The following is a 121,896-nucleotide window of genomic DNA, read 5'->3' as shown; positions in this document are numbered from 1 at the left end:
ACATCCCTAAAGAAATTGATAGCATCTTTCATTATATTCTGTAGATTCAGAAATGTGACTTTCCCATACAAATTAACTTGTATTATTCCTGCTATTCTCATTTAAAATGTTTCCCTTCCCCTTTTAATTAATAACCTCTTATACTTGTTTTAATCTGTACTGGTTTAACTGGCTATCCTCCCAATCCCATTAATATGTGTTTTCACACCCTTTGCTATTCCCTCTCTGTAATTACCAATTTTAACACCCCCCTCATTAATTACTGCCAATGCGTTGGCTGGTCTCTAAATACATCTCTAATTAACCTGCCTCTCTACGATTAAATGCGTTATTCTTGCGCTGGCAACCCATTACTTATTCAGCCTCAGCCCCTGCTATTGATCAGGGCAGCAATTCCTAGGAATACCTATTGAATTAGTCCTTCATTTCCCATCAGCAATAAGGTACGTATTAACCGCTCCCCTCCTGAGGGGAGAGAGAGAGAGAGAGAGAAAATGAGAGTGCTGCCCCCTCTCGCCTCAGCCTCCCCCTCAGCAAATCAATGGCTCGCCTCACAACGGAAGAGCCCAGCATTTATTCATCGATGAGGCGATCAAGCGGTTAATAAACAACCCCTCGAGCGCCTCCGAACCACCCGCTACCCGCCATAAAAAAACGAGAGGCGGCGCAGCGCTGCCTGTATCAAGCAGTCCTTACGTCAATTAATGATCCCTCACTGCTCCCCCCCTCAGCCCCCGTCCGCCCAAAAGACAAAAAGTCAAATATATATATATACATACACACACATATATATGTATACATACATATATATATATATGAGACACACCGACCCCCAGTTTGCCAGTCAGGAGCTGAAGCCCCTCGAAGAGAGCGCGGCTATTCTCCCTGCCACCGTCGCCTGCCTTCCCGTCCGGGCTCCGGGAGCCGCTTTTTCCCTCCCGTCTCCCGGGCTGCCCGGCTCATAGTTGAGAAGGGGGAGGAGGAGAGGAGGAGGAGGACCAGGACCCATCAGGCCCGGCCCTTCGCCGCGCCTCGTTGCTCTTCGCTTCTCCGCCCTACGCTCCGCCGCTGCTGCTGCTGCTGCCGCCGCCACCGCGGCTGCTGCTTGTTTAGCGGGGGTGGCCTTGGCTATAGCGGGCGGCTTCGTTGTTGTTGTTTTTTGTGCCCACCGCTATCCGTGAGGGAAAGAAAGGCGGACGCACGGCTGGGCTCGCTTGGCGGCAGATAGGAGGCGCGGCGCGGCGGGGCTGTTTTGTTCACCGCCGACGGACCCACCGACCGACTCAACCGCCGCCGTTCAGCGCTCCTGTCAGTCGGTGACGGGCGCGGGTAGGAGGCGGGCTCCTTCTTGCCCTCGTTGGCGGGTATGAGAAGGCCCCGCCGAACCGCAGCAGCACAAACGGCGGTCCTGCAGAGCCTGACGCAGAAGCGGGCCCGGAGCCTCGACTGCTCCTGACAGCTCAGCCCACAGCCGCCGCCGCCGCCGCCTCGCCATGCGTCCCACGCGGTGGTGGTCGGGGCCGGCCCTGGCTTTGGCCTTGGCCGTGGCTCTGGCTGGGATGGGCACCTGGAGCCTGGCCAAAGGTGAGTGCCGAGGAAGAAGGGAAGGGGGTCGTGGTGGTTCGCTTTTTTTTTTTAAGCCCTAGTTTGAATAGTAACTGCGGCAGAAACAGTAATATGCATGCATGTCTTGCTGGTTGCATTGCTGTGGGGCAGCCTTCATATCACTTACTTGGGGTGAGGTTATTTGGAAGCGCTTACCTAGGGCTGCCAAAGGTCTGTCTCTTGGTAAATAACTTGTTTGTCGGTGCAAGGACAAGTGATCTCAGCGATGTCTGTCTGTATCATCCATCTATCTATCTATCTATCTATCTATCTATCTATCTATCTATCTATCTCTTATCTAATTTATCTTTTATCTAATCTATAGATCTCTTATGTATCTATCTATCTATCTATCTATCTATCTATCTATCTATCTATCTATCTATCTATCTATCCCATCCTATCCCATTTTTACATCTCCCATCTTACCTAAGTGACTCTGGGAGGTATAGAGGGATACTTTGGAGTTTTTCCTCATAGTCAGATTTAAGTTAAAAACTAGGCACATGTGTGCCTATAGTAGACAATTTCCTTCATGGGAGTGTGCTTTGAAGTTTTCCCCTGAACTGTTTTGCCCTGTGCAATGGCACAAATAGTTACAAAAGTGGGAGGACCTATTGAATGAGAGACTAAGGCTGGGTTTTCTAGTCCATTTTTTCTCCAGAAGTATTTGCTCTGAAGCTTCTGAGGATCTTTTATATTGTTGTTATTGTGATCATTGTTACTGTAATAATTGTATTGGCAATGTAATAGGTATTACTTGACAAAGTGACTGGACGAGTCCTATGTGTGCCTCTTTTTGCTTCCTAAGTAGAATGTAATAGTAATATGGATATCATATTCTCAGTTTGTGAGTTTTATGGTGGTAAAAAATCTTATAACAGTTTGACAACTAATTTATTGTACTTTATAGTACCTCTACTCCATGCAGTTTGTAGAAATTTTAAAACAACTCAAGAAGTATCTTCACCTGATACTGGCTTAATAATAATATTTAATATTTAATTGCACTAACATTTTATATTTTAGTATCTTTTACTAAGAATTATTTAGTGTGAATCCCCTTCAAGCTTTTTCAAAATAGACAAAAGTATATTGTCACTATCAAAGAAAAACTTTACTGTGTAAATTGTGATTGAATTCTGTAGGAGAATTACTTTTTTGCTACTCTAAAATAAGCAGAACTCTTAAAAATGTTTATTGGATAACACCCTGGATGTGTAAGTATACTTATTTATTTTGATATGTTTATATTCTGCTTACCCTTCATATACTCTAGATTCAAACTATTAAGTATTAACCATTGTAAACATTGGTCTTAAGCACATAAAGGATCATTTAAAACCAGACTAAATCCTCCGACAATATAAATAAAATTGCATGTAACATTTTATTCTGAATATTTTTGCCAGTTGATATTCTATATGATATATACTATTGTATATTTCACGTAACATTATTAATATTACTCTTATTTAATCACATTTGTACTCTTAGGTGTTTTCTTAGGATTCATATTTGGGCCTTTCAGTAGTATCTAGTTCAAGCATCACCTTTTTTTTTCACTTAATATCCTGGCTTAGATGGAATAATGATTTTTAAAATGTTATGTTATAATCCAGAGTAGCTCATTTGAGGCAGGCAATAGATTTCTCATTCAAGGATGTTAACAACTGTACTGTTTATACTATTGTTAATAGTGACTTGATGACATTAATATTTATCACATTTTATGGTAAAAGAACATTCTCTGTGCCCAGGCTCTTGCATTTTCTGGGTAAAATTGGCTATAGGATGAGCCATACATCTCTGTCTTTTTCTATCTACTGCTGAAGAACATCATTGATTATCCACTTGTTGAATATCTATGGAGATTCTCAATCATTGGGGTCATGGTTGTCCCAAAGGTGCTTTCTTTCAAAAGGCAACTGGACTTTCTTCAAGCAAAACAAGTTGCCTTTTGAAAGAAAGCACCTTTGTGTACACTTGGTAAGCATAAACCAGAATTAAATTATAGTAGTAGCAAAATCACATCTTGCTTTTCTTCTTCTTTTCTCTGAACATCAGGACGGAAGAAGCAAGAATATAAGATACATCCAGTGGTGGGATTCAAGTAATTTAACAACCAGTTCTCTGCCCTAATGATTTCTTCCAACAACCAGTTTGCCAAACTGCTCAGAAAGTTAACAACCGGTTCTCCCGAAGTGGTGCGAACTGGCTGAATCCCACCACTGGATACATCTATAGCTCTTTAAATTGTGTGAATGCACTAATATATATATTATTATTAAACAAAAGCTGAGGTCCCCATTTTGCAGATTGGACATAAAGGTGGCTCAGAAATTGAAAACTACAAGTTGCAGTACTGATTAGGAGTTCAGTAATGTTTTCTGTGAAGTAGTAAAATTATTAAACTTATTTTAATAGCTGTGTTTATTATGTGTGTACATGTACATGCCTGTGAATAGTTAAAGCCTTTTGCAGTTTTATTGACTATTTTCCAGCCATTTTTCCAATACATATTTCAAGGATTAGTAAAAGTAAATAGTACTGAACTGGATTACTTCCATACAGCCAAGGAATTATTCCATTGAAAACTTGTTCTTTTATGTCTCAATCAGCTTCCTTGTCTGTTACAATGATTATAAATGTCCTATTGTGAAGAAGGAAAAGGTAGATTTGCTTGTCATAATGGAGCAGCAAATTGTGTCCCCCCCAAATAAAGGAAGGAGGTGCAGTGGCTCAGTGGTTAAAGACACTAAGCTTGTCAGCTGGAAACCTGACAGCCTGGGTTAGAGACTTAAGCGCTGCTTGACAGGGTGAGTTCCTATTATGTGCTCCACCTCCTGCCCTCCTAGCAGTTCGAAAGCATGCAAATGCGAGTAGATAAATAGGTACCACTTCAGTGGGCCGGTAACAGCATTCCATGGTCCTCAGCGTATCATCATGCTGGCTACATGATCATTGAAGTGTCTTTGGACAATGCTGGCTCCTCAGCTAAGGAACGGAGATGAACACTGCACCTTAGAGTCTGACACGTCTGGACAGGGGAAACCTTTACCTTTATAATATCAACCACTGTAAACCTAAACCACTGATGTAAGCAATACGTGGTATAATACCTATATTTTTCTACGGGTAAAAATTGCGTCCATTTTCTAGTTTCCTTGGTTTGTATTGTGTTTAGAAAAATGAGCCAATTAATACTAGAAATATATTTGGCAACGTTAGATGGGACTAAAGCTATTTCTTCTATGAATTTAACTTAGAGAATTTTTGCATGCTGTGAATTGCATTGGGTAAAAAATAAAACATGGCCTTTTGCATGGAGAGGCCTACTATTTCAAGATGAAAAGTTTTTTTTCCCCTAAAGAAAAAACTTTGCGAGTTATGGAGGGAAAGTTCAAGGTCCAACAGGCATTTGAATATGATGGCTGCAGTTCTTTTGGCACTTTGGCGTATTTCAGTAAGGGAACCACTTTGTCCCCAATGTAAGGAAAGTATTAAATCCAAATTTGTGTGGGTATGTATGTATGTGTATGTATACACATACAGAGAGAGACAGACAGACATTAAATTTTATGTTGGTTGGTGAAACATTTCACTTAAGGTTAACTAAATAATTCCTGTGCTTAACCAGACTTTTTGGATCTACCACTTTTAATGTTTTGCCACAAATATTTTGAAATGGGTCCTAGTTTCTCCTTCCCAGTGTTTTTAATTTGCCTTCTGCATCAGGTTCTAAAATGGTTTCTCTCAAATGTGGCATTGGGAACATGCAGAGGTATAATTGTACAATCCCTGTCTATATATTCAGAACTGGCTATATATAAAATAGGGAGTCAAAATGACACTTTGCCAGAGAGGTTATGTTAGCATTCTTTTATGCAAAGTGCTGGTTGGCATTCTGGGTTTTTGAGCTGTGCCAAGAAAACACACAGTTCCATCTTGAGGGTTGTCTATCTCTCTCTGAACACATACACAAAAACAAATATTTTACAGCATTTGCTAGCTGGTACAAAGTAACTTCTTTTTAACGTAGTAAGCATTACCTTTAAATAAACAAAATATGTTTGTGGGTAGGCATTGGCATTTAAGCAAAATGAGGTAAATGAAAGAAACCTAAACAAGTTCCTGCAGAAAATAATAGTAGTACTACTGTAGCATGTGATGGCAGTTTATTAACTGAATTAGATTTATCTGTTCTATGTTGGAGTTTGGTATTTTTCCCCAAGCAAATATTTTTTTTCCCTAAAACTCAAAGCTTAAACTAGTCAACAGCCATGCATTTCCCTAGTTTCTACAGTAATATCATAAATGTGATTCTTTAAATAAAAATTTAGATAAGGCGTTTTCCAACTTCAAAAATAAAAAGACTTTTGAAACCTTGTGTATGGAGAAAAGGCTTGATAGATCTAGGCTTAAATTTGAATTCATCTGACTTACACTTCTTCCAATATTAGGGCTTTAATTATTATGACTTTGAAACATGTTAATGAAAAAAAATGAAAACAGTCAGGCAATATGCTTCTCCGAAGGTTTTAAATGCTAGTGTATTCATTTGTAGCTTTAGTGTAGTTTAGTAAGAAGATATTATTTTCATACTACAGAAGGAAAAATAAATGATCAGACAGGCAACTTGCTTTCTTAAAATAATTCCTTATTATTTTAAGCATTTTGGATTGCCAGTGAACTTGCCCTGATTTTATTTGAATTAACTGAAGGATATGCAGCTTAACATGATGGTATTTGCTGGCAAGTGAAATTATAAATATCTTTCTCCCAGAATATTTTAAATATAAATAAAAGGTATGCTTTGAGATGTATTGCAACTTTATGTTTGTATTAACGTCTTTCTTCTGTTCATGGCCCGAGGTCTTCTGTTCTGTTCTCCAGTGCTCCCCATACAAAAAGCCAAAGCTTCATATGAGTCATGAAGGTTTCTTACTCAGATTATTTACTGTAAACATACACTTGCATTCCAGAATTGCCCCAGCAAAGTGCTATTTTGACTTTACTCTTTGATAGCTGAAGGGTATACTATTAAATTAGCTTATATAATAAATTGTGCCCCTCCCCCTTGCCTGGTTTCATTCCATGACTTTCTGGGGCTGTTACTTCTTATAGTTGAGCTGAATTGGCAGACTTTGAACTGGATTCATTTTATACCCAAGACTGGAATATTGGTAATTGGTGTTGTCTTTGCTGCAGAGATGTTGTGCTGCTGATTCGGCTTCATTTATCATATAGCATTTAACCAAGCACCTCTTATATATAATTTAGCTTTCAGTTGCACTTCTATAAACACATAAAACGAATTGTGCCAAGTTGGATATGAAACTGAAAGAGAAGCAAGCAGATCATGATTTTTGGGTACCTGTATGGAGAGACCCAAAGAAAGAAGAATGAAAAGGATGATAGCTTTATGTCAAAGCAGATCTTATCAGAATTGCATGTTCTCATAAGGATTTCTTGGTTAACGATCATCACTTTCTTAAAAATCATGGATTTTTTTTTCCTTTCATGCTTCGTAATCCAGTATCAGACTTGTTTATGGCCTTCTACTACCCTGTTTCCCCCAAAATAAGACATCCCCTGATAATAAGCCCAATCAGGCTTTTGAGTGCATGGCAATAAGGCCTAGCGCTTATTCCAGGGTTCAAAAAAATGACAGGTTCTTATTTTCAGGGAAACACGGTAGTTGCCTTAACAAATTTTAAAAGGAAAGTAAAACATGGAACTTCTTCATTACCCTCAGAAGCTGAGCAGAACTGTCTTGATGAACAAATCCTTGAAGAAAGCACACTCCTTTTATCTAACCAGATATTTGGTTCGGCTAGTGGAATAGATACTAACAACATCTCTGCCTGATTATATAAAATTCCTTTAGCTGAAAGTTTAGCTGTTCTCATGTCCTAATTCTTTACCCTGGTTCTTTTTTTTTTTTTATTTGATTTATATGCCGCCCTTCTCCGGAGATTCAGGGCGGCTTACAATGGGCTAAGCAATAGCCTTCATTCTTTTGTATATTTTATACAAAGTCAGCTTATTGCCCCCACAACTGGGTCCTCAATTTACCTATCTTATAAAGGATGGAAGGCTGAGTCAACCTTGAGCCGTGGCGAGATTCGAACCTGCAGTAATTGCAGGCAGCTGTTCTTAATAACAGGGTGCTTTAGACCACTGTACTACCAAGGCTCTGTTTGGGAATATTCTGTAGTAAAAGTGATTAGCTACAATCTTGGTTGTCCCAATCTCTCTTTAGAGAACCATAAATCATAGATGCTTCTGCCAAAGGATGTTAGATAAGAAAACCACATCTGTCTCCATTGACTATCAGCAACTCTGTACTGACTTTCCCATTTTATAAATCAATTTTTAGGGGGAAATACCTAGTCTTGGTTTAGGGGTACTTTAGCAAATATATGGATGAAGCTGACAAGTATATGTTGTTTGTTATAGGTTTGTTAAAATATTTTCCTTAAGGTTTTCCATTAATAAAATATAGATTAAAACAGAATTTGGAAAGAAGGATAATGTCCAGTGGCTATAATGCCTATGAGTGCCAGCTGCTGTGGCTACTTGTGGACTTTAGAAGCATCCAACTGGTCAAAAAGGTAATACAATGCTGACCTCTAAAAGGGCTTTGAAGGCTCTTTAATGAGAACAGGGCTGTTTCTCACAGGCTTAGATAAGCTTGGATAGAGGAAGGATGGAGCTCTTGTTAAATGTATTGTAACTGTGGTGCTAGGGTGGTTATTTCTTCTCCAATGCAATGCTTGTTATTGGTGCTTTCTAATTTTTATTTTTAAACTAGCTGAATACCCGTGCTCTGCTACGAAACTATGTGATCGGGCTTGATAAATTGACACTTAGAGTTTGAAAATTAATCAGTAGTTTCTATTGGCCTCTACTGTCCACTTCTCTCCCTCAGGCTGACCCCCTAGATCCTCTCCTCTCTATCCCCTTCTCTCCCCCAGGCTTGCCCCATAGATCCACTCCTTTCCTCTCCCCTTCTCTTCCTAAGGCTGGCCCCACAGAAGCCTCTCCTGTCCTCTCCCCTTCTTTCCCTCAGGTTTGCCCCACAGAAGCCTCTTCTCTCTATCCCCTTCTCTCTCTCAGGTTGGCCCCATAGATCCTCTCCTCTCCCCTTCTCTCCCTCAGGCTGGCCTCACAAAAGCCTCTCCTCTCCTCTATCTCAGATTGGCTCCACAGAAGCCTCTCTTATCCTACCCCTTCTCTCCCTCAGGCTGGCCCCACAAAAGCCTCTCCTCTTCCCTTTTTTCCCTCAGGCTTGCCCCACAGAAGCCTCTCCTCTCTATCACCTTTTCTCCCTCAGGCTTGCCCCATAGATCCTCTCCTATCCCCTTCTCTCCCTCAGGCTGACCCCACAAAAGCCTCTCCTCTCCCCTCTCCTTCTCTCCCTTGCCCCATAGAAACATTTCCTATCCTATCCCCTTCTCTCCCTCAGGCTTTCTAACCCCTTCTCTCCATGAGGCTTGCCCCACAGAAGCCTGTCCTATGCTATCCCATTCTCTCCAGAGTTATTTTCAAGTTGGGAGGGGGAGTAGAATGTCTAACTAATTAGCATCAGAGTGTGTTATAATAATATCGGAAGTACTAATGCTCTGATGGTCATTTTGAAAAATCCTTTCTTAGCACCTAGAAGCCAAGAGGAACATAAGTGGCAAATTTCAAGCTTGTAGGCTTTATGGTTCTGGAGATTTCGTGATTAATGCGTGAGTGGTTTTTGCTTTTATATATATAGATTATTTTTAATGCTGTGTAAGCCACTCAAAGTTGTTTGGTGGCTTTAGAATTTGATCACATTAAGACTTAAAATGTTTTATTATTTAAATCCAGGGATTTTACTTAGTTTTTAACTTCATACATCATTTGCAGTATAAGAAATCCATAAAATAATTGCTATTTTGTTCTCTCTCTGTTAATCTTCACAAACATTAAAGCAGAGATAGTTATTTGTCCTGAGACCCTTCCTGTATTACCTTGTAAGGTACCAGAAGTATGCAGTGTTGCTTTAAAACAGAGTAAAAAATTCCATTGATGATTTATGAGACAACTTAGCTATAAATGCCAAAAGAATCCTGTTGAGCAACCATATTGTTCCAGATTTCACAGTAATGTTGCCAAGTTAATATTTTTTTAATTAATGGGTCTTAAATGATTACTCACAAAGTGGCATTTGTAATTTAATTACACTAGAATGCATCTATGAAGCTAGCTTTGCAGTCTTCAGAAACACGTACTTAAGACTATTGATAAGAAGGTTGTACATTCTGTGTTGTGCCAGTAGGGCTCCTGTGGTGGAACGAAGTCTAAATCTGGCCCAAGTTGCAGACTCAGCACTGAAGAAACCAGGTTGTTAAATGTTTTGCAGTGATTGCGTTTATGAGACAATTTCTGCTAGAAAAATATTGTTTTCTTACGTGGCTTCTGTTTTTTTTTTTTCTCCATTTGTGAAAAGGGCTCCTAGGACATTAGTCCAGCTTGTTAGATCATGTTGGTATTAACCACAGTGATGGCATTTGTCAGGACTAAGTATAAATGGCTTTTCGTTAATTAGTTAGTTTACTTTATTGTCATTGCACCTTGTACAATGAAATTAAATGCCATCTTCAGTGTATATTATAATTATAAAAATACAAATACAAACACACATCCTTCACATTCTATACAATTGAACTGAAAACCGATATTGCATTAATATTGCACTATACAGTAGAATTCAATATAGTTATTGCTCTGGGATAGAAGCTGTTTTTCAGCCTATTTGTCCTTGTTTTTATTATCCTGTACTGTCTGCCAGATGGTAATAGTTCAAAAAAAGGGTGCCCAGGATGAGATGGATTTTTAAGAATGCTTTGAACTTTCTTAAGGCAGCGGGAGCTATAAAGCTCTTCCAAAGAGGGGAGAAGGCAACCAATAATCCTCTGGGCAATGACATTGACCCTCTGGAGTGCTGTCCTATCTGCCACTGTGCAGTTGGCAAACCATACACAGGTGCAGTAAGTTAAAAAAACTCTATGGTGCAGCGGTAGAAGGTCACCAACAGTTTTTCATTCAGTTGTTGTTTCCTGAGAAGTCTCAGGTAGTGTAATCTCTGCTGGGCCTTTTTGACCACTGCTGCAATGTGGATGCCCCAGGTCAGGTCCTCTTTTATGATAACACCCAGAAACTTAAAACTGGCCACTTGCTCCATTCGGTCTCTATTGATAAGCAAGGGCTGGATGTCTGATCTATTCCTTCTATAGTCCACTATAAGCTCCTTAGTCTTATTGGTGTTAAGGACCAAGTTATTGTCTCCACACCACAGAAGCAACCCGTCCACCTCATCTCGATAGGCAGACTCATTCCCCCCCTCCCCCGGAGATGAGTCCCACCACTGTTGTATCATCTGCAAATTTAGTAATAGTATTATAGCGTGAATGGGAATGCAGTCATGCACATAAAGAGTATAGAGTAATTTTGTGGATATTAGGGTGTTTGGTTGCCTTTATTTCCCTTTCTAATTTAATTTGTATAGCACTAGAAGTTGGTTTAGGAGTCAAAGGAGTTTATGTACATTTATCTTAGGTGTATTTAATCAATAGTGTATTCTGTTAAGTAGGACTCATAACTAAAAGAACGTGTGAACTGAGTGTTTAATATTCTATGTTTTGTTAGTCCCTGTATTAGGGCCAAGATATACATTAAAAAGAGACCCAGGGTGTTAGATGTAATTTAACATTCTCTGCTGGTACATATAATTCTAGCTTTGAAACTAATTAAGAAAGTTTTTAGTCACTGGAATGGCTTTTCTGTTGCTCCAGACTGCTCTTAGGCAAGCAACTGCAGTGCTTTTTGTTCCCTAAGATGACAGGAGGCTAATATGACAAATGGATGTGTTGCTCATAGTAATGTAGATATTCAGATCCTCCTTTTGCTGCTTAAGAAATGCCCTGCAGCCTTCTCCCATTTCAGTCAAATGGCTGCAGGGCACTTTGTCAGTGATAGAATGGATAGCACCAGAGACTGAACAATTGTTGCATAGCTGCCTTTGATTGGCTGCCATGTTACAGATACACACACATGAAAAAGTGAGTTCAAAGTGCTGAGGCTTTTTGAGTTTATTTAGATGGGCCATAGTGCTAGATACATCTTAGTTGCATACAGGGTTGTTAACTGAGATACTAATTTACAGAAGAGCAATTATGGGCATTGCTTTGTTAGGCATTAAAATGGATGTTGTGGAAATACTAATCCCTCCCATCTGTTTACCTCTGAGGGTTTGATTGCATGTGATGAAATAAAATTCACATTAAATCTGAACTGTTTTGTTTGCTTAGTGTAGGATCTTGCTGCTTCATGAATCGAATGCTACAAAAGTCTGTGGTTTTCTTACTGAAAGATTATAACCTCAAGCAATACCGCAGAATTATGGTTTGACCTATATACTTTACCTCAACTACAATGAATACATGCACATTCCAAGTAACTGTAATAGTGGAGATTATTTTGACAAGTGAACATAATAGTCGGAGTAATCCCAGAGTTGTAAAATCATTGTTTATGAATGCTTCATTCTTGTGATGAGGCAAGTAAGAGGTGTGTGTTTATTTGTGAAATTGTCACTAATTGAGCTGGCTTTTATAGCACAAATAGCCACATTCTTCTATCCCCTCTGGACACAAATATTGTGGAAGCAGGCATTAAGAGCTTTTTCTTAGATCTTAGGAAAAAAATGCTATATGTGTGATTAAACAGGCTACTTGCCATACTTGCCATAGGCCTGGAAGACCTCATAATCTTAGTCTCTGATTAAAAATGCCTCTATCTCCTGTAGATGAATGTGCCTAAATTGAATTACAATGTGCCACATAGAAAAGCAAGCACAGGGCATTGGATCAGAGGTTTCCATGGGTGTCCACACGTGAGTGAAGTAAGCCCCATACTATGAAATATGACAATATGTTTGTTAGGGTTATTAGATATTTTAAGAAAGAGGATTAGTTGATCATCCCGATTATTACCAAAACCACATACAGTTCTAAGAAAGATAAGAGCTTCCCGTTTTGTACCTTGGGCTGATGTTTGTCATCCTGATGATCACAATAAGAATGGGGACACAAAACTGATGATTTCCACTCCCCACCCTGTAAGTGAAGAGGAAGCTCAAAGCAGTCAAATTGTTTTTTTGCATTCCATGATTTGTCCTTTGGACTCGGCTACTGAGAGAACATGTAAGACTTGGGCCCTTTTCTTTTTTATTTATTTTATTACCGCAGTGAAAAAAAATCAAGCAATAAAATAATATATATTAAATCAACAAATTCATTACTTCATTAAAATAATACCGCAAAAAGTAAGACCTATTAAAATCTCTTCTACATATGGATTTTCCTAATTTTTTTAAGCCAATGAGTTATTAATTATGTTATTTCTCTGTAAATCATTAAATAACCTTTACTCTAATCATAAACAGCATTTTAATTATTTACATGCTGTTTTTCAAACTGCATTTCCCAAAACTGATATGTTTGTGTGGAATATTAATTGAAATCAAAGTCTGTGTGGTAATCTGACTTCTCTATTCAGACAGACAAATTGTCTACAAGGTAGCAAGTGAAGTATGCTGGACAGCTAAATATTTTCCTGCTTGTTCCAATGTATTCTGCTAGTGCAAAAGATTGCCAGCAAAATCCTGCAAACCAGGGGTGGGTTCTACTTACCTTTACTACCTGTTTGCAACAGATCGCTGATGACGACATCCAGGGCGGTGGGCGGGACCTCCTGCTGATTTTACTACTAGTTCTTGTGAATCGGTCGAACCGGGGGCAACCCACCATTGCTGCAAACCCAGTCATTCCCAATTATCCTTGTTAAGGCTAGGGATCATTGTCATCGTTACACAGATAGTCCTCGGTTTACAACAATTCATTTAGAGACCATTTGAAATTACAACACCACTTTAAAAAGGGACTCACACTTACAAAGTATGAGGACTCATACTTAATAACCGTTGCACCATCCCCAAGTCATGTGATCCAAATTTGGGTACTTGGTAACCAGCACATATTTATGACAGTTGCAGCGTCCCAAGCTCAGAAAGCTATCTATAGCTTTTGCATAGATACCAGTGTTGGAAGAAAAATCCAGTCTGGTTCTAAGCCAGGAGAAAGACGCTGGAAATAAAATGGAGGATGGCTACAACAAAAGAAGATCTCTATTTATTTGGTTTCCAGAAACTTCAGTGACAGCAGCATGTTTCTGGGGTGGCTGACAACATGGCTAAGTGAGTGGTTGGACTTTTATAGGGTTCTGGGGTTTGATGATTGAGATGCTCCAAGGGATTGTGCAATGTAGTAAGCCTTGTGTCTTTTGCTATTCTAATGATGGCGGGTAAATCCTATTACTGTATTTTTCAGTGTATAAGATGCACCTTTTTACCCCCAAAAAGGGGGTGAAAATCTAGGTGCGTCTTATACGCCGAATGTAGCCCCGTCCACCCACCGGCCCCCACCCTTCGGCCATTTTTGGTGAGTTCCAGGTGGCAGGGATCTGGGTTGGGGCACAGCCTGAGGAACAACCCTCCCTCTTCGGGACAGTGGGGGGGAGGAATCTGCCCAGCAGCTTTGGGGAACAAGGCGGGTGACACAATTTGTGGCTGGTCACCCCTCTAGCTGCGCTGACTTCACTCCCCAGCAATGTGAGGAGCCGCCGCCGCTGCCTAACCCTCTCTGCGCCCAGGAGCCAAGCCGAGCTGAATGGGAGCCCCTAAATGTTCCTCCTTTCCAGCCATCACTGCCCGGATTCCAAAATGCAAACCTCAAGAGTCGCGCTTCAGGTGGCGGCCAGTTCCCCTGCAATATGCAGCGGGGAACTGGGAAGTGCTTTGGATTCGGGGAGGAGATTGTAGCGCTGCCCCCTGAAAGTGTTTTTCTGCACATTGCAGAGCCGCGCCCCCCCCCCCCCCCCCCCGTTCTCCTTCTCAGCAGACTCTTCTCTTTCCTCCTGGCCAGATCTGCCACCTGAAACACGGTACACTTTTTTTTGTCTCTGCACACACCCCATGTTTGGAATCGGAAAGGGGATCGCAGGTTCGGACGGCAGTAAACTGTTGGAAGCACTGAAATATGTAAACTTAAAAAAATGGATCCCTACAAATCTGATTTTAAAATCTTAAAAAGTTTTAGAGATCTAAAAGTTTTATAAATTGAAAAATGGATAAGGCTATAGAGATAAAGCTCAAATGCACCCTGTATTTGTTAGTAGCAGTTAAAACAAGAAGGTAATAAAGTGCTCTGTCTAGATGTATTTTGGTGTAGTGGTTAAAGTCCTCAAGCTAGAAACTGAGGTCGTGAGTTCTAGCCCTGTCTTGGGCCCAAAGCCAACTGAGTGACCTTGGGCCAATCACTTTCTCTTAAACCTAGTAAGAAATAATGGCAAATCACTTTTGAAAAACTTTGCCAAGGAACCTGCAGGAACTTGTTCAAATAGTCTCTCAGAATTGGACCCAATTATACAGAAGGATAAATAAAACTTAGAATACTATTATAAACAAATAATAAGAATTCTTTCTTACTTATTTTATGAGACAACGAAAACAGCTTTGTGAAGCACAAATAGGTTCCAAATAGGTACCTAAAGCCCCATGATTCCCAACAACTAGAAACCAAATTTACTTAGTGATATATTAATACTCAGGGAGGTTTTTTGTAGGCTATATCTGATGATCTATGTTTTGTGCACGCAAATTATTTCATAGGCCTCAAATATTTTAAAATTATACTTCTGGACTACTACAGTAGCTGTATATGTACAGCTAATGTACATGTACAGGGTTATATCAGAAACATGGCTTATTGAAAACTATAATTGGCCAGTTTCCTACAACAAATTTAGCCATAAGCAATGGTTCCTAAACTACAGTGTTAGAGCTACACTAATGCTAAGACCAAACCAAACCAATCAAATTAAATCTTAGTATAATATTTGTATCCATTTATTCAAACCAGGGGAAATTGTTTTTTTAGGTTTCTGATTGCCACATACACATTCAGTAATCAATATTAATAACATTGCCTTTTAAAATATATAAGGTAATAAATGTTTCATGTTAGTGCAAATGGCCTGGATATATCAGGCTATTTGGAATGGCTCAATATAATTGGGGGGAGAATCACAGCATTACAGAAATTCAAATGGGATGCAACAAGGGAATGAGTGCCAGTTAGTAGAGCCCCCTGATGTAGGAACAGGTACGACTGATGTACAATACAAACCCATGCAAAAGCCATATTTAAATTTGAACAGTCAAATTTGAAAAAAATGTACATTTAAATTTGAAATAGTTATTGTAATCTGGATCATGATTGTCTGTCTGTCTGTCTGTCTGTCTGTCTGTCTGTCTAGCTATCTAGCTATCATATTTGAGAACTGCCCATCTCAGCCCGCAGAGGGACTCTGCAAAGTGTACAATAAAATATTAAAAGCGTGAAAACAGTATTTAAATTTGTTAAAAGGCAAGCGATGTTAAGAATTAATTAAAAGGTGTGGGGGATTTGAATGTATGTTGGATTTGTTATATTAGATCATCCAAATGTTTTGAAACTGAAGGTTGCGATAAACTGGGAAATGGTGCTAAGGTGACTTCCTTAGAGAGTTTGTATGGAGGCCCACTCCGTTAGGGGAACTTTCTATTGCATGTAGTCACCATCTAAAATTTGAAAGTATAAGCTGCCACAGACTAGTTCTGCAATGAGAATGAAGCCAAAATGTTAATTGCTTTTTAAACAATGATACGTAGCACAACTACTGAAAATAAAGAAAACTAAACAAGAATTACGTATTTTTGCATGATTATAGTTAGCTGGTTTTATTTACAATATTGGGCAGTGGCATGTTACTGTATTGAAACAGTAAATCCCTGAGATGTTGGCTGTTGTATTACTTGCTTGCTGTGTTATCTATCACTGAGCAGAGTGTAGTGAATTTAATAACATCTTAGTTTTATTAATTGTTTTTACAAGAAAAATTGTATTTGAAGTACAGGTAGTCCTTGATTTATGACTGCTTATTTAATGACCACCTGTAGTTGCAACAACGTCAGAGAGGATGATTTATGACTTGTAAAGCACTTCAGGCATCATAAGGTGCTGTTCACCTCCTCCACTCCTGTGGTCACATAATTGCATTTCAGGCACTCGGAATCTGGCTCATATTTTTACTTACCTGCAGCATCCAGTTATCCTATGACTATGATTTGCAATGTTTTTTTATGCTGGTTTCTGTCTTTTTGCCAATTTACAGTAAAAAATGCCTATTAAGGAGGATGGATTCGAGCTTAGGATAACATGATTTGCTTAACAACTACCATAAAAATGATTGTAAGATCGGATCCAATCATGTAGGTGCCTCAACTTACGAATGTCATGACTTACGACCAAAATTCGGGTCCCAATTGTAGTCATAAGACGAGGACTACCTGTACCTTGTCTTACAAAGAAGACTTTAAATGAGTACGTTTGGATGGGTGGTTAGTTATAAAGATAACCGTAACATTGAAAATAATCAGTGGAATGTTTATCAGTTTGAAAATAATACTTTTCTTTTCTTTCTTCCAGTTTGTCCAAGTATAGACATCCGGAATAACATGACCAATTTCAGCATGCTTGAGAATTGTACTGTGATTGAGGGACATTTGCAGATCTTGCTTTTGTTCAGAACTAAGGCTGAGGATTTTCGAGATCTCAGCTTTCCTATGCTGACGATGGTAACCGAATACATCTTGCTATTCCGAGTCTACGGTGTGGAGAGCTTCAGGAAGCTTTTCCCCAATCTGACTGTGATTCGTGGGACTCATCTCTTTTTCAACTATGCTTTGGTCATCTTTGAGATGGTTCACTTGAAAGAGATTGGCCTTTACAGTCTGATGAACATTACTCGAGGGTCCGTACGGATTGAAAAGAATGCTGAGCTCTGCTTTTTGTCAACTATTGATTGGTCTCGGATTTTGGACTCAGTAGAAGATAATTATATTGTTGATAACAAAGATAATAATGAGTGTGGAGATGTATGCCCAGGAATAATGCAAGGAAAAAGCACCTGTCCTCAGACTGTGGTCAATGGTGATTTCACTGAGCGTTGTTGGAGTCATGCCCATTGCCAGAGAGGTAAGTTGATGAATTCAGGTTATTGCTATATGTCATTTCTTTTGCTTGTCCTGAAAGCAAGTTGTTTTGTAAAATGATTGGTCTCCCATTCTAGCTGCTTTGTCACAGTTCTAGTTTTATCAAGTGTCTTATTACCAGCTGATCTACAGTTTCCCTTATCCTTCATCACTGGCTAGCTGGAGGCTGCTGCAAGTTATAGTTCTAACAATTTCTGGAATGCTGTAGGTTGCGTACTAATGGTCTATAAATCTCTGAACCCTTTCCATCCTACAGCAAATGGATGTTCTTCATCTGACTTTGAAGAAGAAATAATTGTATTCTGCATAGGTAATACAGGATAAACACTCAAATTCTGTAGTTTTCTATCTTCAGCTGGAAGGATCACCTAACAAACCCTTGGAAACACCTTCATCTGAGTTGTTGAAGAATTGTAATAAATTAAATACTTAAATGCTTGAGTTGCTGAACAAATATTATGATTGGGCATAAGGCTTTCTTGATATTCCTTAATGCAAAATAAAAATAACTGATAGGACAGTTCCTCCCATGTGCATAGGTGGACTGATTGTATTGCTTTGCTTGAGGATTTACTCTTCATACCTATGTATGTGCATACCTCTGTGTGTGTGTGTGTGTGTGTGTGTGTGTGTGTGTCTGTGTCTGTGTCTGTGTCTGTGTCTGTGTCTGTGTCTGTGTCTGTGTCTGTGTCTGTGTTTGTGTGTGTATGAATCTTGAGCCAGTGTTTATTCCAAAGGCAGCTTAATTTGCCAGCTGGATGATTTTCTAAAATCTTGGTTTTAGTGCAGAAAACTGCTTACTATATTAATTGGTTGCATCTATGTGTCTGCTGGCTGTCTGGAAAACTTTATCATGCCCATTTGAAATTGCTTGTCAGTGTTTAGGGCTTACTAGAAGGGAAGAAACAAAACTGTTTTTAATTGATTACTAAACTCATTATTTATAATCTCAAGCTTTCTTCTAGGTTCTGTTTTCCATTTATTCATTTGTTTTATAAGGCCAAAACATTTTGAGTAGCAGTACTTGTGGATAAACAACAGTAAAAATGTTAACTTGACAAACTATCATGATTTGCTGAAATTCTTCTGGGTATATTTGCCAACTTTTAAAGGCATTTGTTGCAAATAGTTTATTGTCCTAATAGAACATTTTTGTTCAAAATGATCACCCGGAAGTTGTGGTTGTAGTTGTACAGTAGTTCCCTTCTACCTTGACTTCTAGACATGTGGTAGAAGCCTATTGAAAAAGCTGTCACTTCCTTGTCTATCTCAGTATGTACCTATTTGCCAGAAGCTGTGGTATGCTAAGTAAATGTTTTTTCAGGCCATAGTCTGAAAAAAACGTCTGATGATATAGACTGGACCATATGTTTCCATATAGTGTACAAGCATTCTGTTTCTACCATAAAGACCCTGTGTATTGTTCACCAAATTCTATTCAAGCCCCTTTGTTTAATTCAGTGGACAAAATATCAAAGTTCTGTTATTTGCTTTCATATTGAATTTTGCCAAGGAAAATGTTTTTTCCCCAAACAAATTTGTATTTTTCATTTTTGTTACCATGCCGCAGTGTCCTTTCCCCCAGTTTCAGCCCTGCTTATATCCACTGGAAAAAAAACCCCGTCTATTCTGAAATAATAGTTATTCAGTCTTATTTGCTTATCCTATGTTTTTGAGATATTATCCTATGTATTTTGTTTCAATTTCTCTAGTGGAGGGGTTTCCAAACTTGGCAACTTTAAGACTTTTTTTTTTTTTTTTAAATTTGATTTATATGCCGCCCTTCTCCGAAGACTCAGGGCAGCTTACAATGTGCTCAGCAATAGCCTTCATCCTTTTGTATATTTATACAAAGTCAGCTTATTGCCCCCACAACTGGGTCCTCAATTTACCTACCTTGGAAAGGATGGAAGGCTGAGTCAATCTTGAGCCTTGGCGAGATTCGAACCCTGCAGTAATTGCAGGCAGCTGGTCTTAATAACCAGCTTAATAACAGGGTGCCTTAAACCTCTGTACTACCAAGGCTCTTTTGAGGACGTCAACTCCCAGAATTCCTCACCAGCCAATTCTGGGAGTTGAAATCCACAAGTCTTAAAGTTGCCAAGTTTGGAGACCCCTGCACTAGTATAAAGACAGCCATATGCTGAATTCATGGAACAGGAAAAGCAAATGTTCTACAAAAAACCCTGGATGAATATAGCGATTGAGAATATTCACTCTATTCAGGGAGCTGATCTTTGAAGTCTAGGTCTGTTGAGAAAGATTTTTCCTTCTAACACAAAAAGAACTTCTAGCCCACATAATCTTAAATAGATTTTCTTTGGTGAGTTTGTAACTCTGGAAAGTCCTTCTTTGGTGGATTCATAACTTTGGGAAAAAATTCTGCTTTTTCTACTGACTTGTCTTTAGAAAGTGACAAAGTTCAGAGGTGTGTGTATGTGAGAAACAGTTCTTTGTATTGTTTACTTAGGTAGAAATATTACTTAGCAACTGTTTCCATTTACTTCTTGTGTTTTTTCTAAATGTCCTGGGAATTTCTGTAATCATAGGCCAAGTTTTATTGCATATACTACTTCCTTCTCCCACCCAGCCCCATCCACTCACAGTATGAGAAACCAAACCTAATGATAGCACTAGATTATTTGACCCATTCTCATGGATGTGATATTTATTAATCCTTTTGAAGTATACACAAATGTTTCCTGTTACTGGTATCAGAGGAGGAAAAAGCATGTTTACTTTCACCATGAAAGTCAGATGAAGTACTTTCTAAGAGTTCTCAAGCAAACACTGGTTTGATGATAGAGAAGTCTCAATTGCTTTTTCCAGACCAGTACTCCTGTATTCACCTCTGTGTATAAAGAAATGGAAAGTAACTCATTTCTCTGTGTACTTACACTTCTGAATTTGGATATATAAAAGAAGGATGCCTTTCCCACAGATGTCATATACCACTAAAATATATATTTCAGGAGATAATCAAGCCTTTGGTTCCCATTTCTGCTGAAAAGCCACTACCATCTCCAACAGCTTGCTAATAGATGGAGGAGAATATTTGTAGCTCAGGGTTGAAATGAGTGGTCCTTTGTGCTCTCTAAGTTAAGTTGTTTTCTTGCAGATGTTTCATTATGCAGATTAGGTTACAATATCATGTTACCTAGTTTGGGTGATGAAATGTCTGCAAGAAAACCAAATTCAGAGAGCATCAAGGACCCATCACCTTACTAATCAATTCTATCCTATGTTGCATGAGAACTCTGAAGATGTGAAGTCTTTATTTGAAGAATGCCATCTTTGGGGAGACTGCTGTACTCAATATAGCATTTCTGATTTGTTCTGTTACGGTTTATCATAACAATCCAGCTGCAGTTTGAAAATTACTCTAAAAGTGAATTTCAAATTTTGACTTTGCATAATAAAAAACATAGCCTTGTATGTCAGAATACAGCCTTGGATGAATTTTATTCTTGCTTGTGGGCCAACTGTTTTATGAGCAATTCATAGTTTTGCTAGTTTAAGATGCTAGAATATGGGGAATGTGAAAATGTGAGCTTGAATCTTTTTGCTGGTACATGTACTTAATCCCAAATCTTGCCTTGTCATTAATATTTGAATTCATTCACAGTAACTTTTTGTATGATAAACAGGACTGAAAGCAATGAAGGAATTAGCATTATGGGTGTTAATGTTTCATTTGAAGCTTTAGAAATAGTGGATTTTATAAAAAATATTATCGACTGTAAAGGAGCATTTTACCATATACTCTTAATATGAAGAGTAAGCTGCTTGTCTTAAAAACAATTTATTCTAGTGGTTAGTATTAAATGGAGTGGAAGGTGGTCCATTTAACAGAAGAAAGTTTACTGGAGGAAAGCTGAACACAATAAAATCTAACAAAACTTGAAAAGAATGGGAGCAGCAAAGTTGTCCGCTGCACTACCAAGAGCCTTGGTGGTACAGCGGAGTAAAGTGCTGTTAAGTAGCACTTAGCTGCCAGCTGCCTGCAATTACTGCGAGTTCAAATCTCACCAGGCTCAAGGTTGACTCAGCCTTCCATCCTTCCAAGGTAGGTAAAATGAGGACCCGGATTGTGGGTGCAATAAACTGACTTTGTATAAAAACGAACACTGCTTGGGAGGGGCCAAAAGCCTTACTAAGCAGGTATATACAAAAGTATGAAGGCAATTTCTTAACTCATTGTAAGCCACCCTGAGTCTCCGGAAAAGAGCGGCATATAAATCGAACCAATAAATAAATAAATAAATAATAAATTGTGATGATCATTCATTTTCTGTGTTGTATGTATGGTATGTATGTAAGTATTGTGAATGTGTGTATACATATAGATACACTCACCCAGTGGTGGGTTGCCCCCGGTTCGGACCAGTTCTATAGAACTGGTAGTAAAACCGGCAGGAGGCTCCGTCCACCGACTCCGATGTCATCAGGAAACTTCTGCGCATGCGCAGAAGCGTGTGCGGCCCCATTGCGAACTGGTAGTAAAGGTAAGTAGAACCCACCTCTGCACTCACCATATATATATATAGGGTACATAATATGTATATACATATACACAGATATACAGAGTGCGTTTTAAGGTCTTTTTCCTTCTTTGGAGTAGAATTAAAACTATTGTTTCTATAAATTATCATAGAAAGACCCCCTAAAAGTGTTTCCCACCTCAGGATTTAAGTATCAGACTCCTTTATTGTTGTCTCTCAGAATTCTTCCAAATACCAGCTGTTCAAAATTGAAATGAAGTTGTGTTTGAGTAAGCTCTTCTCAGTATTTTGGTTATTAAGACACTAGAGGCAAAACTATGCCTTGCAAATGCAGTGTTTGCTCCAGTAACGAGTGTACTTTTCATTACCAAACAGATCAGAGAGTATGCTTTTAATTGCCAACTAGTCATGTTCAAGCATTGGCTAATACTTTTATGCCTTATACTTCACCCTCAATGTTGTTGACAAAAAAAAAATCGGTTCGCACCTACAAAAAATTGAAAGAAAATAAATTAAAAGTGTCAAGTCAATCTGTGATGATTACATACAGTATATTTTGGCTTGACAATTCTCTGTTTTGATCTTTTTATTCAGTCTTGTTATCCTGCCAGATTGCACAAGCATCCTTTCCAAAGCCCACACTGAGTGCTAGCACCAAAGGTGTTACCTATTAATATACAGTACATTATTGGGACCATCCTGAAAGGCAACTTCAGGCTATCAGAATGAATTATGTTTGTTGAAACTAAGTAGCTAGTGTGCCAGTCTATTTTGAGACTCTGTTCTAAGCATTACTTTTAATTTTTTCTTAATTGTCATATTTTTAATCTGCACACTTTCCAGCAAGCTAGCCCAATGTAGTATACAATACAATATTTAATAAACAGTTAATGAAACAAATAATAAAAGCAATACAATTAACACTAAAACACATTTTTACCAAGAGTCATCAAACACAAGTCATAAATATAAATCAAAAAGATGTCAGCACTTTATAAAAATGGGTTTTCAAATTTCTTTCAAAAGCATTTAAAGGTGAAGCTTGGATCACAAGGAATTTTATATTGAAAATGCCTCTATTGAGAATGCTTTGGATCTTAACAGGGCCTCCATTTTATGAAGTACCTGAAGAGATCTTAATGGCTGAATGGAACTCCTAACTCTTGAATTATTGTGGAAATCATTCTGTTAGGCAATATCCAAGTTGCATCAGAGGGTTATAAATCAAAACTAGCACTTGATTTGGAAAATAATAGAGTAGAGATAATTCAGAAGTGGTATCATATATGTTCCAACTAAGAAATATCTTAACAGAAACCTGGTCACTATACCCTGTTTTAGTTGTTGTTGTTGTTGTTGTTGTAAACTTCTGGGAATTCTTGGAGTCTGCTGCTCCAGAAATGAAGAGAGGAGAGGAGAGGATGGGGCCTACTGCAACTTCTGGCTTTACCTCAAAGTATCCCCATATGTAAAGTGCATTACAGGAATTTCTTTGAGAGATAACCAAAGCATGACTTACAAGGGTCAGATCAGAACTATTCACCAATGTCTGATAGTAAATGCAATAAATGCTTTAGAAGTTTCCCCTTAATGCCTCTCCTTCACGGGAATAGGGCCTGGTGGCTCAGCAGACTGATAGCATTGTGATTAACGCCAGCTGTCTGCAATTACTGTAAGTTCGAACCTCACCAGGCTCAAGGTTGACTCAGCCTTCCATCCTTTCTAAGGTAGGTAAATTGAGGACCTGGTTTGTGGGGGCAATAAGCTGACTTTGTATAAATATACAAAAGTATGAAGACTATTGCTTAACGCATTGTAAGCCGCCCTGAGTCTCCAGAGAAGGGCGGCATATAAATTATATACATATATATATCAAGTAAAATCCCTTTTAGTAAATAGAGTAACCAATCAGTGCCAGTTTGGTATAGTGGTTAAGGTGCAGAGCTAGAAATCATGAATTCTTATCCTACCTTAAAAGGTGGCTGGGTGACCTTGGTCCAGTCCCTCTCTTTCAGCCCAATGCACCTCACAGAGTGGTGGTTGATAGAAGAAAGGCTGTATACAAAAGGTCACTCAAAGTTGTATGGGTATTGTTTTAGTTTGGTGCCTTTCATTGGACCGCTACATAGTCCAAGCAGGATCATTATTATGAAGACTGGTACAATAGAGGATGATGAAAATAAAAAAGATCTTGGCTTTATCTAGATAAAAATTCTACTTGGTTCCATATTCCCTTATGATGAGTTACCTGATGGTAAATTGAATGGCCAATAAATGTAATGAATAAAATAAAATAATAAAATAAGATATTCTCCAGTTGCTTCATATAGATATTGATGAGTATGAATATGTAAATAGAACCCTATGGAAATTTGCAACTGATATGCTGCAGGGTAGCCAAAGTTACCATTTGCACCTAGGCCCTTCAAAGTAGGAGTGAAACTACAGCAAAGCCATGCCTTTGATTTTCAAATGCTTTAGGCAATTTAGTAAAATATTATAAGTGGTATCATAGACCAAGTGATTGAGGAACACAAGCCCATACACTCCCACATATTGAACATCAGAGTGATCAAAAGTATCTCCCATGTCACTCCCTGGTTTAAAAGCAGATTGAGAGAGTTTTGGATAATCAGGAACATCAAGAGTTGCTCAGTAACATCTTTTGTTATAGTTCACAAATAGGGAAGTATCTAAACGCAATTTTTTCTTCAGTGCTGCTATCTTTAATGAAGGTGGTATAACATCTGACAGAAGAAAGTGTTAATAAGAAAATATATCACTTCCCTCAAAGGATGCCTCCCAATCTGAACTACCCAGAACTGAGTTTAGTTGAGTAATAGCTCAACCTTGTCCAAGCATCTTTTCCAAATACTCAAGGGCAGCAAACAAATTGACAAATAGGACAAGCAAGTATATTGACTATCTCCATGTTGTCATAATTAATGGTATCTTCCATCTGACTGTTGATATGGTTGGCTTTATCTGCAAAACATTTCACAGAACCTTCACAGATCACCCTCCAAGGACTCAAGGAGGACTCTACAATTTTTACAGTCTCTAATCTACAGTCTTCTGCAGATGCAATGACAGAGGAGAAGAAGCTCTTTTTTTCACCCCCTATGCCAGATTGTAAACTAATCCAGCTATGTGATCATAGTTACTTCGGATTTTTATCACTTTTGCTGTGGCCATCTGTCTGCCTGCTTCATACAGTAGTCTATAACTCCTTAAGCAAAGAAGATTTACAGCTTGGTGGGAAGGCAGAAATTGCTTAGGAGCCAAATAGTCTACAGTCTAGACTGAGAGCTGGAGATTTAAATCTGCCACTGAGTCTTCCACCCAAACGTTTGGTACTGCAGGAGATAGATTCAGCAGCAAATTTCTAGTAGATAGAACCTCAAAATCATCCTCTGCGCAAAGATGGGATAGAGCCATTAAGTGTACTTTAATTAGAATGGTGAGCAGTCCATGACAAAGGATTCAATTCTAGCTTCTCCACCTATGGAGTCTTAATCATGATGCAGGAAGTCAAATGTGCCCCACTTAATTAGTACAGCAGATACCAACTGTGACAGGACAGGTTAGTTATGGTAGTCATGAATTCTTGAGCAAATAAGGCTGGCCTTTAATAAATGGCCATCTAGTCAGGATCTCGGGATATACAGATGTACCTTTCTGTATGAGCACCTTCTTCCCCTAAGTAGTACCAAAAGTCATTAATCATCTTTGTTTCTGCCTAATTTTCAAATTGGTCTGATCTTTTTGGGATCAACTTATTGATCATCATGCTTTTTGTAGAAAAAAGTTGTATGTTTGTTGTATCTTTATTTGGATTGTTTGTTGATTCGTGATGTATTGTCACTACTTATATACTGTCTGCTGATTTTAACATATTATGAACTTTTTTAGAAATATTGGAGAGGAATATAAAAGATGGTAAGCATATCTGTATGATGAATATATATTCACATCGGAGGAGAGGATTCTATAATGATATTAATAAATGTACCAAATTCTCCTCATCAGAAAGAAATGGCAGTCAGTCATGGGATTGGCTTCCATTTTATCCATTTAATTAATCATTTACCTCAATCACATAAACTCTAGCATCAATTCCTGATGCTCTGAAGCCAAGGCTCCTGGGCTCTGATCCAAGTACCGTAGATGCACTTTTCCCCCCTAAAAGAGGGTGAACATTTGGGTGCCTCTTATACACTGAATGTAGCCCCTCCCACCCACCGGCCCCCACCTTTTGGCCTCTGCCTCCCAGCAATTTGCCTCCTTGCAGCAAACAGCAAATAGCCCATTTCAGTTTCAGCTTCAGCACTGTCTGATTAGCACAAGCAGCTGATTGTTGGTTGGATCAGCCTCCCAACCATCAGCTGTTTCAGGCTGCAGGGATTGCCATTGCCTATTGCCCATTCCGATCCCCACCGCCCGGAATGGGCAGAAAATGGGGTGTGCGGAGGCGGAAAATGGAGGCGGAAATAGGCTATGGTAATCCCTGCATCCTGAAATAGCTGATCCTCGGGAGGCTGATCCAACTGACAATCAGCTGCTTGTGCTAATCAGGCTGTGCTGAAGTTGAAATGGGCTGTTTGCTCCAAGGAGGCAAATTGCTGGGAGACAGAGGCAGAATTTTTTTTTTTCTTGTTTTCCTCCCCAAAAAAGGTAGGTGTGTCTTATAGTCTGGAGTGTCTTATACTCCGAAAAATACGGTAATTTGTCAGAGAAGTAATTTGTGTAAGGCCTTTCAGCTCCTTTCCCCCCTTATTCTGCATTGTATCTGGTCAACAATGCAAATTAACAATGAGAGATCAATAATATGAGTGCAATTCTTTGCTTCAGAGGTGGTTTGGAGCATTCTTTATTCTAGTTTTCTTTGCAGCCTCTGCAGAATAGTGCCCATCACATACTTTTCTACTTACCAGAACATATATTTTATCACTCTAAATTGCTCTTGCTTGTATTACAGCCTGTTATTCTGTAATTCTTGTGGAATTTTGGTTATGTGGTCATGCTGGAATCACTCAGCCATAATGTGAGGCTATGTAATTGTCAGCTATGAGAAAAACTATGGCTTTTCCTTCTTAAACCTGTGAAGGGGAAGTTCTGAAATGATTTGGCATCCAGTTTCTTAACATATAGCCAGAACAAATGAGACAAATTTGATTTAGGTGTCTGAATTGAGCTCTAAAAGTTGTCTCCAATGCTAAGTCTTGGGATGTAAACTATAATTGTAGCTATCCCCATTGTTTGGTTGGGGGAACAGGAAGGCTGTCAGAGTAGAAGTGTTATTTTAAACAAATGCGTTGGAACTATTCTTGTCTTATATACAGCAATAATAGTCAGAGAGGAATCCTAGATTGTTTTATGTTTTGCAGGCAAGATAGCCCCCTTTATCCACATAACAAGCATTTTTTAAAACAAATTGGCTCAGTCTGAGACCACATTTCTACCTATAAAGTCCACTCATAAACCATTTTACTTTCTATCTCACACTAACTACCAGGAATTTCAAGGTAAGCTTACTATGTGTCTAACATGAAACCACTGATGATAGCTATTCTTCAAGATTTCAGGCATAGATAGGTCCTTTTCATCACCTGCAATCCAAGTTTGCCATAACTGGAAATATTTGTATTGAACTGAAGGCTCTGTGCAGGCAAAGCATGGATTCTGCCACTGAGGCCTCCTTAAATGAAGAAACTGTTCTTGGATTAGATGCCTGAGCACTAGAATGTAACCAAGTGATATTGCTTCCAGTATCATGGAAAAGAAGTGTAGTTGGCATTTAGTAGATCCAGAGGGATTTTCAATTAGTTATAAAATGTGCAGTAGATTATTGGTGGTAATTAATAAAAATAATTGTTGATGCTTATAATTTCGTGATGCATCATTGCTTGCGACGTGGATCTTCTCAGCTAAAGCATTAAGATTGCCAGGAAGTTTATTCTAAAATGCCTCCAATTTTAGAAAAAAATGTTCCCTGAATGCTTGGCCTTAGGTCAGTTGTTCAGTTGCACTAATAAATAAAATCCTTGAGGGGGATGCTGAAGTAGCTTTGGCCTCTGATTCTTGTGGCTTTCTGCTGCTTCCTTCTATGTGCAGTTGATTCTTTTGGCAGCAGGATTCCAACATGTACTCTACAGGTCCAGTTCAAGCAGACCAAACCAGACCAGATGATTTTCTGGAACTGTCTCTAAACTCAGTCAAATCCAAAGTATAAATGCAGCTCTTTAAGGATAAACCTTGCTTAATGAATTTTTCAGAATGAGTTGAGGAAAAATTTGTGCAAACTGAAAGAATACAATTAGGAAATTTCAATTTATTTTTCAAAAGGATAGAAATTTCACTTGTTACAGAACCATAGGAGGAACATATAGAATTGTCATTCTCAAAAAAGCTAAATTAAACTCAGTGAAATAATTGCTGATATTTCAACTATTCTAACACCCGTGATTGCAAAGCCTTTGCTTGATTTTGCAATTGCACTACATTGCATAAGAAAAATTATTTCTTTGTAAACTGTTAGCATTTTCCATAAATACAGGTAGTCCTCGACTTACAACCACAATTGGGACCAGAATTTCAGTTGCTAAGCAAGGCAGTTTTTAAGCATATCATGTCTGATTTTACTACCTTTTTTGCCATGGTTGTTAAGTGAGTCACAAGATTGTTAAGTAATCCACAAGTTTGTTAAATGAAACTGAATTCCCTCATTGACTTTGCATGTTGGGAGCCAGCTGGGAAGGTCACAAATGGTGATCACATGATTCTGGGATGCTGCAACATCATAAATAAATGTGTGCTGCCAAGCACCTGAATTTTGATCACATGACAGGGGTTGTTGCGACAGTCGTAAGTGTGAGAATCAGCCATATATCACTTTTTTCAGTGGTATTGTAACTTTGAACAGTCATTAAATGAATGGTTGTAAATCAAGGGCTACATGTACTGTCTAAACACTTCATTGAATGCAATGTAGAAAGCAGAACTCACATTTTGGGTGAGAGCAGGGGTGTCAAACTGGCGGCCCGTGGGCCGGATGCGTCATGTGCAAGCCACCCCACCCCAGCTCTTTGAAGGGAATAACGTCATGATACATCACATGATGGCAACGTGATATGGCGAGTTTGACACCCGTGTGTTTGAGACATGTAAAAGTCAACAATACGGATAGATCATAGTTGATCATAGTATGCAAGTCTTCCCCAACCTGGGACTTTTTAGTTATTCATATCACGGTTTGCTGGCTAAGAGAGTTGTAATTCCAAAGCACCTGGAAAGTATCAGATTGAGGAAGGCTACAATAAGTTGTTTGTATCCAGTTCACCCCAGTCTTTAATATCAATCCATAAATAAAAGAAAGCCTCTTATTTTGTGTTTTGAAACAGTGTTTTAAGGATCCTGCATGGCCATTAAGCAGACCCAGTCCTGGAGCAAACGCACCTGTGTGGAATAAACATATTAGTTTGGGGAACTACCATGTCTAAGGCATCTCTTTTTGAGATATAATGAAAGGTTTGGGAAAGTTGCTGGCAGGGATTTGCAGATTATTTTGCTCTTTAATAATCAAATCACTTAAGCAGTCCAGTGTTGCATAGAAACTGAGTCTTTGGCAAATTTTTGATTTACTTCTTTGGCTTTCGGAGCCAAGACCATTTCATCTATTCTACTTTTGCTTTTTCCTTCTCTTAAAATGAGAAGAGTTTTTTTTAAATCCAAGGGATGTATTTGTTTTGATTGTGCTTGGTTTATTTGTGCTTTACTGTCCCTAGTTTGTTGAGCAATCAAGAAGATGACATTGCTAAATTATTTCATTCCACTATGCTCTGTGTTGTCCTGTTTTCAGTTTTGTCAGAATTCAGTCTTAAAATGCAATTATTGTGTTCCAAAATTCTGTGAATCTCTTTAAGGACTGTGTGTATTTTAAACAAACATTTGTTTATGTGTTCAAGCCATTTTACTGCTTCCTATTCATCACAATTAGGGGTTTAATTCTGAATTAAGTGCCTTTTAATAGAAGCTTGAATTGTCAGTTATGTATCTTACACTTGAAAAGTGAGAAAACTTTGCTGAGACTGTGAAATAATATGCTTATTAAGCTTCAGGATAATGCTAAGCACAGAATGTTCACATTATGTTATTATATGCTGTTCTAGGACTATATTCTACCATTTCTTTAAGAACTTTAAGAACTCAAATTTGTACCGTGTTTCCCCGAAAATAGGACATGTCCCGAAAATAAGGCCAAGCCTGATTTTTGGGGTAGGCGTAAATATACGCCCTCCCCTGAAAATAAGCCCTAGTGACGGGATGGGTGTGGCCGGCATAGGAGGCAGCCCTTCCCTGGTCACCTCAGGGCTTCTTGGCCCCTTAGTCGGATCAGCTGAGGTGCTCAGGCTGCCATTCACAACTGATTCGTGGGTGCTGCTCAGGCCACCGCCTCCAGCAGGCACGGCCACTATTGCAGCCAATTGCGGCTGCAAAAGAAGCCAGAGGCCAAGCGACGCACCCCACACGCCTCGCACCCTCCCTACCTAATGGTGACAGTCACAGCAGGTTGTTCACTGCAGTTGTTCAGTTAGTAACACTGTTGTTAAGTGAAACTGGTTTCCCCATTGACTTTGCTTGTCAGAAGGTCACAAATGTGAGTCAGTTACCAAACATCAAAATATAAATCATGTGACCATGGGGATGCTGCAATCATCATAAGTGTGCAAAAAGGTAATAAGTCACTTTTTTCAGTGCCGTTGTAACTTTGAAGGGTCACTAAATGAAATGTCGTAAGTCGAGGACTACCTGTAGTTACTTTTTACTGCCTGAAGTGATAAGAATTTTCCTGTTTCCTGAATTGATTTAGACATTAGCCACTTAATAGCAAATATGAAACTTGGTTTTAAGAAAAGTTCACCTACAGTTGTGTACTCAGATCTGATCATCACAATTTAAGAAGGCTATCAGTCAACTGGAATGTGCATGGGAGGAGATGCACAGTATTTCACAGTAAAAGAACTGAGGGTCTGTAAATAAAAGTTCAGCGAGGAAAGGCCAAAGTGGCAGCAGAGAAGAATCTATTAAGAAGTGATGTGATAGCTTGCTTCAGTTATTTAAGTTAATTTAACATAAGCAAACAAATTTATTTCTGTTACTTCATATGGTAGGTTTTGACTCAGTGGCCTTCAAACTAGAAGAAAAGGAATGCTTACGTTTTTATGAAGGTCCTCTTAATAGTATGAATATTGAACAGTGTATATCTTACTTTGTAATCCTCTACTTCATTGGTATCCTCTATTTCATTGAATGCTTTTAAGCAATTTGACTGAAGGCAGAGTATTAGGGAAGCCATATCTGCAGTCTTTATGCACTACAATGAAGTGACTTCTTTATGAGTTGAATAAGTGATCACCTATTCAAAGAGGTTTGTGGATAGCAATAGCAAAGCTCAGTTCACCAACTTCTTTAAATTCTAAGGATACCCTCTAACATCTTTGTAGTGCTATAGTTGCTTGGTACAGTTTAGCCTTCAGCCCATCTTATGATGCTAGAGAGTGAATAGCAAATGCGAACAAGGAACCTGAATGCCTATAAATGTGATTATAAGACAAATGCTGCCGACTAGCCATATGATTCTTTTTATTCTCAATTTCATATTTTGACATGGTCAGATTGGATGTCACGTCTGTACATCCTGTCATTTTATTCTCCACCAACTGATTCTTATATCTTGTCTTGAGAAATAAATGTTACACCCTAACTATGGATTTTCTTTGGCTGTCAGATGTGTCGAGGACAGTGATGCCAAGTAGGTTCAAAGGCCACTTTGGCTACTGTGGGTCAGTTTGTTTTGAATATCATTTCCAGAGTGCTGGCTTTTCCTTGCCTTTATTTTTAGCAGGGGAACTCTAAAGAAAGCAGGCTTCAAACATTGCTTAATTAGGTCGTGACAGAAGATTAGGCAGATGTTTTTTTTCCCTTTTGCCTGATACAAGATTACATTCTTGTGAAGAGGCTCCATTAACATCAAACCTCTTCTTTTGATGACCGGGTGATGAACATATGTGAGAAGAAAACAGACATATACATTCTCCCCACTTATTATGCTTGTATAAATCTATAGTTTGTAGTGGGTTTGCAATTACTTATTGGGTTGATAAGAACAAAAGTGTGGTAAAAAAAACCAAAAAGGCTGCCACATACCAAAGGGGATCTGGATTTATTAGAAATAAAACTGAAATTACACTCATTTAAAAAGAAAAATATTTCACCTTTACCATTTCTAATATTTTGTTTTCTCAACATCAGTATGGTGTAGACAACTGTTGCTCTCCTTCCTAACTCAGTAGCTATGAAGCATTGTAAAGAAACCTCGCTTAGACATTCTTTTAAAAATAAAAGCAATTTAATACACTGTAGCGTGTAATAGACTGTAGTATGGCTTGGTTTAAAAGGTATGGTTTCTAAGCTTAATTCTGCTGTAACCCACTGCATGTTGTTTACTTTTGCATTTTTAAAAGCTTCAGACTATCTTCTTTCTCCATCTTTGTCAGTCCATGGAAAAATAATAACATTCTATCTTGTTCACCAGTGCTTAGTAGAGACCTGGACTAATATTTTGCTGCTACACTGCTATATTGTTATATACACTGTTATATTCTATAACATTGCTATAGAATTGCGATGGGTGTTGTTAGTATTTGCATCAGAGCATCTTGTTGTTAGTGTTGATTGCTTGACCTGAAATGTTTAGAACTTTCTCCTTACTATTCCATTTCCTGAAAAACTGGTCATCAGATAAATATGATTATGTTTTTGGGTCTGTATGTGCATACTTCAGTTTTTAGCAGCTTTGCCAATATATGTAGAATTCATGTTTTCAAATAATTTTAATAGATCATAGATGAGATAATCCACCCACCCCCTTCAAGTCTTGCTATGCTGCCTCATCATGGTGGTGGAGGTATTCCTGGGAAGGATCAGAAAAGAATGCCGGGAATATACACCAAGAGTATGTACGGACTCCCTCCAGGGTCATTTAAGCATGAAGGTCATTCCGGCTGTCCAGTTAAGCAAGCAGGCACCTATATCAGACAGCAATAACTTTTCTGAAATTTAATAAACTTTTATTTAAAAGATGCTGGAGGCGGATAATCTCTTGATTAACAACAACAAAGGCATTTAATATTGTGTGGGAGAGACAATGGTAAACTAACTTTACATTTTATCAAGCAAACCACATGGACAGGCAAATGAAGTGACTAACAATACAGAGCTGGATGAAGGGCCTCTCAAGTGAGATGGCACTCAGTGTGCTATTGAGGAAGAGCTGAGGTTGTTTTCAGAGAACCAATGGTATTTATTATGTGGCTAGTTTAAAACCTTTGGGGCATCTCTTTGTTGATGTTATCATGTAGGGAAAGAAAATCTGAACCGGAGGCAGAATTACAATGGAAACATGGAATGCGAGAGGCACTAGCATGGAATACCTTAATACAGTGAAAGATGAAATGAATCAATTACATATTGACATCTGAGGCATCAGCAAATTAAAGTGGACTGGAATTGGACACTTTCAGTAAAAAGAAACATACTCTGGACATGAAGAACAAAGAAGGAATGGAATTGCTTTCATTGTCAGGAACGATGTAATAAAGATAGTACTTGAGTACAATACAGTCAATGAATATATGATTTTGCATACAGCCATTTAATATAATTATTCAACAACCAGTGCTACAACCAGTGATATAGAATAAATGATATATGAGTTTAACGGTCAAGTTCAATCAGAAATTGACAACATGCAAGCAAGTCTGCTGCTAATGCTTGCAGTCCGGAATGCTAAAGTTGGAAATAGTGAAGAAGTAAATATAGTATAAAATATATGGATCAGAATCAGAAACCAGAACGAGGCAGAGGAATGGTTTTTTTTTTTTTTTTTTTGCTTTAATTTATATGCCGCCCTTCTCCGGAGACTCAGGGCGTCTTACAATGTGTTAAGCAATAGCCTTCATACTTTTGTATATTTATACAAAGTCAGTTTATTGCCCCCACAATCTGGGTCCTTATTTCACCTACCTTTGAAAGGATGGAAGGCTGAGTCAACCTTGAGCCTGGTGAGATTTGAACTTGCAGTAATTGCAAGCAGCAGTTGTTAATAACAGTGCTTTAGTCCACTGTACTACAGGCTCTGTACTACAGATTTATGGTAGTTTCTGCAGATGCATTGATTTCTTAATTGCTAACACATTCGTCAAGCAATTAAAATGATGCTTATATACATGGTCATCATCATCACACAGAAATTGACTATATTATTAATACCGGAAGGTGGAAAGGCTGGAACTCTGGAACAGATTACAAACTCATGCAAGTTTCAAGTCATCGTAAAGCAGAAGAACAAAAGTGGCTAGTTTTCATGATAGTATCTTGAGCCCTTTTCAAAAAGAACACCAGGAATTGCTTTGAAGTCCTGACCATCATTGTTAGGGAACCAGAAGAACTGTGGAATCAAATCAAATAATTATTAAAGATGAAAGTGAAAATAGACTGACAACCTCCCCCAACCCCTGAAAGGAGCACATATCAGAACAGGTGGTGGAAATTACCAAGAAAAGAAGAGAAGCCAAAGCCAAGAGAGACTTAAGATCTGAGGAAGGAACTCAAAAAAGAATTTCAGAGAATTGTTAGAGACAAGAAGCAATATTATAGTGACATTTGTTCCTGATAAAGGAAATACATACAGAAAAACAAGGCAAATCTTCAAAAAGATCTCTGAACTCAGAAGGAGGTGCCAGCCTTGAATTTGTATGTTAAAGGATCAGTGGACCAATAGTAACCAATACAAAGAAAATCAAATAATGGTGGAAGGAGTGTACTAGAATTCTATACAGTAGAAATGTCAACATCTGAATCATTCATAAACATATTGAACAGCATTGGGCCCAGGACCAAATCATGAGGCCCTGCATATCTCTTTTCAGGTATAATAGATCTATTACTGACCACACATTAGTTTTGTTTTTTTTTTAATTTGATTTATATTTTAATCAACTGCAAATTCATCTCGTAGCAGGACCATCCATCCCACAAGGTTCCCATGATCAAAGAGACTATGGTCAACTTTATCAAATGCTGTATCAAAATTTGGTTGTGTAGCTTGCAAAGAAGACACAGAGGCCCACATAACCATGGGGTGGGCTGGCGCCATGAGAACCTCCCCTTTGCCTGTATTTACAAGTTAATCTCCCATCTTGGAATTCTTCACCTTCTGAAATTGTTGTTTTTATCATTTAAAATGTTATTTTTATAATTTTAAAACTTTTAATCCTAAATTATTCTGATTTAAATGTTTAATTTTATTGCTGATATTGCACACCACTCAGAGCCCCCCTCTGAGGGAGATAGATAGTTAACTAATATGAAGTATAATAAATAAGTAAGTATTGCATGAAGACCTAGCTTTCTTGAGAAGCCTGTCAGGGGAACCATGAAAGAAAAGAGAAGAGTATGATCAGCAGCAAGGTGGATGGACTCAACAACAGCAAGATAAGTGCCCCATTGGAAACCTTGAAGAACCCTAATATGGTTCTGGAATTATCTGTCTTTGTCTTCACCAAAGTTAACACTGACTTGATGGCCTATGATCAGTCATTCAGATCAGATAACAATTTAATACAGCAGTTACACTAATTAAAATTGTTATGTAATTGTGGATGGGGATTTACTGTTAAAATATGTCTCATAAAAATGAAAGTGCCTTTTGTGTATTTTGTCGTTTAGCATGTTTAGTTTACTCTAAAATGTGAGTGTACCCCTTGTACACTTTTTTAAAGTAGCTCATAGGATGTACATCAATTCCATTCAGGCTAGTACCTAGAGACTGAATAATAGTAGATTACGGATCAGACAGCATCAAAGGACATTGGTCCAACTAATTACATCCGAATGATTGCAGCCTGCTTCTTTGTTTAGAAACTACTTTAAGCTCTGAGAAATCAATTTGCAGAAAATGACCACCTTGCTGGATTGTCTTTTTTCCTCATTGCCGTAGAGAAGAAGTGGGGTAGAGGAAATTTTCTGATGGCAGTTGAAACCAGGGTGGATTTGATTTAAATCGAGTTGATTTAAAACACAATTTAAATCATGATTTAAATCTCTAGTAAAAAGGCTTGATTTAAATCAACTCGATTTAAATCATAATTTTTAAAGAGCAACTGTCATCTCTGCTACTCCTTTGACCCACTGTTGACCCACCAATAGTCCCAGTGTTGCAGAATATACAGCCTCATGACACATAACTAAGCTCCATTTCATGCTGAAGAAACTAAATTATTTATGTATCTTAAATAGAAAACTATCTTACGATAGATTTTTACCCCAAAAGTTTTTTATTAAAATAAATTTGATAAAAATAAAAAAAAATCCGATTTAAATCAAAAAAATCTGATTTTTTTGATTTTTTTAAAAAAAATCATTGATTTTTATCCACCCTGGTTGAAACATAACATAACAATCCTGATATACTGTCTCAATAAAATTTCAACTGAAGATAAAGGATGAGAAAAATAAACCTGGGCACTTTAAATAACACCACAATATTTCACTTACAACAGGGCTATCAAACCCGCGGCCCGCGGGCCGGATGCATCATGAGCTGCCCACACCCAGTTTAGTGAAGGGGAAAAAAGTCATGTTACGTTACATAACGCCACCGTATCGAACACAAATTTGACATCCCTGACTTACAAAGTTTTCAGTAAATCAAGAAAGCCTGCCTGGTTTTCTCCCCCCCTCCCCCAAATCAACATACATACATAGACCTTCATGGACACACACATGGACACACACAAACAAACCCACAAGGCAGTGTTGTAGGATTATAAGGCCCTTAGAAACTGCTACAGGGTAATTTCAGTACAGTATGCTTTGCAATTGACACTGCTGTGCTGAAGCTGCTGGGAGCTGCAGTTGAGCAACATCCGGAGAGCCATGAGTTCCCCACACCTGCTTAGATCTTCCGGAGCCAATATCTTTCCAACTGTCAATTAGTCCAAGAACTGCAGATACACGTGCTGTTCTGTGAATTTTAAAACGTCACTGGCTGAATCATGAGGGAGAAAGAAAAATAATATTTTGTTAACGATTGTTTGCAGGGCTTACTATTAAAAACTGCTGATTCTGAGCAGCGTATAAGCTCTCAGTAAGTAGTTGTTATATATTCAGATTAAAAAGTAATGACTAGAGTTTTATATAGTCGCTCTTTTATTGTATCCCACTACTAGCATAAGTATGTGGCTCTGAACCTTTCCCCTCTGCTCTTAAACCAGGAGACCAATATGGTCAGTCTGTCTACTCTCTTGCCTCCACTGTTGGGGGATGCTTCGTGAAAGATGTGCCTTCCTTGTTAGATGTTGTTCAAGTATCTTATGAATTCTACCAGTTCTTGATAATTTTCTATGTTGCCTGCTTTTAGGCAGATAACAATGCATAATGATGCACAAATATGCATGCCACTTTGTATAATTTCCAGAATGACTAATGGAGAAAGGATGATGGGAAAGTGCCACAATCTTAGTAGTTTTTTCCATGAAAGTAGAGTTGCTTTCTTTTTACCAAGATGCTGAGGATACTCCAGTGGTAAATGGAATAAAAAGGTTGAGATCAGAATAAAACCTCAGCAGCAGCCTGGCAGTAGACGGCTGAATGCTGAATACAATAGGCTGCTTCAAGAATGCCACATACACACACAAAGCCATCATGTGCTACTCTAGTTAGTACCTATCAGAAAATACCTGCTCTTACTTGGAGACAATAGGTAGTATTTGTTAGCCTTTGCTGTTTCGCAGTGTTTTGTTACTCAATTTCTCCTTTCCAAAATCATCCTACAATGGCTGGATCTAACAGATTAACAGAGTTGGAAGGGATCTTATAGGTCATCTAGTCCAACCCCCCCTCCTCCTCCTCCCCCCTCCCCCTCAAGCAGGAGACCTTATACCATTTCTGACAAATGACAGTCCAATCTTTTCTATTTGGTAGCTGTCTTTTAAATTTAGCAATTTTAGTTCTCCTGCAGTTCAGGAGTCAGCAGAGCAGGCATGATGGAAAAACAGATGCATAATGGGAACACATACTGTAGTATCTTGTATAAGATAGAATGACACACAGAAACCGTTTTCCATTTGCACCTGACCATGGTACAAATGTGCCCTTGCAATTTATTGTTTCTACATGTCCCCATGATAGTCTTTGGCTTGTCCCCAGCCATTGAATGAGTCAGGTTTAAGTTGCCCTTAAATTGTCCTGTAGTGGTGTCACTTTGGAGGGAAACCAAGTGAGTGCAGTGAATGAAAGGCAATACAGTCAGAATACGGATGGGCTTTGGAGATAGAAAATGTTATGCTGGTATAGTGTAGGGTGGTGGTTGTTGGTTTTTTTTTTTTTTTTTTGCTGACTTAAGGATTGGTGAAAAGTACTGCAACTCAGCAGTGGGGAAAGCCCAAGAATTTGCAAGAGGTGCAGATACAACACTGGGCTAATTAAGGCAGCAAGCAGTCCCATCCTATTTTAATTATTTTTATGTTCTATATTCTTGAGTCTCTTCCTTGTGGTTGGCGATTGCCTGCTTGTTTCCTCAAGGAAAATTCTAAGTGAGGAGCAGAGTACTGGGAAATCAAGTTTGGAGTGCCATTATTATGATTATTTTCTTTGAGTGTTGGCATTTTCAGTAGTTACCAGGGAACTTTTGATCTAGCATTGGAGTTCTACACAGTCATATGAACAGGCCAGGGAAGTTGAAGGAAAGAATAGCGGCAGGAAGTAGGGTAAAATGACCTGAACTTTAAACATTTAGTAAATTGTATTCCTCTACTCCAAATGTTACAAAGCAGGCCTCTAGATTGTAGACTCTTTGGCAGAAATATTTTTCCATTGCATGTATGATACGACACCCTGGAAACAGGATCTTGATGTTGTTTTAAAAAAAACCTCAATTCAGTCCAGTAGGGATGCTGGATTGAGAACAATTGAAAATAACTAGGGAGTACTGCAAAATATGTTTACAGTGCACTGCATAAGGTGCTTCTTCTTTTATTCAAGATGTGGCTTTCTTCATAACATACAATTTAATTTTCTTTTCCACTTTTGGGGTTTTCTGCCAATATAAGTAGGCAGTTGACCAGAAGTTTACCCAGTTTTCTGAAACTTGTTTTGGGGGGTCCTCTTTTTACATTCTTTTTCCTCAGTATGTTTTTTTTTTTAGGGGGAGGAGCTAGCAATTCCCAAGATTGCCTGCCAGAACTGTAGGTGGTGCAATTTTGTCCATGTAAGCAATAGCACTTGGAGAACTGAAAGCTGCATAGCTCTTTCAATCAAAGATCATAGTTCTTCTCTCAGAGAGGAGGGTGGTGGTGTTTATTTTACTTATAAGTGGTCAAGTCTGGGAAAGAGACACCTGCTGGGTTAATCTTGTTGTTTCCTGAATAAACATGAAATGTTTTTTTGCACACAATTCAAAAGGATCGTGTTTGGTGTTACGTCCCTAACATTTATAAATAAAAATTACTGGCTGAGAATTTAAAAAAAGGTTACTGAGGGGTGTTTTTGTTTTACTAAAGTCTGTACAGAGCATTTTGACATTTTGGAAAATGTGCAGAAAGTTTTGAAGTAAGCATGTGGGTAGGAAAGCTGGAACTGGGAAGGGGGAGGATGTAACTTCATTAAGGAATACCTAACAAACCCAGAGATCTGCTTGTTTGAGCTATTTTTTGCATTACACTGGTTTCAAAGTCCTTTTAATCAGTTGTAATCTTTATGTGAGCTCTCAAACATGACAGAAAGCTGTGGTTAATGAATCTGGATCCCATTCTTTGTTTTTTGCTCAAGAAACTTTGTTTTACTGGATGATTTTCTAGTTTTACAGCTGGATCTCTGAACCACATAATAGCTCTCTTTTTCTTCTCACCATTTGTCAGGCTTGTTTCTTTTGTAATGTTAGTATAGATCCAATTTTGGCTCAGCTGAAACATGTTGTGGTCCCAACAGCACATATCCTTCATAGCAACCATCTAGGTTTCTTGCAGACTCATTTTTCCCAACTAGAGTTCTTCAGTTGTATACACTGCTTTTCTTGTGATACATATTTGAAATTTCTCTGAAGTATATAAACCTTCCCTGACATTCTAGTTGCTTCTTAATCCTTACAAACTCCCAGTAATTCCAGACATAACCCACATATATAAGGGCAGTATTCTCACTTGATTTTGTTTTGACAGTTCATTCAATATTTTGAAAATGGCAGTGTGTACTGTTTCCTCTTTCCTTCCTTCCTTCCTTCTTTCCTTCCTTCCTTCCTTCCTTCCTTCCTTCCCTCCAGGGGTGGGATTCAGCCGGTTCGGACCTGTTTGGGCGAACTGTTAGCTCCGACGATCAGCTGAGAGCAAACCGGTTCGCTCTGACGATCAGCTGGGCCCCCCCGCCCACCCCTGTGCTATACCGACCTATATTTCCTTTGTTTGAAGCCCAGCCTATTAGCGTGCCAGAGTGAATGGCCACGCTTCAGCTGTTTTACTCACCAGGGCTGCAGTAGAAGGTAAGTTTTAGAGCTGTTTCCAAACGCACTGTGCGTGCTCAGTGAACCAGCTGTTACACCAGTTGAATCCCACCACTGCCTCTCTCTCTCCCTCCCTCCCTCAAAAGTAAAGCTATCATCTGCCATCAAAATTTTGGTTTCCCTATCTCCTCTCTCTTAATTCTCCTGCTAATACTTTTAAGACTAGCAGCAGTCGAAATGGCATCTAGCATGACTATTTTTTTTCTAGATTACAAGCAAAAGTGCTGTAACCTTTGGGGAAACCTATCCTCTAAAAATGGCTTTTGGTATGATGGGACTAGAGCAATGATGGCAAACCTTTTTGCCATCGTGTGCCAAAAGCGGGGGGAGCACGGGGGGGAGTCACGTGAGTGTGCCCACACCCATAATTTTATGTGCCCTGCCCCACGCACGTGCAACCCCCCCCCCCGCTCCCCCCGCTTTTGGCATGAGATGGTATGGTGGCCCTGGTAGGCCTGTTTTTTGCTCTCCCCAGGCTCCACAGCCTCTCTAGGAGCCTGTGGAGGGCGAAAACGGCCTTCCCCACCCCACTCCCCAGGCCCTCTGGAGGCAGGAAACAGCCTGTTTCCCCACTTCCGGGTGGCCCAGAAGGCGCTGAACTCACGTGCCCACTGATATGGCTTCATGTGCCACTTGTGGCACACGTGCCATAGGTTCGTCATCACAGGACTAGAGCTTTCACGTGGACAGACAAGGTCAGTATCCAGTAACATATTCTTTAAGAGTCAAAACCAAACTTCACACGTTCTGTCTTTATAACAAATGAGGGATTCATAAAAGAAACTGTTACAGTATTTTGTACATCACATTTTTCTTCTCTACATCAATGTTGTGTTTGAAGATATCACTTGTGCAGTAAAATCTATGAGATTTATGGAGGGTTACTTTTAAAGAGTTACTTCTTACACGTCTGTATAAAAATCTGACACCAGAAAACTTTTGAACTTTTTGTGTATGTGTATTTGTCATTCTCCAACAAACTATTATGAGGAGAGACTTTGTGTTAATCTTAGAACTGACTAAAGTAAACTTTGTGGCTACAGCATTGTAACTCACACATTCAGTCTGACAAAACAGTTCTGGGGAATTGAAAGGTTGACTCATTTTTATTATTTGGTAATGGCTAATAAAAGTACTTGCTTGAAAAATTTGGAATATTTCTTATAATTTCACCTCACTGCCTTGAGGGGTCTTTTTTGTGTGTCTTATCAGGTCTATGTATCTTTTAGACTTGTGGGTAATATCTTGCATTCTTGAAACAAGGCAGTAACAGAAGTTCTAGTAATTTTTTAGAGCAAATAGTTTATGGTATGTTTGGAAAGAGTTATGCTTGTTGAGTTGGTGCTATTTTTTCAAAACACATCTAGAGATATAAATGCTGCTTTTTCTGACCCAGAGCCAAATATTTTTTTATATTCCACGGCAGCAATTAACCTTTAAAACATTGTGATGGTGTCATTTGCTAGCCAGGATAGGAATGAGGGCTGCTTGTCTCCAGGCTCTGTCTGTTAGAGGCAAACATGGCAAAGCATGCATTTCTTCTGGCCACCTGCTGTTGCTGCAAGCATTTCAGAGCAGGAAAATTAATGTTATAACCACAGTACGGTAATATTTTTATTGGAGCCAACAAAAAGAATCAAAGAAGTGGGTAAGTGAAGTTTATGCTTGGATGTTGAAACCCCAGAATCCACCACTTTTAACAGCCTGAAGCTGAAGCAGGAAAATGTTAGGTAGTTTAACTGGATTAAACAATATAGCTACATGGAGAAAATTGTTACTCAGAGCAAACTCGAACAGCATTTTTACAAACTGGCATGTATGAGGAATTGCCTCTTCCTTGCTCTACATGCAGCCTAATCCAGATCTTGATCTATTTCATGTTTTCAGAGCACTGTGTACAGTAAACATGTGGCAATTCATTCCACGGTTGTTCCCATTTAAGAAACATTGAGGACAAATCACCTGTGTGTTTTTTAAAGGCTTTTTTAAAATCAAAAATTAGAGTCTCTTTATCTTGAAGTATAGGATGATAGCAGTTCAATAGTTTTGTACTATAGAGCAGTAGGTTCACTTTCTTCCAATAATAGAGCAACATGTAAGCCAAAAGACCAGTGTTCAATAAACAAGAAAAACAAGGCATATTTTAAAGAGGGGCAGATTTATTGTAATAGAAAATGTTGTGAATTGGAGACAACTTCATGTACTACATTCTTTGGTGTGTGTGACTTTCTGAGTACATACTTCTTGTCTCTGAAAAATGGGGATGTCAGTTGCATAACTTTCTGTTGCAATAATATTTATTTATTTATTTAGATTTGATTATTAGTTTAGTTTAGATTAGATTTATATCCCAACCTTTGTTCAGTAGGTCAAGCAGGTATATAATTCCTTCCTCTCATTTTTCTTTGTCATGACAATCTTACGAGATAGGTTGTGCTGGGGGAGAATGTTATCAAAGTTATCCATTGAATTTCCATTGTGGAGGGAGGACTTGAATCTGATGTCTCCAGTGCCAGTCCAACAAATTAACTGAAATAACACATTGGTCAGTCTTTTAAGATCTATGGGCAGCTCTCTTGTGTATGTAACAACAGAAAAATCCTCCTTGCTTAGGAAGGCTATTTAATATTGAAAGACATTTCTTTTATTCACAATTACGCTAGTTTTATCACCTGTGGACTGATACCAAGATTTCTGTTGTAGAAATATGCTCAGATTTCCTGCCAGGGGAATTTGAATCGCAAAGCTGGTGTGTATGTGTGTGTGTGTGTGTGTGTGTGTGTGTGTGTGTGTGTGTGTGTACAAACACAGGTAGTACTCGACTTACGACCACAATTTATGTTGTTAAGTGAGAAATTTGTTAAATGAGTTTTGCCCCATTTGGTAAGTGAATCACTTCAGTTGTTAATTTAGTTAATGGTTATTAAGTGAATCTGGTTTCCCCATTGATGTGGCTTGTCAGAAGGTTGAAAAAGGTAATCATATGACCCCAGGAAACTGCAGCTGTCATAAATGTAGGTCAGTTGTCAAACATCTGAATGTAAATAATGTGACCATGGGAATCTTGCAACGATTGTAAGTGTGAAAATTGGTCATAATTCACTTTTTTAAGTGCTGTTGTAACTTTGAACGGTCACTTAGCAAGCTGTTGTAAATCAAGGACTACCTGTATATATTAGAGAGTAACAGGAATCCCTAGTTCATCTTCTGCGGCAATTTTTTTCAGAAAAAATTCATGACTTCAGAAAATTTGCCTCATGGTGCATTTAAAAGTTAAATCATTAGAAAACGAAGTAAAGGTTAAGTTTCATGAAAATATGAAACTTCTAGTTGTGGCCAAGGAATCAAATGTTGGACACAATGAACAGAATTTGGGAGTTGTTGCTCAAAAAGAGGTCTAAGAGTCATCAATAACTTCTATGGAAGATATAAGTATAGTTCTTGAAAATACTTTCCAATACCAGGAGCCAGTATGGCATAATAGGGAACTGCCCCACCCTTATATCAATCAGTATTACACAACCAGCTGCATTAGTTCTCTCCTTACTTTAATGGAACTATTGCACCAATCCTGTTTCTTCCTCTCCACACATGTTTTTGGCGTTGTTTTACTTGCTTTCCTGAAATCCCAGGCAAACCTCTCTTGGTCTGCTTCACCTCTTATACAAAACCAACTAACCGAACAAGCCACCTGTATTTTTATCTTTATAAATATATAATTGAACGGAGACTCAGAAGACCTTGTTTCTCAGCGTGACAAGTGCTTGACTCGGAACCATTTCAAATGTCCAACTCTTTAGATCAAAGCTAAGAATTCATTACTGCACAGAGTATAAAACCCTGTCCCACTTGTAGGAGAGTCACTTGTCTTCCAGGCTCTATAATACTAGCTGCATTTGCAGAGCGTTTTTTAAACCTGCAGAAGCCGGGGTCATAGGAAGGAAAGCATTCTTGGTGAGCGAGAATGAGGCTAAACATCTAGGGTGATGCTAGTGAAGATCTGTCTGTCACATGCGTTCAAGGCCAAGAAATTGTGTCCACAACTTGGATAATTTAGGAAAAGGTTTCCACAGCAACTGTTAATTTTTGAAGGGTGGAGGCAGAGGAAGGATGGCCCAGACATTGTTTCTATATACAATAAAGCAAGAGGGGAAAAAAAAAACAAAGGGAACTTCTCCCTTATAGATACAGTGTTTCTACCACAGCAGTGCTTGATTAGAACAGTAGGTACAGATTCATCATCCTGCCTGTGGATTCTGTCCAAAATAAGCTGTTTCAAGCAAATTGAAAGCTTTCAAACTTTCAATATTTTTTTTTTGCCATTATGCTCTACCACCCCTGTCAGACCTTATGTATTATTGTCACAATGCAACGTGGCTTTAACCAACATTTCTCCCCCTCTCCACACACACACACATGCACTCAGATTTAAAGTAGGAATCTCTTTTTTCCAGATTGTATTAGTGTAAAGCCGGTAGAGAGGGCTGCTTTTCCCTTCTCTTGTGTTCCGAAGGGGTTAAGTATCTGTTTGCTTTGTGCAAAGATAGAAAAATGTGTTGAATGGCTTCCTACCCCAAGCAGCCAATGTATTGGCTAAGGGTGAGGGCGGTTCTGTTGTCAGAAGCATTTCCTGACCTGGATTTCTAAGGATCTGGAGCTTTAAAATGTTCTGTTTTCTTGTTTGCAGACCAGTCACTCTAGTTACTCTCCTGTCCAGGCTGGTCATGGTTTATCTGTTTCTCTGACTTTGTCACACTCTCTTTCCTTATCCAGAATTATGGTATTTTTTTAAAAAATAGCCTTAAATTGAGTAACTGTATTCTTAAGAAAATTTCCCAAAGGCTTTTCTTCCCTGAGCAGGACCCCTGAATCTTTGACCAAGTTGCCTAATGCTTCAAACATTACATAAATAAAATCCCATCAGCATAGGCCAAAATTACCCCAGTTTAGGGGTTACCAGAAAGTAATGCTGCTGAGAATAAAGGGCTGAATGATCTTGGCTAAGTGCTCCCATGTGCATGCAGGTGTTTTCTAAATTATTGTTCTTGCTGTAGCACTTTGCAGTGTATCAGATATTGCTTCTGAACTCTCTTATTTTGTCTTCATTCCAGTCAGATGTTCTATAGCAGCATGGGGTGGAACTAAGGAAAACCTGCAGTATAAAGTTCTGAAATGTAGGAATGCTTTGCAATTTAGGAATTCTTCATATGCCTATTTAAACTTTGTCTCTTTGATCTATATTTCTCTCTCATTTGAGGAAGATGTGGCTGTGTGAGCAACCATAGATTTATCGTTAGAGCTTCACATCACCTTCCTTCAATAGAGGCATGATCGTTTCAAGCATATGTGAAAGATTTGACATATAGACAGATATAACAGTCTGTGGATAGAAGAATACACCATTGTTCTGCTGATAGATCTCTGGCCATCTTTGTGATTTCTATGTACTTTAACAAGGAGAGATTTGTGTCTCTGCAAATCCAGATTCTAAGGTAGGACTGCACAGGCATTGCTCAGAACATTGGTTCTAGGTATCTGGAATTTTGAACTTGAAGTAAGTTTCCCCAAACTACATTTTTTGCACTGATATGTATGGGTACAATGGAAGATATCATACTGTCTTCCAAGAAAATGAGACCATGTCCTCATATCTGAATATGGGAGTGTTGTCAAATACTTGGAGTTGCTTTCATGTACTGAATATTTGTGAACTCGTATTGGCAGTTCTGTGTTCTCCAAGTGATTTATCATGTGCCATCAAGTTCTTATTGACTCTTAATGACCATGTCGGTCAGGAGCGGGGTTCAAAACCCATCGCTACCGGTTCACTCGTGGGCGGGTGGGCGCTTACGTGCAACGCTTCTGTGCATGTGCAAAAGCATCTGGGTGGATGGGCGGAGCCTCCCGCCGCCACCGCTACCAGTTCACCCGATCCAGTAGCAATCCATCACTGATGTGAGTAGATCCAGGGATGCCCCTATTGCCACTATAACTGAGTCCAACTATCTTGTTGCTGGTCACCCTCTTCTTCTTTTTCTTTGAGCCCTTCTTTGAACCCTTCCCAGCATTAGAACCTTCCCCCAGAGAGTAAGGTCTTTGCATAATGTATCCAAAATGGCAAGTAATAAACCTCTGCATTGATTTGTTCTAGGATCCATTTGTTTTCCTGGCTCTCCATGAAATTCTCAAAAGTCTTCTCCAATACCAAAGTCCAAAGCTTCAGATTCTTCCTATCCTGCTTCTTTAAACTCCGGCTTTTGCTTCCATAGAATATTCTCCTAGTATCACTTAAATATTTTTTAGTAGTAGCTGGAAGAATTCTTCACATTAACTGAAAGGCATAAAAAATCCTGTTCAGCTGGCTATTCCAGTCTCTCTTCTGATTTCAGGCAGACTGCAGAAAAATTGTCCTTACTTGCGGGTGGGATCTCTATAAAATGGACCTCAAAGCTAACAGTGAATTCTAATTCCAATTCTAGCCATTGGAACTACATTGTTTCCGTGAACAGCCTTCAGGTGCACTGTACCTGTTTATAATTCCATGAATCTGTCTGCAGTGTTCCTGTTCTGGAATACTAAGAAGTTGATGCTCACCTAACACTGCCATTCTTCACACAAGGCAGTGGAGATAGCAAACCAGACTTCATTAAATGTTCCATGTTGCACAAGTAAAACAGAAGGACTTTTTAGTGTTTAATTCCTCTTGGTTTTATGTATATCTTGGCAAACTTGATTTCTAAGACTGTGTTGTAAATGTCTTTACATACCTTTGGGATGGTGGATGGCTAATGTCTTGCCTTCTTAAATCTTTCCCAGAGTTGTTTGACTACCTTTTGCTGCACCATGCAATCTCTACATCCTCCATTTTAAAGCTGTCTCTACTTAAGTTAAAGTTAAAACTGAATTTGGTGGAGTAGACAGGGATGACTAAAAAATAATCTCTTTCTCCAGCTATTGACACAAACTCTTACTATCTATCTGTTTATTTATTTATGTTAAATGGTAGGTACTGCCCAGTTTCCAAGACTCCAAATTACCTTAAATAATTTTTCCCTGTCTAGGCATGATTTGGATAGGCTGGAATTGCAGCTTCGCAAATTCTCAGCTAAGATGGCCAGAGAGCTGGCTGGAAATTCTGAGAAGGGCACAATACATTTTGAGGATACAGAGCTGGGAAAAGGCTGTTTCAAAGCAAGACAGTTCCTGTTGAAAAGTGGTATTTGCTGTTTAATTGTTGTTTTGAATCTTTGCTGCTGAATAACAAACACGAAGGTGTTTGTGCTGGATCAATAAGTTCAGTTAACTTGTATTTATTACTAATAGCAGTCAGCTCATATTCTTTGAAAGAATTCAGAGACGGAAGACATGCAGGAACCATCTATTTCCTATTTGTCTCCATGAATAATCAAGGATAGACTTCTTCTAGATAAATTCTGACTCTCTAAGTAGGTAGCATCTGCCTAGATCTTGGAAGTATATCTGGTGCCTTTGCTTAATATGGGTATCTGCTAGCCCCTTCTAACCATAAACAACCAACTGAGCTTTATAGCTCTATTTGAATATCCAGAGAAGAATGCTATTGGTGTGCTTCTTGAAACCTCAAAGATGGTATTTTGCATTGCTCCGGGAATATTCTTATATGTGGTTTCTCTCTCACTCTCTTCTACTTCCAGACCAGCAGTTGCAACAAACGTAATAAGAAAGTACAAGGAAATTGCCTATTACTCTCACAGGATTGGAAAATAAATCAATTAAGTTCTTGTTGTTTATAGACTACTGTCACTTTCCAGGCTGAGTCATTTTGCAGTGATATCTGCTCTGACTTTTCACAAGTCTTTCTTGGGGACAGTAAGAACAGAATATTGGAATGAAAACTGTATTCCACTTTTTATTAGTTAATCCTGTTAGTGATTTGAACTACCACAAATCAGTGTGGATAAAAATCAATGATTTTTTTAAAAAAAATCAAAAAAATCGGATTTTTTTGATTTAAATCGGATTTTTTTGATTTTTATCAAATTTATTTTAATAAAAAACTTTTGGAGTAAAAATCTATCGTAAGATAGTTTTCTATTTAAGATATATAAATAATTTAGTTTATTCAGCATGAAATGGAGCTTAGTTATGTAGCATGAGGCTGTATATTCTGCAACACTGGGACTATTGGTGGGTCAACAGTGGGTCAAAGGAGTAGCAGAGATGACAGTTGCTCTTTAAAAATTATGATTTAAATCGAGTTGATTTAAATCAAGCCTTTTTACTAGTGATTTAAATCATGATTTAAATTGTGATTTAAATCAACTCGATTTAAATCAAATCCACCCTGCCACAAATACATTTCAGACTATATGATCCTATCAAGATTAAAGTAAAAAAAAACAAACAATAGAAGGTAGTAGAAAACAAGCATTTTGATCAGTATACATATGTTAACTTGCTTCTGCATTATAATTGACAGTATCATGGAAGAAGTGAGAAACTCAATGCCCTTCCTATTCTCAAAAGCTTTTCTGTTTCTTGAAAAGCTCCATCGTGGTTTCAGAAGATCTATTTTTAAGCCATGTGAGGCTGTGGATCCAGAAGCTTGTGGCTTTGAGATGCATATTTTGATCAAAATCTGCCTATTGGCTTTAGATACCCAGTAGTTTTTCCTCTAAAGCAGGTCTCTTTTGTGGCCCTGAGCTTCTGGAGAGCAGCAACTATAAGGTAAAAGGAATAGTTTTGATATTTTCTAATGGTTTGCCCCCACCAATTTAAGAAAAAAAGCTTTCTTCCTGATTATCAACTAAGGACATTTCAGAGCTAGATATTACTTAGCTATTTCTAAGCTATTTCTTCTATATGTCAGTATACTTTACTTCAGCCTTGCCTGTACGACTTGCTATTAGTTAGGAATTATTAGTAATATTCTGTGCAGTAGAGCCTTCTCACTTTGGACTAGCATAGAGAGCTGAAGCAGTGAATGATGTTTGGATATCATGTGATTCCTTTCTAGCATGGTGGGGAGGCAGCTCCATAGCTATTTAGCAAAGAGGCAGATGCTAGTTTTTCTATGAAGGGATTCTGTCCTTCCTCTGAAGTCTACATTTTTGCTTGTTTTGTTCTGATTTTAACCATGTCCTCCTTGGTAGTATGTTGATTATAAAAAAATGGGTAAACAGAAGAGAGAGATACTATTTCTTTAAGAAATGGCTCCAAATACATTAAACTATGTACATTGGCATTCCACTCCCTCCATCCCTGTATCACCAGTTTTTCTGTGCTGAAAGAATTAAAGTTGAGTAAACAAAATTAAGGTCTTGCCAGTCTAGATACTAAAAGGCATGTTCCAAAATGGATATTAGTATGTTTGAGTGGGCTCATAATAAAAGTATATAACAAGAATCACAAAGAAGGAGAGGCTGATGGAATGAAGTTAATTTTTTTGGAGAAACAAAATAGAAGCTATTATAAATTAAGAATGGATGGTGAACGGTGTGGGGTCAAAAATTAAAAGTTCATGTTTGTATTTGGACTGAATTGAAACATATGGAATTTGGTCTTGTGACGATAAGATGCTGCATTGCAAAACTTTAAATAAAACTATATGTTTAGACTTGGGATCTTGAGATCTACCACATGGTCCTATGGCATCAATATACCTCTTTTGCTGCTTGCCCAATATCATGGCCATTTGACTTTTTATATATTTAAAATATTATGTTATACTTATAAAACAGGAATCCACCTTGCTATGAAAAACCAGCCTTTTGTATCATCATTATTTTAAAAAATGCCTCTTGGTTTTAGCTAGGATTCCTAAGCTTTCTTAGAAAATAAAAATGGCAAGTAATACAGCTCACTGCGTTCACCAGAAATGCACTTTACTATTTAGAAAAAATAGTATTTAGTACTATTTAGGGCAAAGGTAAGCAGAAATAATAAAATCAATCTGCTGGATTGTGGGAGTGGCAATTGACATTCTGGTAAATAACCATAAAGTGTTCATTTTGGGGGGACTCTAGTGTGTCTAGTATACTTTGATGAAGCAATAAAGGCAGTTTTCCTTGAGGTGAGCAGCCCCTCCTTTTAAAGTGCCTAGTAATCATCTCTCTTTATTTCTCTTCTCCAGTGTGTCCTCCCACATGCAAGTCTCAGGGCTGTACCCCAACTGGCAAGTGCTGCCATACAGAGTGCCTTGGCAACTGCTATGAGCCCAACAATCCAGAGAAGTGTGTGGCGTGCCGGAATTTCTTTTTGGATGGCAGGTGTATAGAAACATGTCCACCTAATTACTATCGCTACAAAGGCTGGCGGTGTGTGACTTTCGACTTCTGTCAGGAGCTGCACAATAAATGCAAGATGGTCCGCAAGTCTGAATGCCATGTTATCCACAATGGCGAATGCATCTCTGATTGCCCTTCCGGTTACACCTTGAACTCTACCAAGTGAGTTCTTCCTTTTTATTGTCTCTTCTTATTGGTGGGTGTACAGATACTGTAACTGTGTTTTGAGAGGTATATCAGGATTAGCAAATAAAGTGAGAAATAAAAAAGGGGGAAAAATAGCATTTTGTGCCAAGCAATAATAAAGAAACTTGCAATCTAAAATATTGAGAAGCTTTCAGATTTGTAGTGCTGTCATAACCCTAACATTAAAGTCAAGAGTAGAGCTAAATCATGAATACTTACTTACCAGTAATGGGTTCCACTTAACTTCGCTACCAGTTTGGAACTGGGAGCGCGCGGGTGGGAGTGGCACTTCTGCGCATGCGCAGAGCATCCGTGATGGGTGGGCGGAGCCTCCCACCGCTGCCACTACCGGTTCACCTGAATCGGGGCAAACTGGTAGAAACCCACCACTGATACTTACTCTCTAAGTAATATTCGAAGATATATTCTGCAGACTATGCTAATCATTTTAAATTAGACAGTACTGAGTGGAAATATACTTAATGTATGCATATATTATTTAAAAGAAACTTAGTACTTCTGAAGTTTATGGAATTGGATGAAATGATAAATATATACACACACATATTTGTGCTGTTTTCCAAATACTTGGAAAATATTCCTTGGTTTTCAGTACTTGGAATTTGCCTCCTTCTAGCTGATCATAAATTTTGCAACAAGACAACTGGATTTTCTGATTCCTCGTTAGTACTTCTTATGTTGTAAAGGGGGAAAAATGAAGAGCTAGATGTCCACAGGGGAGAGGAAATGGACAATTTGGAGCATTCTCATTAAAAAAGATAATTGGCAATTCAGTTATTTATCACAGGAGAGCTTGTTTCTATTTCTATTTTATTTCTATTTTGGTTCTTGGTTTTAAACTGCTCAGAGTCGTATGAAGAGTGTGTAACCTATAAAATAAACTAATAGTAAATCAGATATTTTTCTGAATATTAGTATTAATTGTAATATTTTTCAGTTTAGTTCATTCCAAGAACTTTGAATGAATATGGGGTTTTGAGCCTGTTGTCAATTTTCTTTGCTTTCTGAAAGTAAATCCATCCTAGTATGATAGCATTTTGCTGGCAACATACCAACTATGTTATCTGCTTACCTGCCTATTTCACTATGATATATATATAAATTCTACCAGATGATTGAATCCTGTGCAAAAACCATGTCTGAAATTTGAATTATTAAGGAACCAGAAAGATAACAAATTAACATAACCATGGGGGCTAGATGGTAGCTGTATTGTCAAATCCTTCATCCTGGTTGAAGCTGGAAAAAAATGGCCTGAAGAGATTAACTAATTATTAAGGCATCCCCTGTTTGCAGATTATAGGTTCTTATAATAGTGGCTATGAACTCTAGAATCTTTTCCTAAACTGGAAAATTTAGTGTTTTATTGCACCATTATCCCTTATAATCATTGGACAGCCTGAATGATCCCCTCTGGTATTTTCTTTTTCAGCTTGCTCTGCACACCCTGTGCGGGTCTTTGTCCAAAAACGTGTGATATGGGTGACGAAAAGGTAATTGATTCGGTTACTGCTGCCCAGGCACTCCGAGGCTGCACCGTTGTGAATGGAAGTTTGATTATCAACATTCGTGGAGGAAGTGAGTGTCTATGTCCAGTTTTACTTTGCACCAATCAAGAGAAAGTGTAAAACATTTCTTTTTCCTGTCCAGTGACCATGCCTTGTCCGCATGCATGGCAGGGACTGAAATGTTCGTTTTTTTGGTTAGTTTTGGGGGCGGGATGATGGAGTATCTCAAGTTAGGCTTGGAGCATATTCCCAAATTTTAATTTACCAAAAAGTCACAATTTTGCCAGTCTATTTTCAATAATGCAAATTTACAAAGCTCAAGGGTGCAAAAGTGTGGCCTAAGGGCCAAATGTGGCTTGCTGACATCTGTTTTTGAGGGTAAATTAAGGAGGCAACCTGCAGGTTTAAATCTTGCAAAAACTATAAGGAATCTGTTTCTTCTCTTAACATTTCCAATATACCCCCTCCTCCCCCAAAAACCTGTTGCTGATCTTATTCACTTCCCAAATGCCATTCTCAAAGGCTTGAATGGCACGTGAACCAATGGAAGTTCTGTACTCCTGTCCTGGGTAGTCCAACCCGGATAAGCAAGCACGCTAATAAAGGACAAAGGAGTAATGCCTGGGAAAGACCATGGTTGCCTTTGGTCATGTCATATGTCTCTGTTTTGGGCCATGGAAGCTACTTGCTGATTTTTGGTGGTTGTAATAGTGACTTTGGGTGCTTCTTCACATAGGTTAGGACCCAGTATGAATAACAATCTACTCTGTTCATAATTTTGTGGCTTGAATGGCTGATGTTTCATCCTCCTTTAGCTAACATTGCTGCTGAATTGGAAGCCAACCTTGGTTTGATTGAAGAAATCTCAGGTTATTTGAAAATCCGTCGCTCCTATGCCCTGGTCTCTCTCTCTTTTTTCCGCAAGCTGCACCTGATCAGAGGACAGACTCTGGAAGCAGGGTGAGTTCGGTTCTTCAGGGATATCTTGAACCCCTGGAAATACTATTGAGAGCAATGAGATCTTTCCTCACTATTGCATTATTATAAAGCATCACAAGCAAGTCAGTCTGCTATTAAAGACACAGGGGGTAGGAAAAGTGATAGCTGGTTTTGATCTCCTGTTCTTTGGTCCCTACTCAAAAGAGAGGTTTTGAGGGGGATTTAGAAATGACAGCTGATTACAAAAGAAGCAGTTTGGCAATCTCCTCTCTCTCTCTCTCTCTCTCTCTCTCTCTCTCTCTCTCTCTCTCTCTCTCTCTCTCTCTCTCCCTCCCTCCCTCCCTCCCTCCCTCCCTCCCTCCCTCCCTTCCTTCCTTCCTTTTTGTTTGCATTTATTTTCTTTATGTCCTTTTATTCCTTATCCAGAAATTATTCATTTTATGCCCTGGACAACCAGAATCTCCGCCAGCTTTGGGACTGGAGCAAACACAATCTCACTATTGCCCGAGGGAAGCTGTTCTTCTATTACAATCCCAAATTGTGCCTATCAGAAATCCATAAGATGGAAGAGATCTCAGGAACAAAAGGGCGCCAGGAGAAGAATGACATTGCTCTCAAGACCAATGGCGACCAGGCTTCTTGTAAGGATGACTTTCTGCTATCCAAAGAAATGAATAATTCTAAAATGAGATATGTCTTTTCTTAATTATTGATGAGTGGAGGATAAACATGATTTTACTGGTTAGGATGCACATAGATACTCTTTTGGGGTATCTGTGTGCATCAATATACATCTTAAGTAATGTTTATTGATTATTACTTCATAGTCTCTAGTTTTTGCTATTAATTAGAAAATTGTTATTTTGCATTAAGACTTTTGGATTCATTAGGCAAAGGCATATTTCTCTCAGTGACTTTAGGAATTATGCTACCACTCTGACTTTGACTTTGGGGTCAGTAATTGCCCACTAGTGTGGTTGAAGCTTTATTTTAATCTCAAAGCAACAAGGAGAGGAAATGGGCATTGGTCCAGAACCATACATTTGTTGTGTTTTGGCTTTGTTTCCTTCTGGGAATGTTTCTGCATTCAAAGATGTAGCTTCCAAATTGGAAACATCCTGTTTATGTATGCTATATATTTTCCGACTGAGTTGCAAAGCAAATCCAGCCCTCGTTTATGAATTTCTGCCAGGCTGGCAGAGCACAGGACAATTTGTCCCCACAGCCTCCCTTAGCAATAGCACATATGTGTGTGAGAGGCTCTCTACCTTCTCTCTATAGATCAGAGGGGCTTGATTTCTATGGCCACAGCTGCCTGCATTGTATTAATTCATGAAGGTGGGGTAATAAAAATCATACTTCCCTCTCTTTCTTTCTTTCTTTCTTTCTTTCTTTCTTTCTTTCTTTCTTTCTTTCTTTCTTTCTTTCTTTTTTTCTTTCTTTCTCTACCTCCATTTTCAGATTTAAAAAATCACTCCTTTATTTCTGATACTCCAATGTGTTCTTCATGTTCCTCTGATTCAAGTCAGTTTGGTCTAGTGGTTAAGGCACTAGAAACAAACAAACAATTTCCCATGATGGTTTTTTCATTAACACCTACAATACTTTGGTCTCTGACTTCAAGCCCCGGTTTCCCATTATATTTCATTTGATAGTAAACACCTCCCCATAGGCAAATACAAATTGCAATATATATATAAATAAATAAATAAGAGAAATTTCCATGCTCTTGACTCTCTTCTAATTCACCATTACTTTCCTGTTGAACTAACATCACTTCTGTGGGTCTCACAGAGTATGGGATTTACTTTTTTGGATACAACACAAAATACTTAATTTGGTATGATCATACCATTGTTTTTTCTATCCACAAATGCTTGCTAATACAAATGTGATGTCATTCTCTGCAGGTGAGAATGAAGTGCTGAAGTTTACTAAGATAAAAACATCCAGTGACAAAATTGTACTGAAATGGGAGGCATACTGGCCACTGGACTTCCGTGACCTTTTGGGCTTCATGGTGTTCTATAAGGAAGCGTGAGTAAACAATCCTTGTTAAAGTTGGTTCCCAGATATCGAGCCTATATTGTGCGGCGCAGAACAGTAAGGCTGAGAATGGTTAATGGTCAGCGATCCAGAAAGTACCAGAGTTGCCTCCAGCTTTATTTCTTTCATTGAATATTCTTGTAGACTGAATGTAGATAGAAGTACTAGTCTTCATAGTTGGACAAGAACCAAGCAACCTGTAGCTAAGAGGCTTTGTAAATTCCCCTCACGCTGAGAAAGGGCATATCAGGTAGGACCAATGCCCACTTACAAAAATATAGTGATATTCAATAGATTTGATCCTATATTAAGTATAAAATAAATTGATTAACTGTGAGGAAAAACAAAATTAGCTTTGTAGTTACTCTAAATACATTCAAACTATTTGTTAGCCATTTTTTAATTACTAATCTTAATACTTAGCTTTAAAAATGCTTCACATTAAAAGATATAAATAATAGCAGCTCTGTCAAAACGTCAGTTATGTTCAGTAGGCAAGAAAACATTATGGCCTCTGCTTGTATTCGTAACCCAGTGGAGGCTATCAAGTGACTAGTGGGAATAGCTTCATGTATTGATGCACTTGCTCTTGAGTGCTTGGCTTTACCATTGTACGACACCAAAATTGGCATCTTTTGTTCGCTTGGGTTATTTGGCCATTTTAGGCTGACATGATTCTCTACACACCTAGCACTCAATATCATTGGCCAGTCTAGTTAGAGAGAAGAGTTCTCTCTCTTCTCCGTAATTCTGAACTTGTATCCATTGCCCCCCATTTAAAATGAATAGCACATTTCTTCCTACATGTATGTTTTGCTTTTCTGAAATAGCAGCTAGTGTTCTTTCCCTTCCTTTTTGGGCTAGTCCTTTTCGGAACGTGACGGAATTTGATGGCCAGGATGTTTGTGGCTCCAACAGCTGGACAGTGGTGGATATTGAACCTCCTTCCCGGGCGACTGATGCCAAAATCAAAGACCCTGGGTATCTGATGCGGGGCCTGAAAGCCTGGACTCAGTATGCCATTTTTGTGAAGACATTGGTCACTCATACAGATGAGCAGAAAATCTATGGGGCAAAGAGCGAAATCATATACATTCGAACTAATGCTTCTGGTGAGCAGTACTACTGTCTTGCAATGTTTAGGAACTGCCAGTCAAAACAGTTCTTGGGGAAGGATGGTTGTAATTGATTCTTTGACTTAATAATTATATACTACATAATTATTTTAATGTATTGCTGCAGAGTTTGTTGGAAAAGACTTATAGGTCATCTAATGTGACCTCTTTCATAGCAGAAATCCAGCAAGCCAACTCCCCCTAGCTGGCCCCAGCTCCCATTTGAAAATCTTTCTCAATTCTTAACACCAGGAAATTCCTCAAAGTATTCATCTGAATCACCTTTCCTTTTTAATTAAAAGAGCCTTGGTAGTACAGTGGTCTAAGGCACCCTGTTATTAAGCTGGTTATTAAGACCAGCTGCCTGCAATTACTGCAGGTTCGAATCTCGCCAATGCTCAAGGTTGACTCAGCCTTCCATCCTTTCTAAGGTAGGTAAATTGAGGACCCAGTTGTGGGGGCAATAAGCTGACTTTGTATGAATATACAAAAGGATGAAGGCTATTGCTGAGCACATTGTAAGCCACCCTGAGTCTCCGGAGAAGGGCGGCATATAAATCAAATTTTAAAAAAAATTCAGTTTCATTAGTCCTTACCTCCTCTTAGTTTTAGCAAAATAGGTCCACTACTGTATGTTGCATCCTTTTAGATATTTATAAATATCTATTTATAATTGTAATAATTTATAATTGACCATTGTGATATCTCCCCTAAGTTTTCTCTTGCAAGCCAAACATACCCAGATCCTTTAACTGCTCTTTATAGAGCTTAGTTTCCAGACCGCTTATCATCTTGGCTAGTTCTCCTTTGAATCTGTCTGGCTTCTTTATTTGCCATTTAAAGTTCATTATTCAGAAGTGGCCATAGCATTTCAAGAGCAATCAAACTAGCCCAGAATAAAATAGAGACAATCAAACAGCCAAAAAGGAAGCAAAAACACCAAAACACTCTTCATCAGCAATCAGCATTCAGATAAGCAGAGATTAGCATCAAGATTAACATTAAACCAAGAATCAAGTAGTAAGCAATACCTGAATAGCCCCAACTACCAACTCAGACATATAAGCTAACAATAAACAACAGTCCAATCAAGGAACCATGAAGACCACTCCCACCAACACTGACAGGGCAAGCCACTAGAATACTAGCATTGATGATGTTACCTGGCTTGTAATGAAACATCTGCAAGAAAACCAAGCTCAGAGAGCACCAAGGTCCTCACAGCCGAATTCTCAACTACAAATATTCTCTTCTATTGAAACACTCATTGTGTGACTTGATAAAGTTTTTGTTCACATTGTTCCTATTTTTTGATGGTTATATATTTTTTTCTCTTCTCTCCAGTGCCTAGTGTCCCCCAGGATCCAATTTCTGTTTCCAACTCTTCATCACAGATCATTCTGAAATGGAAGTCACCTTCTCATCCCAATGGGAATATTACACATTATATGGTATCCTGGGAACAACAAAGTGAAGACAGCGAACTCTATGATCTAGATTATTGCCTGAAGGGTAAGGCAGGCTAGCTGTGTCCCCCTGTTTCCAGATTTAAACTTCTGATATTTTCAGAACAAGTAGGTTGGTGCGCTTATTTAGTCCATTGTTTAGCCCATTGTAATTCTCTACTCCATATGGGGCTGCCTTTAAAAAGCATCTAGTAGTTTTAATTGATAGAGAATATAGCTGCCCAGATGTTCACCTGCAATTATCACTTGGACCGTGTGACACCTCTATTGTCATCCCTGCATTAGTTCCTGGTGAAACTTCAGATGCAGTTTGAAGTTCTGGTATTAACCTATAAAGGTATTTTATGGCTTGGCACTACATACAAGACTGTATCTTCATACAGAACTCTGTCCAACATTATGATTATGCCAGGAGTAGCAGCAGATTGTTCCCCCTTTTGATAAGTCAGGAAGGTGATGTTCAGAAAAATTGTTACTTTTGGGTGGCATCAGCCCTTTGGGTTGGGCTCTTTTTTGAGATTAGATTTTGCTTCAGAAGATGTTGACAACTAAGCTGTACCAAAAGGCATTTAGATTACAACACCTCTTTGTTGATATTGTGATTTGTGGTCATGTTTGAATTTTTGGTTAACTGTATCTATAAGCACCAAGAGTTTGATGAATTGCAATGGGGTAAAAATCTAATAAGCTAACTCTGGCTACATTAATTTAATATAGTAAACCAAACCAACCACTTTATACAGTTTAGCACATGTGCATACTCAACTGTTGTTTTCCGAAGTTTCCAAAAAAAGTCATTGTATTCAGACATATACCTTTTCTTTATGTTTCCACAAAGCCATCTATCTCAAACCTGGGGTTTCCCATTTACAGCTATTTCTATAAACACACAATTAACAATCAATAGCTACTTTGGCTGTGTAGCACTGTGGATTTAACCTTAATTAAGCTTCCTTGATTAACTTGGAAGGAGGTGATTTGAGCAACCCTACACTAACCCAACAGCAATTAGCTAAAATGTCTGAACATAACTGGCATCTTCTATACATGCTGGGCCAATGTTCCCATAATCTAACCAACATGGTCAATAGGCTATGTAACAGGCTGCCTAACCCTTTGATTTGGATTAAGAAAAATGTCACGGAGCATGCAGAAACAAATAACATCTATCTGCAAATCCTTAAACCAAGCATATATTTTTCTGGGATTATACAACAACTTTTGAAAACAACTACCGTATTTTTCGGAGTATAAAACGCACCTTTCCCCCCGCCCCCCCAAAAAAGGGTGAAAATCTGGGTGCGTCTTATATTCCTAATGTAGCCCCGCCCAGCTTCTCAAATGGAGGTTTCAGAGGCTGAAAAAAGCATCAGAAACAAAGCTTCAGAAAAGAAGCCCCCAAACAGAGCTTCAGAAAAAAAGCCCCCAAACAGAGCTTCAGAGGCTTTTTTTCTGAAGCTCTGTTTCGGAAGTTTTTAGAGGCAGGGAAAAAAGCAAAAAAATACGGTACATGATCTGGGGAGAAGGAGTGACTGCTTTAACAAGTTGTAATCAGGTACTATATTCAACCCCCAGATGTATTCAATTAGAGAGGACTTTGCTTAGGAATTGGCATTACATATTCAAAAACATGATGACCTTGAGGCTGTAATTCCCTTGCTGACCATTAATCTTTTAGGATCGTGAGACATAAAAGCTTTATTGTCCATCTGTCCTGCAGGCTTGAAGCTACCCTCTTGGACATGGTCTCCTCCGTTAGTAGAAGACCACTTCAAGCACAACGGGACTGAGGGTGAAAAAAGAAATGAAGAATGTTGTGCCTGCCCTAAAACAGACTCTCAGATCCAGAAGGAGTTGGAGGAATCTGCCTTCAGGAAAACTTTTGAGAATTACCTCCACAATGAAGTCTTTGTTCAGAGGTAAGTCCCTGAGTGTGGCTTTCTTCTGGCTCTAGTGAGGACAGACTTCCTTTCTTGGCTTATCAAGCAAGAGATGGAAGTATACCGTATTAGAACAGGGATCCCCAACCCCCAGTCCACGGTCCGGTACTGGTTCATGGTCTGTTGGGAACTGGGCCGTGCAAGCAGCAGGTAAGCACATGAGCACGTGAAGCTCCATTTGCACAAGTGGTGGGCGAGACCATCCCCTCTCCCCCCCCTGCTGCTGCCGGTCCACAGAGCTGAAAAGGTTGGGACCACTGTGTTGGTTTGTAGTATTGAACAATACTAAAGCTATTTCTACTGGAAAACACAGCTATTTCCTTGAGAGTTTTTATAGTGTGCCAAGAAACCCCTGAGTCACAGGTTCAGTTAACAATGACAACAGGAGTGCTGGAATTGTTATTGCTAAATGAGTGGTCACATGATATTGCGCTTTACTAATCTCATTGTTTCGTGAGGGAAGGGCCAGTCCCATTTATAGTTGTAAGTCGAGGACTATGAGTCTTTGAGTCTACAATCATTTCATGATCATTTGAAGTTGCAATAGCCTTGGAAAGCGTGCTTTATGGTTTGAAAGCATTTCTGGCTGTTGCAAAATATTGCACCACTTTTCCTGCTTAGGACCCACAAGATCGCTTAACAACCTCAATCAGGAATGCCAGGATTATGGTCATGAAGCAAAGCAGTCACATGATATCTTGCTTACTGACCAATAAGTTGAGGACTATAGCTACCTGTAAACAGCTTGTTGTGCCATATTTCCTGTTTTTTGGTAGGTTCTGGCTAGAATGCCCTGGAAACAAGGTGAGCTGCTAATATTAGCATAATAGTGTCATTGAATTCTTTGTAGAAGGAGACTTTTGTTCCGTTCTAAGGTGTCTCAGATAATGGATGCAACTTTGGCCATGCTGTTACAATTGTTTGTGAGGCTTTATCTAACATAGTTGCTGGTCCTTTATAAGATAGGGGAACTTTGGTCCAAGCTTTCTAGCAAGCAAGCTGAATCAAGAATCTCCAAGGGTAATGATTCAACTAAGTCAGAGCCTTAGTGACGCTTGCAAAACATAATGAAGTTTATGGAAGTTCTGGCATTACTTGCTTGTTGAGATTTCTTGGGCAGAAGCTGTATTTAAGGGAAAATAAATATTTGCATACAGGTAGTTCTCGACTTTCAACCACAATTGAGCCCAAAATTTCTGTTGTTAAGAGAGACAGCTATTAAGTGAATTTTGACCCATTTTACAACCTTCCTTGCCACAGTTGTTAAGTGAATCACTGCAGATGTTAAATTAGTAACACAGTTGTTAAGTGAATATGGCTTCCACGTTGACTTTGCTTGTCAGAAGGTTACAAAATGTGGTCACATGATCCCAGGATGCTACAACTGTCATAAATATGAACCAGTTGCCAAGCTTCTGAATTTTGATCATGTGACAATGGGGATGCTGCAGTGGTCGTACGTGTGAAAAACGGTCATAAGTCACTTTTTCAGTGTCACTGTAACTTCAGTCACTAAACAAACTGTTATAAGTCTTGGACTACCTGTATCTAACCATCTTGAAAGAAGACAGTCTTTGTTTGATGAATATACAGTGGTAATTCCTCAAATAAGAAGGAATTACAGACCAAAACAGTGACTAGTACTAGGTGCAATAGTAAAGATTTTAATCAATCTAATTTTCTTTGAAAACTCTACAGGGAAAGTAATTCTTTCTTTTTCCTGAGATTTCCTTCTTGAAACATTCTTTGATAGCTGTACCAACAAAGTAGAACTCATTTTTAATATCATTAGCTTAGAATAGAATAGAATAACAGAGTTGGAAGGGACTTTGGAGGTCTTCTAGTCCAACCCCTTGCCCAGGCAGGAAACCCTACACCACTTCAGACAAATGGTTATCCAACATCTTCTTAAAAATTTCCAGTGTTGGAGCATTCACAACTTCTGCAGACAAGTTGTTCCGTTGATTAATTGTTCTAACTGTCAGGAAATTTCTCCTAAATTGCTTATCCTTGATTAATTTCCACCCATTGCTTTTTGTCCTGCCCTCTGTTACATTACAGATGTTTATATGTGTTTGCTCTCTGGTATAGTATATCTATGAACTCTGACCTATCATGTGTGGGGGATACAGCTTAGGACAGTACATGTGCTCAAGATAACTGCTTTTACATGGTTAATAAGTAAATTGGATGGAAAAGGAGCCAGAATGTAGAATTTCTGACTTTCAGAAAAAACAAGAACTGTTTTTATGCTTGGAACTATATGTGAAGTCTTGTGGACATTTTACAAATACCTGCTTCTGGCTGAATTACATTTTAGAATGTTTTCAGCAAATTAAAATCTGAACTAATCACCTCAGGTAGTAAAAGCAGTACTTCGGTCTGCTTCTTGTGGCAGATGTAGAAATTATTTTCACTTAAAAAAGACTAGAATTTCCCACCCCATTTTATTATATTACTAACCCTCAAAGTGGTCACTACATCCTATTTTTATAGAACTGACAGGCTGGTGGAAATTATCTGTATGTGTATTGAGGTGAGGGAAAGAGCGCATGGTGGCAATATCCAACTTATTTTAATTGAACAAACTAGCCAATATGTATGGAAAAGAATAAATGGATACAAATCTGAAATGTCAGTGATAAAAAAGACTCATTGAAAAATGGAACAGGAGAACAATAATAATTCTACTTTTTGGTCCGTGAATTTTTCCTGCAAAGTGTTTTTTTTTTTAGTTTATTATAGAACTGCATATCTATGGAAGGTGGCAATTTAAATAGACACTATAGTCAATATAGTAGAAATGAAATGCATAAAAACATTTAAACAATAACAAAAGATTGCATCATTGCAAAATGTTATAGTCATGTCACAATAGGTTTAACAGTTCTGAGCCAATTAGAGCTAAATTGAAATAAACAAGCCTTTCCTGGAACTTCAAAGTGCAGGAATCAATGAGGAAGCAAACAATATCTCTAGAAGAGGACCAATTTATTTATTTATTTATTATTATTTATTAATTTAATTTATATGCCGCCCATCTCCGAAGACTCAGGGCGGCTCACAATACATTTTAAATCATTATAAAAAACATTTAAAAATTAAAAACATTAAAAACATTAAAACTCATTCACACCATTCATGGCCAGATCTCGCCGGATCGCAAGAGCGAGATCAACGGCCCCAGCCTGCCGGAAAAGCCAGGTCTTCACCGCTTTTCAGAAGGCAATAGGGTGGGGATGGTCCGGACCTCAGGAGGTAACTGGTTCCAGAGAGGTGGGGCAGCCACAGAGAAGGCCCTCCCCCACGGGCCCGCCAGCCAGCATTGTTTAGCTGACGGGACCCAGAGGAGACCAACTCTGTGGGATCTTACCGGTCACTGGGAGCTATGCGGTAGAAGGCGGTTTCGAAGATAACCTGGCCCTGAGCCATGTAGGGCTTTAAAGGTAATAACCAACACCTTGAATTGTGACCGGAGACCAATAGGGAGCCAGTGCAGCTCGCGGATAATTGGTGTAATGTGGGTGTACCTAGGTGCTCCCACGACAGCTCACGCGGCTGCATTCTGGACCAACTGTAGTCTCTGAACACTTTTCAAGGGTAGCCCCATGTAGAGCGTGTTGCAATAATCTAACTGTGAGGTGACAAGGGCATGAGTGACTGTGAGGAGAGCCTCCCGATCCAAGTAGGGTCGCAATTGGTGCACCAGGCGAACATGTGCAAAGGTCCCCCTAGCCACAGCTATCAGATGTTGCTCTATTCTTAGCTGTGAGTCTAGGAGGACACCCAAATTGCGAACCCGTTCTGAGGGGGACAAATTCTCTCCCCCCAGAACCAATGATAGACGATCAACAAAGTCTTTAGGAGGCAATATCCACAGCCACTCGGCCTTGTCTGGGTTAAGTCTGAGCCTGTTGACTCCCATCCAGACCCTCACAGCCTCCAGGCACCGGCACATCACATCCACCGCATCACTGAATTGACGCGGGGTAGAGATATACAGCTGGGTATCATCAGTGTATTGCTGATACCTCATCCCATATCGTTGGATGATCTCAACCAGCGGCTTCATGTAGATGTTAAATAGGAGGGGAGAGAGGACCGAGTCCTGAGGCACCCCACAAATGAGGGGCCTAGGGGTCGACCTCTGTCCTCCTACCAACACCGACTGTGATTGACCAGAGAGATAGGAGGAGAACCACTGTAACACGGTGCCTCCCACTCCCAGCTTCCTTAGTCGTCCCAGAAGGATACCATGGTCAATGATATCGAAAGCCACTGAGAGGTCAAGTAGCACCAAGATGGAGGAATGACCCCCATCTCGGGTTCGCCAGAGATCATCCATCAGCGTGACCAAAGCAGTTTCTGTGCTGTATCCAGGCCTGAAGCCAGACTGAAAAGGGTGTAGATAATCGATTTCCTCCAATGACCACAGGAGCTGAAGTGCCACCACTTTCTCTACAATCTTTCCCACGAAGGGTAGGTTGGAGACTGGATGAAAGTTCTTTAATTCTGCTGGATCCAGGGAAGGCTTCTTGAGAAGGGGCCTTACAACCACTTCCTTTAATGGTTGCAGGAAGGCCCCTTCCCTCAAGGACGCGTTAACTAAAGCCTGGAGCCAGCCTCGTGTCACCTCCCTGCTGGCCAAAACCAGCCAGGAGGGGCACGGGTCCAACAAACAAGTGGAGGAACTCATCACTCCTACAGCCTTGTCCACTTCCTCAGGAATCACAGGCTCAAACTCATCCCACACAATAGGACTAAGACCTGCCCCCGTCATCTCGGTCGGAATTGCCCAATCAGAGTTCAGGTCCATCTGAATCTGAACAACTTTATCCGACAGAAACTGCACAAACTCCTCAGCTCTATCCTGCAAGGGCTCCTCCACTCCCCCTACATTAAAGAGGGAGCGAGTCACCCTAAATAGGGCGGCTGGGCGCGAATCCGCGGATGCAATAAGTGCAGAAAAATGCGAATATTTTGTCACCCGTATCGCCACTAAATAAATCCTAATAAAGGCTCTTAAGAGTGTTCTGTCAGATTCGGAGTTACTGGTCCTCCAGCGTCGCTGTAGACGTCTCTTCTGGCGCTTCATCTCCCGGAGCTCCTCGGTAAACCAGGGAGCTTTCCTGGATCCACCGCCATGGAGAGGTCGCAAAGGTGCAGTCCGGTCCAGTGCCCCAGATGCCGCCCTATTCCAGGCAGCCGCCAGGGACTCAGCCGGGCTGTGGACAAGAAAGTCCGGTATCTCCCCAAGCTCCTTCTGGAACCCTTCAGGGTCCATTAGGCGCCTGGGGTGGAATCACTTAATCGGTTCTGCCTCCTTGCGATGGAGGAGTAGCGTCCTGAAGTCTAACCTCAGCAGGAAATGATCTGACCACGACAAGGGAGAAGCATCTATACCCCTTAATTCCAGATCATATCTCCACTGCCCCGAGAGAAACACCAGGTCAAGTGTGTGTGTCCCCCTGAGTCGGACCCTGAACTACTTGGGTCAGGTCCATGGTTGTCATGGAAGCCATGTACTCCTGAGCCACATCTGAGGATTCGCCAAGTGACGAATTAAAGTCCCCCAGTACCATAAGCCTGGGGAACTCCACTGCCAGCCCAGCTACTGCCTCTAGCAGCACAGGCAGGGCTGTTATAACACAGCTAGGAGGCAGATACGTCAGCAACAAGCCCAACTGAACCCCTAAGTCCAACCTCAAAAACACCCAACAATCTCAGGGGCAGGGATCCTGCGAGGGCAAAGACTCTTCCGGACAATAGCTGCCACTCCTCCACCCCTTCCCTGGGGTTGCGGTTGATGCAATATCTGGAACCCGACTGGGCACATCTCTGAGAGGGGCATCCCCCTCCTGGCCCAGCAAGGTCTCAGTCATGCATGCTAGGTCAGCCCCCTCCTCCAGGATTAAGTCCCGAACGAGGGGGGCCTTGTTAACAACAGACCTGGCATTAAACAGCAGCAGCCTGAGGCCAGGGCCCTGACATCCCGAGTCACCAGGTATACGAGGCGAGCCCGGTGAACCAGAATCAGAGGGGCCGGAACAAGTAATCGCTTTGAGACAGCGAGTCCTAGTTCCCCAAGAGTGGCCTACCCCTCGGCTCCCACCATATCTACCTCTCCCGGTCATAACCGCAATACTCCGGCTCTCCAACACCCCAGAGATCCCCTCCCCCACCTCAGTGGCCCCCCTCCTCCCCTCCTCATACCGAGCCGAGGGTCATATCTGAGGCAGACCATAAAACACGAGTGATATGCAGATTCCTTTAGAGAAGCCCTAATGTAGAAGTCAATCTACTTTCACAATAATTGCAATTCAATGCAATGAAGTTTGCTCAGAGCCTAATAAAAATATTATCAACAGAACACTATATTTAAAACAGTGTTCTGAGATAGGACTGGATGTATATACAGCTGCAATCTTTTCAAGCAGATGCTTACCTGGAAGTGTCAGCTAAATAAAGAGTCGAACAGTCAGATCCTTCACTAACCTACTAATCAAGTAAAGAGTTTAAAATCTTAAAGCCTGTCAAATTTCTAGAGAAGCAAAAGGAAGGGAGCAGATTATTGAGTTGTCGAACCAAGTCCTTCAAGGTCTGAAACTTGGAGACTACAACTATGGAACAAGAATTTGAAAAAAGACCCCGCTGAAGCGATCATAAAAAAATGAACACAATTGTAGGAAGAAATAAGGGCAGAAGGTATTGGGGAGTTTGTAATTTGAAAGCTCTGGTCTCTGGCTCAGTTAGGTAGCCCGTGAACACCTCTCTGCTGTATTGAGATGTGTGAAAAATGTAGACCAACCTGAATGGCCATGATATTATAATTTAAGAGAATTTTTTTTAAATAAATATACCTATATACCTATGATATATCATAGGTATATAACACCTAAGAAATTATCAAAAATGTAGAATGATAGTTTAAGTTACTCTTGGAAATGTGAAAAAAACAGAGGGATATTTTGCCATTTACCACTTGTAAAAAAGGTAAAACATTTTGGATACAAATATATACAATCATACAAAGAATGTTAAAGATTAATATGCCAAACGAAAAACCGCCATTACCTTTTTATAGGGAGTTAAGAATAGTGAACTGGAAAAGACTCGTGAAAGATTAGTTTTGTATATGATAACAACAGCAAGATTATTATATTCAACAAAGATAGAATTCCCACGATAGAGGAATGGATCATAAAAATGTCAGAACTAGCGGAAATGGCAAATCTGATCAGGGAGACAAGTGCTTTTTTTAAAGACTGGAAAGTTTTTATGGACGTCTTCCTAAAAGAAGGAAAAAGAATGAAACTATGATTTATGGGTTTAAAAGATTGAAACAGATTAGAATTAAATAAGGGGTTGAAGGGATTTCTGGAACAGGGAAGGGAGATTACAGGTTTGTTAATATCTGATGAAGAGAAGGTTGAAGGTTATTATTTTTCATAACTTTAGGTTATTTCCCCTTTCTCTTTTTTCTTTTCTTGCATTTATTTTTCTTTAGATTTGCTTTTTTACTTTATGTAAAATCCTTAATACATATGAATAAATAATAATAATAAAGGAACAACCTAAATGGCACTGTTCTGGACTAAGGTCCATAAAGCAATAGAGACAGAAATTGTGATCAACTGCCAAGGAATCTACTACAATACTCTGGAAGTGAGACAACTAAGGACATAGCAGTAACACTGCTCTAAAAGAGCTCACTGTATCCTACAAACATTCAACATGTGAACATTAGCAATCTACCAGTAGAATAAATACATTAGTGCAGTCAGAAGACAGCAGGCAGAGGAGACAAATAAGAGGGAAGACTTAATAGAGAAAGGGAAGGATGATCAGATTGAAACATGACAATCTCCATATTACCTAGTACTTGAGGTACTAGATGGTATTAGATGGATATCCAAGAGAGAAACACCTGTAAGACGGCCTGTTGCAGTTGAACATGCATTGTCATCAAGTTCTATAAAAGACCAATAAATTGAACATTAGCATAAGAATGATACTGGAAACCCTAACTGTAGATCAGGACACCCAAAGGATGAGTGGAGACAATAAAATAGTACTCAAGATTGATTCCTGAAAGGCATTCCCTGTAAGGGGAAATTCCCAAGATTTAAATCTATAGTTCAACATTGCAAAACAACAAGACAGAAAAGGTTCAACACAATCGCCACCAATAATGCCAAATACTGTAATCCTGTGTAACTTAAACAACAGTGTCAGATGGTCAAGTGTGTCAGATGCTGCCATCAGATTCAAAAAGATTGACATTGATGCAAGATGCTGGGACCTTGCCAGAAAAGTGTTGTTCAAAATTCAAGAAAATGTCATCTCAGTTGAATGGAAAACTACTAGTAGTTAATGAACAGTTCACCTGGAATGTGGCACAAGACAGGAAAATGGGTTAGAAGAGTACGATAAAAGAAGCCCTCCATGATTTAGCCTCCAAGACAGGGATAAAGTCAAAAGCGAGAGATGAAATAAAGGGGTTGGGGGAGAAGGACTAGCAAGAGGAAAAGAAAAAGCAAAATCCACCACTTTATCAGGAAAAAACTCTCCCAGATCCTCAGGGAACAGTTGTACCTCCCAGCACAGAAAGCCGTTATATCATGAGTCAAATCTTTGATCTGCGTAGTCCAGTATTGCTGATGCTGACCGGTAACCATATTAAGTGAGTCAAATGTTCTCAACCCGGAGCAGCCATTTGATAAAGAAGATTTACAGCAATCTCTTTGCATCATTTGTGTGTCAGGAAAGAACATAACAGGATTCATAAATACAGCATCATTCGTATAACATATCCATGATCTATATTAGTAGAATTCTATACAAGTAGACTAAAAGGAAATACACTCAAGTATATTCAACAAGTATGTCTTGGGAGATGCTTGATCTAAGAAGATTCTCTGTTTTAATAAATTGAAATCCTCTATAATTTATCTCCAAGAGCCAGAACAGAGAATTTGGGCTGTTTTTTGTCATTAGGAAAAGGATTGAAAATAAATTATCATCATACGGTAGTATCCTGAATATAATACACAGGGAGTTTATATATTCATCTAATCTGAGGCATCTGAAGCTAATAGGGCATAGGTTTGGATGGATTACCTTACATGCATCTCTGAATTAGAGAGATTGACAACAGTGTGTTGATTTGCAAGGTAGATGTTGGGGAATTGCCAGCTAGACTTCAGGAAGAGATCAAGAAAGGGCTTAGCTTGCAATTGTTGCACAGGCACAAACTGCATAATCATGACCTCCTCCCAAATCTATGAAACCTTATCTGGTTATTCCCAAGGGAAGGCAAGCAGTCTGGTAAGATTCTTGTAACATAGATGAGGAAACAAAGTTACAGCCTGAGTCTATACACAAGTGGTTCTGGTTGCTTGTGCCTAACAGTGCTTTCTGGATTAGACACCAACCTTCAATATAACCTTATCTATATATAAAGTAGGAAGATGAATGATTGGAGATCATCAGCAGGCTTTGGGATGTGTGGGAACAGATTTAACAGATTAACAGAGTTGGAAGGGACCTTGTAGGTCATCTAGTACAACTCCCCGCCCAAGCAGGAGACCCTACACCATTTCTGACAAATGGCTGTCCAATCTCTTCTTGAAAGCCTCCAGTGATGAATCTAGAATCGCATGCTTGGGGTAAAACTAGGCTTTGGGTTGTGCTTACAGTATGTTGGCCATAAATTAACCAGTGGCATGAGTTCATTAAGACTGATTAGCTCGGTCTGCATCTTCTCTACTTTATAAAAAACATTATATAAAAATCTTGGTTGACCTAAGTCATGGAGAAACTAGAAGTCAGTAGCAGTGGGTCCATTTAGGGTTGATCATGGCATATGAAAGATTGCAAATTGCAATGTAAGAATAAAGGGTAAAAAGCATAAGTTAACAATAAAAGTAAAAGAAACAAAAATAAATGTTATGTGTCTGTGATACTAATGGAAAAGTTAAGAATATACTGTAGTTAGTCTGATTAAAAACTGGTGTAATCTTGTCAAGTGTGGCTAATTGATATTTCAATAAATAAACATTTATTGACCCTATCACATATCCCACCACAATTGTACACAGACTTTTAGTAGCTTGCAACTTCAAAGAAAAATAACAATTAAAATTTTATAAAATAAAACTGATAGAACAAAATAGACAAATTTACCCCCCAAAAGGCATCAAGCTTCAAATGCTCTCTCTGGGAACACTCCATTTCATGAAACTTCCAGAAGGTGACCAGATTGCATGTCATGAAATGAAGGGATAGATTTAATTATAAATGAAAGGGCTAAATGTCTATTAGAATATATAGCTTGGTATCATATAGGTTGCTATAGGTGTACATGAAAATAGGAGCCCAGAGGTCAATGATGTTGCATGTTATGTTTCAATAATGATAATGCAAAACTAGACACGAGTTTTTGGAAAAGTTGTGCATTGTTCTGAATCATTAGAATGAATGAAAAATTGTCATAAAGAAGATATGGAATTTGCTTGGAACAATTAAATATAATTTTATTACATCATACTGCAGTACTGTTAGTATTTCATTAGGGATGATTAACAAAATGAAGAAGTGAAAGAGGCTTTGAAAGAGGGAAAAAAAGTGCATATAAAAGATTATTGCAAAAATAAGGAAGGAAGAAATAAAATATCATGTGCCTAGAAAGACAGTTGCAAAGAACATAATCAAAGCAAGAATTGTTAAGAATGAAACAGGAAGAGAAACCACAGAGCAATTTTCATAGAAATAAACTGTTTTGGAAATTTTGTTTTGGACAAAGAAGCTAAGCAAAGGTCCTCCAGCAGTATCAATGAAATTAAAAAATAATAGCGATAAAATTATTTTGAATGAAATGGAAATGCATCACATTTTCCCCATAAGGAATAATGTAATGAGTCACAAGGCAGCCAACACCGACAAGTTCTAGTTTGTGCATTGAGAACCAAACAAACAAGTACCGGAACAAATATTTTTGTGTCAAAATGCATTGAGTACCAAATTTGATGAGTTTCAAAGCAGCTGAATACCAAGATACCATTGTATATACTTGCAGATGAACCCATACGCGGATAAGCTGAACCCAATTTTGGAGTGCCTTGTGGTACCCAAAATTCTTAGCTTATCTGCAAGTATATACAATAGTGGTAATAGGCGAAATGTTAAAAAATGAATTTGATTTGCTTGTAGACTGGCTATTCATTTGTCCAATATGTGTGTGAGACCTGCATTTGTGTCTTTTAACAGTTGGAAGAAAGTTGATACTGTTCCCCTACACAAATGACGGCCGTGGCCAGGGGGGCTTTTTATCAGGTTCGCCTGATACGCCAGTTGCGCCCCTTTCTGAGTTGGGATTCCTTATGCACAGTCACTCATGCTCTCATCACTTCTCACCTGGACTACGCTAACGCTCTCTACATGGGGCTCCCCTTGAGGAGCACCAGGAGGCTCCAACTGGTCCAGAATGCGGCCGCGCGGATGATCACGGGAGCGACATGGCGCTCCCATATAACACCTCTCCTGCGCGAGCTGCACTGGCTCCCGGTGGTCTTCCGGGTCCGCTTCAAGGTGTTGGTTCCCACCTTTAAAGCGCTCCATGGCTTAGGGCCAGGGTATTTACGAGACCGCCTGCTGCTACCAATAACCTCCCACTGGCCAATACGCTCTCACAGAGAGGGCCTCTTCAGGGTGCCGTCGGTCAAGCAGTGTCGGCTGGCGGCCCCCAGGGGGAGGGCCTTCTCTGTGGGAGCACCCGCCCTCTGGAACGAGCTACCTCCTGGAATACGGCTGATTCCGGATCTCTGCACTTTCCGTAAGGCCCTGAAGACGTTTTTATTTGAGCAAGCCGGCCTGGCCTGAATAGGTTTTAAGGGTTTTTTAATTGTATTGCTAGGGGTTTTAAATTGGGGTGGCCGTTTAATTTAATTTATTCTTAATTATTTTAACTTTTATATTGCATGTTATTTTAATTCTAGGCTGTTCACCGCCCTGAGTCCCTTCGGGGAGAAGGGCGGGATATAAATTTAATAATAAATAAATAAAGGAAAAGGTAGCAAGAATGAATAACTGTAACTAGAAGGAAAGTTAATTTGTTTTGCGGAAAAGTATTTTGACATATTCCTGACTGAAAGGGAATGAGAGGTGATGACGAACAACATTTGGAAAATGTGGTGTGGCTTTATGCCAGGCAGGAGGAGTACAACACAGATCTTTGCTTGTTAGTAGATCATTCAGGAATATTTGAATGTTTAACACACAATAAAATGTAAGTTTGTTGCTTTAGAGAAGTGTATGACAAAATAAATACGGTTGAATTAAGAAATGCTTTGTGCAGTACGAAGGTTGGTTGCTGAAGAATAAGAGTGGTGTATGTTGGAAATCCAGCATGCATGGAAAGAAATAGAATGCTCCATGCATAGTTCAACATTGATCAGGGAACAAGATGAGGATTGTTCAATATAATAATGAAGATATAAGGAATGCATGTGGTGATGGTAGTGTACTTTGTATGCAGGTGATGTGCTCTGTAGTTGACTCAGCTCAAATGCTTTACGGTGAATATTAGACAGATTGTACAATCCAATAAGGAGCATGGATCTGAAAAGTTATAGGATAGAATAGAATTCTTTATTGGCCAAGTGTGATTGGACACACAAGGAATTTGTCTTGGTGCATATGTATGAAAGATCACATTTGATGGGAAATGTGCATTGAATAATTGCACATTATGCATAAATGGCCCAAAACTGGAGCACACAGATCACTTTGTATACCTTGATACTACTTGCTAAAGATGAGGAATTAGATAAAAAAGCTATGAAGATGTGCAAATACTGGTAGAAAAATAATGCATAATGTGTGGTCCATTGTGAAACATGAATGTTGAAAGAAGCAAACATGGCCGTGTCTAAAGATGGCTTTCCTCTTATTTGTTATATGGAAGTGAGAGTTGTGTCAGAAAAACAGCAAAACAGCTTCAGTGTATGGGTAATCCTCGATTTATAACAGTTTGTTTAGCAACCATTCAAAGTTACAATAGCATTGAAAAAGTGACTTATGACCATTTTTCACACTTACGATCATTACTGCATCACCATGATCACATGATTACAATTCAGACGCTTAGGAATTGACTCATATTTATGACAGTTGCAGTTTCCTGGGGTCACCTTTTGCGACTTTCCGACAAAGTCAAAGGGGAAGTCAGGTTCACTTAATAATGTATGGCTATGGTAGAAACAAGGATAACTTGCAAGATAGAACAGTATGAAAAGATACACTGAATAATGTTAACAGAAACTAGATTTAGCTGTATGTTTTCCTATTTCATGCCTTTAGGTTATATGACTACTATTTCTGACTCCCTTTCTTCCTTTGCATAAAATATTTTACTCCAAAAAGGAATAGCATAAAAGATACATATGTATGTAGCACTAGAAATAGTACTTAGACATATGTAGCACTTCGTAGTGCTTTTACGGCCTCTCTAAGTAATTTACAGAGCCAACATATTGCCTCCAACAATCTGGGACCTCATTTTACTGACCTCGGAAGGATGGAAGGCCAAGTCAACCTGGAGCCCATCAGAATCAAACTCTGGCAGTGAGCAGAGTTTGCCTGCAATACTGCATTCTAACCACTGCGTCACCATGGCTCTTTAAAGAATTGAATGTAGATGCAACTTTTTGCAAAGAATAATAGCTGGAGAAGTTGTCCAAAGCCATCTTTCCTTATATCTGTTACCATCACTGTTCCAAGAATACACAGAAGTAATGTGAAACTTATTTCTGGGAAGACAAGACTCAACAGCCCCGGTTAAAAAAGAAGCTTTCCAATCTTGTGATTCCAAGGTGCAAGTGTATTATTTTCGTAGAACATGCATTTAGGCACTAAGCCTGCTTTTATCACTTAGCTGTCTTCTACCACCCATTATCTGGATCATTATCTGCTGTCTATTCCTGTTAGTAGTGGTTTTCCAAAGAAACAGAGAAAGGCCTTTCTCAGCTAAGTTATCCTTTTAGCTGGAAATACTATGATTTAACCCTGGAAGAGCCTGGTGGCACAGTGGACTAAGTGCTGTTAAAGTAGTACTTAGCTGCCAGCTGCCTGCAATTACTGCAAGTTCAAATCTCACCAGGCTCAAGGTTGACTCAGCCTTCCATCCTTTCAAGGTAGATAAAATGAGGACCCGGATTGTGGGGGCAATAAGCTGACTTTGTATAAAAAAGAACACCGCTTGGGGGGGGCGAAAGCCCTACTATATATATACCTACAGGTATATACAAAAAGTATGAAGGCTATTGCTTAGCGCATTGTAAGCCCCCCTGAGTCTCCGGAGAAGGGTGGCATATAAATCGAACTAATAAATAAATAAATAAACCCTGGGATCTTCTGAACAAAGATCCTGCCCTGTATCATTGAACTACTTCTTCCTTTAACTTTTCAAATGTGATACATTCTGTAGGCCAGCAGAAGGATCAAGGAGGCGACGAGATCTTGGGAGAGTTGCTAATAGCACCATAGTGGCTCCAACCACGCTCGGCTTGCTAAACATGTCCACGACAACACCGGAGGTCCCAGAGGAACCGAAGCCTTTTCAGATGATGGTTTTCAAAGAGTCAGTAGTCATCTCCAACTTGCAACACTTCACAGGGTACCGGATTGAGATCCAAGCCTGTAACCGTGAAGCTCTAACAGTATGCAGCGTTGCAGCCTATGTCAGTGCCAGGACCATGCCAGAAGGTGAGAAAGCATTTCCCAACTGGGTCCTATCTAATCAGCATGTTTACAAGACAAAGCACGAAGCAGACTTCCTAATTTGCACTGATTGGCTTCTCCCCCCCTTCTGTTCTTTATCTATTAGTGAAAGCAGATGACGTTGTTGGACCTGTGACTCATGTGTTAATAGACAAAAACACAGTCCACTTAAAGTGGCAGGAGCCGAAGGAGCCAAATGGCCTGATCATCCTCTATGAAGTAAACTATGGGCGCCTTGGAGACTCAGAGGTGAACCTTCAGCCCTTTACTCTTCTTTCCTCGGGTACTGTCTGCTTTTCCCCCATGCTTTTGTATAACATTTTAGGAAGAAGGGAGATTGGAGTCTAGTGCGAGCTGCACTGGCTCCCGGTGGTCTTCCGGGTGCGCTTCAAGGTTTTGGTTACCACCTTTAAAGCGCTCCATGGCTTAGGGCCTGGTTATTTACGGGACCGCCTACTACCACCAATAGCCTCCCATCGGCCAGTACGCTCTCATAGAGAGGTACTCCTCCGGGTGCCGTCAGCCAAACAGTGTCGACTGGCGGCCCCTAGGGGGAGAGCCTTCTCTGTGGGGGCACCTACCATCTGGAATGAGCTCCCCCCGGAGATACAGAGGATCCCGGATCTGCGCTCCTTCCACCGTGCTGTGAAGACCTTTTTATTCCATCAAGCGGGCTTGGCCTGATCTCTTCCCTTTTTAAATATGTAAATTTTAATCTGTTTTTAAATTATTGGGGTATTTTAATTTGTCTGAGCCAAAAAGTTTAATTTGATTTTATCGGGTTTTTAAATTTTGTGTATTTATGTATTTTATTGTTGGCTGTTCACCGCCCTGAGTCCTTCAGGAGTAGGGCGGTATACAAATCAAATAAACTAACTAACTAACTAGTGGAGTTTTCCTTGTGAAACAGCTTTCTTTCTCGGTGTGTATGTGTATAAGAGAGAAGGAGCATGCACACTCATCTCTTAGTTCTAACTGTACCTGACCCCAGCCCTGAAAAATTAGAACTCTCTTGTGGGATGAATTGTACTGCACATCAATACTTATTCATCCTGCATTACATGACTGCCCACAGTTTCTTTGTTGGGATGCACAGAACACATTTCACACATATTGCTAGTTCATGTGGCACCTCTCATGGGCAACAGAACACCCAATTCTCTCTCTTCTACCCTTTAGGAACAACGCTATTGTGTGTCTCGTCGACAGTTCTCCAGTGACCAGGGCTGCAGGCTGCGAGGGCTGCAACCTGGCAACTACAGTGTGCGCATCCGAGCTACTTCCTTGGCTGGAAATGGGTCATGGACAGAACCCATCTACTTCTACATTTCTGATTATTGTAAGATCAAGATTTCTTGGCGCTCTGAGTTTCTAATTACTTATTGGGTGGAGGAGGTAGCAGGAGCATGAAGAAATGGCTGCGGTCTCGTCCCTGCCTCCAGTGCAGTGGTGGGATTCAAATTTTTTTACTACTGTATCTATGGGCATGGCTTGGTCGGCATGGCAGGGGAAGGATACTGTAAAATCTCCATTCCCACCCCACTCCAGGGGAAGGTTACTGCAAAATCCCCATTTCCTCCCGATCAGCTGGGACTCGGGAGGCAGAGAATAGATGGGGGCATGGCCAGTCAGAATAATTACTACCAGTTCTCTGAACTACTCAAAATTTCCGCTACCAAGAAATAGTTGTACTGGATGTTATGAAACAAGGACTGGGAGGAAAGTCCAAGATCCTGTCTTACATTGTACTATATATTTTCTTTCTTTTTTAACTCTAGTGAATGCTCCCACCAATCTTGTAGCCATCATTGTTCCAATCATTTTCGCTATCTTTTTAATCATGGTTATTGGAGGAGCTTACGCCTTTGTCAAAAAAAGGTAAGTGTGTCTTGGCTATCTTTTTCAGAAAGATATTGCCCTTTAACAATGCGTTGAGATACAAATCAACTGCCTATCCATAACAGACTTAGCTAAATTTAATCTGTACTTAGTTGCTGTTGACAGGAAAATATGCACGCGTGAATAGCTTCTTCCCTCTCATCAGTAGTAATTTTGTTGGTATGTTTGATTTCTTGTTTTTTAAACATATACATTCTTCTTTATTATGTAGAAAACTCTACCTCCCGTCCAGTGTTGGGTCTATGATTCCAAACTATTAAATTTCATCTGGATTGTAAAAATTATTAATCTATGGGTTTCGGAATTTTTCCTATGACTGGCATGGTAGCCTTCTGTTTTAAATATAATTATTATTGTTGTTGTTGTTTTCTAATCCCTATATTACTGTGAAAAAGCTGCTTTGCCAGTAGCAAAAGTTTCATGAGAAATGGTGCTTGGTCTTACTTCCCTCCTCTTTTCAGGCAAACAGAAGGACCAACAGGACCACTCTATGCATCTTCTAATCCAGAGTATCTCAGTGCCAGTGATGGTGAGAGGCAACTTGGTTTTGACTGTTGACTTTTTTTCCCAGAGATTGTGACCAAATGTTTCAACATTTTTTAAAAAGTGGTGTTCCCCATAAATGGGAGCCTAAGATAATTTGTGACAGCACTTGTTCTTCACTATTTACTTTAAAGAATAGGAAGTGAGGTGTCCCATGGAGTCCCACAGATTTGGTCCTAAAACTGGTAGTTTCCGACATTTCATGAATGGTTTGGATAAAGAGCTGAAAATTTCTCATCAAAATTTACATATGGAATAAAACTGTTGGGATATATTTTTCAGTAAAAGACAGCAACAAAATTCAAAACACTGGATTGGTTGAAGAAATGTGCTAAAAACAACAGCGAAAATTAAGAGGGACAAATGCAGAATTCTTTATTGTATCTAGAAAACAGAAATCCAATACCCAATTGTAAGATGGGGGATACTTGGTTTGGTAAAAGCTTATTTGAAGGGAATGACTTGATTGGTTGGAAAGGACTCGATAGTCTACAAGTCCTTTCCAACTCTGATTCTGCCTTGTGAAAAAATGATTAAAGAGTCAGAGAAGGAAGCCACGAACCAAAGATATAAAAGAGGGGAAGGTAAGGAAATAGAGCAGAATGAGAAAGAATGAAGTTTTCATAGTGAAAGGAGAAAGAGATGGATTTCCTGAGATATACTCAAGTTTTAAGGGTTTATAAAGTCACCACAGAAGGGAATTTGGCAAGGAAGCATATACAGTCTTCTGAGTAAATGGAGATTGCTGTGTAAAGGGAACTCTACTTTTTTTGTACTGAAAAGGTGACCAAAAACCAGGAGATTTTTGAATTCTAATCCTACCTTAGATGTGAAAACCAGCTGGGTGACTTTGAGTCAGTCATTCTCTCAGCCCAGTTCACCTCACAAGGTTGTTGTTGTTGTGGAGGGGAAAGGAAGAGGAAGGAATATTAGGTATGTTAGCTGCTTTGAGTTATTTATCAAAAATAATAATAAAGGGATAAAAACTAAAAATATATATAAATAAAAAATAATTAAAATATAGCAGAAAGGAAGGAAAAATTAATAGCCTTCAGCTCCTGTAAAATTTACCTGTCTGGAAGTCTTAGTTGTAATGAAGACACTTTTACAGGACAATAACAATTCTGTTTCTGGTTGTTCAACCTTCTTCAGGATACAGCAATGTGAGAAAAATAATTGTAACTTAACATGGGAAATTCCTGCCTTAAGGGAAAACTTGTTTTAGTTTGGAAGAGGTTTGGGCCTAGCTTCAATTGTGGGATTCTGATCTACCTTCTTATCTGGGTTTGAGATCAGCCAGATTCCGATCGACCTTCTTATCTGAGTTTGTGTATATTGATTCTTTCTCCGCTTCTCCTTCTACCCGTAAACTACAGTTTACATCCCTGATGAATGGGAGGTCCCACGAGAGAAAATTGCCCTCCTGCAAGAGTTGGGACAAGGCTCCTTTGGCATGGTGTATGAGGGAATTGCCAAAGACATTGTGAAAGGTGAGGCAGAGATACGAGTAGCAGTGAAGACAGTAAACGAAACCGCCAGCCTGCGTGAGCGTATTGAGTTCCTCAACGAAGCTTCTGTGATGAAAGGTTTCAGCTGCCACCATGTGGTAAGAGGGGAAGGCTGCTGTTACTTGCTGGCACATGTTTATGGGTTGGGGGAGGGAGGCCTGTCCTGTTCAGCTTGTATTGAGAATAAGTCTTTGTATCTTTATCATAACTTATTAATTTTGGGGGGAGGGGATTTTCTCAGTATGAACTATGAGGACATAGATGATGCAATGAGGTTTTGGTTAGAATAAGAAATTTCTTTGGAACTGCTGTACTTTGTGTTGAAAGAAAGCATGTTGGCTCAGCAGTTAAAGACACTGAGCCTGACAACTCGCCGTGCAACAGGGTGAGCTCCTGTTCCTGCCCCAGCTCCTGCCGGCCTAGAAGTTTGAAAGCATGCAAATGCAAGTAGATAAATATGTTCCCCTTTGGTGGGAAGGTAACAGCCTTCCATGCGTCTTGGCGTACAATCATGCTGGTCACATGACCACAGAGGTATCTTCAGACAATGCTGGCTCCTTCAGCTAAGAAACAAAAATGAGCACCACCCCTGGATTTGGAAACAACTGTTCTTGGCGAAATTATTTAAAACCACAGCAAGGAAGGAAACACTCCAGAATGCTCTGAACTTTGCAACAATGCCAATTTAGAAAGGACCAATGGGTTTATTTTCTTCAACAATAACAAAAGTCCTTTTTGGTTTTGAAAAACATGACAAGATTCTCTTTTACTCTTGGAACATTATATCTTCTCCTCCTCTTCTTCCTTATTCTTCTGTTGTTATGGCCCACTCATGACATGACTGGCCAGCTAAACAATTATTATGCTATGGGTGACTAAGAAAAATAGATGCAGCCACAGCACTAAGAAAGGCTTATTTAGCAGCCTGGCCCAGCATCCAGATGAAGAACCAGATCTTTATCACGTTGCAAAAGCCACCAGTGGCCAGTCAGGGCCATCTAAATTTCAGGAAATAGGCTGTTTCATAGGGCAGGCACCATGACAAAGAAGCCATTTCTGGATCCCATTAGATGACATAGTTTAATGTAAGAAATCTGAAGCATGCCTCCTTGTCAGACAATGTGCCACAAGCAGAAATAATAATGGAAATAGGCAGTCCCACTAAATGACCTGTGCTATGAAATTATTTATAGGTAATAACCAGCACATTGGATTGTCTAGACTCCCATTGGAATCTAATGCAACTCACTAAGTCTGTCTTAAAACTGGTCTTTCTTCTTACTTTTTTCATTAGGTTCGTCTCTTAGGAGTAGTATCAAAAGGGCAACCAACGCTAGTAGTCATGGAGCTGATGGCACATGGAGACCTGAAAAGCTATTTGAGGTCTTTACGGCCAGATGCAGAGGTAAGAGTTTGGCATGACTGTATTTGTGTACAGAAATGAGGAGATGGGAAAGATGAAAAGGAGATTGGGTTTGTATCCCAACGGCTAATAATAGTTTTGGCTCGGTTTTCAGAATAACCCTGGCCGTCCCCCTCCAACTCTCCAAGAGATGATTCAAATGGCTGCTGAGATTGCTGATGGCATGGCTTATCTGAATGCCAAGAAATTCGTCCATAGAGATTTGGCAGCGCGAAACTGTATGGTGGCTGAGGATTTCACTGTCAAAATCGGAGGTATGGTCACCTTCCAGAATGCTCAGGTTCTTATGGAAATAATGGATCGATTTTTGGTGGTTCTTAAATGGATTAGGTGGGTTTACTGAATCAGTGAATTAATAACAGTTCCAGGGCAATTTGCAGCTAAGGGCTCTGATAAAATTCTTGATAGGAATTCAACATCTTTCCCATATTGCTGCTTGAGGCTGTAGCTGTTTTCCAAATTAATATCTTAGTACAACATTCTTTTTTCTTCAGACTTTGGCATGACCAGAGATATCTATGAGACGGACTATTACCGCAAAGGAGGAAAGGGTCTGCTGCCTGTGCGCTGGATGGCTCCAGAGTCATTGAAGGATGGTGTCTTCACAGCCTATTCAGATGTGTGGTAAGTAGATACCTGTTGCTTCAAGTCACTCAGTCAGTCTTAATCCTGTTGCTATCCTCTCTCTTTGAACTAGATGCTTGACTTTAACTAGAGTAGAAAAAAGAAGAGAGGCGTTGATATCTGTCTGTGATCCAGATGGCACAAGAGGACTTCATTCTTCTTGTTTGGTTCAGCTGCTTTACTTGCCTTCTTTTCAGCTGTTCTGTGGGTGGCACACAGAATCTCTTCAGTATCTTGCATTCCTTCCTTCCTTCCTATTTTCTGCAGGTCTTTTGGTGTTGTCCTTTGGGAGATCAGCAGTTTAGCAGAGCAGCCTTACCAAGGACTCTCCAATGAGCAGGTCCTCAAGTTTGTCATGGATGGGGGTTGCCTTGAATGGCCAGAAAACTGTGCAGAAAGACTGTAAGTATCAGGAGTCAAAGTCTGGTTTTGCAAAAATATAAAGGCTGAACATGCAGTGGACTGTATTCCACCTGTCTTAAGGAAATACAAGTCTAATGCGTAGCGGCAGATAGCTTTGGGGGCTGTGTAATGCTGTGTAGGAATGATCTTGGGAGACAGGACTCAACCAAACAGATAAAAGGTAACTTAACCCACAGTAGGAATGTGAGCAGGGCAAGTTTCTTCAGCTGTAAAGGGGACAGAAGAAGAAATGTACTTTTAGGTTATTTTTCCAATCCAAGTGAGAAAAGGTTATGTGCATATTTCTCCTCTGCAACACAACTGTTCAATAGAGAGAGAAAAAGAAACCTCCACTCCAGTGAGGAAATCTTTTATCTTTTAATTGGGGCTGGAAGCAAGAACCTCAAATAATTTCCTGGACAAAACCTTAACCTAATTTGTTTGCAATTCCAGCCACAACCTCATGCAGATGTGTTGGCAGTACAATCCCAAGATGCGCCCCAACTTCATCGAGATCATTGAAATGCTGAAGGATGATCTTCACCTGACTTTCCGAGAAGTCTCATTTTTCTATAGTGAGGAGAATAAGCCACCGGAGACAGAAGAGTATGAGCTGGATTTTGAAAACATGGAGAGCATCCCTCTTGACCCGGCCTCTTACTCTCAGCGGGATGAGATCCTAGGGCGGGACAATGGGCCCTCTCTAGGGTTCAAAGGGAACTATGAGGAGCACATCCCTTACACTCACATGAATGGTGGCAAGAAGAATGGCCGTATCCTCTCCATGCCTCACTCAAGCCCATCCTAATAGTTCCCTTGGCTTTTCCTCATGATACAAATCTCAGGACTTGCAGTATTGCTGGTACAGCATTTGAGACACACCGACTCACTTTCTATTCAGATTTTTAATCATCAAAACAGAATGACCATTTGGGATAGGGGAGGGGGTCTTGTGTGTTTCTGTTCTCTTCTTCTTTTTTGGTGCAACAATTCACTTGCTGTCAGCGGACTTTATCTGTGAAACAAATGGACAATTCTGTGGCTGCTGATCTCCTTGTGCAACTCTTGATTTTGAGATAGGAAGTGATTTCACACAACGACCGTCAGAAGTTCTGTCTACCCTTGTTCTGAGCAGAGGGACTGCAGGTTCTCTCTACTACTGCAGGGAAGGGAGCCTTGGACTGGATCGTTCCCAAGCAGAACCTGAAACTCTTCTCTTCTGCCAGCCTCTCTGGAGAGCCTCTTTTGTGATTTTAGCATTTTTTTTAAAAAAAAGACTGAAGGATCTTCAGGATGCGTGTGGAATATGGTCTGTCTTTTTCCTTTGATTTGACCAACAGCTGCTGCTTTTCTTCTTAATGGATTAACTAACTAGTATGTGTGCCCTGAATGTGTATGTGTGTGCGTATGGAGGTAGAGGTGAAAATGGATAAGTCCTTTTGTACATAATAGTTTTATCTAACCACAGAGGTGAGAGGGTGTCCCTGTCCTTCCTTGCCTGGCCCAAATTCCTCTGACACGAATGGATTTTAAATACATTATTTTTATACTGAAGAACTCTTTGGGGGATTGCATCTCCTCTGCCATTCAGCAAAACGAGGTAGCCAAAGTGGTAGCCAATATTCTGTTTAGGGTTTTGTGAGACATTACAAGACTAAACAAGGCAAAACAAGCCAAATTCTCTCCCCTTCTTCTTACCGACCTGCCTCATGACCCTAGAGCTCTGTCTGGTTAGCATTAAGTGTATATGTTTGTTGTGACATATTTAAATCATAGATAGTGAACCACCATATAAATTATTGACACCTTCCTCGATCTTTTTTGTTTGTTTGTTTGTTTAGTTTTTGCCCTATCAAGGGGAAAAGAGGAGGCGCTTGTCTGTTTGGTCTTTAAGGGGCCTTAAGTGTGTAAGCTGATTCTGGCAAGTTAACTGCTAGGAGATATAGTGCACAAACCTGTACTTTAATATTCAAATAATAGAGTGGCATGTGCATATTAATTTTTCAAAATATTTCACAAACCCACCGTTATACAACAGTTGGTCACCAATGGTGAAATCAAGCCTTAGCAGCTCTGATGGAGGTCTCTTAGCTCTGAAAGTTACGTGGAGCCTGCCTACATTTTACTGGTCTCTGTTACTCTTCCCCTTTCCAGTTTGTGGGGGTTTGTTTCAGTATGTGCCCGGACCAGAGAAGAGCTACATAATCTCTCAGCTAGAAAATGTTCTAGCTAAGGGAGAAAAAAAAAAAGAATCAAAACCAGCTCCTTATGCTTACATGGAGCAAAATGATCATGTAAATTTTGCTCTGGAACCTCCACACACAGCCTTTTGAGTCAATGGTTGTGTTTTCCCCCTTGGCTTTCTCCTGCCATTTCTGCTTAGTAAGCACAGTGTAAGATGGGGCCAGGGAGTAAATATCCAGTGGCACACTGTCCGCCTCCAATTTACTTGCACACCTTTGCATAAAATGAACAGAAGCAACGCAGGCACCTTCCTCAGATCTGCACTCAAGCTTCTGTGGAGGAAAGTTGGATTTTCCAAGGTTTATCTGTTCCTGCAAGGTTTTTTCCATCAGTGGTCAACCAGTGCCCGAGTTGGTAACCTCCAAGGAAAGGCAGCCTTGTTGGTCCCAAAACAATGGATGCTCAACAATTTACTTCTGGAGGATATGGGGCTTGGAGGGTCTATACTGTAGTCCATTGAGAATTTATCTTGCCCACTTTTAAAATCCTGTAGGCCCAAAGACTGCTAGAAGATTAATTTTAAAAAGGGAAGCAGAGGAGGATGGCATATTTGTAAAGTTTACCAGTTAGAAAGGATGTACTCTTTCTACATGTGTGCCAATGCTATCTTTCTTTGTTTCTCCATCAGTGAAAATTACATACTTCAGTCCCCATCAGTATAGATTATGTGTTCCATAAGTACTTCTCTCTAGGTTAGGAAGTTCAGAAGAAGCTTCTGAATTTAGTTTTTGGATGGTGTCTCCCCAATCTCCAGTGCACTTTAACCTTTTTGTTGCCTGCCCATGCCTTCCCCCAGTCTGCCCCATAAATATGTGGGTTCTGTCTTAATCATTTATATCTCTTGAAGTTCCAACTTCACATTTCAAGTGCTCTTCAGTGCAAGATGAATCTGTTCATCTGCTGAAAAAGGACCTCACCAGAAGCTTTCTTTATCTTAGTTTTCCTGGGTTTTACATAAGCTTTTATTTTTTTTTTCCTTATAATGTGAATTTTTATGAAAAATTAAACACCAAAAGGATCGTGTTATCATTATATTAAAAAAAAGCAAATTTTAGGAGTTTGGGTTTCAATCTATGTTAAGACCTTAAACTCTTGAACTTGTCAGTGTTTTGCATCTAAGCCTTGCAGACTAGCAGAGATGGTGTGTAGCTCTTCTTATTTTAGTCCATCTGTTCCCCCAATTAGTTGGCATGAAAGAACAAGGATGGTCTCCAGGGATTTTCGTCTTTTTCACTTCCCTCTTTCATCCTGAAGTGCTTCTAGATTTTTTTTGGAAGCAAAACAATGTTCACCAGACATTTGAGAGTGAAAATCTCACCTACATAATTGCTTTATTGGTTTTTGGGGAGGAGGGGGAGATGAGAAATTAAAAACTGATGAGTTGTCTTAAAATCCTAAAACAAGCATTTCTAGAACATTTTATATCATCCAACTGGATATCCTTACATGGAGAAGTCTGAACTAGCATCCCTGTGATTGAGAACATGAACGTGCCAGTGCTTTGAATCTTTGAGGGAGGAGAGCATAAGCAGATGTGACCATCCATCCCCAAAGAGGATTTCTGCTCTTGTAGGCATAGCAAAAAAAGGTTGCCTTAGAAGCCAGTCAACTTCTTCCCAGTTTATGTGTGTATATGATCACAGAACACAGTTTTTGATTGTTGGGTTTTTATATATAAAAAAAGCCTCTTGTTTTAAAATAAAGGATCAACATGTGCCATGGTTTTGAAAACAAAAATAGAGAATATACTCACTTGATTTATTTTTTCAGTGCTTTCATATAAGAGCCGAGCAGTGATATGTACAGAGAGTATCTTTGAATATAAAAGTGAAAATTTGCTGTGTGTAAAATATTAAACAATTAACTGTTTATATTAAAAAAAATAAATTCTGAATAAATTATCCAAGGATATATCTAACAGATGACTCCTTTTGTCCTTTTTGTTCACTGGCAATTTATTCTTTAGGAGTAGAAAAAGCTGTATGGAATTTACAGCAATTTCTAACTGGAGATGCAAAGAGTTTTAACCCTAAAGACATTCTCACAGAAGTTCCTTTACATTTGAATATGCTTTCAGGATCAGTCATTTGAAAGCTGGTCAGCATTCTCCACATTCCCCACCCCACCCCCAATTCACCATTTCCTTGTCTTTGTGTTTCTTTAAAGATGGCTTTAGGCAAAGTTGAGGCTAGTTATATTTGATTTTTAAAAAAACTCTTTGGTGGTCCTGTTACCACAAGATTTTGGCTTTCCAATCGTTATGGTTTTCTTGACTAGAGCTGGAAATGTGGCTACTTCCGTTTGTTTAGTTAAAAGGGATCCCTTGGCAATTGTTTTACTCTTGAAATCTGATCTGGGGAGTGTGGATTTAGATCAATAAAACACCCCGTTTTTCATTTCAATATCATGCCAATTTCTTTGTTGTTAATTTCCTTCCTTACCCTTAGATGGGTATCAAGGATAAAGGTGGCTAAGATGACATATTTACACTAATGCTAGTGTCCGAACTCATCCTAGAGTCCAGTCACAAAATTAGTGCGAAAGATGACTTGTGAGAAGTGAATGAATCAACCTTGGGAGGAGAGTAAGCTGGCAGATGTTGCCCAAGGAAAAAGGAAGTGTTGTGTTTAAAGTTGTTGTTCTGCAGTGAGTGTCTGGACTAGCTTTTGCCACCAAGTTTATTTTGAATGCCCGAGGAGAAATAAGTGGCACAGAGAGATTTTCAAGGCGGAGAAGCCATGGGGCAGATATTCTGGGTAAGTGCCACATAAATGTGGTTTTGAACTTTATTTCATAACTAGCTTGTTAGAAAACAAACGTCGAAGTCCAGAACTGTTCTTAAAGGAAGATTAAGCAAAAGAAAAAAGGAAGTGAGAGACAAAAATATGCTTTGGGCCATATATGAGATTGTGGTATTTTGTTGCTAGTGCAAAACAACAACAATGTTGTGCTTTTGAACAGAACTTGAATCTAGGGCTTTTCTGCAATTGCATCTTTCAAGTATTTGGGTTTTTTTTTTCTTTCTGTTTAAATAATTCTGGAAATTTGGAAGCTCCTTCACGTCACTGTGCTGCATTCTATTTGAAGGCATTATATTACTGACAGTTCTGGTTACATTTCTAAGGAACTGGCACTACTATCTGCATTTTTAAAATGTAAATTACATTAATTATACACCCTGGCTAATGAGCTGTTTCAAAGATAGGCTTCCAGGAAGAGGAGATCCTGAGGCTTGTTCTTTGCTTTATGTGTGTTAATAGTTGTAAATGCGAGCTGCTAACCAAACATGTTGCATTTGAAGTTGCAAAGGTTGCATAACAAGCGGAACATAAAAAGAATCTGCTCAAAATTACTTAATTGCTCTCCCTATGGAAGTTAATTAACTTGGTCTGTTGCAGCAGAGACCTGCTAAGTAGGCCAATGTGGTATAGCAATTAAACTATTGGCCTAAAACCAAAGAGGCCCAGATTCAAATCCACCCCATCTACTTTGTCATTCTCTGTCTCAGCCCAAACAATTTCACAAGGTTGTTGTAGAGAAAACCTGGAGGATGTACACCACTTTGATCTCCTGGAGAAAAGGCACAATATAAATATAATACAGGTATTCCTCAATTTACAACCAGTCATTTAGTGACCATACAAAATTACCATAGATTATCCAAAAGCTACTTATGACCGAGTTTCAAAGTTCCGATTTCACACACACCCCTCGTCACATGACCAGAATTTGGGCACTTCACATTTATGGCCGTTTGTAGTGCCCAGCAGTCATGTGATTTTGGATTGTGATGGTTTTGCTGGAAACTGGCATTTACCTCCAGTTACTGGCAAAAACAGCCCGTAGCGAACAAGGGGTTCACTTAAGTATAAAGTAGTAAGGCACACCTGGAACACTGCATCCAGTTTTGGTCACCATACTACAAAAAAGATGTTGAGACTTTGGAAAAGGTGCAAAGAAGAGCAACCAAGATGATTAAAGGCCTGGAGGCTAAAACATACGAAGAACAGTTGCAGGATTTGGGTTTGGCCAGTCTAGAGAAAAGAAGGACTGGGGGGGACATGATAGCAGTATTCCAGTATTTGAGAGGCTGCCACAAAGAGAAGGGGATCAACTTATTTTCCAAAGCACCAGAGAGCAGGACAAGAAACAATGGATGGAAACTAATAAAGGAGAGAAGCAATCTGGAATTAAGGAGGAACTTCCTAACAGTGAGGACAATTAACCAGTAGAACAGCTTGCCTTCAGATGTTGTAGGTGCTTCATCAGTGGAGATTTTTAAGAAAAGCCTGGTCAGCCACCTATCTGAAATGGTATATAAATCCTGTTTAAGCAGGGGGTTGGACTAGAAGACCTCCAAGGTCCCTTCCTGCTCTATTCTGATTAATGACCATGACATTCGCTTTACAACTGTTGTAAAATCAGGTCTGATCACATGGTGACGCACTTGACAAACGTCACAACTTACAGCCATAATTGCCAGGCTCAATTGAAGTCATAACTTGAGGATTACTCATAAATGCATATTACAAACCTGCTAATATGTAAGATCCCACAATTTGCTATTATTTTAATTTGAACACAATCCTGCCTGTGACTTTTTATATGGGAAAAAAGACATTTGTAGCACCTTTTCAACTAACACTGTACATGTTATTAAAAGGCATCAGCTTTCATGAGTTGCGACTGCAGTTCATGAAAGCTGGTGAATTTTAATAAAATTTAATATTAGTCAAAAAAGTGCTATCAGGTTCCTGAATTTTTTTCCACAATAGACTAAGACAGCCCTCCTCATTAAAAAAAAAATGATTACAAAACTTCACTGACAGCTGAAAACTGAAGGCAGAGATTGGAGATCTGCTTCCTTCAAGGGAACCCCTGTGATAAGCATTGTAAAAGTATTTTTTAAAAAAAATAAATTGTTTGAAAAAACAATTACTATCAACCTGCCTTCCATTGAGGACCTGTATACTGCACGAGTCAAAAAGAGGGCTGTGAAAATATTTACAGACCCATCACATCCTGGACATAAACTGTTTCAACTCCTACCCTCAAAACGACGCTATAGAGCACTGCACACCAGAACAACTAGACACAAGGACAGTTTTTTCCCGAACGCCATCACTCTGCTAAACAAATAATTCCCTCAACACTGTCAAACTAGTTACTAAGTCTGCATTACTATTAATCTTCTCATCGTTCCTATCACCCATCTCCTCCCACTTGACTGTATGACTGTAACCTTGTTGCTGGCATCCTTAAGATTTATATTGACTGTTTCCCTATGACTATCATTAAGTGTTGTACCTTATGATTCTTGACGAATGTATCTTTTCTTTTATGTACACCGAGAGCGTATGCACCAAGACAAATTCCTTGTGTGTCTTATCACACTTGGCCAATAAAGAATTCTATTCTATTCAATTTTAAGATATGGCATTTGTGTATATATGCGTGGGCTAAGGATAGTTGAGAGAGACAGAAACTATCCATTGGGTGGCAGTATAGCATCCAAAATCAAACAGAATTAAAAGGGAAAAGGGAGGGGAAGTCTATAGCCATCTGCCTGGTTCATCTTGGGCCCTTAGAATATTAGCCATTTTCCAGGAACTAGTAAACCGAAAATCCCAGTTTGGGAACTGGACAGCCTACCATATTCTACATTCTGAGCTGCCCAGAGTCGTTCGGAGTTGAGCAGTGCCAAAACCAACATTAAAGTACAGTACCATGATATAGTTGCAGATTTAAATAATGGCTCCTCTGTGCCCCAGAATTATTGATGGGATGATTGTGAGGAGGCACTAGTCATTTTCTTTAGCAGGGAAATGCTTGACTCTGCCTTCCAGGCCAAATGATAAGTTCAAATCGTATCTGCCTTTATTATAGTCCTAGACCAGCCTTCGATGGTAAGTTATTATTTTTTTTTTAAAAAAATAGACATTTGGCATTGACTTAGGTATTGATACCTTTTGCCTTTCAAAATAAGAAAAGTACCTTTTGTTGCCTTAATAGAAAGGTGAACTGAAGCAACAGAAGTTACAGATGGTATCTTTCAGTGCCTTGTTGGGTCTCAGCTATCCATAGAAATAGTTAGAAGGAACTTAAGAGATCTTCTACTCAATCCTCTTGTTCATTGCAGGATCTGCTAGAGCACAGGTGTCAGATTTGATCATAACACATGCTGCATCATGATGTATCGTGACATATCGCGATGTGGTTTTTTTTGTCTTTGCAGAACCAAGGTGGGCGTGGCCTGTGCGTGACGCATCCGGCCTGCAGGTTGCCAGTTTGACAGGCCTGTGCTAGAGTATTGCTGACATATGACCAGGCAGCCTTTGTCTGTAGATCATTAAGGAAAGAGAACTCATCACTTCATGTGGCAACTATTGCCATTGCTTATGATTGAGATGGCTACTTTAAAGTGGCTGGGAAATTCAAGATGGCGGCTGCAATGGTGTGATTGAATACAATCACATGATTGGGGCTGCCCTCTGGACTTTTGACTTTTGATATATCAGTCCACTTTTCTTAGGATAAACACATGCAGATCCTTTAACTGTTCATCATAAGGCTTGATTCCCAAGGCCCTTCATCGTTTTGGTAGCCATGTTCTGAATTTGTCACTGTTTTTGTGACATTTTTATCAGTCATTTCAAAGTGGGGGCTAGGGGACACTTTCAAGTTTGGATGTCTGTGGAGATTTTATGAAATCTACTGAGATTTCAAATTTGAAGATGGCATAACTGTAGCCCCTGGAACCAAGCATAGTAGTCCAGATCAGAATCGAGCAGAATGGAAAAACAACTTTCTATGACTTCCTATTATACTCCTGTTAATGCATCCTAAGATAGCATCTAAGATAGCATCTAAGCCTAGGGAATTCTGGAAGTTGAAGCCCACACACCTTAAAGTGTCCAAGGTTGAGAAACAGTGCTTTAGCATGATATCTTTCTGGTAAATCTAGCTAACCTATTAATCATAGCCTGCTTATTCACATGCTCATAAACATGTTTGGCTGTTTGAAGACTTTGCTCTGTATAGACCTCAAGCTGACTGATCCATAATTTGCCCAAGGCCTCCTTCTTCCCTTTCTGAAAATGGGGAAGACATTTGGCTGCCCACTCTCCAGTTGTCTGGGATCTTACTAGTTCTCCAGTTCTCAAAGATGATCAAGAATGGTTTTGAAATCACCCCTGCTACTTCCTTTATGTAATCCATTTGGTCCCAGAAGTTGAATTTGTTTATCTTAGCTTAATTATCTCTAACCCTCTCCTGATTTATTCTGAGTAGTCCCACCCCTCACCCCACCAGTAATATAATCATAACCAGCTCCAGCCCCCTTTCGCCTCGGAGAGGAAACGGGTACAAAATAAGAGTTAAGTTCTGACTTCTCACCTTCATTCTTTACATGTTCATCCCTTTTTGAACCTAACTCTTTTTGGTTTGGGGTATGATGTTTGATCATGTGACTGTGGGGACACTGCAAAGTATGAGAAGTGGTTGTCTCTTTTTTCAGCAGCGTCATAACCGTGAATGGTCATTAAATGAATGATTGTAACGCGAGGACTACCTGCAGCACCTTGAAAGTTTAGTGAGAAATGTAGTAAAGCCAGCAAATCTGTAATCTGTCTTCTCTGGTCTTCATTAATACAACTTTTTTCTTGATTTTAGAAGAGGCAGAGTCCAGTTCTGTGGCATATTGTTTGGAACAGTGTTTGTGGCATTGAAGAGACTTTTTCTTTTTTTTTTTTTTTATTTCTTATGCTCGGAAGCATTTCCTTATTCAGGAAATAACCATCTCCAGCTGCTTATCTCTGAAACTTTGCACTTCCATTCCCCATAACCGTTAAATACTGTAATGTATTTTATTTACATTCATTAGTCCCCCGTTTCTAATTTCAAAAATATTGAATATATTTTCCATTTTTTTGTGTCTGGAAATGGCAGAGATTGACCCTGAAGCTTTTGACTTGAAAATCAGGTATTCTGTGACTGATTTACATCTCTTCCTCCCAAAGTTCACATTGTCATCATTTAGGTTTTGTTTTAGGCATTTTACTTTGAAAGACAAGGTCAACATGGAATGACACTCATGTAGGCAGACACAGAAAAGTCTCCTGATTCATTTGATTAACCACAAAACTCTCCTCTTTTGGTCCACATGACACCCTAAGCCATATGTTAACCATAGAGATTGGATTTGAATGGCATACTAGGCTAAATTATGGTTGTCGATCTTATGATATCGAGTATGTTGTGAACAGAACTATACATGTTAGCAGTGTTCCAGTATCTCAGGGGCTGCCACAAAGAAGAGGAAGTCAAGCTATGAGCTGCGGTGGCGCAGTAGTTAGAGTGTACTACTGCTACTTCTGCTGCCTGCCGGCTGCCTGCAATCTGACAGTTCAGATCTCACCAGGCTCAAGGTTGACTCAGACTTCCATCCTTCCGAGGTGGGTAAAATGAGGAGGACCCAAATTGTTGGGGGCAATAGGCTGACTCTGTAAGCCACTTAGAGAGGGCTGTAAAGCACTATAAAGAGGTATATAAGTCTAAGGGCTATTGCTATTCTCCAAAGCACCTGAGCAATGAAGAAGCAATGTGTGGAAACTAATCAAGGAGAGAAGCAACCTAGAACTAAGGAGAAATTTCCTGACAGTTAGAACAATTAATCAGGAGAACAGCTTGCCTCCAGAAGCTATAAATGCTCCAACACTGGAAGTTTTTAAGAAGATGTTGGATAACCATTTGTCTGAAGTGGTGTAGTGTTTCCTGCCTAAGCAGGGGGTTGGACTAGAAGACCTCCAAGATCCTTTCCAACTCTGTTATTCTATTCTATATTAACCACCGTCTCACAAAAGAGAACCACTTTTTATGCCTGATACATTTTAAAATACCCAAAGATGCACAATTAAATAAAATGGTTATCTTTTAAATACAGCAACAACAATCATCTGCAAGTAAAATAGATCTCCTTTATATGTCAGTCCCCCTCGTCAAAGGCACTGCTTGGCTTGGACAGAAAGCAGGCAGCTGTTGCTGCTGTCAGTTGGTCTTGTGCTGGAGCAGGTCTGGCTAATTCTCTCCCTGGCTCCCTCTGCCTTCTCTCAGCTGATGACTTTGACAAAGCCCTTGCTTGCTGCCTCCTCCACTCCCTCTGGGTCGGAGCTCCAGAGGAGTCGCCTTTGTCTGTCCTCCACTTCTCCCAGGCAATCCAGACGGAGACGGGCTGCTCCATGGCCGACTCTCTTCTCAATCATTCTTGGCCATCCTTCTCCAGGAGGTGGATGAAGAGATGGTCCTTCAAGCGAGGTAACGTGGCAAGGGCCCATGTCTGGGGACGGCTGTCACCTAAGGGACAGTGAGGCAGAACAGGCTGACTTGTCTATGGATTCCACAACCACCGAGAAGCGGTTGTCATGAGGGGAAAGTGGGCCCAATGTAAATATTTGGCTGCGCTCTTCTTCCCAAGTGATTTACACCTTGGGTATATTTGGTTCAGCCATGGCTCTTTGGACTTTTGCCTTTATATGTGTGTGTGTATCTATATGTATAAAGGGGAAGCTCTGCTCTTCGGAGTTAATTTATCCATAGAGGGAGATTGTGGCCTTGCAACAGAGCCTGGCTAATAAACAGAACAAAAGCATATTACTTATAGAACCAAATTTTTAGAGCGCCGGTTAAATTTTCCAAAAAAAAGCAAAAAAAACAAAAAACCCAGCAGTTGTTGGGGTTTTTTGGGAGGGAGATATTCTCCTCCAGGTATATACCCATGATTCCATCTACTTGTTTTTACTTTATTTTTCTCTAGGTCAGGCATGCCTGTGTATCTCCGATATTTGAATCTAAGATTGGCCACATATATGGGTTTCAAACATAGGATATAATTTTTCCCACAGCTGTGGTGCTGCTTTATAATTGCTCCCCCCCACACACACACACACTGGAGCTTCTTCCCCAGGCTGTCCTTTTGTTTAGTACAAGAGCCATAACCTTTTATGGTTCCTACCAGGATGTGTGGTTGGCAATTGCAGAATACGTTTAAAGTCTCTTAGAGCAAACAGTATTCTTTGGGGACAGTCTGCTTTTTGCAATCTTTAGGACTGTTTCTTTCCTGTGACAAACTGTACGTAGATCAATGAGCAAGAGGCGCGCTGAGTCTTATACTGTGGGTGTCAAGGAATAATATTCCTGCCTGAGTTCCCATGACAGACGTTCTCTGTGGAGGAAGGTTACCCTTTGGGGTTTTAGCTGACTGGCCAATTCTGATTGATGTCATTCAAACCCAGATGAAAATTAAAGATTAAGTGTCTCTTTCATTCTCTAGACAGAGATGGAAGGCCTCATAATAGGTCAGTCACATCTCTCATCTTCTTCTTACTTCTATACCTCCCCAGACACGGATATGGGGATAAATTGGGTTTCCCCCCCAATCACAGTTAATAAAACTTTTAAAGTGTTGTCATTGCAAAAATGGCTTTGATATTGGTCAAAAGTGGCTGTCAACTAGAGTTAGTTGTCTGGGTCATTTGATGTTGGAGTAAAGGCTAAGGTATCTATGATTAGTAGAAGAAGTGTTGTAGCATGGTATGAGAACTCATCTGACTTTCAAGATATTGTGAATTTTCTTCTAATTCCGCCCCCCCCCCTTGTAACCTCGTTTAGTTGGGAAAAAAGATTCTCCTAATTTTTTCCTGTGAGATTGATGACTGAAGGAGGCTTTGAATATGGACAGTTTGATCCTAGTTTGCTCTGGCAGACTGAAATGAAACTGCATGGCAGACTTAAGGCTTCTGGGCAGCTTAATGTATTGAATAAATGCAGCCATTTGATTCAGTTCAGTGAATTTGTTAGACAGAAAATTGGTCAGTTTAACAAGCAGGTGAAGCGTGTTGCATTAATGTAGCATTAATGTACAGGTAGCCCTCAACTTACGACTGGTTGCTTAGTTTGCTTATCCTCCCAAAAAAGGTATTTATGATCCATTTCTAAAGTTCCTATGCCCCCCCCAATCCCGCAATCATGTGACATTTGTTGCTTGTATCCTTATGATTTATATTGATATTGATTCCTGATTGCTTATTTGTTCCCTATGACTATCATTAAGTGTTGCACCTTATGGTTCTTGATGAACGTATCTTTTCTTTTATGTACACTGAGACCATACGCACCAAGACAAATTCCTTGTGTGTCCAATCACACTTGGCCAATAAAAAAATTCTACATTTCAGGTGCTTGGCAACTGGCCCACATTTACAACTGTCTGAAGTGTCCTGAGCTCACATACTGTATCTGCAATTTAGGACTTTTTGCTGAGATTTGGTGTTTACTTCCAGTTTTCAGCAAAAAACAACCCATAGTGAACAATGGGGTCTGCTTAATGACTGCGGTGTTCATTAAATAACTGCCACAAAAAAGATCATAAAATTGGGTTGGTCAGGTAGGTGACCTGCTTTACAACCATCATGACTTATGACCATAATAGACAGGCTCCGTTATGGTTGTAAGTCAAGGACTGCTGGTATTTAGAGAAAACAAAAACATATATATTGTCCTACTTGCGTCAATGAGCCTGCGAGCTTGTGCAGGTATCTAAACAAATGTCTATGATTGGTACATGAAGATCCCAGGATAGACTAAACATGTATGAGATAAATGTATATGGAGATTCTCAATCATCCAGGTCATGGTTGTCCCAAAGGTGCTTTTTTCCAAGAGGCAACTGGACTTTCTTGTTTTTCTTTTGAAGACATTTTGCTTCTCATCCAAGAAGCTTCTTCAGCTCTGACCCCACCATCCAGTCAGAGCTGAAGAAGCTTATTGGATGAGAAGCGAAACATCTTCAAAGAAAAACCAGGAAGTACAGTTGCCTCTTGAAAAAAGCACCTTTGGGACATCAGGGATTAAACAAGAGCCTTGGTAGTACAGGGGTTTAAGGCACCCTGTTATTAAGACCAGCTGCCTGCAATTACTGCAGGGTTCGAATCTCGCCAAGGCTCAAGGTTGACTCAGCCTTCCATCCTTTCTAAGGTAGGTGAAATGAGGACCCAGTTGTGGGGGCAATAAGCTGACTTTGTATAAATATACAAAAGGATGAAGGCTATTGCTGAGCACATTGTAAGCCGCTCTGAGTCTTCGGAGAAGGGCGGCATATAAATCAAATTAAAAAAAAAACAAAAAACAGCCATTAACATGTCAGTTGCTTTGGGAAAGAATCTGACTAAGGTGGGTTCTTTAAAAAAATATCTTCTTCACTCCTTTTAAAAAGAAATCCTATTGGACAACTGCCTTGTTTCCTGCATGTACGTAATGGCTCTGTGTAGCACAGAGATACCAGTATTTTCAAAGCACGGTGAAATGCTCCATTCTATCTTCTTGCCTTTGAGTATGCTCTCCTATCATCTCATCACCATAAATAAAGCAGGAGGATGTCTGGCCTCCCCCCCCCCCCACCCCTTCAGTGTTTTGGCAGAGTTTGTCTCTCTCCATGGTACCACCTGGAAATCACTCAACCACTCTGAAGTAGGGCCAGACAGCCAAAGGGGAACATGCTGGGGGAAAGAGCTTGGCATCCCCATTGCTAGAGGCCTGCATATTGCCTAAAATGGTCTCCCTACGGCCCTCAGTGCTCTCCCCTCACAGAGCCACCTCTTCTCTGCACAACATGTTCCAGAGTTTACGGGGACTGATTTATCGTGTATTGAGGCTGGATTGTTTGAGGGAAGGAGATCAGATTTGAGGATAACCGTTGAGAACTCTGGGTGGGCCCGGGACACTCTGGGCAACAACGCCACTGGATCTGTTCCCAGGTTGGAGTGTCACTTCAAACATGACTAGCGATGACAAGAAACTGTTAGCTGGTTTTGTCTTTTGCAAGGAAGGGAGGAAAGCTGGAGCTGCAGCAGCCCTGATCTGAATCTAATTTAAGCTGTTCCCGCCTGACTCCTAGAATGTGTGTGTGGGCGGCCTTCACTCATTTGTCCAGATTTAAGAGCAAGGTTCCCTGTGCAAAGTGTGCAAGGTTCCCTGTGCAAAGGAACAAAGCAAGAAAACTGTGCACTGCGTTTTAGACAACAGCTGTTTGAAGTAAATAGACTGGCAGAGCAGTGAAGCTTTCCAAGACCTAAAGATTCAAAGTGACTCTCTCGAGTTGCTTGGCAGGTTAATTTAAAAAAAGCAGACCGTGCATAGGGGTTGAACTTCTAAAATTGCAAAGATTTAAATATATAAAGTAAAGAATAATATAAATCTGTTAGCATACATTCTAGATTTTCTCCAGGATGAATGCTTGATTTTGAAAATGTGTTTGGAAGTATGGGCCCTGGTTTTTAGTAGGAGTCCATCAACCAGTATCAGATTAGCTGTGCCATGTTCCCAATGGGACACGGTGGCAAAACAATGAGACAGACTTGGAATAAGATTTGCTATGGGAAGGAAGTTAATTCCAAAAGAAAACGTATAGTAGCAACTACATTTCTACTACATGTCTAGATAAGGAATTGGCACTTCAGAAACAGTATGTAGTTTTTATTTATTTATTTATTTATTTATTTATTTATTTATTTATTTATTTATTCAATCTAATTTTTATACCGCACTTCTCCCGAAGGACTCAGGGCGGTGCACAGCCAAGAAATAAAACAAACACATATATAAAATTAAAAGCAATTTAAAAAACATATTAAATAATTTGGCCCCGATATCATTAAAAAATAAAAACAACCCATTAAAATTAATGTTTAGGCCAGCCCAGCTTGTTGGAACAATAACGTCTTGAGGGCACGGCGAAAGGTGCGTAGGTCAGGGATCATCCGTATCTCCGGGGGCAATTCATTCCAGAGGGCGGGTGCCCCCACAGAGAAGGCTCTCCCCTGGGGGTCACCAGTCGACATTGTTTGACCGACGGCACCCTGAAGAGTCCCTCTCTGTGGGAGCGTACTGGCCGGTGGGAGGCTATCGGTAACAGAAGGCGATCTCCTCATACCAATAAAACACCTCACCAATAAAATCAACATTATCTCAATATTAGATCATTAACTAAGAACTAATGCTAATAATAGCAGATTCTACATTTCATTTCAACAATGAAATGTGGAATCAGGAGGATACTATAGGAAGAGTAAAGGCAAATGCTGTGTTTTTCCTACACTGTTGCAGCTATTTCTGTATTCTTCAGCTGGTGGAGAGATAAGTGGCTGCTTCTTCCTTTAACCCACAGCCTTTCTGTCTTGTAACCGGGTCCTTCTGCTCCTTTCACTCAGGGTCAGACTGCAAGCGAAGCGCACGAGATTTCCCCAGCAGTTGCACTGTCCCCATCTCAGGGTGTAACAGCCCAAACACTTTGTCTCCATCCTTGATTGCTGAGGATGAGGTCTTCTTTGGCAGCATGGCAGAGGAGAGGGTGAGTATATTAACTGTGGTCTACTAACTGAGAGGACAATCTAACTGTGTGTTTGGAGGAAGAAAGTAACCTAGGTTTGCGCTGCTCTCTGACCAGACTATAAACTAGGTACTTAGGAAGGTGAGCTAAGGATCCTTCCACTTATATGTATTTGTAGAATCATTTTTATATGCAGCTTGTGGACCCAATTTTATATGCAGCTTGTGGACCCAATTTTATATGCAACTTTATATGTATTTGTGGAACCATTTTTATATGCAACTATGCAACAAGGAGATTAGAGGAACAACCCCTTCAAGATGGTAATTCCAAAAAGCATTTAAACTCTCACTTCAGTCAGAACTAGGTTTCTTCCATGAGCTGTAAAGATGTATTTTTTTTCTCCTTCTTGATTGGTGAGTGATTTCCCATGCAGTGGAACAGTTTGATGGAGCACCTATTCCTACTATATATGTATCTGAAGCTGCAGGGCAGCATTTTCAGCAGTGGAAATTTTGTTTGTGAGCTTCTTGATTTGAAACTGTCTCCAGACACTGGGCGTATCATTCTAAGAAAAGCTCCAGAATTCAGTGGCAGACTGCATAGCTGATGTGCAGGAGGTCATTACTTCATTAAACTACAGGATAGAATCAAGGGATAGAATCAAGATCACGTGAAGTGTTAGTACCACTTTATAATGCTTTGGTGAGAACATACGTGGAATATTGCATCGAGTTTTGGTCACCGCAATATAAAAAAGATGTTGAGACTCTAGAAAGAGTGCAGAGAAGAGCAGCAAAGATGAGTAGGGGACTGGAGATTAAAAAATATAAAGAACAGTTTCAGGAATTGGGTATGTCTAGTTTATTGAAAAGAAGGACTTGGGTTGACATGACATAGCAGTGTTCCAATATCTCAGGGGCTGCCACAAAAAAGAGGGGTTCAACCTATTTGCCTGAAATGATATAGGGCAGTGATGGTTAACCTTCTTACCATCGCATGCCAAAAGCGGGGCGGGGGAGCATGGGGGGGTCACACACTTGTGTGCCCACACCCATAATGCAATGCCCCCCGCATGCCCTGCTCCCCGTGCATGTATGTGTAACCCCCCCCACGCTTTCCCATGCATGTGCACGCAACCCCCCGTGCTCCCCCCACCCCCGCACATGCACACACGACCACCCCGCACCCACCGCCATGTGTGCACAACCCCCCACAGTCCATTTTGGGCCTTGCAGGCCTCCCTGAAGCCTCCTGGGACCAAAAACGGGCCATGGGAGGGCACGCCACCCCCCCGCAACCCGTTTTGGGCCTGGTAGGCCTCTCTGAAGCCTCCTGGGACCAAAAACGGGCCGCAGGGGGCATGCTGCACCCCCCGTGGCCCGTTTTGGAATGGGGGCACACCACTCCCTCCTGTGCTCCCCCACCCCCATGCATGCATCCGAGACCCCCTCCCACCCTGCGCATTTGCACAGGACCCCATGCATGCGCACATGTCTCCCACATGCACCCTGCCCCCGCGCCACAGACCCAAAAATCATCTGGCCGGCGGGAGGCATGCATGCAATTGCAGTGGAGCTGAGCTGGCCGATGGCTCGTGTACCTTCAGAGAGGGCTCCGCATGCCACCTGTGGCATGTGTGCCAGAGGTTTGCCATCACGGATATAGGGTTTCCTGCCTGAGCAGGGGGTTGGACTAGAAGATCTCCAAGGTCCCTTCCAACCGTGTTATTCTGTTGCCAGCATCTTTAGTAAGAAAGGGAGTTGGATGAGACGATGTGAAAAGACCTGTTCTAGATATGCTGACCTGGAGAATCTCTGATGATAACGCCCAGGCAACAAATGGACTGTAGATAAGTCACAACAAAAGTCAGTTTAAAAAGAAGTCTCTAGTTAACGCAGAGACCTTTTTTTAATATGCAGAAGCTTCAAGCATTAATCCCAGATAAAAGGGCTGAGATTTAAAAGACATAGACCAAAAACTTCCCAGAGGTTGTGTATGTGTGCTTTCTTTAAAAAAATTGACACAACCAACCTTGTATCCTTTTGTATCTTAGGTGATTTTATCTCAATCACTCAGTTTTCAATCTGTTCAAATACCTACCTAAATAGGTCTGGAGAACCTCCATTTGGAGACATTTTCACAAGTGAGGAAAGATTATTATGTGAAACCCTCCAAGTTCAAAGAAGAAAAAGCCACATTAGCAGAGGTTTTGTTTTGTTTTGTTTTAAATCTTACCTTTGGCTTTCTGGTTGCATGCAATATATTGGTCTTCATGGTTTGCTAACCATGATTTTTCGATTAAAGCACTGAGGTTATTATTCACCCATGCTGAATAATAACCACAACCTATGAATCAAAACCATAGAGCAGGGGTCAGCAACCTGTGGCTCTGGAGCCGCATGTGGCTCTTTCATCCCTCTGCTGCAGCTCCCTGTCACTCAAAATATGTGTCACAACCACCAATGTGCAACACCAGCCGGAACATGATTTATTGAGCTTTTCAATCCCTGGTAGGCCAAGAAAAGAAAAGTTTCAGAAGAAAACAGAACATTTAATTCAACTACATAGGCTAGTTTTGTGGTGGCTCAGGAAATAGTTAGGCACGGGAAGGGTTTTGTGGCTCCCGGTGTTTTCTTTTTCTTTTTTCTTTTTTAATTTGATTCATATGCCGCCCTTCTCTGGAGACTCAGGGCGGCTTACAATGCGTTAAGCAACAGCCTTCATACTTTTGTATATTTATATAAAGTCAGCTTATTGCCCCCACAAACTGGGTCCTCAATTTACCTACCTTAGAAAGGATGGAAGGCTGAGTCAACCTTGAGCCTGGTGAGATTCGAACTTACAGTAATTGCAGACAGCTGGTGTTAATCACAATGCTATCAGTCTGCTGAGCCACCAGGCCCGTTTTTCTGTGGGAAACAGGTCCAAATGGCTCTTTGAGTGCTTAAGGTTGCAGACCCCTGCCACAGAGTCTGGTTTTACTAAGCTAAATGTGTACAAATCACTTCATGGGTTAGCATGATGACTGAATTCAATCTATGATAACACTAAACTATACCCAAATAGGATTCAGAAAGGCTGAAGTGCAACCTATATTGCGCTAGGTATCACACAATAGAAAAAAAATACCATCAGAAGAAATAATTAACTCTTCTTTTATACAACTGTTGCTTATTATTAAATCTTCTTTGTACAACTCAAGGTAGCGTTTCTGCCCCCTATTTTCTACACAACCACAGCCAGGGAAGTGGGTTGAGCTGAGAGAGAGTGACTCGCCCAAAGTCACCCTATCAGCTCTCATAGCTAAGGTGGGACTAGAACTCACAGCCTCCTGGTGATTGGTCCAAAGTCACCTGCCAACTTTTATGCCTAAGGGAGAACTAGAACTCACATTCTCCCAGTTCCTAGCCCAACACCTTAACTACTAAACTCCTGGTGATTGGCCCAAAGTCACCAACTTTTATGCCTAAGGAAAAACTAGAACTCACATTCTCCCAGTTCCTAGCCCAACACTTTAATTACTAAACTCTCTGGGTGTCTTTCTATGTCTCCATCTATGTCTGACCTCCCTTGACATATTTAATTACTTGTTTGTTTGCTCCCTCCCATTGGCAGGAAGATACTTCTTCTCCAGAACAGGACACACTTCCATGTATTGTTGATAGCAGCACAGAAGATCTACTCTCTATAGACTCTGCTCTCCAGGGATCAGAGTATTATAAGGATCTGGAATTTGCTGGTCCTACAGAGATGAATAGCAACATGCACTTGCGGCTTGATTGGACATCACAGGAAACTCCTGGTTTTTGCTCCTCAGCAAAACATTCCACAGGTTGTGAGGAAATGCTTGCCAATACTCAGAGTTTGGATACACCGGCCAGTTTTGAGATGGGACATCACTACTTGGAGGAGGTCTGTGCTTGTCCATGCACTTCTGGGAACCAGGGGAGCTTTGTCAAAGGTGAGCAGGAACAGACACTGCTTGATGAGGAAGGCTTCCCAGTTTTGACCAGGTCTATGTCTACCTCACGGCGGCACAGCTGGGAAAGTCTTCAATCTCCAACAGATGCCCAGCGTAGGTGAGTCTATCTTAGGAATGGGAAAGTTGAAAAGATTGATATTGGAGTTGCTTGAGTAAAACTAAACATTCCGTCATTTAAATTGCATCTTTCTTTGGACTTCTGTTTGTTTTTCCATATGCAATAATGAGATGATATATCTAATTTAAGCAAAAGAATGTGAACAAACTACTTTTAAAAGGTAACAGCCACAAATGTATTCATTTATATCCCTCTTTCATTTTCATAAACAGTTCAAGATTGCAATTTACCTAATACTCCTCCTATTTTTCCCACGAAAACACCCTGTGAAGGTGACTTGTACTAAAAGAGAATGAGTGGCCCAAAGTCACCCAGCTGGCTTTCATGCCTAAGGTGGGGCTAGAACTCACAGACTCCCAGTTTACAGCTTGGTGTCTTTAACCACTCAACCAAAGTGGGTAGTACTGCAATTCAGGCAATTACCTAGGTATGAGGAATATGCTTTATACATGTTCATAAAATTTTCATACTGATGCCTCAGCTCTGCTCTAATGAACAAGATTTTCTGGAGTTTATTTGTTTAAGGGAAGCTTATTTTTCTTCTGAGCTGCTCTTAAGATGCTATTACTTTTCAGGTAAAATAGAGTTTCAAATAGCCAATTTAGGATCTATGGATTCTAGGAAAATACTTTCAGTAAATATGTATGTATGTATGTATGTATGTATGTATGTATGTATGTACTGTATGAATTCCCTGCCAGCTGTATTTTCAACCTCTTTTCAGACTGCAATAAGGGCTTTCATATTCCAAATATCCTTTTGAGGGCATAGTGATAAAGCAAGTTATTTTCTGAAATTATCTTATTCTGTGGAATCCTTGATGCTCTCTGAGCTTGACTATCTAAAGACTTTTCATTACCCAACTAGGTAACATCATCAATGCTAGTAAGTGTGGAGTTTGCTCCCTGCTTATGTGCTGTGTGGGTGTCTTTGTATGGGTGTCATTTTCTCCTTTGTGGTTCTTTGATCAGGATATTGTTTTCTGCTTGATTTTTTTTGTCTGGTGTTAATCAGACAAATTGAGGCCTTTGAACTCTGGTGCTGGAGAAGACTCCTGCAAGTCCCTTGGACTGCAAGGCGATCAAACCGGTCAGTCCTAGAGGAGATCAACCCTGACTGCTCTTTAGAAGGACAGATCCTGAAGATGAAACTCAAATACTTTAGCCACCTAATGAGAAGGAAGGACTCACTGGAGAGGAGCCTAATGCTGGCAACGATTGAGGGCAAAAGAAGAAGGGGACGACAGAGAATGAGGTGGCTGGATGGAGTCACTGAAGCAGTAGGCATGAGGTTAAATGGACTCCAGAGGATGGTAGAGGACAGGAAAGCCTGGAGGAATGTTGTCCATGGGGTTGCGATGGGTCGGACACGACTTCGCAACTAACAACAACAAATCAGACAAAAATCACCCTGAATATCTGGGTGTTGGCTGCTGGAGAGGCTGTTTTTTGTCTGTTTCCTTCTTAGCTTTTATACTGTCCCTTTTCTAGGAATTCCCTAGCATTTTTGGAATTGGCTTGATCTAGCATGCTAATACTTTCCCAATGGTTGAGTCTGTCCATGTTATGAGATTAAGGGGTTTTCATTGTGTCTTTTGACTGTTAATTGGTGTTCATGGATGTGCTCTGTTAGTCTTCTGCCTATCTACTCTACATAGTGGCTGTTACATTCTTATACTGGATGTTGTACATGACACGTTTTTTTGTGTATGCTATGGTGATATCATGTGGTTGTAATAATCCGTTGGTTGTTTCTGAGATATTGTTGATATATGGTAGTATTATCCTTTTCATAGTCTGGGTTGGACGTGCTGTAGTGGGTTGAGTGCTCAGTACTAGACGCAGTTTATATCTATTGGAATAAATTCCCAGGAAGGTCTTGTGGAATCCATAGTCTACTTGTTCTTAAATCACCACAAGATCTTGTTCATTTTAAAGAGTGGCAAGTTTCTGCAACCTGGTGCTTTCCAAATGTGCTTTCATGATCATGTTCTTGCTGGGATCTGCTGGACTATGTTAAGTGTGATATGTATTATATTACTTGAATGATATGGTCTTACATCACTCATTCTTCATTGCTGAGCAGAGATCTGAATTTAGTTGCCTGTCTGAAGCGAATAACTTGCAAATATTGGTTTTGAATAAAAGAAACATGGGAAACTGGGTTTCAAACTCCCTTAGTCATATACCTCATTGTGTGATAATTGTGTGAGTCACTCCACCCCTTCTGTTAATTTAATCCTAGAATATAAAAAGAATAAAATATAATACATTTTTTTCTTCCTAGCATTTTCCCCTAAGTGCAAGGTTCACTTTTTTTTTCTGAATCAACCAAGTGTTGATGCAACAAAGAGCACTGTATGCAAACAAAGGATCCAAATGTGTTCTATGGTCATAAACCAACTTAATTTCTGCATAAGGGATTTAGAACATCTCCTAAAGTTATCCAACAATTGTTGTACCGAAATAACAGTAAGGCGGACAGGCTTTATATCACTTCAATAACAGCTAAATGAGGCTATGAAGATGCCGTAAGCTGTTAGTGAGGAAATGAACACTGTGGGTTTGCAGAGCTTACTTTAATAAACACACAGAATTCGCAGAAGATTCTCCTTTTAACCCAAGAACTCGTATCTCAAAAGACTTACCTTTTGATTTACCTAGCCTACGAAGTTAATTTGTAAAACGTCTCATTTTATTTGTACCAATTCAGCTTTTGCAAAACCTCATTCTACGGTAAATACCCGAATTCTGGCTAGTATCAGCTAAAGGGCCACCAACAGATATTTGCAACATGCCTTTCAAATGAAGAAGGGAGGGCTGTCTTAAAAATCAGAACTGCCATCACTGCTATAAGGAGGAAAAGCTTGTTAGAATATCTGTTTAATTTGGGGGGTCCAACTAACACTGGGCATTCCTTTTTAAGGACTCAGCTGTAACGATCTTGTGAGTAGATGTCTCCCTATTGTACTGCCAACTCTGAACAAGCAATATTGATTTTATAGCACAGCCAGAAGAGTGGCTATTTTAAACTCTCTCCTCCTTATAAGGTGCCTGAAGAATTATCTGCTCTTGGGATCTTGGCAAAGCTTTCTGTCATAGGCACTGGATTTCTAACTGACTTTATGCCAGTTATAAAAGATGGGGGGGGTGGGAGTGGGGCAGGGGGAAGGGAGGCTAATCAAGTTTGGGAGTTGTACCTCCCCACTAAATCTCACAACGGATCATCAGAGATTCAGAGATCGCTTCTGTGATCAACAGCAGCTTGTGTTCTGTGGCTCCCTTTCTCTTGAGCGCCTCCATCAACTCTTAAAAGATGTTCTTTAAGAAAAAAAAAGAAAAGAAATGAACAACATGATGATCTTATATTAGTTGTTAGAAGAACATGCCAAAAACATCAATTCTCAATTGGTGTCCCAACAGCCCCTGAGTTATTTTTGTGAATATGCTATAAAAACGGTGTAAATAAATTTGACAGGGAACCTGGCATCTTTACTCAGCTTCAGCAAACCAAAAGAAGAAGTTTACAGTTATATATTAATTCTGCATGCAATAATTTAAAGAGTTTTATTTGCAAGCAAGAAGGGTCAGCTAAGGATGAATATCCCAAAGGTGCTTTTCAAAAGGCAACTGGACTTTCTTGGTTTTCTTCTTCAAAATATTTCGCTTCTCACTCATGAAGCTTCTTCAATTCTTCAGTTGCCTTTTGAAATGCACCTTTGGGACAACCATGACCGGGATGATTGAGAATGAATACTTTAATAGGCATGTTAAGCCATATTGGGTGAGGCAAAGGCGTTAAATGTCAAGATCGTAAACAAAAATATAATAAACTAAAAATTAGTTTTCTAATTCACAGCATGCTTGCTTAACTTAACTTACCCACCAGAATTCTCAGGCAGTATCCATGAGGATTACAAGTTTTCTTCACTTTCCTTTTTGTAGCTAATGAATTTTCAAGGTGGTTCAGGATATTATTATAAGAATAATACTACTATAATAATTGAAGAAATACAGCAGGAAAAATCAAAGAAATTGCACTTAATCAAAACATAGCAACATAGAATCTATTTTCCCCACTTGTTTTAAAAAGAGTTCCTGGAATGCTGCATTTTAAGGCATCAGTACAAAAAATGAGAAAACCCCTTAAAAGTGTCAATAGAACAGAACAGAACAGAACAGAACAGAACAGAACAGAACAGAACAGAACAGAACAGAACAGAAGAATAGAATAGAATAGAATAGAATAGAATAGAATAGAATAGAATAGAATAGAATAGAATAGAATAGAATAGAATAGAATAGAATTCTTTATTGGCCAAGTGTGACTGGACACACGAGGAATTCAGTGCATAAACTCTCAGTGTACATAAAAAGCTATAAGTGATAAATCATGATCTTAGTCATCATAAAAATTCATTCATCATAAATCATAAGATACAACATTTAGTGATAGTCATAGGATACTAAATAAGCAATCAACATAAATCATACTAGGGTACTAAATGAAAGTGTCTTAGGTCTGGTAGTGAATTAAGACTGTTGTGTCCTTGAAATGTTTCTTCTGCTGTGATCCAATTTTATTCCCCATCAGGTTCAGTCTGGATGCATCAGAGCTAGGGAGTGACACAGAAAGGGAGGAAGAAAAGGAGAAGAGTCTCCCTGATTTGTCCCCACCTCTGTCTTGGTCAGGACTAGAAACTTGGAATGCTAGCAGTGTGATCAAAGTGGAAGACGAGCCTTTGTGCCAAAATCTGGGCCTTGTGGAAAAGCCTGGGAATGTGGTGAGTCTTGGCTGTTTCGTTGGCTGCCCTGCATTACGGAGTGGATGTGGCACCCATCTAACTTGGCAATGAGAACATGGCCAGATTAGCTGTTTGGTTCAGTCAGCTGCTTCAAGTGCCTCCCGGTCCTCTAATAAAACCCCAAAAGCTAGTTAACACTATGGCTTAAGGCAGTGTTTCTCAACCTTGGTAGCTTGAAGATGGGTGGACTTCAACTCCCAGAATCCCCCAGCCAGCGCTGCTGGCTGGGGGATTCTGGGAGTTGAAGTCCACCCATCTTCAAGCTTCCAAGGTTGAGAAACACTGGCTTAAGGCTTTACCAAAGTATATTTATGTGTGTGAGGTAACTCAGACCTGGTAACATAACCATTAAAAGAAGATACTAAAACGTAATGCAAAAAAATCCCAGGTGTCACCTTCTGTATCTCCAGATAAGGATTACTTAGCAAGTAACAATAGCAATAGCCCTTAGACTTACATACAGCTTCACAGGGCTTTACAGCCCTCTCTAAGCGGTTTACAGAGTCAGCCTATTGCTCCCAACAATCTGGGTCCTCATTTTATCTACCTCGGAAGGATGGAAGGCTGAGTCAACCTTGAGCCTGGTGAGATTCAATCTGTCAAATTGCAGGCAGCTGGCAGGCAGCAGAAGTAGCCTGCAGTACTGCATTCTAACCACTGAGCCACCGTGGCTCAGGTCCTTTGCCTGTCTAATATGTAAAAGTGCTGTCAGTGGAAAAGACAATCCAGGCTAAGTAGACTGATGACCTGATCTGCAAAACAGAGAGCAATTTATTTTTGAATTGGGACCCTCATTTTCTCCCAGCATTGAAAAGTTCCAGGATGGTACAAAATAAAACAGAACAACTAAAAAAAACCCCCAACAACACAATATTAAAAACAATCCAATCAGACCTCAGTATTTTTAACATGAAAGTAACCAATTACCCTGAAATAGAACCGAATGTATACTGTATAATTTAAAACTATGGTTAATCTGGACGTGTCTACTAAATACAAGTAGGGTGGAACAATCAAATTCCTCTATTAAGTAAAAAGGTATTTAAACTTCTTTTAAAGGCCACCAAATTTTCACAGCTACGAAAAGAGATGATTTCAGAGTTGTGGGATCAGGTCCCTCAAGGTGTAGAACTTGGAAATGAAAACCAAAGGCAGGATGTCCTGGCCTAGTGCCTGGAGGCTATAGGGGTCTGGATGGGAAAAACAGGCTTCAATTGAAGCTAGCAAGACTGAATGGGCATTGGATGTTGGGGATCTTCTAAATCTGGGTTGTTGTTTTTTTTTTTTACCATAGTTAGTACTGGATGGGGCCCCAAACAGATCCGGTATGTAATCTGGAGGTCCTTCTGGATTTACAACTCAAGGAACAGGTAGCAGTCAGGACCAGGAGGATTTTTGCACAATTTTGCATTGTGCATCGCAGCTGTGCCTGTTCCTGGATCGTGTGGTTCTGCTCACAGTGATCATGCCAGCTCTTCCTTCAGAGTCCCTAATAAATATACACCAAGCGAATATTTGCATCCCTGGGTGTAGAATCAATAAATGGGTCCAAGGTCAGCTGTTCTTCAAAGGCGGCAGGTGGAGGTAACTGGGGAAATCTAGAAGCCCAGAAGACAATTTGGGAGAAAGGATTGGGGGATTTAAAGTGTAAAATGGGTGTGTTAAACTTTGCAGAGGTTTAACACATCTATTTTTCACCTTTTTAGGCAACAAACTGGAAACTGGGCTGCCAAAAAATGATGGGCGCTGCTAAATCTGAGGCGTGTTCTAATAGCTGCCAAATGGGGGCTACCTACTCTTGTGCTCAAAGGACAAAGTGAACAGAGTGTCCCAGGGTTCAACGAACACATTAGCATTACATCATCTTAAGCAAAGAAGGGGCCGGGGGCTGACTGTGGTGGAGACCATGAGCTACTCATGTTCACATTCCAAGTTAAGCTAGAGTGAAAGAAGAAAGCCAGCCAGTTTCCACAATATGAGCCTGATCATATCTTGACCCACCATTTTCAAGGAGAACATCACAAATCATGTTGAAATCCTGAAACTCATTGATAAAGAAACAGCAGGATTGTGGGATTGGATTAAGAAAATTACAATGAGGAGAGACTGCCAAAGACCAAGAAAAAGAAGAAAACAAACTGGGTGTTAGAACAGAGGGTGAAAATTACTAAGTGGACTGAAGCCAGAGCAAAGAAAGACAAAGTTCTCAGGAAGGAATTTGACCAAAAATATTAAGAGAGCTGTTAGAAGAGGCAAAAAAGCAGTACAGGTAGTCCTCAATTTATGACCACAATTGAACCCAAAATTTATGTTGTTAAGTGAGAAATTTGTTAAGTGAGTTTTGCCCCATTTTACGACTTTTCTTGCCACAATTTATTTATTTATTTATTTAATTTCTATATTGCCCTTCTCCCGAAGGACTCAGGGCGGTGAACAGATTAAGATTTAATATACATTTATTTTTTTTATTTTTTTTTATAAACAGTAAATAATAAATTGAGTCAACTTGGTGTATCTGCTAAGATCTTGGCATAGAATTTAGATGTTTATGCTAGCCCTGCTTGTTGAAACAGAAAGGTCTTCAGGGCACGTCGGAAAGTGCGAAGATCTGGAATTATTCGTATTCCAGGGGGTATTTTGTTCCAAAGAGTAGGTGCCCCCACAGAGAAGGCTCTCTCCCTTGGAACTACTAGACGACATTGTTTTAATGATGGTACTATGAGTAGGCCTACTCTGTGAGAGCGTATTGGTTGGTATGATAAGTGAATCCCTGCAGTTGTTAAATTACTAACACGGTTGTTAAGTGAATCTGGTTTCCCCATTGACTTTGCTTGTCGGAAGATTGCAAAAGGGGATCACATGGCCCTGGGCAATGCAACTGTCATAACTGTGAGTCAATTGCCAAGTGTCTGAATTTTGATCACGTGACCATGGGGATGCTACAATGGTCGTAAGTGTGAAAAACGGTCATAACTCACTTTTTTCACTGCCGTTGTAAATTGAACGGTCACTAAATGACCTGTTGTATGTCGAGGACTACTTGTATTACAACATCTATAGAGACATGACTTCCAAAAGATCTCTGAACTCAGAAGATTTCAACCTCAAATTTGTATGCTAAAGGACACCAATGGACAGATAGTTACTATAGTTTATTATATAAATATAATAAACTAAACTAAACTAAACTAACTAAACTACTGATTCCAAGAAGGTAAAACAAAGATAGAAGGAAATCCTGAAATCCTGTACAGTGGAAATATCAATGTTTAAGATACCTTAGAAAATATTCCCTACTTACAAGAACCTCTAGCATTTTAAGATGAAGTTAGAGCAGCACTCTGGCCATTACCAAGTTAGTAGGCTACAGGAATTGTGGAGTAGCTGCAGAAATATAGCAAGAAACAGAAGATGATTTCATAAGGATTCTAACTAAATTATGGCAACTAATTTGGAGATTGGCAGTGGAAGAAGTCACTCTACATATCAATATCAAAGAAAGGTAGTTAATAGGGTGTGAAACTCTCATATCATTTCACGTGCTAGCAAAATAAAGTTCAGGATAATCCATTGCAGATTAGAACCCTACATGGAAATGGAGATGCTACATCTCCAAGCTGGCTTTATAAAAGTTTGATATTATTGTTAATGCACCTAGATCAGTGGTGGGTTTCAATTTTTTATACTACCGGTTCTGTGGGTGTGGCTTGGTGGGTATGCCATGGCTTGGTGGGCATGGCAGGGGAAGGATACTGCAAAATCTCCATTCCCACCCCACTCCAGGGTTACTGCAAAATCCCCATTTCCTCCCAATCAGCTGGGACTTGGAAGGCAGAGGATAGGTGGGGGTGGGGCCAGTCAGAATTTTTACTACCGGTTCTCCAAACTACTCAAAATTTCTGCTACCGGTTCTCCAGAACTGGTCAGAACCTGCTGAAACCCACCTTCTCTCAATTATCTGACCTAGATAATTGAGAGAAATCAAAGAATACCAAAAATTCACTCCAGTAGGGTTCTAACACCAATTGCAAGAGAAAATGAGCAAGAAAATAATATTTCTCTAGGTTCTCTCTGTGGGCTTCCCATTTAGACAGTTCCATGGTGAGAACAGGGTATGAGTGGTGCCTAGAGGTGGAGCTCTTGCTTCACAATCAGGAGGCTGTGAGTTCGATCCTAGGTAGAGGCAGATATTTCACTCTGGGTACAATGAGACTATATCTGCTGAACAAAACTCTGCATTGGCAACAGGAAGGGCATCCGGCCAGTAAACACTCAGCCCCTTTTAGTTGCTCAGACTCCACCCCGTAAGGGATTAGGAGGTTGTTAAAAGAAGATGAAGATGGTGAGAACAGGGTGATGGGCTAAATAGGTTTAGCCATATTGTTACTATGTTCTTAATGAAAATATGTTCGGGGTTAAAGAGAGCAGTGCTAATGGGTTGCTCTCTCTCTTTTAGGATAGTGACAAAAGTGGGAAGCAGCTGACGTCTACCTCTATCTCATGTTCCTGTGGCAATGTCCCCTCTCAACATGTATCCCAAAGCCTGGAAGTCCCACTTCCAATCTCAGTGGGTTAGTAGCCCTCTTCGATTACTAATTAATAGGTTTTCTGGAAAAGAGAGATGCTATCAAATGCAATCATATGATGGGAATATTGCTCTTGATGTAACACCTTCCAATAGAGGGACATCTCTTAACCTAGAGCTGTCAATCTTAGGAACAGGATTCATGGACTTCTAGAAATGGTTAAGCTATAGAAATAATTGGAGGGAAGAAGCAAATTTAAAATTGAACACTTTCCATGCATTGTAAATTCAAGATGTAAATTCTTCAGCTATAAAGTTAGACATGTTTAAATTATTTTATTCTCTAAAGAAGGAACAATCAATATATTCCTGAGATATTAAGTACAGTTTTATATCTGGTAACTGGTAACTGGTAAGAGTTCCTATCTCACTGTTATCACTGCACAAAAATATTAGAAAAATATATTTTAAAGGGCAAACTTAGAATATAAATGTTCTTACAAATAGATAAGGTAGCAGTCACTTGTATTTCATATTCAAAAATATTTTATGCTACATTTGAGGGGGCTGCAACCAAGAGGAAATATTTTTGTCTGCTTTTGTCTTTGACAATGGGGCAAATGTGCCACTTCGTTTGCTTCCAGCTTCTTTTGGAGAGTAGTTAAGTTCATATGCAGCTATAGTGGGGTTTGGCTTTAGCTTAGTGCAGGGGTGTCAAACTCAAAGTGTGGGGGTCAGATCCAGCCCCTGGGGTACTTAGATCTGGTCCACAGGGCCGCCCTGCAAATAGTGAAGGACCGGCCTGCAGTGCCTCTGCCAGTGAAAATGGGCTCCTGAGCTCCGTTTTTGGCTGCAACGGCCTTCTGCAACACTCTGCCAGTAGAAACAGAGCTAGGGAAGGCAGCGTGCAGCCCTCCAGAACTCTGTTTTCGCTGGCAGAAGCTGTCACAGCCAAAAACGAAGCTCAGGAACCTGTTTTCACTGGCAGGGCGCTCGGGCCACCACAGGCACCGCCGACACGAGTGACATCGACCTGGCCACGCCCCCCACCCCCCACCCCCCGAGATCAAACACAACCCTGATGCGGCCCTCAATTAAATCAAGTTTGACACCCCTGGGTTAGTGTGATATTTGAACCTACACATAATAGTTTAATGTTACGTATGAACCAGAGCTCTGTGGTTTATTCAAAAAATAATATTTAAAAATTCCTGGCCGAAACTATGTGGGAAGCTAGAGAACTGTAGAATGATTCTAAGGTTCTTTCATATCCCAATCTTTTCAAAATTGCATTTTAGGGATTGTGCCACCTGTGTTGGATATGATTCAAAAGGACCATGTAGCCCCAGAACAAGTGTAAGTGCCTGAATGGAAAAAACATCCTTCTTCCCCTTGAAAACCTACCTCTTCTATCTGTATTCTAAAGAAACCCTGTTCATTGTTCTGGCATTTTATCCTATCTGGGGATATTGTGTTTAACTGATAATTTAAGAAACATTTTCTACTTGAGTTGAATCCTGGGTATTTTTACATGCTTTCTGGACTGACACCCTTTGAGGGAAAAGCATTTTTGGTAGAATTTTTTTTTAAAACGATGAAAAATATTCTTAGTTGTTTGTTCAAATTTTGGAGCTCTAGGAGAAAGATAGCATTTGGGAAATAGGAACATTTTAGTAGCATGGATTCCTGCTTGAAGTAGCTCTTTAGCAGAGAGGTAGGGAATTGCTCCTAAAAGTATATCTGATTTAATTACATTTTCTAACAGGTTAATGGTTCAGGAGGTGCTGAAGGAGCTAGCACAGTATCATAGGTAAGTGTTGAAAATTGTCATCCCAAAGTAGCATCTATTATCCTTTTACATAATTATTGCCTGGTAGGTCCAGAGTAGCTACTGCAGGTGATAGAATATTCCTGGGAAAAATATAGAAAGATATTCAAATTATATTAATAGAGAGAGGTCAGCAAAAATAGATTATTCTGGATTTTTTTTTAACACCACCATATTTGGCTAGATATCTTTCTTATTTCCAAGCAGTAAACTGGAAGATTGGTATTTAAAAGTTTTAGACTCAAGGCAGTTATAGTACAGCATTTTACCAATCCTTCCTTTTAAAAATGCTGTTTGTATTAATTAATTATATTTAGGAACTCCCATCTCCCTCACAGGGGGACTGGGCGGTATACAAATAAAACATCAGAAGCATAAAAACAGTATATAAAATTTTAAAGAGGCAAGGAGTAATAAAAAATAATTAAAAGGTGGGGGGAGGGATTTCGGGGAGTTAAACCACCCTATGGTTGCATGCTCCTCTCTGTGCCCCAAACAATCCCACAGAGCTATGTTTTCACACCTTCCTGGAAGGCTAGGAGAGTGGGGGCTGCCTCATCTCTGGGGGAGAGTGCTCCACAAGGCGGGGCAATAGCAGAGAAAACTCTCTTTCTGGATCCTGCCAGTCAGAATTAATGTCATTGTATCATGACATTAAGTGACATAAGGATAGAAAAATGATGGTGGTTCCTATGTTATTGAATATCCTCACTGTAATTTAGATCAGCTGTTTGCTGCATCAGTATATTAACTTTTTAGGTTGCCTTTATTGTAATGCCTTTTTTTTTTTTTACTGTGTTTCCTTGCCAGTGCTAAACAGGTGTTGTACTCACCTGAAGGTAAAAATGAAACTCAGAAAAACTTGACCTGGTTTGAATTCCTGTCTAATGAGTAAGTTACCTCTGCATCTATGTGCATAATATTACATTTTTGTCCCCAATTCTGCTGTGATACAACAGGAATAATGGGTAGTGTTGAATATACAGGTAGTCCTTGACTTACAAGCATAATTGAGCCTGGAATTGTGATCATAAGCCAGTGATGGCTAACCTTTTTGCCATTGTGTGCCAAATGCATGGGGAGCTTGGGGGGGGTCACACACACGCATGCCCACACCCATAATTCTATGTGCCCGCCCCCTGCGCACGTGCACATGACCCCCCCCATGCTCTCTTCGCTTTTGGCACACAATGGCATGGTGGGCCCAGTAGAACCGTTTTTTGCTCTCCCCAGTTGGGAAACGGTTCATTTCTGGCCTCTGGAGGGCCTCTGGGGGGGTGGGAAAGGCCGTTTTCACCCTCCCCAGGCTCCTAGAAAGGCTCTGGAGCCTGGAGAGAATGAAAAATGGGCCTCCCCCCCCCCCCAGAGGCCCTCCGGAGGCCAGAAACAGTGTGTTTCCTGATTTCCGGTAGGCCCAGAAGTCCCCAAAATCAGCTGACCGGCATGCATATGCGTGCCAGACTTGAGTTCATGTGCCCACCGATATGGCTCCATGTACCATCTGTGGCACGTGTGCCATAGGTTCGCCATCACGATCATAAGCCATTGTAGTCATAAGTCAAGGCATATCACGTGACCAGACCCATTTTTTTTGATAATTTTTGTGGCAATTATTATGCCAATAATGCAGTCGTTAAGTGAATCCATTTTCCTGAATGGGTGTTGTTTTCTGGAAACCAGACAAAAATGTCAAACCAACAAAAAATGTCATAAATGACCACAGGACATTGCAAATAGTCATAAAGGTGAGCTGGTTGCCAAATGCCCCAAATGCAATTACACGATGATGGGGGAAGGGTTGCGGCCATCATAACTTCAAAAACAGGTTGTAAGTAGCTCTGGGGAGGTCTGTTGCAACTTCAAACGGTAATTAAGCAACCCGTTATAAATCAAGGATTACTTGTACAATGATAATGCTCATGGAAATATGGGATCAGTTCTGTATCTTTGCATTTCTTCGATGTAGAATTGAGAAGATTGTATAGTGCTGAAATAGAAATCAGGAGAGTATGAGTTCTAATCCCTTAACCATGAAAGCCAGCTGGCTAACTTTGGGCCAGTCACTCTCTCAACCCTATCCACCTCACAGGGTTGTTGTGAGGCAGGAGGAAGTATGCTTGCCACCTTGACTTATTTATAAACACAATAAAAGTGGGATACGTCAGGCTCAGGATAGAGTTCTGCAGCTCTGCTGGTTGCCTACTTTATACAGGTAGTCCTCAACTTAGAATGGTTCATTTAGTGAACCGTTACAACGGCACTGAAAAATGTGACATGACCCTTTTTCACAGTTACGACATTTGCAGCATTCCCATGATCATGTGATCAAAATGCAGATGCTTGGCAACTGGTTCATATTTATGACCGCTGCTGGGTCCCAAGGTCAGTGATCACCTTTTGTGACTTTCTGACAAGCAAAGTCATTGGGGAAGCCAGATTCACTTAACAACTGGGTTACTAACTTATCAACTGCAGTGATTCACTTAACAACTGTGGCAAGAAAAGTTGTAAAGTGGGGCAAAACTCATTTAATGAATGTTTTATTTAACAACAGAAATTTTGGGCTCAACTGTGACCATAAATTGAGGACTACCTGTAGTTTTGGCATCAAATAAAACTGATTTTCTAAGGCCTTTTTTAGATGTTTTAGTTTTTAGACTGGGTTTATTTAGCACTTCTTATTTATTAAATTGGTTTTCTCTGCCTGTCATTTCTATTGGTTAAAATATAGCATATTTATATTCTGTTAACTATTTTGGAAGCTTTTTGAATAGAAAACATAGAAATTAAGTCATCTAAAATAGATTCCCTTTAGTTAAATTTATTGATTTCCTTCTTTTCATCCTTCCCTACTTACCTACAACAGGTGTGAAGAGAGTCCAAGGAATGATAAAACTGAAAAGGGCACTAAGGTGAAGCGCCGGCTGAGCAATCTGCGCAACCGTGTCACTGGCTCATGGCAGAAGGAGAAGGTGAGAGGGCTGTCTATAAACCACTTGACACAATGAAACATATGGTTTTATAGCAGAAGTTTATAATGAAGGTGTCATGAGAAAGAAGAATTACTGTATTTGTTCGGAGTATAACACGCACCTTTTTTTCCCCTAAAAGGGGGTGAAAATTTAGGTGCATCTTATACACCTAATGTAGCCCTGCCCACCCACTGGCCCCCACTTTATGGCCTCTGCCTCCCAGCGGTTACCTCCTTGCTGCAAGCAGCAAGAAGAAACAGCTCCTTTCAGCTTCAGCACATCCTAATTAGCACATGTTGATTGGATAGGCCTACCCAACTCTCAACTGTTTTGCTCTCAGCTGTTTTGCCCAGGCCTCTGCTGCTTGCTGCAAGGAGGTAAATTGCTGGAGCAGATTTTTTTTTTCCTTGTGCTAATCAAGCTATGCTGAAAATGAAAATGAAAGTAAAGCAGAATGTTTGCTGTAACGAGGCAAAATTGCTGAAATAAGGTAAGTAAGAATTATGCCTCAAAGGTAGAGCACATATTTTCTTTAGAGAATGTCTCAGATTCAATCCTCTAAATTGCATTAGAATAATCAAGTAAAAGCATAGAAAAATCTCTCTCCTGTGGCCATAGAGAGATTAAAGGGAAAAATACAAACATTCTAAAAGAAGCAAAATAATGTTCCAAGAACTGAATTGGAAAGGAATATATTGTGGACTTTTGACGGTATTTATTTGTACAAAATCTTGACAGTATGGCATTTTCTGTTCTCTTAGGGTAAGAATAAAGATCGGGAGAAGGAGGCTGTGGAGGCAAAGGAACGAACACAGGCACTGCATGGGCATGAACTAGCGCTAGGCACCTTCTCTAATGGCACCTGTTGCTCTCTCTGTGGCAAAATCCTGCTGAACAAAACAGGGCTACAATGCCTGAGTGAGTAGCTCCCTCCTGGGTCACAGTGTGAGAGTCTGTCTATCTCCTGGCTAGCTTGGTTTTACATTCTCTACTAAGAGAGTTTCTGAGTTCTGCTTTCTTCCTCCTCCACTGCACTATCTCACATGTCATTGCATCTCTGTACAGGTAGTCCTCGACTTACGACCACAATTTCTATTGTTAAGTGAGGCATTTGTTAAGTGAGTTTTGCCACAATTATTAAATGAATCACTGCAGTTGATATGTTAGTAACCTGGTTGTTAAGTGAATCTGCTTCCCTGTTGACTTTGCTTGTCAGAAGGTTGCAAAAAGGGATCGTAAGGGGGCACAGCAACAATCATAAGTATGAACCAGTTGCCAATCATCTAAATTTTGATCACATGATCATGCGGATGCTTCAAAGGTTGTAACTGTGAAAAACGGTCATAAGTCATTTTTTCAGTGCCATTGTAACTTTGGACAGTCACTAAATGAACTGTTGTAAGTCAAGGACTACCTGTACTTAAGATGGCCACTTCCTATTCTGACATTGGTGTCTACTGACAACATTTTTAATATTTAGTACAATTTTTGGTTATGTGCATGCATATGCTTTGTTCATCTGCAGGAAAACTTGTATTCAGTAACTTTTAGCCGGTTGACTAAATTTTGGTATACTATGCTAAATGCCTTTTCTATCTATAAACTATACTTCGGTCCTAACTGTGGGGTCCCAATGAACATTTCCTGAATGGTTGATTATCTGATACAAATGATCACTGACTCTTTAAATACAATTCTATCGCAGGCAAAGCATAACAACTAGTAAAACTTTACTTTAGATAATGTTCTAGTCAGCTATAATAATATGCTGTAGTATTTCCTTTTAATTTTGCTTTGTTTTCTGTTTAGGCTACAAATAATGTAGGCAAGAAAGTTAAAAGATAATAATTACATGTAAAAGTGTATGCAAATCCGATCTTGAGAAATACTTTTTGCATGAAAATCAGACTGCAATATCATTAACTATGATTAATAAAAATAGATGATTAATATGGTAACCACAAGGCAGTAGTCTCTTAGCGAATTAGAATAGCATACTGCAGTAGCAATAGTATAATTGCCTCAATTACATGAAGCCACAGAAACAGTAATTTCAAAGATTATCAAATTCTGATGGAAATTATGTTCAATTAGACAGTATACTATCATCTTCAGTAAGGAAATAAGTAAATAATGGTAACTTATGCAGCCCAAAACCCGCAATTTTACACATTACTTGTTTTACTTTTTTATAGTACTACTCCTTATATTTAAATTAAATGTCCTTATATTTATACTTTAAATTTCCTTCTTTTGAGCAAAGGTTCTCATCAGACCCTCACAAAGCCATTAAGCTCTTTCCCTGTCCTCTTGGACAAGTTGCATGTCATGCTTTGCTCCCCGAAAATCTCATGTGATAGAAACTGAAGAGCTAAAAAAAGGATCTGAAAGGAGAAATTAAACCATATGTACATTATATTTTTTTGTTTTCGCTACCAAACCGCCTCCCGCCCCCCCCCCGGAAAAACAGCTTTCTTCTTCCAAAGGTGCCCGACTTTAAAAAACTAATGACTGGTGGATACTTAAAATAAATGTTTAGCCTTTAATGATAAATAACACGGATACAGTATTATCATAATTTTAGCCACCAGAAGGGAAAAGAAACCAGAAGACTGGGCAGACGCGGTTACCAAGGCAACCAGCTTTTAGACCAGACGGGTAGGGAACCGCTATCTCGCGAGACCTCGCAGTTCCGCGACAGGACGACCTCAGAGAGACTCTTTGATTTTGGATTTCGCCTGAAGGGGCGGGGCTGGGAGTTGAGCCAGAAGGCGGGGAGTTTAAAAAGCCTCGTTTTAAAAAAAAGCTTCGCTTGAGATCTCGCGAGATCTTTTACGCCGAGGGCGGAGCCAGCAGGTAACTTTCTACCTTTTACATCGCGGGATTTGGCGTTCTCACGCCGCCCGAGATGTCCCGTAAGGCTGCTCTTCTTGTTTCATTACAGCAACAGCCTTCCCGTCCTCACTCTCCCTTCGAAGGCCTGGGTTGAGTGGGGCACGACTAAGTTGAGTGGAGAATTGGAATCCCGCGGGTTTTAGCAGATCTCGCGATATGCCTGGCTGATTCTCCGGGGGGCGGGGACAAAGAGGAAGTGCCTCAGTGAGGAGGCGAGGCCGAGCGGGGCCTCTTTGGGGAATAGGAGAAGGGCTTTCACATCTGCCGCCGAAGGACAACAGTCTTACAGGGTAGGCTGGTCCAAAGAGGAGGCGAGGCGTCGTTTGATGACGTCAGAGGTCAGTATGAGCCACACTTATAACCCCTCACTCAACTATTTGCCTGGAGGGAGGGAGGGAGGGAGGCTTCTCGCGGAGACCTTGGGAACCTGACACTTCTTCATATCTGGAAATGTATACACGGTTTTTGCTTTCCTTTCAGCGCTCGTGGACCTCCGTTTTGACTTTCCTTTATGGGAATAAGGGAGGAATGATTGCGTTGCACGTATGATGTGGTAGAACAAGAGGAATCTATAAAGCAGGTTGTCATTCGGAAGACTGCAAATTGCCCAGTAATGGTTGTTGCTGGACCTTTTTTTGAAAATAATGTCTTGAGCCACGAAGAATAGATTAAACCAAGAGGCTGTAGTTTCTGAAGTGTAAATTAACATTTCTATTTTTTATTTTATTTATTCAATTTATATGCCGCCCCTCTCTGAAGACCGAGGGCGGCTCACAATACACTCAAAAAATCACTATAAAAACACTTAAAAATTAAAAAGAGCCTTGGTAGTACAGTGGTCTAAGGCACCCTGTTATTAAGCTGGTTATTAAGACCAGCAGCCTGCAATTACTGCAGGTTCGAATCTCGCCAAGGCTCAAGGTTGACTCAGCCTTCCATCCTTTCTAAGGTAGGTAAATTGAGGACCCAGTTGTGGGGGCAATAAGCTGACTTTGTATAAATATACAAAAGGATGAAGGCTATTGCTGAGCACATTGTAAGCCGCCCTGAGTCTCCAGAGAAGGGCGGCATATAAATCAAAATTTAAAAAAAAAAACATTAAAGACATTAAAGCCCATTCACACCATTCATGGCCAGATCTCGTCAGATCACAAAGCGAGATCAACAGCCCCAGGCCTGCCGGAAAAGCCAGGTCTTCACTGCTTTTCAGAAGGCCAATAGGGTGGGGATGATCCAGACCTCAGGAGGTAACTGGTTCCAGAGAGCTGGGGCAGCCACAGAGAAGCCCCTCTCCCGCAGGCCCTCCAGCCGGCATTGTTTAGCTGACGGGACCCGGAGGAGACCAACTCTGTGGGATCTTACCGGTCACTGGGAGCTATGCGGTAGAAGGCGGTCTCGAAGATAACCAGAGATTTTAAAGAATCTCTGATATTAAAATTAATTAATAAAGGAGTCAGAAGAACCCCTTCCTGTTGCAGCATTAGAGAGAAATTGGCCCAATGGATGAGCAGTCTGATTTGATATAAGGTGCCTTTATATATATTCCCTACAGGCAGCCATTGTTAAGTGATGGAGTACTTCTTTTGCCATCTAGATTATATCCAAGATATGACAGCAGCATACCTTAAAAGATCTTCGGGTTTTAAAAAAATGCGGGGGGGGGGGGAAATCTTCTCTGAGTGTTACTGTAGGAAGATACTGATCCAGTCCTAACAATTTAAGGCTATTAAATTCATTATCTGACTTGTGTAACTACCGGTAAATAGGATGACACTGTAACTTCCCAGACAGTCAATATAGTTGGAATGACAGTGGGACTCAACAGTGATTCAGCATAGGGAAGTTTTATGTACTATATTTAAGAGAATTGTCACATTCAGTCATCTTGCACCTCCAGTTAAACAACAAATGGGATTGGGCAGTAGTGTTTTAAAATAGATGTAAATTACTGGTTATTGTATGAGCCTCTTACAAGAAAATTCTAAAGCACTAGCATAGTATTTCCCCCTTATTATTATTGTCAATGAAAAGATCATAGCACGAGCTATTTTTTAAAGTCTATTGAAACATTCCTTCATTCTAAACATGACTGAATAGAATGGAAAAGAAATCACTATAGATGTAGGATCTTAGAAAAAGGGAACTGCACCAATAGAGCAGACTATAACTCAGTATTGAAGTGTGGTGCTCTCTGAGCTAGATAACATTTTCAGTGCAAGAAAGGAATGGGATTTGTGTTGTAGGAGCTTCCCTTGTCAGTGATGATGGAAATATTGTTTCTGGTAGCTATTTCTGGCCAACATTAAATAGTCCCCCTTTCAAGATTTTGTTGACTACCATTTTTAATGGCTTCTTAAATTTAGTGGCTTTCTAAATGTTTTATTACAATTTTTATAAATATTCAATTTTGATTGCTCATATATTGCCATGAGGGTTTAGGCAGAAGGGCAGTATTAAAATTGTCACAATAATAATAAACTGAAAAGGAAAAGTGCTGCTGCTATTGGCAGATTGGCCCAGCAATTCTATCCTGCAGTTAAATGGAATAACGGGTGTTAGTGGATAGGTAG

At 39.9% G+C, this 121,896-nt stretch overlaps 2 protein-coding genes across 2 annotated transcripts; both read left to right on the top strand.

The window, feature by feature from the left end:
* The first annotated feature begins 1,183 nt into the window (after positions 1-1,183).
* INSR (insulin receptor) lies at positions 1,184-85,737 on the top strand. The gene is made up of 21 exons (XM_070943442.1): positions 1,184-1,584; positions 17,229-17,777; positions 51,024-51,339; positions 52,817-52,962; positions 53,708-53,852; positions 54,258-54,472; positions 55,742-55,868; positions 56,742-56,989; positions 58,337-58,504; positions 60,179-60,377; positions 74,884-75,161; positions 75,283-75,425; positions 76,356-76,515; positions 76,955-77,054; positions 77,537-77,604; positions 78,995-79,224; positions 80,421-80,531; positions 80,644-80,803; positions 81,044-81,173; positions 81,441-81,575; positions 82,029-85,737. The coding sequence occupies exons 1-21, from the start codon at positions 1,494-1,496 to the stop codon at positions 82,381-82,383; spliced, it is 4,074 nt and encodes a 1,357-aa protein (XP_070799543.1). The 5' UTR covers positions 1,184-1,493; the 3' UTR covers positions 82,384-85,737.
* A 7,370-nt stretch (positions 85,738-93,107) lies between these two features.
* Positions 93,108-117,357, top strand: LOC139311850 (rho guanine nucleotide exchange factor 18-like). The gene is made up of 10 exons (XM_070936375.1): positions 93,108-93,131; positions 98,081-98,220; positions 101,818-102,281; positions 106,896-107,085; positions 111,563-111,677; positions 112,930-112,987; positions 113,397-113,441; positions 114,270-114,350; positions 116,326-116,431; positions 117,193-117,357. The coding sequence occupies exons 2-10, from the start codon at positions 98,206-98,208 to the stop codon at positions 117,355-117,357; spliced, it is 1,239 nt and encodes a 412-aa protein (XP_070792476.1). The 5' UTR covers positions 93,108-93,131; positions 98,081-98,205.
* Positions 117,358-121,896: the final 4,539 nt, after the last annotated feature.

This window comes from Pituophis catenifer, unplaced genomic scaffold (assembly GCF_029215685.1).
Source record: "Pituophis catenifer annectens isolate HBS135680 unplaced genomic scaffold, rPitCat1.0.hap2 SCAF_1, whole genome shotgun sequence".
In the NCBI taxonomy this organism is placed as follows: domain Eukaryota; kingdom Metazoa; phylum Chordata; class Lepidosauria; order Squamata; family Colubridae; genus Pituophis; species Pituophis catenifer.
This window is presented reverse-complemented; position numbering and strand designations above follow the sequence as displayed.

Bases quoted from the DNA above. Each gene is read 5' to 3' on its own strand.
- INSR (XM_070943442.1), top strand. From the start codon at position 1,494: ATGCGTCCCACGCGGTGGTGGTCGGGGCCGGCCCTGGCTTTGGCCTTG. The intron at 54,473-55,741 runs GTAAGGATGACT...CATTCTCTGCAG, and splicing joins CAATGGCGACCAGGCTTCTT to GTGAGAATGAAGTGCTGAAG. The intron at 60,378-74,883 runs GTAAGTCCCTGA...TACATTCTGTAG, and splicing joins AATGAAGTCTTTGTTCAGAG to GCCAGCAGAAGGATCAAGGA.
- LOC139311850 (XM_070936375.1), top strand. The intron at 107,086-111,562 runs GTGAGTCTTGGC...TCTCTCTTTTAG, and splicing joins TGGAAAAGCCTGGGAATGTG to GATAGTGACAAAAGTGGGAA. The intron at 116,432-117,192 runs GTGAGAGGGCTG...CTGTTCTCTTAG, and splicing joins GCTCATGGCAGAAGGAGAAG to GGTAAGAATAAAGATCGGGA.